The sequence below is a fragment of the Python bivittatus genome, unplaced genomic scaffold (assembly GCF_059951505.1).
Source record: "Python bivittatus isolate LINGU-HERP-01145 unplaced genomic scaffold, Pbiv_v1 ctg000960_np1212, whole genome shotgun sequence".
NCBI classification, from domain to species: domain Eukaryota; kingdom Metazoa; phylum Chordata; class Lepidosauria; order Squamata; family Pythonidae; genus Python; species Python bivittatus.
Genome location: NW_028277124.1, coordinates 4,749,519 through 4,866,896, shown reverse-complemented (window position 1 = coordinate 4,866,896; position 117,378 = coordinate 4,749,519). Strand labels below are relative to the sequence as shown.

The 117,378-nt window shown below is 37.6% G+C and overlaps 1 protein-coding gene and 2 long non-coding RNA genes across 9 annotated transcripts; 2 read left to right on the top strand and 1 right to left on the bottom strand.

The window, feature by feature from the left end:
- Window positions 1–8,853: 8,853 nt before the first annotated feature.
- LOC112540092 (uncharacterized) lies at window positions 8,854–43,348 on the top strand. Of its 3 annotated transcripts, XR_003084161.2 has the most exons (5): window positions 8,854–8,899; window positions 10,199–10,259; window positions 11,220–11,285; window positions 39,438–39,603; window positions 42,347–43,348. It is a non-coding gene; the product is annotated as an uncharacterized LOC112540092 (long non-coding RNA). The 3 variants fall into 3 exon arrangements; XR_003084159.2 differs by lacking the exons at window positions 39,438–39,603; window positions 42,347–43,348 and adding an exon at window positions 35,947–37,002; XR_003084160.2 differs by lacking the exons at window positions 39,438–39,603; window positions 42,347–43,348 and adding an exon at window positions 21,388–22,870.
- On the bottom strand, window positions 22,968–104,639 carry ADAMTS16 (ADAM metallopeptidase with thrombospondin type 1 motif 16). Of its 4 annotated transcripts, none has more exons than XM_025163475.2 (23): window positions 104,129–104,638; window positions 103,768–103,855; window positions 96,476–96,801; window positions 85,631–85,904; window positions 84,157–84,356; window positions 82,969–83,052; window positions 77,872–78,031; window positions 76,390–76,495; window positions 75,236–75,373; window positions 74,021–74,174; window positions 73,083–73,178; window positions 64,315–64,463; window positions 62,011–62,183; window positions 60,745–60,875; window positions 58,014–58,137; window positions 55,243–55,487; window positions 51,926–52,064; window positions 45,582–45,708; window positions 37,163–37,364; window positions 35,890–36,084; window positions 33,174–33,405; window positions 25,895–26,042; window positions 22,968–24,700 (listed from the first exon to the last, which is right to left on the bottom strand). In XM_025163475.2, exons 1-22 carry the CDS (start codon window positions 104,186–104,188, stop codon window positions 25,927–25,929), a joined length of 3,519 nt encoding a protein of 1,172 aa, XP_025019243.2. In that variant the 5' UTR covers window positions 104,189–104,638; the 3' UTR covers window positions 22,968–24,700; window positions 25,895–25,926. The 4 variants fall into 4 exon arrangements, with proteins under 4 accessions (XP_025019243.2, XP_007423379.2, XP_025019244.2 ...); XM_007423317.4 differs by having other exon boundaries at window positions 33,187–33,405; XM_025163474.2 differs by lacking the exons at window positions 22,968–24,700; window positions 25,895–26,042 and adding an exon at window positions 24,720–25,867 and having other exon boundaries at window positions 33,187–33,405; window positions 104,129–104,639.
- On the top strand, window positions 47,481–50,947 carry LOC148213615 (uncharacterized). Of its 2 annotated transcripts, XR_015794261.1 has the most exons (4): window positions 47,488–47,589; window positions 47,860–47,971; window positions 50,279–50,414; window positions 50,809–50,947. It is a non-coding gene; the product is annotated as an uncharacterized LOC148213615 (long non-coding RNA). The 2 variants fall into 2 exon arrangements; XR_015794262.1 differs by lacking the exon at window positions 47,860–47,971 and having other exon boundaries at window positions 47,481–47,589.
- Window positions 104,640–117,378: the final 12,739 nt, after the last annotated feature.

The window sequence follows — 117,378 nt, the reverse complement described above, 5'->3', positions numbered from 1 at the left end:
CTAAAGTATCTTGGATGTTGATATTTCTACTGTACAGAATTTCAGTATATTCCTTCCATCTTTGTTTATGTTCTTGGAGTAGTTATTATCTGTCCATTGATACCCTTTAGCAATCAAGTGAAGGTTGGAACTTCCTTCTGACTTTGGAGATCTTTTAGAAAAACCCTTGTTTTTCTGTGTCTGTTTCCATCTTTGATGTCTTTAGAGATGTTGTTATAATACTGTTTCTTGACTCTTCTAACAGCATCCTGAAAGTCTTAGTTAAATTCTTTCTGAGATCTTTGTCTTTCTTGACTTTAACTTCCCTTCCCAACATTTTCTGTAACTTGTTCTGACATCCAGTTAGCTTTATTCTGTTCATCTTTGGCAATTTGTTTTCACATTCATCCTAATAACTTTTTTGATTTCATTCCACAGTTCCCCTGGTTCCCTATCAATGAGGTTTAGAACTTCAAAGCTATTCCTGATGTTCTCCTTGAAAATGATATATATGTGCTCAATATCATATCATGGAAACTGGTTGGCTTTCTTCTTCCATTTTAGCTTAACTTGGAACTTGCATACGAGTAGTTTACAATTTGCTCTACAGTCAGCCCCTGCCTATGTCTTTGCTGTTACAATTGAGCTCTTCCATTTCCTTGTACCAATAATATACTCAATTTGATTTTTGTGTATTGTGTAATCCATCATTTTGATTGTTGAGAAACTGGGTTAGCAATATAGAAATAATGGGATTGGCAGAAATGTGTAAGTCATTCCCCTGCTTCATTTCACTTTCCTAGGTTATGCAATACAACTATGTTTTCCTCCCTAATATTTCCCCCTTTGGCTTTCCAGTTTCCAATCAGAAGCAACACATTACTCACAGTACCAATTAAAAATACAGAACAATGTACCCTGCTAGTTTTCCAGGAACACTCAGCAGGCTTCAACACCAACTCGGTCTTCTTTTGAAATATCTGGGTGGGATAGGATCTGGGAGCACTTTTTGGGAGTGCTTCTGTTCCTTTCTATTTGGCCACATTCAGAAAGTGGTGCTGGGGGCTAGTTTGATACCTAGTTTCCCACAAGCAGTAGCATCTATAACAAATCATAATGGCCACAAAATGATGGTGTGTTTTTTTAACACACGAAGCCACTTATGGAGCACTACTTTTCCAGTTTATTATACCAGCATGTCATTTGCAAGGCTTGTGTGTCTGTTTCAAGAGCTGCTTCTGGAAGTTCCAGCCAAGATGGAAGTATTGTTAGGAAATAGGAAAGTAGATTCCGGAATTGAAATTGTTAGACTTTTGTTTGTTTCAACATTTTTGCTAGTTGCCTTTGGTGGGAGATAAATGAAACAGATAAATTAAAAAAAACACACACAAACAAAGAACATTTAATCAATGGGGTTTTATTTGCAGCAGTTTTAATAAAAGTTTGAAATTCCAGACAACATACTGCAGATGGCACCAAAGATTGTACTAGAACTCCTATTCAGTATTGTAATAACATTATTGAAGTAGCAGGATGCAGAAAATGTTGGGGCAACCTGATAACTGTAATCGAGGAAATTCCAGTCAAATAATGGTTCTCCTATCAGTCCACTTCATCTCATAAATCTGTATTTAGAGAGAATTGTACATTATTATCTCTGTCAGTGTTATCATAACGTCTTTATCATATGCACTTAAGGCAGGGAAATTTGAAGCATTCACTGATAATAATTAACTACAGTAGCTTGGAAGAAAAATAATGCTGATAATAAACCTGTTACATAGAGACCTTTTAAAAAGAAAAGAAAAAGGGGGGAAAGAAAGAAAGCAAAGAGCCATTAACAAGACTGAGTAACTATATCTGATTATAGTTTGGCAAATATCTTCTTCCAAGTGTAGGCATTTATGTTATTGATAATAAATGGTAATTTGCTGCCATGTTGTTCTGTGTCTCAAAGAGACTACTGAATTTAATAAACCGAAATGACAGGAAGAACACATTCACTGACAGAATCACACTAACTGAATGTTATAGATATATAGTCCTGGAGACATGCCATCATTCTCTGAATCAAAATCCATATTAAAGTGGATTTGTAGTACCATATCTGGAAGTAACCAAAATGTGATTATGGGTGACTTCAGTTGAACTCACATTGACTGAATATACATTTAGATCATTGGACCCCATTTATGTAATTCAAGGGGGGAAAAGTAGTTATAACCAGTTGAAGTATTGTTTTGTTGACAAGATGACACACAACAATTTACTACTGAGTTGTGGCCAGGAGTAGCTTATGGATATAATGGTTGTAGAATCACTTGGATGAGTGACCACAGTACTATGAAAGCTGACATATAGATGAGTGAAACATTGCTCTAAATGTTCAACATAATCAGATTCTTTGGTTTAATTTTTTTTTTTAATGAGGATTAGTAGAAAGAAAGAAAGAAAGAAAGAAAGAAAGAAAGAGAGAGAGAAAGAAAGAAAGAGAGAGAGAGAGAGAAAGAAAGAAAGAAAGAAAGAAAGAAAGAAAGAAAGAAAGAAAGAAAGAAAGAAAGAAAGAAAGAAAGAAAGAAAGAAAGAAACACCAGAGTTCTGGAGTATTCATTAGTGCTGTCAAAGTTAAGAGAGTCCTGGGCAAAATTTTTCTACAACCCTTAGATTTCTTGGCATATCCAAACCTATTGTTCCTATCTCCTGTTTTCTCTTTCTGTCCCCTTTTCTCCTCCCTCACTGCACTTCAGACACGGCCTCGGTACCTTTTCCTTCTCCGTTTTCTTTTATTAAAAAAAAAAAAGTTTGGATACACAGCAGAGTTAGGCAACTTGCTTTCTTCAGGAAGGAAGAGGAGAAATGGAAAGGTGGAAAATAGGCCTAAGCTGATTTACTGTTTTTCAATTAAGATGTATGCGGTGCTGGAGTTGGGGGTCTTCCTGTACCTTCACCCAGTAGTCCAGCTCTAGTGGCAACATGGATATATTTTACTTATTAGAAAGACGTCATTTCCCCACTAGCAACTTGTAGTATCTGCTACGGTCATCGAACCATACTTATGCCAAAGTAACAGTAACGAGAACCATGTTTATATCACTGCGATGATGGCTGGGTGACGCTCTATAGGTACTGTAAGTGACTAGTGTAGAAATAGCCAAAGTATGAGCAAGCCGAATAAAATGCCAGTTTAGCTAAATAGCTGCCAAGAGAAAATGTTGGCTTTTTAGAAAAGAAGCTTTGGCCCAGTGAGGAAAATAATAAAAAACCCACAAACCTTGGCAAAATGAATGTAAATTTGTGATTAAATAAATAAGGAATTTGTTGTCAATTTGTTCAAGACATAAAGATAATCAAGTATTTGTTTCTGTTTATCAGGAGTGAGAAATTAGTCTGAAAGTATTTCCAGATACAGGACTTCTAATGCTACTAGTGAAAAGTATTATGAAAAGCCATTTTGTTTTTTGTTTTTCTTTTTCCATGGAAATATACAGGAAAGTAATAAAACATGGGAGAGTTACAACAAAAAATGATGTAATTTGGCCCCCCATTAGAATTATTTCACTTAGGCACAATATTGTATAACAAAGCCTCATACTAAGGTTTGCTGAGTTCTTAGAAGAATTCATGTTTTTTGAGATACCTATTATCCATTTTTTAAGATTTTTTAATCCTGTCTTTATTATTTTTATAAATAACTCAAGGAGGCGAGCATACTAATACTCCTTTCTCATATTTTCCCCACAACATCAACCCTGTGAGGTGGGTTGGGCTGAGAGAAAGTGACTGGCCCAAGGTCACCCACCTGGTTTTCGTGCCTAAGGCGGGACTAGAACTCACAGTCTGTTGGTTTCTAGTCTGGTGCCTTAACCACTAGACCAAACTAGCTCTCAATTTTTGTTTATTGATTATATATTATTTATTTATTATTTATATAATATTTGTTGAGAGATCTAGTAGCTATAATAACTAAATGGAACACCTATATTCAGAAGTAGGGTATCTGTGAATGTGAGGGCATGTAGTGAGAGAAAACACCTTTATTCTCGACTTGGAACTTCTGCAAGAGATCTGACTGGTGCTCTGGGCAATGTAGTGGAAGATGGCTTTTCAGCCTGGTCTAAGCAAACTCTTTATAATGCGTACTGGAACAATATCCCTTTTGGGAGATGATGTGCCTCACATTATTACACAACAATAGTCCATTTTGAATCTATCAGTTTGGTAATTCAGTAATCCCACATGAATGATACATAAGAGCCTTCTCCAGCCTCCAAACTATGACTCATAATCAGTGCAAATTGCTCTTATTCCTCCAGGACATTCCACAAACAAAATTACTTTTGCAGGAGATACTAAAACTATTTTAACATCTATGTCACTCTGTGGAAGTGACATAATACTCAGTTGTAAGAAGTAAAATGTGGATATGCTTAATATGACATTAAGGAAAATCAGAGTCAATTCCCTGAGCTTCCATGTGCTCATTTTTTCTCTCTCTCTAGATGGGACCATCCTTTGCCATCATCTTTATTTCTAAGAATTCCTATGAGCTTCACATGCAGAAATCCCTAGAGGCTTATTACAGGTCCAATTGCCCTTCACCATAGATACCATAAGGATACCATTTGCAGTGGGTAGTACTTCCTGTCAATGGCTACCAGTTGTGATGTTTGGGTTCTTCCTTAGAGTTGAATTAGAAAGCTATTGAGCAGAGAACTATAAAAATAAAATTGACTGGTCTCAGTAGTGATCTCTGTCCTGCCACAGGTGCTTCCTTGTAGCGTACAGGACACTTTAAGGTCAGTTCCCATGACTTTATTCCCCCCACCCCAAACATCACCAGCCAGCAAGAAAAGATCCAGCAACCACTCTCTTTAAGGTAGGCTGAAGCAAGATCTGACTGTCCAAACTTGCTCTGGTTTTATGCGAGTGTTTGGCATGGGGTGCCTTCAAAGAGAGCCAGGTTCAGGCTGACCCAAGGACAGGAGAAGAGCCCAGGTTGCAAGGACTGGATTTTCCCATTACCTAAAACAGAATAGTCCTGGAAGAAACGCTGAGGAACCAGAGGAGAGAGGGCAGGTGTGCATCAGCCTAAAGGGGCCAGTATATGCTAGCTGGTTGCACCCTCCAGAGATCCCTTGACTGACACTGACTGAAGGGTTGGTGAAACATCAGACAGCACCCACAGCAAAACTGCTGTGGCTTGTTGCACAGTTAAAAGGGAAAAGAGGACTTGGATACTCCAACTGCTAAGGATGACTTTAGGCTACCTCAGGTATAGTTTGGGGATGAAATGAAGGCAATTCCTTAGGTTTCTTATGGCACACAATTTTTTTTATTCAGGAGCATGCCAGTTTTATAATACACCCCCCTATAATGCAGAAAACTTAAAATATCATAGTAAGCATCTGCTAGCTTACAAACAACTAGGAGGATGCTGCAGACCATAATGGAATTTGTTCGGTTTTGGCTTAGTGCAGGAGTTCTCAGATTTACAATAATGTAACTCCCTAAAGTAATAAATCAATATAACTGACCCCTTCATGAATAGAACAAATGATTTCCTTGGGGTTAGTGTTGGGCAAGAAATAAATAAACTTCTTTTAATTGTTAACTGCTAATCTATATATCAAGCAAACAATGGTTGAATCTTAAAATTTTATAAAATAAGACTGACTGGAAATAAGCAAACAGAATAAAATGTATACATATCTTTTTAAAGGGAAGGATGAACTTTCTTACTTTTGCATAATTCTTGTAATCTACGTCTCATTCTTTTTGTTCCACGTTTATTTTTGATCAATAATTGCTTTTCAGAACAGCAGTTCTGAGATAATCCTTACTTGTACATATTGATTGATTGATTGATTCGTTCATTATGTGCCATCAAGTCATTGTCAACTCTTAGCGACCACATAGATAGATTTTCTCCATGATGATCTGTCCCTAACCTGGTCTTTCAGGTCTTCCAACAATATTTGCACAAATAAGATGGTACAAATGAAATCAGGATGCTCTTCTTCTTAATACTCATCTAAAATTCAGGATGAGATCACGATAGGAATTTTCAAAGAAATCTCAGAAGGCTGATCAATGAATTGTTTTACTTTTAGTAATGAGTGTACCAGCTATAAGTTTAGTGTCAACTAAAATAACAGCTAAGAATATTGAACTTCACTACTATATAATCTTCTACTGTATGTGGATATACTACTATGAACTATGTTGGTGTGATGCCAGAGACACATGGATATTTCTGAGAGAAATTGAACCTTATTATTGATGGTCAGTATCAGTGGATCCCCAATATCTGATAATAGCTTGTCACATGAGAGATGTCAGTTGTTCCCATCTACAGAAATAAGAGTCTTGCATTAAAAATCCCAATCCATAAAATGTTTACAGGTAGTCCTTATTTAATGTCCACTCGTTCAGCGACCATTTGAAGTTATGATGGTACTGTATTAGGGGTACTTATTACAGGTCTTCATAGTTGCAGTCATTGCAGCGTCCCTGTGGTTACCTGATCACAATTTGAGCACTTGGCAACGAGCTCGCAATTATAGCAGTTGCAATGTCCTGCGGTCACATGATCACCATTTGCAACCTTCACTGCTGGCTTCCAAGAAGCAAAGATAATGAAACTGGGAGGAGGTCACAAATGGTAATCTCGTGACTGCAGGACGCTGTGATTGCATGGGATTTGCCTAACGATGACAACTCGGACTGCCACAACTGCCATTGTAAGTTGGTGCAGTCATGTGATGTTGCGACGGAGTTCTTGGTCCTAATTACTGTTGGTAAGTGAGGACTACCTGTATATGTTAGTCAAAGCAAATTATCAGTTTTGGATGTAATGACAAGATTTTAACAAATAAATTAAAACTTAACAAACAAATGGATCATTGAACAAATCAACCCAGTATTCTCACTCAAGGCACAAATGACCAGGCTCAAATTATCCTATTTGGACACATTATGCAAAGACTTAGCTCTCTAGAGAAGGCTGTAATGCTGGGAAATGTGGAAGAAAAAGAAGAGGATGACCAGCAGCAAGGTGGGTGGACTCAGTTACAGTGGTGATACGTGCACTGTTGGAAGACCTGAAAGACCAGGTTAAGGACAGATCGCCATGGAGAAAATCTATCTTATGTGGTCGCCAAGAGTCAACACTAACTTGATGGTACATAATCAAAGATCGATTATGATATAAACAGATATGAAAGAATAAAAACATACTTTTCAAAATATTATGTCATATAAAAATTTTAAGGACACAGTGCTGTTCACAGTTCATAGCACTCTTGTGCCTTTGTTAAAAAATGGGAAGCAGATGGAAAACCAATTCATATGCTTAATAATACCACAAAGTATGAACTCAAGTCCCCTGGTTGAGGCAATATTTTTGTTTTTAATGTCACATCTGCCTAAGTTACTAGTGATCCCTAGTGATAATGACTTGCAGTTTGAGAATCCCTGGCTTAGTATGTCTAGGCATTCAGGCTTATATGAAATGTTCTTAATGCCATGAAAGGGACAGAGGGAACCCCATTTCCCATGGCAGTTTAGCCTTTTGTAAGGCGTGTTTTAAGTGGAAATTCATAGTGTTTCTCAACCTTGGCAATTTGAAGATGTGTGGACTTAAAGTCCCAGAATTCCCCAGCCAGCATGGCTGGCTGAGGAATTCTGGAAGCTGAAGTCCACATATCTTCAAGTTGCCAAGATTGAGAAACACTGGTCTAAAAAGTTACTATTGACATGTCCATGAGATCAATCTTTTGTAAACTGTGTTCTGCAGAAGACTGATATTTGGCAAATAGCCAAGCACCCCTGATGCAGCACTCTTCAGGACTTAAGCCTGGCTCAGTTGCCAGCAGAGTCTCTCCTTCAATCCCCCTGCATCTGCTTGTCGTGTTCTTTAAATCTACCAGGGAGTTGTAACATATGACCACAAGACGGACAGCATCAGGACTACTCTGTTCAGCACTTCTCCAGGCTAGTTTAGGCCCCCAACCTGTGGCTGCTATCCACAGAAGTCCATTGGAGGTCCAGGACACACTTCACATCTGGGTTCCAACAGAGGGTGACAGTGCGGTGGTACTGTGAGCAAAAGCTGAAGTTGTGTTGTTGAGATGAGCACTGTAGATTAAAACTGCAGTGGGGATATTAGGAAGATTAAATCCCCAAAGACATAGGTGGTGGCTCTACATTTAACTTTCATGGGTAGTTTGGCTCACCTACCAGGGAAAGCTGTTTCAACAGGTGAAAGGTATCTAGTATCTTACCACAGCTCAGGGGCCTTGACCAATTATGGCACAGTCATATTTTTCCATTATTGTTACATTATATTAAAACATCAATCTGATGTTGACAGTAAAATGTTATGTGATCAGGATGCTTATTAAAATACCTTTAAATCTAAATAACAATATTAAAATGTGCTTTATTTCAATTGTTCCCTTTTTCATTTTTTTTAAAGTAATAGTGTAGTAATGTAGAGCATCCAAATTATAGTAAGCATATAGAAATGTATCCTGTGGTATGGCTTTTGGTAGCAGTAGTGTAAATGCATAATCTAACACCCAGGGCTGCAACCCAGACACTTGCCCTTACACTCCTAGATTTAGGTAATAGGAGAGTGCAACTAAACACCACTGTTTATAGTACATGTCGATACCATCAGGAAGGATATTACAAGTGTGAAAAGTAACAGTAAGGGCAATTGAATAGCTTATCAAAGCATTTGGGAGGAAAGGGCACTGGGTGATTACAGTACCTCCTTTTTATCTTTCTGTTATCTAACTGTTCCAGTGTTATTGCCAACATAACTTGGCATATATATTGCCCATATAATGTGGCTTGGGGGCTTGCTCGGGACTCTCTCCTGCAGCCTGTCTGCCAGCAGGGAGCCCAGTGAGTCACTGTAAGTTTCTCCAATAAAGTATATTTTGTTATTTCTATCTCCAAATACTTTGGTTTTACTTTTGGTGAGCGTTTTCCTCACAACAGTAGTCATGAGGGTTTCTTATTAAAAACATTTGGTGACTCATGATCTTTAATAAGCAATGCACTAGGCTTTCATTAGCTGGGGATGATCTTTTCAGATAAAAGTATTTATTATGAAAATATGTTATAAACAGAAGGGATATTTTACAAACAGAAGGAAAACATTTCATAAACAGAAGGAATTCCATTATTTTGCTAGATATCAGTCAAAATTCAGATTAAAATCAGAATGTTCAGAAGATGAATAAATTGTTTTGTGAAAAATTCATTCCATTTTCATGAAAGAGATCCCCCTTTATTTATTTCAAGATATCCATCTTTCCTGGCCAGTCCATACCTGAATGTTTATCATTCCAGTGATGATTTGGGACATAACCACACCATTCATGATGATTTCTGGGTATTTTGTTTTTGCTGTTATTGTTTCAATGCCTGATTTATTATGTTTTTCTTTTATAAATATAATGTACAGTGCAACTTGACACTCATTCTGTCTGGGGATGAACTGGCAGAAGGGCCACTGTGTCATTCATCAGAGGCTGGAGGGATGATCCATTACACTGGGAATGTGTGTGATCCCATCTCTTTAGTCCCAGCAAAATCTCCATCTTGTGCTACTGATTGAATGACGGGGATAACTGACCCAGCTTTTCCAGCACAACTTTAGTACAGTCTCATTTGAATCCAGTTTAACTCCTGGTTGCTTCATGGGCCCATGCATGTAGTTTTTTTGATAACAGTACGAAAGTGATTCACCATTGCCGTTTCCTGGATTTTTGTTTAACAACCCCGTCTAGCCTACAACCCTGGGATTTCCTTGTGGTATGAACAAGGTCAGGTCTCTTTTTTCTCCAGGCAGACTAGCTTTTCATTAGTATAAGGACTCAACTATCTAACAAATACATGGAAAGAAATTGTGAGTTTTATAGGTTTAGCCATTGAAGAGGTCTGATTTTGATGATGATGCCTTCTCTTTTGAAGAATTTTACTCGGAGAATTAGACAATGTTTTCTTCTAAAAAAGGAGAAAGTAATGTTTCTTCAGTACTCCCAGAAAGCTTCTTATACAGTTTAGACCACAAGCATAGAGTAGGTGTAGTGTAGAAGGATGCCAAGCAACTAAGCTGAGATACACCCAGCAGAAAGCAAGAAATGCTACTTTGAGAATTCTGTGGGGCTAAATACTATTGTTTCATTTGCCTTGATTTCTTTTGCAGTCCATTGTATGCTGAATGTCAGTCATCTACTGAGTCTTATCCAAAGTTCCTGAGCCCAGAGGTAAGGCCCATAGGCACAATTGCTTTTGACTATACAGAAGAAAGCCATATTATATTGGCACCTATTATCAAGGGTTCTAGAAGAGAAGTAGAGCAACCTTCCCTTCCAGGACCAAATCTGAGGGTCACCTCATGTTCTTCTGAGCTGCCTATTGATTCATTCATGATGCTCTGAATTAATATTACCCCTCCTTGTAAATTCAGCTGTTCTATGGGAAAGAATAGATTCACCAGCCAGAGAAAGGAAGATATGAAGCGCATGAAATCATGCCTCCTGTTCTGAAAAAGTCTGGAAGCTGCATTCCCTTTTCCACCATACAGCTGTCCACACATTATCAGAAGGAATAGCATAAAGAAGCCATTGGTTCATGGTTTAGCTTCCATAGCAACATAGTACATGGAGTTAACTAATAAAAGATGTGGCTGGTCATATACAGATGATGAGTTTCTATATTAATTCACCCTTCTCTAGTCCTCGACCAGTTTTACAAAGTGTGAAAATGTATGTCACTTAGTATTTACGGTGTCAAATGATTTTGTTTTATGTTCATGCTTTCTGTCTTCCTTGTTACCCAACCTCCCTCAACCTGGTGCTCTCCAGATGTGTTGACTGTCTATTCTAGCAAAGGACCAAGGATGTCCTGGCTTGGAAATTATAGGTGAAGTCCAAGACATCTGGAAAGCCCTAGATTGGGGAAGCCATATCCTGCATTACTGTCTCCCTGTCTCTGTCTCACAGAGTCTATTCTAGCACTTAAAAGATTTATGGTATTTGAAAATGCATGATCATAGTAGTGTTTATTAAATATCTTGAAAATGTAATGGATTAGCTTTTAAGAACCCACAGTATTTTACTCCTGCTGAGAAGTGGAATGCCTACTACTGAATTTATGAGTCTGACTTTATGATAAAAGGCCTCAATTGAAATAAATAAATTACAGGACATTTCATTTATTGCTAGGCAAAGAATAACATCAGAATGCTGGGTCTGAAAGTTTATTCTCTCTTCATGGCCAAAGCTCAAAAGGTAAGAGGTGATAGATGCAAGTCATATACATAATTCTGCTGAAATAAGAGGGGTTTCTTTCCCTATAAAGCAGAGCGTTGTAGTAAAAATAAAACAGTGTCCTATCCAAAAGAAATAGAAAACTGGCAGTAGCTTGGTTTTTGTATAAATGATTTTTGCAGAAAAGCCAGTATCCCTCTAACAGATACACTGTCTATCAGTCTATGCAGAGAAAGTATGCCTTTGGGACAATTTATTTCAACCAGTTATAGAATTACTAGGCTGAAGCACAGATAACCATACAGTAACCCAACCAAGTGGGAATATTGGCTTTTCCTTCAGTCCTTCTAAGATCTTTATTTATTTTATTAATAACATTTATATGCCACCCATCTCACTATATAAGTGGCTCTAGCTGGCTTACAAGTAAAAAAAATGCCTCCCTGGCTGCTGCTGGGCTGACATGTAGCTGTGAGAGTCACTGCCTACAGCAGGCATAACATACTAAGGAATCACCGTTACCGCTTCTACTGTCCTCAGGAATTATACAAATAAACTTCCTACTTTACTCAGTTTACTCAGGTCCTGGTGCCTTCTGTTGATTACTTCCATTCTGATATCCAATCTGGTGTTGCTTTAGGTGGCAATACAGACTAATAGAATTCTGTAAAGAAAATTTGTAGCAAATACCTTTCTCCTAAACCCTAAAAGATGACTCTCCACATGGACATTTTGAGATGGACAACACCAAAGTCAAATTGACTATGTAACCTGTAAGGAAGAAGCTCTATTCAATCAACAGAAACAAGATCTGGTGCTGATTGCACCCCGGAGCACATTACACACTTTATCTTGCAAAATTAAAATTGAAAGAATAATTAAAAAAAACAAATAAGATCATCAGATCAACAAGATAACAACCTCAGCAATATTCTGTATGATTATATGGTGAGGGTAAAGAATAGATTTAATAAAGAGAATGCCTGAAAAACTTTGGGCTGAAATTCATGAAACAATTGAAAACACAGCAAACAAAAATACTTTGAAATGAAGAAAGCAAAACAAGGTGATATGGCTGCTTGCTGATACCCAGAAAATAGCTGAAGAAAGGCAGAAATTAAAAGGCAACACACAGAAAGAATTTCAGGCAGGTCCTCTCTTATCCAGTTATTTGTGGCCCAAATATACTATGCCTAAATAAAGAGAGCAGTTGAAAGAACTGGGTAATGTTGAATGGGCTCTTTCTCTTAAATTAACTGGGAAACTGTATTTAAAAAGTTTAGAATTCTTAAAATACTGAAAAACAATAGGTCAGATATATTTACTTATAGAAAATACATTAAAAACAAGGCTTCTAAACATTTCATCCTCTTATCATTTTTGAAGAACAATTTCGTCTTACCAAATGATCAGAAGCAGGTAATGGAGAGAGAGTTCTTATGGGAAGGATCTGAAAAATGTTACTGTAACCCCGAAGGTATATCTTGCTTTAAAGGTTTGTTGGAAAATAGAAAAATAACTCTGGATTCATTTTATTTTCCCAATAAGGTACTTTAAGAATTTATTTTTTATAATTTGTATTGCTTTTTAATTAATAACAAAAAAAGAAAAACAAAACACAAAAATAAGTGACAAAAATACAACAAAGACAATAAAAAACTTAGCATAATATGTCATTATAGCAGTAAATAGTTACAACTCTATTTATATTTATCTAATACAGATATTATTCGGATGCATATATATTTCCAATACATTTATGTAAATATTTTTTTTAGCCTACTGTATTTTGTATAAATGAGTCCCATATTTCATTATACTTGTCCATACAAAGTCTACATCTACAGGCAATCTGCTCATAAGTGGCAAGCACAATCAGGTCTTCAGTCCATTGAATAAATGGGGCCATACATTTATCTTTCCAATGCTCCAGTATCAGTCTGTTGGGCATAATAAGGGCACGGAGAATCCATTTACGTTGTCCAGATGTCAAATTCCATGTACTAGGTATATAGTTCAAAAAAATATCATCCTCTGAAAATTTTAGCTTTTGTTGCATAATCATATTTATATAGTCCACTACTTTCTTCCAAAACTTAGTAGGTATAGGACATTGTAAAAACATATGCTTTAAAAAGTCATTGTCCTTATTACAGATCCAACAATCCTTTTCTGTACAAGCATAGTGGAGTCCAATAAATTCTAAATATTATTTTTTGTTGTTTACGTCATAGTTTAAGGTCCGTTGACACTCTTGTTATAGAATTTAAAACACTCTCCCATTATCTAGAAATATAGAAACCTATAATTCTTTATTCCACTCATCCCTTAACATCTGCATTTCAAATGGATTTATTGATAACAAATATCTATAAAAGTAATAGTAGATTTTTTAGTTTTAAAGGATTTAACAAGTTGTTCTAATATCTCAGGTGTCTCAGAAGCTGAAAATACTGCTGGCCCAAACAATGTTAACAAATGTTGTAGCTGTAGATATTGCCATCTGATAGATGATATTTATCTCTTAATACAGCCTATGTTAAAAATTCATCTTCATCATCTATCAATTGGTCCAGAGTCAATATCCCTGCCTCAGTCCAACTTTTCTATATCACCATCTTTTCCCCAATTTTTAATGTTGGGCTTCCCCATAGAGTCAATTTAGCATGGGAAAAAGGATTGAATCTTTTTTTTATTAGACATTACATTCCATAGCTTTCAAACTGACATAATCATTTCCAAAGATATTAGAAGTACATTATGAATTTATGCAGATTTATCTGGTCAAACTAGAAAGAGATCAAGAAGGCAAAATAATGTTTATAAAGAATTCCAAAATTATGCTGACAAAATGAAAACCATATAGCATGAGAGATTATATGGCACATTGGTTTATTTCTTAGTTTCCATGGATGAATAGGTTCCTGGTCATTCAACAATCCATATTAAGAGACTTTTCATCCATTTCTTCAGACTTGGTGCCCATTCTAATTCTTTTTAATTCTATGTTACTGTTTTTGTAGAGCATCTCTTAATGATCTAAATAAATACCACACTTTTAATCAGTTGAAAAAAATTGGGATTTATAGAATTGGAAGGTTTTTAAAAAATAAAAAATAAAAAGAAGCTGCTTTCTAGTCAACAGTTGAATTAACAACAAGGATCCATGTGGCTTCAAACAAAACTGATACCTGTTTTTGCCCAAAGGATCCATTAGGATCAAATTTTACAGAGTACAGTCTATCTTAAAGCCAGCCAGCCAGCCAGCCAGCCAGCCAGCCAGCCAGCCAGCCAGCCAGCCAGCCAGCCAGCCTGCCTGCCTGCCTGCCTGCCTGCCTTCCTGCCTTCCTGCCTTCCTTCCCTCCCTCCCTCCCCCAGGCATCCACATGGTAGAAATGGATGCCTGAAACTTAATATGGGGCAATTTTAAAACTGAAAACAGCATGAGAGATAAATTTTAACATCTGAATTTCATTCTGAACCTGGGAGAGTTTATAATCCCTTCCTCTTATAAGTCAATATGAGAGAACATAAATCAAATGATTTATTAATGGTATTAAAATCTGATGCACTTTTCTAGTCATTGTCAAAGAAGCAGCAGCAAAAGAGACTTATATTTATAGACATGACTGTGCTGGCACAAAATGTAGCAAGCTAATGAATGTAAGCTCAGGGCACTGCAGCATTATTTAAACTTTGATAGAGTTAATGATGCAGGAACACGCAGGGACTTGGGAAGTTCATGTAAGCAGCAACCCACATGGGGATTGCAGGGCTGGAAATAGGGTATGAATCTTGTAGTTAGGAATTGGACTGAGCAAATATAGCATTAACGGGAAAACTGACAGCTCCATTCAATAAACTAAAACCCCAAAGAAACAGTACTGTACATGGTACTTATTTCATGTAATGAAATAAAAATTTATTAGTACAATTGGTGGAGTAAAATTTGGAAATACACCTGAAATGTTCCTAGACTTGCTTTGAGCTAGCTTTTGATGAACTACAGGGAGGGATGGAGTCTTAGACTGGTGTAGTTGCCTGGATAGGATAACTCTGATGCCTCTGTTGTTTATTGCTTTAATAACATGTCATGTTTTAAATTATGGAAATAGAAGCAAACAAATCAAAGTAAGAACTGTTAAGGAGTAGACCCTGCCCCATCTATTACATTTAAATGAATGCAGTTAGGGTGGAATAGTTACAGATATGGGGAGGGGGGAAGAGGGGGGACTCTTGCATGTTGTGCAAGAGGAGATATTTCAGCTTGTGCCCCTTCACTGATAATATACATTTGCATAAATCCTAATTTCAAACAAGTATTAAATGCCTAGATTCCATGTTCTCCTTGGTGCATGATCTCTTTGGAAGATTGTTCTCTAAAAACTGGCAGCAAAACTAGGCAGGACAGTGAGGTATCCTACTGAACACCAGTAATATAATAGGACGGGATATTGTAAAGCATTGAATAGGTTGGACTAAATACATAGTCATATATATACTTCCTTTAATACAATATTGGTTTGGATGGACCATCAGTGTTGCCATGTAGGGGTTTTTTTTTATGAGATTCCCTTATACATGGCATAGATTTTTTCCATGCATTTGAGAAACTCCTTTAAGGAAGACAAAGAATTCAGCAGTAGGATATCCTTTGAATGCCTCAGATTCCATACTCAATCCTTAGTATCTTCTACACATAGGAGCTTGGGGGCTCATCCTTACTTCCCACTTATCACAGCACCCCGACACCTTTATAACCATTCTTAAGGGACATGTCCTTGTGATGGTGCCTCCCTCCCATCCCCAGACTGTTGTGTAGGTTGCCTTTAGTTGTTCCAGTGTGAATGTGGTATTTTCCTCCTTTTCGTCACAAAAATCTTTCCATTACAGATAGTCTTGGTGATGCTGCCAGTGATAACACAGTCAGGCAGAGGGATCCGCCCAATTATCATGAGCTACTCAAGTCTGTTATGGACTTATGGGAACCAGTAGGCACGGGAGCACTAACTCAGAGTCAGTGTTTTAAAAAGTTTAAAAAATTTTTAAAAGCATATCATGGTGCCAATACTCACTTCAACCATGACTTTGAATGAAGATTTTAATAGGGTTTGATCCCAAGTTTCTGAAGAGGAAGGGGTCTTAAGAGCTCCCAGCCAGGCCCTAGAGATGACCCAGTTTGGCCCCACTTTGTCCAAGTTATTTTGTTTCTGGTTTGCTCTTTTATGCACTGCCCACTGTCAGTAGTATATATATATTTTTTTTTACAAGGGCACACTAAGGTTGGTGCAACACATCAAGGATCGTATTCCCAAAGTGGATAAGGCCAAAATCCATCTTGAGGATATGGGGCAAATTTGGGGGCGATACTGGTGTATAAAGCTTCAGTAAAGTTCAAGCTTCTCATCCCTCTGATTATCCAAGAATGCCCATTTTCTGGCTGCACTACTCTAGGAGGCCCTGGGGGCTGCAAAAGGGAACCAGGCAGGGAAGATGCAGTTCCCAGCACAGCTGTGTATAAATCAGTGTGTAGATCAGACCCACAGGGGCATTTTCCTCAGAAGGACATTACAGCAGGTTGCTGTTCTGTTCCAGGTCAGAAATGCTGTTTCTTCCACAGAATGCTCTCTTCCTTTTCCTCCCTCTTGTTTTGCAAAATCATCTGCAATGATAAACCTAGGCCATGTGTGGAGTGTGTGTGTATGTGAGGTTGTGCGTGTGTGCAAGACTGCTATTGAATTGAGCTCTTAAATTAGTTAAACAGGCCTTGCCCCTGGGCTGCACCTTTTGCTACTCTGCACTAGAACCAACACTAGATACTTCGCTGAACTATTGAGGTAATTGTTTCTACTGTCATTTCTCTACCTCAGTGTTTCTCAATTTTGGCCACTTTAAGCTGTGTGGACTTCAACTCCCCAAATTCCCTAGCCAGCAAAGCTGGCTAGGGAATTCTGGGAGTTGAAGTCCACACAGCTTAAAGCAGCCAAGGTTGAGAAACACTGCTCTACCTTGTCTGTAACGGTGTTGGTTGAAGAAGGTCTGCATGGAAGGTCTGTCTCTAATTTCAAAGCTTGCTAAAAGTTGCCTCTGTAACTCAGGACTAGTTTCTATGTGTGTCCTGACTACTGCAAAATATTTTCATTCTTCACTTGCAAACAGGTTTTAAATTCTTAGTAATAGATATTTATCTCTGTGTTTGGAGAGAAGTGGAAACATTTTTTCAGTTCAGACAATGGGATGAGTAAATCTATGCTTTCCACTTCCCCCTCCTGACCCCAGCCATCATTCAGCTATTGCAGGATTCCAACATTTCCAAAAGAGAATAGCTAGGGACGGGACCTGAAATGACCACAAAATGATGAGAACAGCAGAATTCCTCAACTATAGAAAGGCATTCACTGCCAAGTCCTGACACTTGGGGTGAATGAGTCAGATGTTTACATAGGAATGAATTCAGAATCATGAAGACTTCTGACTCTCAGCTAGCTGGACGTCAGCTAGCTGGGGTTAAGACTATTCGTTCAACTTGAACATGGTAAATACTCTCTAAGAATTTACTGCTCCTGCAGCTGTCACTGTGTCTGAGATGTCCAACAGGCAATGTTCCTTGGATCCCAAAAGACACAGGGGGATGCAAATTGTGTTAAGCTTGGCTTAAATGGTTTGCTCAAAAATCAGCAGAAAGGAACCCAGTGGCATAGAAAGTAGTACTTGTTTATAAAGCAGAAATTGTAAAAGCAAAAATGATTTCCTCCTAGTGACATTTATTCTTGGCAGTTGTTTGGCAGTCTTGTAACTTCTGTCTAGCCACTGCCATTTTCCTGATAATTATAACCAATTTAAGCCCATGATCACCATTGCTGAACAAAGATGAGAACCTAATGTTATGAAGTGGAGGCTAGTAACTGATGGATTAGTGTGGTGCAGGACAAAGTCATCATGGATTTACTACTGGGGGAGTAAAACAAATTCCTGAACCAAGAAGGAAACTACCAAGGCCCCTGAACTCAAGATAGCCTCTCTAATAGCTTGCTCCGGCATTTACAGAGGCTAGCTCGTGCTAGCTCAGCTGATTTCAAAACACCACTTGTATTTTTTGATGGGAAAATAGGAAGTAATTAACTACAAAAGCTGGCTCTTGCAGACTTTTGCTTTACTACCTGCATATTCTCACTGTAAGCATAAAATCTAACATATACTATCAAAAATTAAGATGATTGACATATCAACATAGTTACTAGTCAGCATTTATTATACTGCTATGTAAAGGTGGTTTGTACCCTCCTTAAGTGAGCAGAAGCTTGTGGTCTGTCCACTGCACTGTTCAATAAACTTGGTTCAAATAGATCATGTGGTCTCCACTCATCTATTGGGTGGTGGGGAATTTTTCCATTCGCTACCTAATGGCCAGTGTTGGACTTCAGGGTTTCGTGATGTTTCACCGGCAACTGTGGCTGGCATCTTCAGAGGCAAGGTGATCTGCGTACCCCAGGCAACTGAGCAGGGACCGACTGGGCTCTAGTCTTCATAGCAGATGTTAGGACCTGGAGATCATACATGCAAACAAAATACTAGCTTGCAGGCACTCACCAAAGAGGGACTCAATGTTCCCAGTTTATCTTCAGGTTGTGACTGGACTTACCCTCCATGGCAACAATTTTGTGAGGGTGCCCATGAAAATCCAAATACCCCCCACCGGCTCAAAGGGTCTGATGTCCCCTTGCCATAAAATAAAGATCTGGGTGAAACAGGAGGAGGGGGACGATGAGGATGTATTGCAGATCACTGGGGAAATCTGTGGAAAGATGCCTGAAACACAGGGAGAGAAGATGAGAGACTTTCCTACGGTACCTACCTGGAGTTAAATTGCTGGAGGAGGAGGTGAATGGCATTTCAGGGTGTGGGAATGAGTTTGAACTATTCGTTTTTCACACAAGAAATAGGAAAGAATCCAAGGAGGGAGTGACGGATGCTTCCTTAGTTTGATGAAGATTCAGAAAAGACAAGAGCTGAGGATGGGCTTTTCATTTTATTTATCATCCTCACCATCACCGCTGCTACCACCGAGAGTAATGGGCTCTAACTTAAAAGATTGTCAAGAGGCATTCAAATAATTGGATTTCAGTATTTGAGGGGATCACTCTTTCTATGATTGCAGAAAACTGTGCATGCATAAAAATCCTCCCAGGTAAAAATAATGGAGTAGGCAAACTGAAAAAATACCCTAGGAATCACACCTGTAGCAATGTAAATGTTGTGTTTTATCAAGGTAAACTATATTTGCTGGCAGGGAGTCAGAGAAAGTGTATGTGTATATATGTACATGTGTGTGGTATACACACACACGAACACACACATTTACATACTTTTTAAGGTGAAGATGGATACCTTTCATCTGGCTGGGAACCCCATTTTTTCCCCCCTGAAGGACTGTGGGGTAGTGATGGCGTTAGTGATGCCACTGGAAAGTCAGATCGAAACATTTCATCTTTAGGACATTATTTCTGATTCAAAGGAGGTGCATGACACTTCCCCAAAAGATAATCTCTTTTGCAGATTGATTCAGTTTTACAGAAAACCAAAATTCATGCTGCGAATTTGTGCTAAAGTTCAGCGTATGCTCTTGAGATGTCAAAAAGGAGGTTGAGACCACATGTAGTCCATAAGCCACGGGTTCTCTCCTTTAGAGTAAAGCAGGCAAGGATACTTTGGTTTTGATTTAGAGAAGCAACATTAAGGCACTGTCTTAGCCCTTTTCCCAGATCCATGAAACCCTCCTCTCATGCTACTGGCTTCACAGTATGGAAAAATTAAGAAATCTGGATTCTGTCTGTAATGTTTATGCCAACGTGACTTACAGTAACTTCAGGGTACGTGTGCATGCCTATGTGGTATAGTTTTGGAAAAATACTATGGCTGGAAAAGAATTAAGTGTTCTTTCCCACACTGCATTGTTTATCTAATAAAAACTAAAGCCCCCTCTCATGGCTGAGTAGCTTAGCATGAATAAGGGATATTACATAATCGCGTTTCAGAAGTGTGAAATGTTGAGCCATAGAAAACTTCCAGCGAATAATGCTAGGAGACAGTTGCTAGGCAGAATAGAATGGGCTGAGACAGGGAATTAGAACAGTGGACAGAGGAAGGAAAGGGAAAAACTGGGGAGAGGAAAATACGGGACTACTTCTGACATCAAAAGGGAATCATAATCTCTGTTGAAAAATTTGTCATAGGACAAAATGAGGAGACTGGGAGGCCTCCTACATGGAAAAGCATAAGAGCAAATAGCTGCAAGCAAATATCAGTTTCCACCACTCAGAAACACTGGGCACATACAGCAGCAAAAATTAAGAACAATAACGAAGAAACAAAATGAGTGATATATTTGTTAAAGAAATGGGAAGTGGACACTTCGTCCTTAGCAACTTAAAAATATAAAGCTGTTTATAAAGCTGTCTTTCCTGTTACAAAGCTGTTATATAAAAATATAAAATGGCCTGGATCTCTTAGCCTCTGTCTCAGATACCCAATTATAAGAATCATGGTTCCCATCTGCTACGGATCTTTTACACACACACACACACACACACACAATTCCTACATTGCTCTGTTCTAGCCTTCCTATTGATCAAGGACAGGAACAGCCTCTGAATCAATGATGGAAAACCTGGCTGAATTTTGGTGGTGTGTTTTTTCACTAAAAAGCAATAAAACAAGAATGGCAGTGTGATTGCTACTTAACAATTCAAATGTACCATGGGACCGAATAACTATCTGCAAGGGTAGTTTGCTTGCATATGAAAATTACTGAATGTTTTATTATGTATTAGATTTTATGAATTATACTGGATTTCTGGTCAAGGGCTGTAATAAAGTTTTGATAGGTGGATGGATGGAAATACGAGTTCTGTACCTTCTATTGTTTAACAGACTTACCGCCACATTTTGCACCGTACGTGCCACAGAAAGCCAAATTCGTTGTTATATTCAGCTGAATGTACAGTAACTTTAATATTCATAATTCTATTTATGACTAGTATATGAATTATGCATTCTCTTCTTGTTAGGTTCATCAGTTTTGTCTGCAGTTTCTGGCTGCTTTACATGATTTATTCTGTTTCAGAGGATAAGCAAGGTGCTGAATCGTAACCTGACTGAGGGATGGACAACACAGCTTCTCTTTTTGCGACCTTCTAAATCTCCTGTGGTCATGACTATTGAACGTTTCCTATCTTTTGAGGCTGGATATTGATGAAAACCAAAATGCCTCAAAATAGGCATGCCATAGTTAAAAAAAAGATGACAAAATTGACCTTGCCAAATTACGTGCAGATTTCACCTCTCCTACGTGTTTGATATGACCCCGTCCACTCTGAGGTCCTTAGCCCACTCAGAAGTATTAAGTGTGACTGAAAATCTTTGGCAACACTGTGGCCTCTGAATATCTTTGCAGCTATAAGGGCTAGAATTTTCTCAGTTAAAAAGGAAGCTCGAGATTCTCGGCTACATTTTGTTGCTTTACTATTCTATTCTTTTAACTTTAAGCAAAAGATACTGGAAGCAGCTGCAAATCCTGCCTATTAGAAAGAAAGCTAAACCAGACCCTCAGTAGAAAAGCTTCTGTAATATGGATAAAGTTAAAAAATAAACAAACTGCAGTATATATACGCATTCCAGTCTCTGTCCAAACCCTTGCCACATAGTTGATGTAATATGTAGTAATGTTCAGGAGATAGATGGGTTTTAATATAGATTTTCACATACCTTCTTTAAATGCTTGGCAGACTTTCTCATATATGTATGTTATTCCAGACCTCGGTGATCCCACAACATTGACTATGTATTTGAGAGCTAGACTGATTTATTTCTGGCTCAGTTGCATTATATTTGAAACTAGAATAAAGCTAGTGTTAGCTTTCTTAAGGCTGAGGTAGGTCTGTTTCTCCATTTGCTGCAATTTCTAATTCAACATGTCCTGTGGGTCTTGGACTTCAGGTCTTTCAAGTGGAAAGGTGGCCTGAGGTCTTTTCAGCTCTCCCTCACGGGAACCACTAGGATTTTATTTTATGGCATAACAAGAGAAATGAACACAATATGAACTAAATGTGTGGATAGGCTGGGAAGCTACAAGTAATTTATTTTAGTTCTCTTTTGTGTGGGGTTCAGGGTAAGGAATATTTGTTCTTTTAACATGTGTCAATTTGGGTGGGGTGGTGCTTCTTCCATGATCACAGTACACGCCAACTAAGACAAGATAACAGCAGATAGTCTTCAAACTGCTTTTGAGGAATTGGGAGTAGAAACAGTGAATTTTTTTAGAAGCAAAAGTATTTTAGTATTCATATACACTTATTAAAGAAAATGAGTCTGTATGAATTTACAACTATGTACATACACGTTGCCATTAGATGAAGGATAAATGTTCCCTATGACTTCAGTTTATTTTCCCCCTTGATACTTACTGAGCAACATGTTTCAATTTGCCTCTGGGTTTGTATAATTCTGCCCTGGATTCTGGGACTGTTATGTAAATATCCAATATTCTGATGGGATTTGATGTTCAGAGGTAGTAAATGTGGAAAATGATTACCATGATCATTATGCAACCATAATATCAGAAATAAAATTATACGATATATACTTCCAAATGAATCTCTCAGTATGGTCAATGAAATAAGTAATGAGATAATACAGAAATATTTTTTATTAAATAGCAGGTAACATACATTTTCAAATTCCCATTTTCATTGGCAGCACCAAAAAGGAAAAAAGAAGGCAAATCTGAGGATAGCACCAATGCTATATCTGCAGTGTATATTTTAGTTAGGACTGGACTTCAGAAAACAAATAATTCCGGACAAAGAAAAGTTAATTTTGCCTATGTTATTGTAAATAGCCCACATTTGTATTTTTTTTAAAAAGTCTGTCAGTTTTATTCAGCTTTTGCTAATTTCTGTAACAGGGTGTGCAACTAAAGGCACATTTTATTCAGTCCTACCAGCAATTGCTCAGGTGTCTGAGATTGTGCAAATCGATTGCACACATGCATCTGAATATTTCTTTACAGTCATGAGGACTACAAACTTGCTTTGTTTAATGAAATCTAAAGTTCTCAGTAACTAGTGTTCTCTGTGTTCATTTTTTTCTTTCAGACTGCAAGACACCTGGCTTCTAATGTTAACATTCTGTGCAGCTTCTAAATTTGCAAATAATTTCCAGTTATCCTGAATAGCCATTGCAATCAGAAAAGAAAAGAGAAAAAAATATTTCATGGGTTTATTATGCTACTCTGGTGCTGAAATCTAACATGATAGTACCTTGTGTTTAAATACAAACAACATACTTTTGGTATAATCAGCCATTTAAGTAACACTGATAGCAGAACACTCTTTTTATATTTAAGAGTAAAGCATAAAATAAGGACATTTAAATATGATTGCTCATTTGAAAGTGACGAATATAAAAGATCTTATTATCCAAAAAGTGAAAGGAATCCTTAGGCTTTCCCTCCTTTCCCTCTACATCCTGCATATTCATCAAAAGCTTCAGTTCTAATTAAATCAGTTCACTTTTATTCATCGGCAATAGTGCCTCAGGTACTGTATGTTTCAATTGCTGCAATCTGTTACAGTATTTATTCTCACAGGGTCTTCACAAGCAGGAACCTGCAGATGAACAATGCAAGTTATCTCTAATATCTCATTCACAAGGTTCCAGTGAAATGGCTGGGAACAAAACAGGGTCACTAACTTCAGGGGCGTCTGTGAGAGCCCCGCAGATGTGCTCCTATGCAGTAGCATACTTGAACAGCTCTTGCTAATTTCAACAGGACTCATGTCAGAGAACTTCCTGGTGGATGGTGCCCAAAGTATTTATTTAGCAGGAGAAGCTGAGGTATAAAGAAAACTCAGCCCTCAGTCTCAACCAATAGTTCTGTTGCTGGTTCGAGGATGTTCTTCTTTCATCAGCTCCTTGAAAAATAGGCTATTTATTCAAGGATCAACTTCCTTCCTGACTTTGGGGGGGAGAGGGGATAAACTGTGCCCTGTTTACATTAAAAGCCTCTTCTTTCTGTTTGTCTTAAGAACAAGGTATCCACTTGGGTTGCATCAGAATACTGAAAAGGATTTGAGATAGGACCTCCTCCATCCGCATAGTTCTTGGCTATGCTTTTTTATTGGAGTCATTGCTTACTGAGAAGGATGCTTCAGAGTAAGTTTCAGTCGCTCGTGAGACTCTTGTTTATTCAGCTCAGATCCCAATGAAGAGGTAAAGTTCATTTTGGTTTCAGAGCTATGCCTTCTGTTGTAGAGTCGGTGCTCACAAATTAGAATTGATACAAGACCTGCAGCACTGCTTCCCATAGAAACTATGACTACAAACGCCATGCTGGGGAACCAAAGGGCACCAGTTAAAATAATCCTTACAGAAGACATCTAGAAAGATGAAAAGAAAAGAAAATGATTAAAACAATTTAAAAGACAGAAAGTGAATGTAGTCAAATACATTTAATGAGGAGATGGCTGCTAGCTGTAGCTTTTTTTTTCTTTAAAGGTTTTCAGTGTACATTGAATAAATATAAATGCAGCATTTAAAATGAAAAGGATCTGATTTACTCAAAGCATGGAAGATAGGGGATTTTAATTCACTGACCAATGCATTTATTAAATGGGTTATGAAGGTAAGAAAAGAGAAGGATAATCCTGATGTGCATGTATGCCTATATAGACTCATACAACATTACTAAAATATAATACAGCTTTTGCTAAAGAAATGTTGAAAAAAGGAAAAAGTGTACATTTAAACAACCATTCATAAGATCACTCAGCTTCAAGGCCTGTGATATAGCTGAAGATGTAGTCATGTGTAACTCAATGGCATGTGTGTGTGGGTATTTATGTATGCGTGTATATGTGAATATTTATATATGTACTGGATAAGTCTCTCTCTCTCTCTGTGCATGTGTGTATGTACACTCCTGTTCTCATGATCCTTGTCCATCTATTGATGGGAAAGGATTAAAGCATTCACACACATGAATCTCTGTCTCTCTCTCTCTCTGAGTATGCTTCAGATCCTACTACTTTGTTCTGTTCAAAAGCTTGTCCGTTTGACAAGTGAAGTATCTAAACTGACCTTCTAAGTTTGAAATATGCTATTGAAGACAGGAGGCTTTCTTATTTTTTTTTTTCCTTTGGGGAGATCATCTCAAAATCATCTCCATCCTTCTTCAAATAATAGTTGAAAGATGCTCTCTACCTCCCTTTCAACCATTTTGAAGGTAATAGTTCTAATTATGAACGTATCTATTCTCTCCAAGCTTTTATCCCCCTCTATACAAGATTCTTTCTGGTTTGGGATTTGCACTTGAAGGTTATGATTGTACTTGAAGTCTCTAAATGCTCTTTGCCAAGCAGTCCTGGTTGAATACTCACAATATCTTTAATCTCTGTTCAGCAAGATCTCTAGAGCCCAAATTTAAAGCAGCCCTCCTCAATCGGATGCTTTTCAAATGTGTTGGGATTACACATCCCAGGATTCCCAGACAGCATCCAGAGGCTGTCATGTTGAGGAAGGGTTTCGTTAAAGACAAAAATGGAAGTCTAGAAGAGAAAACAGTTTGAATATACCTTTCATTTCTGGAAGAGGACAGAAGTTTATATTACAGGCTTGTGATGCAATGGGCTTCTGATGCAAGAGGCATCCAGTGGCTGATCTCCCATTTGCTAGGCACTGAACGGACCTCACTTGCATGCCACCTCCACAGGTCACTGTGCACTGGAGGGTAAAATGGAGTTAATCAATGTAGCTAACTATAATTGGACAGAAAGTCTTTTGAAAATCTCTATATGTAGATGGAACAACCACTACAAGATCATAAATCTCTGATGACTTCAACAGTGCTTCTTCAGCAAGATATCTTATGCGATATTCAACTGTTTATTCACACAATAAAACCTTTTCATAGGAAGCCCAATCCTATGTATGGTATCACAGAGATAGACAGATTTTAATCTTAGGTCCTATGTACACAACTGCTGGTTGAAGTGCTGGCTGTCTTTCTTCATAAGTACCTGTAAGGTACTTTCATTAATTTCATTACATTAATACATTAATTTCAGATATTAATACTGATAAACCTATTAAAGTGTCACTTAATAAAACAAATATTGAACAACTAATCAAATGGGTTTTAATCAATTAAATCTCCACAAATTAGCACATGACTAAAAGAATCCTTCTGAAGAAGAAGAAGAAGAAAAAAGGAATAATACTCGCTGAATCAAATACATCCACCTATCTTAGAAAAAAGCATTCCTTGCTGTGTTAAAAGAAAAAGGAGATGCCTCTTCCAGAATCTCTAACTTGTCAATCAACTTGTTACCTTAGTGCAGTGTTGTCCAAACTTGGCCACTTTAAGATGAGTGGACTTCAACTCCCAGATTTCCCCAGCCAGCATGGCTGGCTGGGGAATTCTGGGAGTTGAAGTCCACTCATCTTAAAGTGGCCAAATTTGGACAACATTGCCTTAGTGTATTTACATGGGAATATATGACTAAACTCAGCAGAACCCCCTTCCTTCCAAGCTAATATTAAATTGCTTTTTCTTTATATTATTCTTAGTTAAGATAATGCTACTTTTCTTTCATATGCTTGCCTATCATGCCTTTCCAAGCAAATATTTCATAGAACCTCAACATTTACACTGCAGGGATCCTAAGCAATTGAACCTCCTTTCTCCTGTGAAATCTGAGTGGCTGGGATTGAGAGAAACATGGTTTTCTTGTATCTATCCTCCCCCTCCACACAATAACCACAAACACAGTGCTCTGCTTTACACAGGTGCTTTCTTCTCTTCTCATCCTACTAATCCAGTTATTCTATCTCTCCCTCCTGCTGTATCACATTATTTTACAACACACAACACACACACATATGCACACACACACACACACCACAAGATGTAGGACACAATGGGAAAATATGGGAAGGATACAACAACACCTGAACGTCTTGTGGAATTCTGTAATGAAACAGGAAATTTGCACAATAAATGTCTAGTCTGGAATCACCATCTTCATGGGAATACATGAGATGAGAATAATGCATTGGCAGAAAGTGAAAGAGGAAAGTCAGGACTGTTATTAAGTTGTATCAATCAAGGCACAGATGTTGCCCTCCCCAACCAGATGTGTATTTCCACATTAGGACCTTCAGTCCTGCTTAACTGCATTGGTTTTCTTTAATCAGTGGAAGTGAAATGAAAATGGGGAATCTGCACAGCATTTAATATAGCATTAAATTAACCTGTATGCTCCTCTCCATGGCAGAATTATTTGGTAATGCCTATTCATGTAAATTCACTCCTGGGCATTAAAAGTGTATTGTTTGCATCTTCAGCCAGATTTATGGTTTCCTACTGATCCAGTTTAGAAGAACAGTAATTTCTGTGTGAACAGTGTCTGGGAAAGTTCTTTAGATCAGATAAGCTTTTGTTTCACATAGAAGAGGAATTATTTAATTTTAACTTTGCTCATCCTGTAACAACTTCCAGTGTCACAGCCAGTGAAAGCGTGGAGTACAAGGATTCCTCTGAGTCCTGAATAACAAGACAAAAGTCAGCAGCTTTGGGCCAAACCTGTCACTTTTTGAGGTGAGGCTGAATCTCATATCAGCTCAAAGTCAAGAGGTTGGGGAATGATTCAGTTCTTCAGAAAGCCATATGTTGAGTTGATAAACAGCCAACTACATTTAAAAAAAAAAAAAAAATCTAAGGTTGGGAAGTGATCCTAAGCAAGATGATTTCAGAAAGAAACAAATTTTCCCCTCTACTTCCAGTGACCTTCCAATAGAAGAATCCAGTGATTTTTGGTATAGTCCCTGGAATGAGGTGAGAAATCTGTCTGTCTCCTCTCTGTAATCCATCAATATTGCCCACTTACAATAAGTAAGGAAATGTGAGGATTTTTTCATCCTGAAATCTGTGAAGTCTTCCTTTGCATTATGTCTCCTCAGTTTATCTGCTCTAACTGGAAGGTTTAATAGTACTACAGACAACTATAACTGCACATGCCATATAATTCTGGCCAAAATTAACCATGTTGCAGGCATAAATAAAATAAAACATATAACAAAATAGAATTTAAAAGAATCTGGTTTTAATATTGCTGTACCTATTGCCCTGATATTGGACAGTCTTTATCTTTCAGAATTGTCTACTGTTTCTACAAATGTGAACCTATTCTATGACCCACCCACCCCCAAAAAGATTAGAATAATTTGTGGTTGTCTCAGAGTGAGCTTTAATTGAAGCGATTATCTTGATTCAGTCCTAATTAAAGTGGGTTATTTTCCAAAGTGCAAATGAATCCCAAACTGAATCTTGGAGTCAGAATTTACTCCTAAAAACACAGCTAAGAGAAACAAAATAAATATAACCAACTTCCGCTCATTGTTCTTAATTTTTCTTTTAACAAATACTGCAATAAGACTCAGGATTCTCTAAGACCTGGCAGATACCTCACAGACATGACTAGGCTACACAAGCACCTTTCTTGCAAACAAGAATGAAGCCCAATGAAACAGTTTGCCTATTGAGGCAAAAGTAAGGTTACAATCTCCCTCTTATATCCCACAGTAGTTGAACATAATTTGAACATCCCACAGTAGTTTGAACATTTGAACATCCTTCCTATGAATGAAATGACTATGCTTGGCAGCTTTGAAGCCCAAGAATTTAAATAACTGCCTATTCTAGCTTGAAAGTAGGTAACTCTTGCCTTAACTTCAAAGATAAATGTTATTTTATTTATTTATTTATTTATTTATTTATTTATATTTTATTTATTATTAAACTTGTATGCCACCCATCTCCCCCAACGGGTGACTCTGGGTGGCTCACAATAACAAAAAAGAAAAAACACACCAATCCCTCCAACAGTGGCTAAAATCCATAAATAATTAAAATACATTAAAATGGATATCAAAACTATTCAAAGAAAAATTATTCACTAATCCCATAAATGAGATCCATGCAAAATAACAAAACTAGCTGAACTGCCAAGAGGAAAAGTCTCATTTAAAGGCCCAGAAGCCATAACAGCATTTTGCGTACAGCGGACAGGAAAGGGTTGGTATTGCATCTTATTCCATCCCATATCAATATATATATATATATCGGGGGGAAAAGGGGGGGGAATGAAAGCAATGACAATTCTAGGGGAAGGACACATTTATCAGACTTTGATCTGCACTCCAGCATTGAAGATCTGGACAATAGCCATCACCAGACTATGCCTCCCTCTCAATACCCCTCAGGCAGCCTGAAGCTAAATCAAAGAGATCTAGCAGGAAAGTGGTGTTAGAAAACACAATGCAACCTATGCAAACGTGATTCACATGGAGGAACCTGAGGTGGGTTGGTGACCAGTATGGCTGCAAGTGGCTTGTTGGAGGACTTCCATCTGCCCACAGGACCATTTTGCTTTGGGCTGCTGGAGATAACAAAATCTCCCCAGAAACTACCCCACTCCCACTTTTAGGCCCAAGTAGCAATGGTAACCTTCTGGAATACCTGTTGGTATTTCTACCAGTAACCCCTTTCACTTGGTATTTCTCCTCACCACTAGGCAGGGAGAAAACTCTAGGGAGACAGAGATCCTTCACCCTCCTTATTCCACTCCCTTTCTCTGCACCTGTTCTCACCCCAGGGCCTCCCCCTTAGCAGCCTCCAACAGCTGCAGCTCCACCCTCATGTGAGAGCAGCATCATTGCTGATCAAATTTGGAGGTGTAGCAAGAAGAATGTTGTGGGGACAGCAGTATTTCAAGGTGTTTTTCCTCCTGCACATCATCGGGGATATAGCAAACCCTCCAAATTGCGAATGGCCTGTGATCATCACAAATGATCAGAGGCTTGCATTCTATTTTATATACCTTAATAGAGACCCATGATGGTCTGGAGAAATTTGCATCTGAAAAGGTTGCTTCCTGAACTTGCATGGTCCTTCCAGACTGGACATTGGTTTTCTTGGTACATTTCATAAATGCATGTAATCTTTCGCATTATTATCAGAGGGGTCCCCAACCTTTTTGGACCTATGGGTACACTTGGTATCTTCAAAAGGAGCTTTGGGAACAACTGTAAAAATGGATGCTCTGGAATGTGTGACCAGTCCAAAAACAGAGTGCTTCCGCTCTTTTTCCTGAAGAAAATGAGACTACCCACCATGGGAAAGAGAAAAGAAAAGTATAACGAACGTATGTATTTTGATACAGGAAACCAATTCCTCTTGTCTCCCAAGTCTACAAAGAAGAAAAGATGCAGTATGTAGAACATCTATTTCTTATTAGACACAGCAGGGAAAAACTAACAGACAATCCATGAGGGATTTGAATTCATATGGATTGGGGCAGCCTATAAATATCATTAACAAATAAATAAAAATACCCTTAGAAGCATTATTAGGTTGCATTGCAGTAGGGCTCTGAGCAACTACTAGTATCTCAATCGTAGTCTGCTCATGTCATAATGTGACTGAATGCAGAATTACATTTAAATGAAGTTGCATGTACAATTGCTGATGAAAACACATTGGCTAATTAAATTGCTGGATGGGCCGTGCTGTGGATGGGAGATGTGACCTTTTTTTTGCTTCAACATTTTTTCTTTCCCTAATGCCTGACCTGTCCTTGGAGGATCAGAAGATACTTGGGCAGATAATTTGCTGGGATAACTGGAGTGAATCAGTCTGGGCAAATTTTAGGGTTTTTCTTTAAGCCTGCTTCTTCTCTATACATACCTCCTATCGTTCAGTGAGAAAGGAGATGCTACACATAACACAGTTAATGATATCTTTACAACAGTATGTTATACTTTAGACTCCAGTGTTTTATGTTTAAGTTAATTCTTAAGATAATAATGATAAATTTATGCTACTAGCCTGAATCAGATGGTCAAGTCTCGTATAAATCCAGGAATAAAAGTATTCAGTCATCAAGCCATTGTATTTCAAATGGCATGGCTCATGTCATGAAAATGCTTGCAAATGACTGAACACTAACAACACATTAATATGTAATCTAAAACTGTGTTAAGTGCAGCAAACTTGTTGGTTGCTATATCATGAACTCAAAGAAGCTTCTCAAATACTTGTTGGATACTGAATTATCTGTAGCCATATTTCCACAAGAAAAGGACTGGGTCATGTTAACATGGAATAAAGGTTTCTTCTTCCTTTAATTTTTTTTCTCCTGGGAATTTCACTAAATCTCTAAACAACTCAATAAATTATTGAGCAAAAAGACCTCAAGAATGGTCCATAAAATATTATCTTCCAAACTGTGGACTTTGTGCTGTCCACATGAAAGTTTTGAATCATTGCTATTAAATATGAACATTATATTCTTATATAATGTTCATATTTAATAGCAATGATTCAAAACTTTTGTTACATGTATCAGCAATTCTTACTGCAAGTGAGTTCATGTCAGAAGAGAAATTTGAGGTGTGGAGCTGTAGGATAAGTTTTATTAATCAGAGCTAGATCCATTAAATAAATGTAATTCTCAGAGTACCCCAGGTGGGTGGTGCTGAAAGGTTTTGCATTCTTTAAGCATTTGGGGTGCTTAAGGAGCAAAATAGGCCACTTCCAGAAGCTTAAGAGAGTTCTTTTATCACTCAAAACTAAGATATTCTTCTGAGTAGTTCCATGAAATCAGAGATAGAGCATATGTTTAATTGGAAAAAGCAACAGTCTTCCTCAAATATAGCAGCAGCACAGAATTGACTAATTGTATCCAAATTAGAGGCCTAGATGTTCCCTCTTCAACTTTTTCTGCAGTGAATTCAGAACATACACTGAAGCCCAAGTTTCTCTGCAAGCAAATAGCAAGTAGCTAATTCCGTTAGACTGCCTGTATTGATTTTATTTGGAATTCTATTTGCATGATTGTTCCTTTACTGTATTTTTATTATATGCCCCCTTTCTTGGTCACCCCTTTTATATAGGTTGATTGGGCTAAAAAGGAAAATTCTAATGAAAAATTTCCCCACCAATTTCCCCACATGCAAAACTGCATAGGTTTAACATTAATCTTGCTCTTCAGGAATAGCACAAGATCTGTTCAGTTTGTTCCTTCTCACACATCTCCCTTGTTCTAGAACTAGGCCAAAGGGAGAACTCCTTGATAAAAGGGCTAAGAATTCTGCCACCAGCCAGTCAAGAGTATGTCAGAAGGTTTAGTTTGATGGGACAGCTTTCTATAAATACCATACAAGAATCCTTGTCAGTGAGATTTCAAGTCAACCCTTCCAGTTCTTTTCTCTACTCACTCTGGTAACTTAATGAATCATCAGCATACCCCTTGGAGCAGGGTTTGCCTCCAGGCTGAAAAAGGTCACCCATTTATGTACCATATCATCCTGACCAGGGATGGCAGAAGTTGCAATCCAGTTCAGCTGGAAGGTAGAAAGGAAAAGATCTCCTGCTCCCCAAGTGGTCAACCAGATGTCTTCTGGCATTAGTCATATTTACAGGAAGCAGTCTTAACGTATATTAAGTCTTCATCATCTAGTATTCAAAGACACCCTGACTCTGAATTTGAAAATTATACATCGTTACCATAGCCAATGGTTTTTAGTACACTTCTCCTTCATGAATTGTGGAGGTTGTAGTCTTCTGCCTACTTCTGCATAGTCCACACTCCAATTTGTTTCATTTGAACTGTAGGGTTGTATGAAGGAACTGAAACATTCCAGCTCAGAGCATTCACTTCGGGCCTCTGAACCAATGAGCCCCCTGTCTCCAAAGAATGTATTTGCGCTACTGGTATACATTCAGGACAATGCCATTGAAAGAAAAAAAGATAGATGAGACTTAGCATGAAACTTAAAATGTTTCAGAGTTACCTATGCCCTTTACCTGAGACCATGGGGAGGAAAACCAGCTGCCTTGATTTATTGATAAATACACAAAATGCTTGTAACAAGGATGTAGGATGCAAACTTTTTCCATCTCTATGTTTGGTTTCTGTAGATGGGCACATTTTTTATGGGCAAGTTCTCGATACTTTCCAGAAAGATATTTTTCAGCACAGTTCAATGTTCTCCTCTGTATTCCCTTTCCGCATGTCACAGAGCACTGAAAAGAGAATTTAATAACAATAATTAGTGCAAAGCAAACTAATCCCTTGATTCATTCAATTTGAAGTCTTTTACTTTTTCCGGTCAATATAAACGTGGCTTAATTTTGACTTCGATCAGACATATGGGCAGTGTCCGAGTGATTCCAAACTCAATAGCTCACAATCCATCCTCTTCATTTCACATCACTTAATAGGAGTTCCGTGTTTGAAACAGCACATCCTTTACTAATATACTCCATTTCAGCTGTTCATCCATTTTTCTTTTCAAAGGGATACCCAAACATTTTACAGCCATTATGTGTGGTTCATAGCTACTGGCACTTATTATTGTTTCCTATTTAGAAGAGGGGACTCAGAGTCAGTGTATCTCTGCATATGATCTTCTGGGGGATAAACAATAAAAGGTGGTGAGATTCTAGTAAATGTCTAGTTGGCCAGAGTGCGAAACAAAATGGTGTACTTGATAGACTCCAGCAGTGATTCAACTGGAGTCTTATGTATTCAGCTGGCTGTTGATTATACTGATGTAAACTTGAATAACAGATACCATTTGTGTCTGTGTACACATATCTAATTCAACCTCCCAGGTACATATACCTTGCTTCTAAAGAATTACCATTCATATTTAGGGATCAGTTTGTGACAAATAATTCTGAATAAAGGAGAAACGTGGAGCCAAGGGACAGATTCTTCCTCTCTTCGTCCCATGCAGATGGATGACATCAGGAGTGGCATTTGGGTGAGGGGAAATTATACTGCTCACCTCCTTCCTGTCCCCCTTCAGTAGCTCCTTCCTTGTTTCACGAAGAGAAAGTTAGGAATAATCCCTCAACCTCTGTGAGCTGATGAAGTCAATTTCAACTGAACTGAATTTGTTTTGCTATGAATTTCTTACTGGAAATTGAAAGACAATGGGGGAGCAAAGCTGTTCAGAGGGGCCCTGCAATTTCAGTGGTTTTATGGCTTCTTTGCTTTTCCACAATAAAAGGAGGAGGAGGAGAAGGAGGAGGTAGTTTTGCAGATCCAAATCAAAGACTCTGGCCTCTATAAAGACTTTTTTCAGGGCTAAGCACAGTAAGAGATTTAGTTAAAAAGCCACAACAGGCTAAGTCTTTGGCAATCTTTTTTCCACAAAGAGACAAATCTGTCAACGAAGATGGAATGAACTGAAGACAAGTTTTATCACTTTTTTTAAATGGCAGATTCTTATGCGAGCCTCAACAAAGGTAAAACCAAGCCCCAAATAGAGAAGGGCAATAGACATACAGCAAGGAATATAGAACAAAGTTTTTAAAGCTTTTGATTGTATTGTTTCCAGAGCTAGTTTGGTCTAGTGGTTAAGGCTCCAAGCTAGAAACCAAGAAACTGTGAGTTCTAGTCCCGCCTTGGGCATGAAAGCCAGCTGGGTGACTTTGGGCCAGTCGCTCTTTCTCAGCCCACAACGTCAGACTCAGGCAACTAGACAGTCAGTCAATTTCTGTCATGACCAATGGATCAACATTCGTTTGACCTGAAAAAAAGTGGCCCCTGCACCTGTGGGAAAAGCACTAGGAAGAAAAAAAATAGGCATACAACGAGGAATACAGAGCAAGGTTCTTAAAATTTTTTATTGTATTGTTTCCAGAATTGCTCAATTCTTTTTAGAGGTAGAGTTGTGCTCCATATAACAGGAGGCTTAGCACTTTGCTCTAAAAGGCTTGGCAGCAGCTGGAAGCAAACTATTGCTATTACAACTGATGAAACTTATTATAGTATTTGAAGACTTCTGGACATGGATTGAATGGTCACATGCTTAATATCTTCATGCAGTGGACAACTGAAAGCAGATTCCCAACTATTTAAATACCTTAGTCTGTTCCATTTACATGCTATTTATGTTCCATTTATAATGGCAGTTTGCATGATGCTTGGTATTTAGGACAGGTTTGGTTTGGAATATTGATTTTCCATTTTTCATTGCAACAAAATGTTGCAATGGTAAGCAAGCTTAATTGAAAGTTCATCTAGCTTCATGAAAAGATTCCAGGAATATTGGCACATAGTGGGATGGAAATATTGCTGTTGCTTAGCACTGATGAGTAAAACTCTCCCTTGGACAGGGTCTTTGTGATGCAAAAATTAAATATGGGACTAAAACACCTTCTTGTTCCAGTATAAGAGAAGATACATAGCTCAGGGTTGAACCGCGGAGTTCTTGTGTTCTCTGAGCTTGGTTGTTTGCTTGCAGACGTTTCATTACCCAACTAGCACTGACTCACACTGATGATGTTACCTAGTTGGGTAATGAAACGTCAGTAAGCAAGCAACCAAGCTCAGAGAGCACCAAGGACTCCATACATTCTTGGGCAATACCCTCCAGGATGGGAAATTGGATCAGAGAGCCCTCCAGCACATCTTACCTGCAAAGTTATATTCTCATGAATGGAAGAGATTGTCTATTCAGTAGCACGCATATTAAAAAAAAAAAAAAAGCTGCTTACCTCAGTCCATGTGGACACAAACCACTGAAGTTTCTTATTTTTATAACATCGTTTCAGGAGGCAGATGTCTTGCATCTTTGGTTTCAGTTCTGTGGCACAGGCAGCATCGGACAGAAGTTGAGCCCAGGGAGAGGAAGAAAAGCTTTTGCACAGAACGGTTCTTTTCCGCCAGCCTTTCCCACATGTTCGAGAGCACTGGGAGTGGAGAATGGACAACCACATGATAGCAAAATGTTTCTCAGAAATAAGAGGAAAGAATTTGAAGTAAATAAAATACGTAGCAGTTGGGTGTGTTTTATAAACTTTGTTCTTCTAGTAGAATATTCTTACATTCTCATAATATTCAGAGTAGAATTTAAGAAGAATCAAATGCCCATTTAGTCCAGCATCACATGGTCAGGGAAGTGTGCTAGCATGGCATCAGGACAAGTGCCCTTTCTACATTATTTCCACCTTATATTCACTATAATGGAGTGGTGTATTGCCTTAATATGCAAATAGACTACAGCACATAAATGCGTATGGTACTAATTCTTGCTTATCAGTCTGATTTCTTTTAAACTGAAAAATGTTTAGTTTAAATAAAGCAAACCTGGAAATAAATTATTAACATCCCTCCATCTATTATTTTCTTTTTTTCTGTTTTAGTTCTCCTTTTATAGCTTTTAATGTTTTTTTAAAAATAATTACTATGTAATGTTTTTAGGCAATGTTTGTTTTATATATTTATTGTTTTATTGGCTTGGTGTACGCCACCCTGTGTCACTTTTTGTGAGATGGGTGGCCATATAAATTTGATAAATAAATAAGTAAATAAACAAACCCACTCTATTGATTATAGGAGTGTGAGGATATGTTTCCATATAAAGTTTATTAAATTTTAATTGCTGTTAAAAGTTACAGGTGATTTACATGCATGTAATGATGGATGACAAACTACATTTTCAGAAATGATTTGTGATGTAACTTTCTCTGACCTGTATCGCTCACACTGGGGGGAAGGGGAAATCCTCTTTACCCATTTCCATTATATTAGTATTCAACTCTATCAAAGTGTGACTGGTTATCCATTATGACAAAATGAATTTCAAAAGATCTATAGCAAATTCTATCCAAGAAGTCAAAGTTACCCTGAGATAAATGTAGGTTTTTATTCATCTGTTGGACATAATTCTCTGAAGATAGTTTCTAAGTGAAATGTCAAAACCTATTGGCAGAAAGTCTAGTTTCTTAGCTAAAAAGGTTGAAGTGTACAAGTGTGAATTTAATGTACCTCAGACCATGGCCCGATGCTCCATGTAGGTGGACATCTTTGGGTGTTACATAGCTCCCTGGTGACTGGGGCAGGGATTTGACAAAGAGAGTCTGATACCCATTCTGGCTCATATTGAATTCTTTGCATGCAGTGAACATCCCGAAACCTCTCTCCTCCTCCACAAGTCAAGCTGCACCCACTCCAGTTCCCAATAGACCAGCTAGAAAAGGATTAAAAAAAAAGTTTACACTTGCAGATCTGACTAGCTTGTCTAACCCAATGTAAGGAGAAGTTGATTTATTTGTAGGGATCACATCTGTAGCACATCTTTTCTCCAAACATGTAAGAGCTATCTTATTTTCTCCTTATGATAAGAGATAAGCAAAAGACACCAACTTTCAGTATATCCCATAGGTTCATGAAATCTGAAACCTTAGATGCTATTTTAGATTGTTTTTAAAGTTCCCTCGTCTAACATTCACTCATAGGTCATATAATTTGGAGAGTGGGAAAAAGGAAAAAAAGAAATCAGAAAGAATACCGCGCAAATAGATCATTACTCTTTAATGATGGAAATATATTATTTTCCTATACATTAATAATTCTGACATTCTGAAGTGTATTTGGTAAATTAAGATATGGCAATGGATTCTACGTATATGTTTAACACAGACATAACACAGTGAAATCAATGGAATTTGATTTAAGTTATGGCTCATTTATTTTGCCCCTACCAATTTTTTGATTTGGACTTTTTGGACAAGCGGGGAAATTGTGACAATAACTATGGTACAGCAATCACAATATGTTTAGAGTCTTTACCACAATGCATGATGATGTGTACACAATTAAGAGCATGAGCTGAGAGCCAAACATCCCTGAGTCAGTTTCTTATACTGTATATGAACTCACTGGATGACTATATGTAGTCCAGTAACTAAGATGATGCCTCAGCAGGTGGCAGCACATGGCTAATCTTGCCTGGTTTGAAAGCTAAGCAGGGTTGGACCTGATAAGTATGGGAGTGGAAGACTACCAGGAAATGCAAAGTTTGTAGGTTACATGGGGAGTTGGAAAATACAATTACAGAAAAAGACAATAGCAAAACCCCTTCTGTATTGTTTCCAAGAAAACCAGAAGAACATGTCCATGAAGTCATCCAGAGTCAGGCTTGACTTGAAGGAGATTGTCCCTCTTAACTGAAAAACTGAGGCATTCCTCTTCCCCACATCTATAATATTCCTTAAAAATATGAAATGTTGTTGCTTTTGCATGATTTCAAATACAACATTGGAGAAATCAAACGTAGTTTACGTTGTTTATGCCTCATTCTAATCTTGCTACAGGAGAAATAATTCAGTGTTAACGGGGCTTTCAATTAATCCTTCATCACATATTGGTATGTAGACGTAGCAGGATTTAGATTTGTTTTGCTGCCTATAATAGTCTCATCCATATTCTGCTTTGGCTGTTGTATAAAGGAATGAATATGGAATTGCAGAAAAAAAATTGAAGATACACTTCTGTCACATTTTCCCTGGTTCTTCTGTTTGAACAGATGTTCAACTTGCTGACCTTAGGGGCAGGTTTCAGGCTCCCCCAGGGATCTGCTTATGCTTTTTTCTCTTTTCCCAAGTCACTGCCCAATATCAAACCTTGGCATGGAAAAGACCGGGGGATGATGACAGGTGATTGGCAAAGAGCATGGAAAGACAGAAACTTGGAACAGTAACCCAAGCCCTTAGCTAGTGATATAAAACATTCCCATCAGCAGTTCTGGATTCTTTACAGTTAGTTTTAGCTTGCAACAGTTTAGTCCATTTGTACCCTATAATGTGTAGCTGTGTGTGCACTACATAAAGCATGTGAATGCACTGTTAATCCCTATCAAGACATTGTATTTTGTGGACTACAAAGTGCTACAGTACTGAATAGCAACTGCCAAATTGCTACAGAATACAAATACTAAACTAAATCCAAGGATTGGAACTATTAATATTCCTAAGTCTCAGAAGAAACAAGCTAACCCTTTCTCCCTCCCTTTGTTCCATCCACCCATTCCCTGGTATCTTTGATTTCACTAAAAATATGTTTATAAAATGATCATTGATGGAACATTCAGATGTATAATTCCCCTTCCTTCCTGATAGCTACAGCTCTGCGTGACTGCTGTTCTTTCTTTTCCTTCCTTCCTTCCTTCCTTCCTTCCTTCCTTCCTTCCTTCCTTCCTTCCTTCCTTCCTTCCTTCCTTCCTTCCTTCCTTCCTTCCTTCCTTCCTTCCTTCCTTCGTTAGAATATGTTGGGAAATGCTACGACATGTTAAAGAAAGCCATCCTGCAGTTTTTGAGAACAACTGACATGAGGAAGACCTAATGCAAGCTGTCTGCCTCCAATTAAATTATCTACATACTCAGAGAAGAAGCCATGACATGAGGAAGGGATGCACCTCTGTTTCAAGGGTAAGGCCTACACTTGGCTTTTGGATAACACTGACCAAAAAATAATGCCAGGATAAAAACTAATGTGATGCCATGATCACATTATGCCAATCATGCATTTAATACTTTCCCTTGTCTATCCTAGTAAAAGTTACAGTTTGCTAAAAACATTTTGGAGATCTCTGGGAGAAATATTCACAGCTTTGAGGGCTCACATACAGCTTTGTGACCTCAGAATATACATAGAAAGGGACTCATGTTGATGTGGGCAACCTCACAGAGTATCTAAATCCAGATTATAGGCCTCGGCTGCTTGTTTTATTTCATTAATCTAACATCTTTATCCTATATCCTTTTTAAAAAGCTGATTTGGGACTGCTAGTAAATTCTGCAACAGAGGAAGACTCAAACACAATACTACATATATTAAATATATATGAATATACTAAAATGAAATCAGAATATTAGCATCAGTCATCAGAAGCATTATAATAACATTCAGTTACATACAGATTGCTCAGATATTTGTATACTGTACATAGAAGAAAAAAGGTACAGTATCTAAGTGGTTTTAGGACCTGTATTAATAAGATCTCAGTTTCAGAATATTATAGTTTAAACTAAGGCTAAACCCATTTGCATATTTACAAAAAAGAAAATTAATTGAAATTAATAGGATTTACATTTTTAAAAAAATGAAATCCTAAGATTAGCCTGGGGATAGATCTACATGGTGGAAGAAATATGGAGCAGTCAGAAAAAAAGTACCACGTTGTGTCTGCGCCCATAGAATGCATGGACATTCATTCCTTCTATGAGGTCAGGGTATAAGTAAGTTATAAAATTATGTTTATTTTGGCTTAGAGCCAAACAACCTGATAAATCAGATGTCTAGAAAATTGTGTGTATGTGTGTGTGTGTGTGTAGGTACTGAAAAACACAATAATAGATATTTAGCTAGTATACAACAGGAAAGGTATTACTAAATTCAAGAGAGTCATCAGCTTCAAGGAAGTTATTAGAAGAAAGCTTCTCCATAGTTGTACAAAAGAAATGCAAGGTTACAATCAGGGATGCAGAAAAAGGGCTCTGAAATACATATGCTAAAACCATTTTAAGACCAGATTAAAAAAAAAAACACACTAATTAACAAAATTACAAAATGAAGAGCTGGCTGAATTACTAGATGATAAAAGAGTTAAAGGAGGACATTGAAGAAAAGCTGAGAAAATTATCTGCATCTTTTTTCTAAATCAAAGGCATTGATCGTTGGCACTCCACCAGGGCCTAGATTCAATAATGGTCTAAATTTAGACAATAAATTAAGGCTGAATCCTGACAAAAGTTGTCTGAATGAGAGATTCTTATATCTAGATCAGCCTACTCTAGATGGAGATGCACTTTCCCAGAATATCTTGGGGATCTTCCTTGACTTAGTCTTGATATTTGAGACCTGGGTGTCCTCAGTGGCTAGGAGTGCCTTCCACCAGCCTAGCTTGGTTTGCTAAAGAAGTGATATAGTTTGACACAATTATTTATGTTCTCACAACATTCTAATTGTATTACTTATTAGCTAGAGTTGCACACATATGCATAGTACCTATTCTGAATGAAAAGCAGCAGTAGCCTCTTCACTTCTGAGCCCAATTCAAGGGGCTGATGCATCCTGTCAATGCCTTAAATAGTTTGGATTCCACATTTCTGAAGGAGCACTTGTCTCTCAGCCTGCCTCAGATTTAAAATAATCAGGGAAAGCTTTTGTCCAAAGATGAGAGATCACTTGGACAGTAGGCCAGACTAAACTGGGTATTCCAAAGACCCTAGAAGGCACCGTGGCAAACCACCAACATCAAGAAATCAGAATAGGCATGTCTTTGAATTCATTCAGAATCGAGCTCACCCAACAGTGCCCACCAGGGGTGGAGGGTAGGCAAGAGAGGTTGTGGCATTGTGATCGAGGCCTGCCACTTTGATACAGCATGTGATGCCAGTGCACACACAGTAAGGGTGAAGCTTTGATTGCAAACTGTGATTGCCATCTTGCCTTTTTTTTTTTATACACTCCCTCCCTGCACCATCATGGACACTGCTGAGTTCAACTCAAAGGGGACTTACTTTTTGTTAAAGGAGATCACCTACTGTTTGTGACACTCCAATCATTGAATATCCTTTCTGGGGTACAACTAACGCTGACTTTTGGGGGAGGTGTTGGGGGGGGTTCAACTATTTGTTGGGCCAAGCATTTGAAAAGCTTTAGTTATTAAAGTATTTATATTTCTCTTTTATTGATGCATCTTAATATGGATTTAATAGGTTTATTTTTTACACATTTTAAAATTAATTTAACATTTTAATTTTCTCCTGATATGAGACAAAGAGCAGTATTAAAATATTTTCTAAAAAATTAACAATATATTATGATGCACGCATTCAGAACAAGGTTTTCCCATCCTTTTCTACTACAATCCCTCATGTAATAGAAATGGAGGAGTTCCTCAACTGAAGTCAGGTCCAGTTATGATAGAATGATGTCTGGTTCTAGGTTCCTCTTCCTCTGATGGTCTATATGTTGATAATGTCGGTGAGATAGGAAAGGAGTTCTCAGGAGGAATTAGGCATGATGAAATGCTGCCTCAACCTGTAGAATGGGGTGCAGGAGAAAGTGGAGCTTTTTAAGCAAAGAAAGTTAAAATTAGGCTACAGAATTGTATACTGGGCAACAAAGAGTGACTGAAGAAAGCTCTTTTCTTTTTTGGAATATTAGATACACGTGAAATGAATGCATGTTTTTGGAGCTGTCAATCATGCAGCAGCAGCAGCAGCAGCAGCAGCAGCAGCAGCAGCAGCAGCAGCAATGGATTTAACTGGGACTCTATCTTCAGCTTGTAATATTATATGAGGAGAACATAGCATAAATGTTTATGGTAGACATTTTTGGGGCATGCTCAACAACTAAATAACTAGCTTAAGCCTAGCTAGTGTAAATCTAATATTTATAAATTTAATGTGCTAGCTCAGTTAGTTTAAATGCTCAAAACTGGGATAACAGCCAACTTTGGAGCCATGAATTCTAAAATATCTCATGTACAACAGAGAAATGATGTCTGGAGGTTCCAGACGGTATAGCAATGTCTCTTTTAACTTGACAGAGGGCATATAAATGAGGTAACCCACTATATCTGCATAAGGAGCCATAAAATATCTGCTTGTGCATTTTTAGTATATGCTGTAACTAAATAGCTATTTTACTATGATGATTCAGGTTCAATGAAATTAGAAGGATCTTCACAACTAAGGTTAAGCATCTGAGTGTCTAAAAATTAAATAGGGCACATCTTGCTTAAACAGGAATTCTAATAGCTCTGAGTAGGAATTGTTTCAGTTTGTTCTCCCTCCCTCCCTCCCTCCCTCCATCCCTCCCTCCCTCCCTCCCTCCCTCTTTCTCTTTCTTTCTTTCTTTCTTTCTTTCTTTCTTTCTTTCTTTCTTTCTTTCTTTCTTTCTTTCTTTCTTTCTTTCTTTCTTTCTTTCTTTCTATATGCCACTCCTATTACTGAGCAGATTATATACTTGTCATCTGCAAATGAGGTTAAAACAATAAAATAATAATAACTAGCAAGAATAAAATAGCAACTCTTCTTATGCACCAAGAAGAAGTAAGACTCCATTAAACAAGCACCCCACTACCAGAGGAAATAGTCTCATAATATGTCAGCCTCCAAGGTTAAGCCAGGTTTTAACAGCTTTCCTTAATCCCAGCACTGTTGGAGCCAAATACCGAAGCATTTAACCTTGACTATGCTGCTTTTCTTACAGGAGCTCAAATTATAACTTGTCATATATATTATAAAGGTAAAGTCCCCTTAAAGTGGTGTTGCCTTTGCCTTCTTTCTGGATTATTTTTCTTTCAATTTCCCAATCTAGTCTACATCCCTAGAATTTCTTGATGGATCCTCCATTCAAGGTTCAACTCTGCTTTTTAATTTTTTTATTTTCTATAATCAGCAAAAATTGGCTAGATATTGCCACTTGCTGTGACTTGGTAAATAATAAAAAATTTGAATGTGTGCATTTATAATTATATATTTTTCAATACCCAGAAGGCAACATTTTTTCTCTCCACCTCACTCTAACAAAGATCTTGTGAAATGTGACCAGATCTAAGTCTACTGTTGTCCTCACCACCACCCATGGATTGACACTATTGTGGTACAGCCAAGGTAGAGCTAAGGATGGGAGCCTGCTGAGACCCCAAACCTGGTGTCATTCCTAATTACTATTATAAGTATTATTTCCTTAAACTAGGTAGCACCATGGAGAGAAGGATAAGGCTTAGAAACAATAGCTTTATAGACTTCTCAACAAAATGCCAAGATTAACATGAGTTTCGAGCTGGGGACGCCACAGATGTCAGTTCATTGGCTTGAATTCTATGGCATTTCTTGGTCTACACAGAATTTATGTGGGAGGGAATGCTTATAAGGGGAGAAGTAAACAACCTACACCCAGACTAATCCATTACCAAAGGAAAGGACAAGTGGAAACCATCCCTCCTGCCCAAAAGAGAGTGGTTTCAAACCTATCACAGGAGAATTAAGCACAAGAAGTTAACCTTTGATTTCACTGAAAACAGTATTTGCATTTGATACATAGTGCTTACTGGAATTCTTCCATAAAACCTTCATCAGCTTCCCTGAAATATGCCTTTCTTATCAGAAGTAGTATGCCCCTGAATGCCCTGGTACCTGCTTCCAGCCTAGTGTTGTCAAGAGAAGTCTGCCAGTTTATGATGTGACCGGGGTCAGTTATACTATACTACCTAGATTTAGTCTGTTCAAATTATAATGAAAGGCTTTATTGCTGTACTTTGTCTCAAAAATGATTAGGGCAGTGTTGTCCAAACTTGGCCACTTTAAGGTGAGTGGACTTCAACTCCTAGAATTCCCCAGCCAGCATGACTGGCTGGGGAATTCTGGGAGTTGAAGTCCACTCATCTTAAAGTGGCCAAGTTTGGACAACACTGGATTAGGGAATCAATGATCAGTAATCTTTGTTAAGCCTTTGAGTTACAAAATCTATCACAGTCTGGCAAGAACAATGTCCCACCACCCCAACTTTTAAAAATTATTTTTTATCCTTGTGCTGTTATATGGGGCTACAAGAAGGTAGACAACATTAACTGAAAACACATACATTAATCAGTACAATAAATAAAATAAACATCAAATTGCAATGCAAAGCCATCATAAACCATACCAATAGAGGAGTTAAAAGAGCTAAATGAAATTTAAAATGAGGTGGAACCTAATTTGTTATCCACAGCATGGCTAAATGCCAACAGTGAGGGCAAATGGGCCTTTTAGGGAAGGGTGACCTATGTTATTGCTCACAGCTTGGGTGACATAAGTGAGAAGGTTCTATCCCATGTCCAGCCAATCAGCTGACTGACAGTGAGAAGAAGATGGGGAACCAGAAGCTGAACTGGGAGTCAGAGCCAAGGGACAGACTGTTAAGAGTCAAGGAACAAGCAGTAGTCAGGACCAAAATAATGGAAGACGGAACTACAGAACAAGCAGGAGGAAGACAGAAGGAACACCCAGCAACACAGCAGAGTCAGGGATAGTTTGTTCTTCAGAAAAGGTTCCAGCCTAAGCAGGAAGCCCTTCATGGTTCAGGAAGGTGAGTGGTCAGCTTTGGCATGAAAGTCCAGTCCAGAGACTTAGAGAGTATTTTGCTACTGGAAATATATTCCAGCCTAGAATTCCAAATGCTTACCACACCAAGAAGTGTATGTATTTCTTCATTTGTGAAAGCCTTGTAAGTAATGACCAGGACTTGAACCATGCCTGGAAACAAACTGGAAGTCAATGCATATTACAAATACATTCCAAAAAGGATTTGTATTGAAAGGTGTTGCAAATACCTGGACAAATCAGTAAATCAACATGTGCAATGCCATGTAAATTTGGGGAAACATACATTTAGGCATGCATTTTATTACCTGGGAGGGCAAGCTGGCATTTCGCAAGGAATGGCTCCAGTAGCTGGTCGACTCTTGGGGTCACATAAAGAAGTATCCACTTGTACTTGAAAATCTTTGTAGCAGCTTTCTTTTGTCTCCATTTGACCTGCATACAACACAGCACAGATGGCAAGCACAAAATCATGAACAACTGTTTACATCTGAAACTCCATCTCTGGATTATCTAAAGCCACTGTGTCCATCTTACATAACCCTATGCAAACAATAAGCACATTTATTTGATTACCTCCCGTGGTTTGGTTCCTCAGGTCAAAAACATGAAGATTTTTTCCTTAAGTATTAACTAATTACATGACTAACTGATAAGCAATTCTGGGAACTGTGATATACCATTTGCCCCTAATTGCTACTCCACAGTCGTCTTTCCTTTTTGCAGTCTTTTCTTGTTTCCATCCATCACTCTTCACTAAAATACATGTAAAACCAGTTGTGACTACACAAGCTAACTTGTTGTTAGCTCTGTGTTAGTAGAGGGGAGATATTCACCAAATGCAATTTTCCTTTTCAGTCACAGGAATGTATAAGTGTGTCAAACTTTTTCAGAAAAAGAAAACAAGGGGATTATTTACAAAGTTCTCCCAATTCAAATGTATTCCTGGAGTTTTGATCTTATTTCTGAAGTATCCCTTAATCCATTATTCCATTTTTAAATTTTATTTTCAGACAATGTGGGCAGTTTGTTACAGCTCTCAGTTTACATCTGTCACCCTATCCTTATGCTTCATCAATATACAGATCTACAAACAAGCACCAATTAAATCACAGCATAAAGCAATATTTTACTATGTGATAATGCCTGACATTTTATCAATGATTCTGGTAACTTTAAAGGAAAAAAATGAACTGAAAACTGTGATAAACTGAACATATACCCATCTTCAATTATATCAGGAGGTAATGCCAACGGATGAAAAGGCAAGGAGGCAATAAAATGAAACAGCATCTGCTCCTTTATAAATTAATTCACTATCAAAAAATGTAGGATGCAGAGCTCAAGAACACCTATACAGTTCTTGTATCATGAGAACAGTTTTGTCAACTACATTTGGATTAGGTGAAAGTTTAGACTATCTGACTTGAAGGTCTGCAAAAAGGGATTATCTATTTTGTTCTTTTTGGACTCAAACAGACCCAGTTTTGCATTGTTTTAATTCAGAAAGATTGTGCATTTAGCTCAATGGGGGCAACTGCTTTATTGTTCTGTATAACTGTGATTCCAATTAAGAGTTTGTTCTTTGCAAATCTGTGCACATTTTTTATGCCAACTAAACTCCTAAGAATACATGGAGAGGTTACATAGTCATTAACCTCCATAAAACTTGTAAAAGCAAAATGCACTTTGGCCTGACACACACTGCTGGTCTGAAGGAATGTTTGACTCATTTCATTTAATGTGTTTCAACTTACATCCTGCTATATATAGTTAGACAAGGCTTATGTAAACAGCCTCAGGATGAGATAGATGATGGTCTGGTGGGCAAAATAAGTACCATTCTACTTCCCCATCTTATGCAGCTTCTACCGCTCACACTTGTCTTTAGTCTTTCAAGGATTCCCACTGCAGGGAATTATCAGTATGGCTTTGTAGTTACAGAATCCATTGATGCTCTATGAAGAAGAAAGGAAGGACAGGATGGAGCAGGCCTCAATCTACATTGACCTCAGCTGTCATCATTTAGTGCCTTCTCCACAGAGTTCAAGTCCTCTCTATACAAGAACACTCATAGTCTCCTCTTTTTTATCCTTCAGATATAAATCTCCAAACCTGCCTTGATCTTAAGAAAGCCTTTAGAAGATGGCTACTAGGGAGGCTTTGCCTGAAGGGAGCTATCTCAGACTGCCAGGGTGGGTATGAGGCCCATGTGGCAGACTGTTTCCTCTTTAGCTCTCATCCTCTACCTTTTTTCCTGCTGTCATGAACTCTTCTCCATTTCTTCATCCCTTCTATGCAAGCTCTTTTCCTACTGTAAGTTTATTCTCTTCTTTACAGGTTTCTGTGTATATGTACTTTTATTGCTTCATAGCATTTTGCATGATTTCTCCTGACTGATGTAAATTTTTACCAAGCTGCTAATACAAAGTAGTTTGTGAGGGCAATGATGGTTATTTAACATTTAGAGATGGAAGGAGTCTACTCTACAATTTATTCCTATTCTATTATCAGCCTCTTTGCCCATGTAGTCTGCACATGCAGACTCTGCTATTTTTGATAGTTACACAGTATATGGCTTGCCAGATGTCCAGACGAGTTGGTCATGCATTTTATGGACCTGCCCATCACATGCTGTCTGTGCAATGACTAACAAGAAGTTCAGAAAATAGCTGGCAACAGATGATCTTTCAGCAAGGTGAGTGACTCTGAATTGCCTTGAGAAGTAAGCGTTTGGGAAGAAGGCAACAGTAGGCTTTTGGTTTGTCAAATTAATCAGATCTCCAAGCTCACACTGGCTCTACCCATGGAATGAGAAGGCAAATAACAGTATTTAACACTAACATAAATGATTGCTGCTATTCAAAGTGTTTCCAATAATTATTTTTATTTAACCTTATAACAGCTCTGGGAAGCCTAATAATAGTCTAGTGTTTTATCAGTGTATCTGTACTTTATTGCTTCATAAGTGTTCCTCACTAATAACAACAATGGCTGTACACAGAACACAACATGTTAGGTTTATTGTACGTAGACGTACATCATAGAGTTAGGTTGTTAATTACTACATAAAGTAACTATTCAAATGCTACTGAAGATGACCAGATACAAAAGAGGATAGTTGACTATGGAACAGAATTTCAGCAAGGATGAATTCTACACATCTATTAAAGGTACACAAGTTCTTAACTCTTTGGCATTAATGTGTAAAGAGAAGCCAAAAGAGTTTTCATTAAACAAGAAAAATGTCTTGGGAGTGTGAGTTGCTGTCCCAATTTGTGTCTGATCTATGAAAGTAATAAAAGTATTTAATGTCTTCTCAGCTGTCTGATTTTTAGCTGCAATAGTAAAATTATTTAAAATATGGCTGGTATGTTAAAACCACAAGTTTGCTTTCCCATAGCTATAATGAAGCCCCCTAATAGATAGAAAAAAAATTGGAAGGTGATAAGTGATGCATTTTGCAATTAAAAAAAAATCCTCCTTTGATGTTAGTCTGGGGTGACACTGCCAGGTTAGTTACAAATTTCGTTTAAGGTCACATTTAAGTGGCAATTCTCCATAGTGGTTCAAATGATACAGGATGGAGAAAAGGAAGGAAATAGCACTGTGAGGAAACCTTGGGGTTTCTGCTTCTCACTTTCTTGTTCCCTCTCTCTCCATTGTTATTATAATTGTACCTCCTTTTCTCTTTTACCTCTTTCATTCATTTATTTAAAAATCTCCAAGCCATTTAAAGGAAACAGAATACCTTGATCTGACTGATTTGAAGATTACCAGGAAAAAAAAAGTATGTACAAACATTCAGGAGAAGAAAAGGCTGACTTGCTCCTGAAATCATAAAATATGGATCATCAGTGTTAAAATGTGATATAGGAGGAGACTGCATTCAAATGAAGCTCCATCTCATGGATAGTAACTCATTAGTGCATCTGGACACTAGAGCTGTTTCCATGACTATTTTTAAATCCAGTGGAGTAATTATCAGGCTACTGTGTGACCTGTAACTTTTCCTCCTTAAAGTTACATGCAAGGCTTGTTTAGGTACATCAAGGACCTTGTTTTGATTTTAAAAGATTCTTCCTCCCCATCCACCTTCACATAATTACCACATTCTTTTGGGCATCGTGTCTCCACCCAATGTACCACTAAAGCCATCAACTGGGAAAACAATACCAGGTAATCCTTGGCTAGGAAAGCAGTATTAAGTGTGGCTCACAGACAGCAGAAGGTTATCCATCCTTGTTCTATCTAAAGTGTTGACTAAAGCAATTACTGACATGAGCAAACAATTTAAAAATGATTAGTAGTGAGTTATGCACATCAGTGCAATTTAGAGAGGTCAGAATGGCATAAGCAAACCTACATTTTATTGAAATGAGTAAAGCTCTGGAAACTAAAACGGACAGAGAAAAAAACAAACTGATAAACACTTGGAACAATAATATCCAACTGCCAGAGTGTCCAGCTGTGCTTCACTGAAGAAATGTGTGTGTGTGTGTGTGTTTAACTCATCCCATTCCATTGTTTGCCTACTGCAACTTCCTACTTTGGGGGTGGGGGGGAGGGATGTTTATTACATCCAAAAACAAATTGGGCTCAGGGTTAAGGAACACCCTTTCTTGTTTCCTTTTTGCCATTCTTTTTCCTTTTTAATCTTGCAGTAGAAAAGCACCTAACCCATTTTCTGCAAGAACACTGCCTGCTAAACATTTAATTCCAACCTTAGCAATATGTAATTCAGTAATGGGTAAGTAATAAATCCATCCAGGTGATACTAACATATACATATAAATAAAAAGCTAAAACAAGATTAAAGTAAAGATTGAGGAAGGGCAAATGATCACTTTAAAATCCTGCTACAGTTTGACAAGCATAGCCCTCTTAGATCAAAGGCAGAAGTATCTGTATTAAAGCTGCTGAGACAAGGATCAGCTTCAGTTGTTAAGGATCACAGTCATTTTGACCTTTACCTTTTATATGACATCAACTCTTCTTTCCCCAGGTGACAGATGTTTATGGAGAACAAGCAATAGGGGATTATCACCCCATAAACAGACCACTCAGGTGTAGATTCTGGCCTCTTACAATGTATTTTTCATTTTGTCAATCCTTTGGATCAACAAGTTTGACAGCACTGGGTGAGTTTCCTTTAATCCTTAACAAAAGAAAGTTTTAACTACAAGTTTAAGAACTTTAAAAAAAAATGGGGGGGGGGGGGAATAAACAGCAAAAGGGTAATTAAAACTTTGAGTTTAGAAAGTTACAAGTAGACTAAGGGTCCAGATAAATTTGAAATAAGATTTTGGAATTAATTATAAAGAATCCTTCCCATGGGAAAATGCTTTTCTTTTGATTTTTTTTGTTACAAAAAACACAGATTTTAAAAATTGGACACTAGAGGGAACCAAAGATTAAAATTAAAGGAGAAGAACACACAAACTTGATTTACAATTACAGAATGAAGCAAAATAATCTAACATTGGACATACTGAATGATATTTTTGAAAAATTGACTCAAATTAATTTTCATAGCGTCGACAGAGACATCTGCCTCTATGGAGAGACTGTGTCTAAAAGATTTTATGGAAGAGGAACAAGTTTTACCTGACATGATTGAGACTGAGTTGAAAGTGCATTTAAAAATCATAAGCTACAAGAATGACATGGAAAAAGATGCTACATTGGACAAACGAAAGAAACTGGCTGATGTTTTAATAATTCAAAGGGATATACAAACAACAAACCAAGATAGTGACCTGGATAATTTTCCTATATTGGATTTATAAAAGAGGCTTATTAAAATTTTGAAGAATCTCATGTGAAGGCACAAAGAAAAATGACAAGTTCTAAGACATTATTTCAATGGACTAAAGATTAAGATTGTTAGAAGTAAAAGGAAGGAATATAAAGTTGGTTTATTTGATCACGGTTAAAATAGATATGTTGTTATCTTTGGTAACCCTTAATGGACTTTTGCTGACACCAGGACTGAAATGACGATGCTTTATGGATTTGTTTGTAGATAAGAAATGGGATATGGGTAGAAGAGATCATTTGTTGTATTTTAAAAAGAGGTGATAAATTACTAAAATTGTTTATACTTGTGATGAAGGGGGAAATTACTTCTTTATATATTCTTTTCTTTTTCTTTACTCTACTCTTATTTTTTTTTCTTTTATATTTCTCTCTTTTTTTCTTTTCTGCACCTTCTACTTTTTCTTTTGACTCTTCTACCTTTTGCTTTAGTTTGTATTAGTTTTTACTGTTGTAATTATAATCTTCAATAGAATTACTATATATATTAAAAAAGTTCTCTTTAATTTTGTCATTTATTTCTTGTTTAGAAGGTAATATTGGGGTAACATGTGAAAATATTTTGACCTTCTAGAAGAATGGTTCATTGTTATTATCTTTTCAGTTCATTAACACAAAAGTTGGCAGCATAACAAAATACCAGGTCTCTTCCCCATGCCTCTAATATTTAAGATGAAACTTCAAAGGTAGCTTAAATATATAGCCCATTAAGGAGATTTCTATCCATGTGGGCTACACTTCAGAATTGACTGAATGTGTCTAGGAAGGTCTGGACAGGGAACAATTTGTAGTCTGCAATGTAACTATATTTTAAAACATTTCAGATAAAACTTACCTCCTCCACATGAGACTGAGCATTTAGAATGGATGATGGCCCATGTATAATTATGTTTTAATATATTTGTTCTTTCGGTTTCCACTTTAGGAAGAGAATATTCCCACACAATCCCTAGATTTTTACCTTGTGAGAGAAGCTAATAAAAGGAAACAAAAGAAGTTGTCAGTGCATGCTTAGTACTTGTTAAAATACAAAAGCTTCCAGAATCAGGAATTCCAGGCTGCATACATACATACATACATACATACATACATACATAAATACCACATAAAGTCATGGTTTGAAAATATCTGCAAGGACACAGCTAGAATTATCCAAAGCAAAATCTGAGGTGAATCTAGAGAATTACAATATTGCAGTGGGTACAAATTGCATAAGTCTCTAGAATAGAAGGAAAGTCCTGATTTTATCTCTTGTCATTCTTCAAGAAAAATGGGTTTGCTTAGCAAAGCAGGGCAAGTGTGTCTCAGTGACTAGATCTGGTCCATTGGCACAAACTAGTAAATAAATCCCATTGAGATCAACAGATCTTATACTTAAGTATGTGTGTGTAAAATGAAACAAACCACTTTATCATCCTGTGGCTAATCGGAAATGTTGTGGGAGATCCATAAATGCTGTTTTCTGTGCTTTTGGGAGGATGCAACAATTTAAATTGGCACCTGCATTCTGGGAAAACAGGACTGATAATGGTGTGGCCAGAGGATGGAAGTCTAACACATCAGGTTGGAGAAAGTACAACTTATTAGCCAATAACTGCTTGTTAGCGCTTGTCACCACAGGGTGAACCAAAGGATATCAAGCAGAAATTTGGGCTCTATACCACCTGGCCCTGACATTTCTATTCCTATGGCAGCAAGCCTTGGCTTAGATCACACCATGATATGGATAGTGACTTGAACTGCTACATTAGTACAATGCCTCCATGACATTCTTAGAAGCATGCTGGCCATCTGGTTGTTCCCATTAAATTCCCTAGAAAGTGATGGACACATTAAAACTGGTTTAAATATCAAAACATGTAAAAAAATGTGGAACAAAGAGTTCTATATTTTTTTAACTACTTTCTCTTTTACACATAAAATCTTATGTCATTGGAATCTCGTCCTGACTGTTCACAGCTTTAGCTATGACTAATGATGAAGACAGTCATGAAATCTTTTCCTCTATTACAGTTCCTCAATTCATGGAAATATATTGAATATCCAATTAGTTGTGCCTGAATGAGGTTTTTCCCACAAGGACAGTTTGCTGAGAAACTGCAAGACACCATCCAGATGGAATCATCTCCCAGTTCTTTCGCACTGAACAAGATGTGTGTGTGTGGGGGGGGGGGGGACTGGTATGGAGATTAATTTTAGAGGCATTGTTTTAGGATCTCTGTTCTAATAAGGTAAATTTATAGTCTACCACTCCAGCAAAGGCTAAGACAAGTTAATTTTGATATTTAGTTTTAAAGTAGTATGCACAACAAAAGTAAATAAATTAACAGCAACAACCTTTCAAATATTTGTATTCTTTTGGTGATAGCAAGCTATGCAGATATTAGATAGGTGCAGGCTGTTGAAGAAATGCAAGTTCCAAAGTGACTCAGGACCATTGAAGAAGAATTGGCATAGCAGTTGCTATGCCAGGAAGGCAACATGATATGGAATTTGTGTACCTTGCACAGATATCCAGAGGGAGAAGAGGATTCAAAAACACAACAAAGATGAGCCAGGTTTCACTCGCTGTGAGAGGCTGCTAGCTAAGTTTTAACTACAGCCCTTGATTAAGTTGTTGGGAAATTTAATAGGAGCTACATTATAAGATGAACAAAATGGCACATTGTCATTTTAGCAGAAGCAATACTATTGCTGGCAGAGAGATAGTTAACCTCTGAATTGTAGAGTAGTTAGGTCATAAATTAATGAAGGCAGGTAGGGGAGGGAGGGAGAACTGTAAGTGAACCCTCCCCCAAATCAAAATTGTTTACAAGAAAGACATAATCACTCCTGAAAATTCATGACACAGAATTTTAACAGTCTATTTCATTAATTACTGCAAGGGAAATGTATTCTGCCATTTTTATGGAGTATGTTTTATTTTGTATTTTTTTCTATATAAGCTGCTGGGAATAATTTTGATTATGGTAGTATAGAAATATGTTTAATAAATAAATACATTTACAGCAGAAACAATTATGTGGACATCCGAGCCCCCATGTTGTATACTCCATAATTATCCAAGCTTATTGCTATTCAAGGGCACGGCAGAAAGAAAACTGCAACCCTCCACCAACTTTGAAGGTGTAGAAAATTGGATAATTTTGTTGTTGCTGTTGTTTGGAGGGTGAGGGAAAAAAAATCTCAGAATTTTACTCAGAAATGTGTTTTGGAAAATTACAGCCCTGCTCTGCTTCAATGTTCTTTGTTCCCTTGGAATAATCTAAGTTGTCCCCTGATTTGGGGACTTTCTCTTTCTTTCTTTCTTTCTTTCTTTCTTTCTTTCTTTCTTTCTTTCTTTCTTTCTTTCTTTCTTTCTTTCTTTCTTTCTTTCTTCTGTTGATCTTTTGCAATATTTTATTTGAATGTACTGCTTTTAATTTGCTTTTTGTTTGTTTCGAGATTTTGTCCATAGATATCCCCAGTCCTTTCATGTCAAGCTAATGATGTAAGTATCATTACTACTACAATTTCTACTAATAGAAAGTCCCCAAAGCAGGGGACAACTTAGATTTTTCCAAGATTAATTATGACTCATTAATTGGACCAACAACATGTAAAGGTATACAAAGTGATCAGATTTCCTCTCTATTCCCTGTGACCTCATTCTGTCTACTCACTGAGATTTGGTCTAGCAATAGCAGGAAAGGAGGAAAGCAGCTAAGTTCTTCTCTAGGTATATATAAAATCTCTCCTCATATTTATAACAGAACATTAGCAGTTGCTGAAGCTTGCATTTTGACTACAGTGCACATTCAGAGGCAAAGTCATGCTGACAGTAATAAATATCACATGGCTTGTTATACTAACAGGTTAAATTGCAATAGGTCCTCATTTCAGGAAGAAGGAACAGAGTTATGAAGCCTAATAAAATTATGTTCCTTATTCAATATGTTATGTTCCTCTATTGTATTATGGTTGTTCCAGGCTGAATCACAATGGAGAGGCTATCAACATAGCTCAGGTTTTCTTAACCTGCATCCTCCATGTATTTGACTTCAGCTCCCAAAATTCTCAGTCAATGTGGTCAAAGAATATGACTCCTTCCAAAATCAGAAGTCCTAATTTCTTTTATACAGTGAACTCATATTCCATGACAGTATCACCTACCTCTATTACCACACTTTCATTTGTAGGCCCAGAAGCACTTAATGTCTCTGGTTGGTTATATGGTCTTCGATAGTCAAACACAGACCCAGCAAATTTGTATTTCCCAGGCCAGTCAACAGTCCAATAGCCATTAAGGTGGTATTTTTTACTGGAAGTGCGAACAGCAATATAGGAGTTGGATACATTCATCTCATACACAATAATGCTTCTTGCTCCAGCAGGGATTGTGACTAATGTGTAGTACTCTAGATGAAGGAGGAAGAGACATACTCTGTAATGTAATAGCCAGGCCTGGATGAAACTGTGGACTTTAAGAAATAAGTAAATAATCATCTACTACCCCCAATTTAGGTTTCTGCTAGGAATTTGGAGACTTAAAGTGGAGACATCATGATGTCATTATTCTTTTGTATTAAATTCTGTACTCAGTACACAGTTCAATGAGATATATCCTCAGAATTGCAGCTTTAGGCATGCAGAGAACCCCAGAGTTGACCTTGGAGAAACTATGTTATGACAGTTAGAAAAACAAGTTTTCAGATTGTTACTATAGCCTGTATCAATAGAGTAGAGTTATTCCTGAGGAGTCTGTTTCTTGACCTGGTTTACCTCAAAGGTCTAACATCTATTTTGAAAACCTCATTGTTTTCCCTTTCCTCCCTCTTGTATCCCAAGGACTTAAGGCAGAGCCAGTTTGATTTCTTTCTAATGCTTTCTTCATTTCCCAGGCTGGAAGCAGGTTTTTGTAACTGTTACTGCATAGTTTCTCCAAAGTCATCTCTATAGCTCTCTACAAGAGAGCTTCCTCAAACTTATAACTTCAGACTTTAAAGACATCTTCAGGCATAGGACATTGACCCCCAGATAAGTCCCTTTTCAATGAGATGCAGAGCCTGCATGAGGATAAAGAATCTAATGAAATCAATCCTGAGAAGTCAGAGTCTAGTTCTGAAGTCTTGGCCAAATTTCCTCTCACCCCTGATCCTGCCATCCAGAAGTCAGGCTCTGAAACAAGGACATAGACATGTTTATTAAATCATCTTTTTTTCTGAGTTAAGCACCAGAAAGCAGAGCTAGAAAACTGCCACATTGCTGTGAAGAGTATCTTGTAAGCCTACCTGAAAATAGGCTGTTACTCCCAAGTAGACAAGCAATGACATGGAATATAAGCAACACCAATTATGCTGTGGTGGGATAAAAGCCTTCCTTTTGGTTCCTTCAACACTGAAACATAGTTGATGCCAGCCTAACCTAGATTGCTCTGTGCTTTGACACTGTGATATTCTGAGCAGGATAACACACCATCTATTCCCAAAGTTTCAAATAGCAGTAGACTCATCAGCTTGCTGGGCACACAAACTAACAGATGCAACATTGGGAAGAATTCCTGTATTGTCTCTATGCCTGAAGGTTTCAGCCTTTTTTCAAAAGGGTGCTGAGTCTTGGAGATAGCTGAAAAATAATAAATCTTCTTTCTACTATCTTAGAGACTGAAACCAACAGATATAACTTCATAGCCCGCTTTCACCTAAGATGTAGAAATGACACCAAGCAGTAATATTGGGCCTTGAGCACAGTGCTACATCAAACATATTCTTGCCTCTTGTTCTGCAGGGAAGAGGAGTAAGATCATGATAACAAATATTTTAGCTGACTACTGAGGGCACTATGTATCACGTCATCTGAACGTGAATTATCTGGAGTTAAAGGGAATTTGGTGGCAAGATGGGAAATACTGTAGGGACACCACAGTCTCATCTGAGGTGGGTGTGGGGGAGTCTACAACCTCTTAGGGTAATGAATTTATTTGACATTTTTGAACGCAAGAGAAAACGGCTGCCCCATTCATAAATTGGCTCCCACAGGGGTGTGATCAGTAACAGACCAAATTGCAAGAAAGCAAACTGAAAAAGTTGTGCCCCATCATCCTCTCTACTCCTCAGTAGACTCATTCTCTACCCCAGCTTGTCTTTATCCAGTTAGGCAGTGGGCAGATGAACCCATTTACAAACAAAACGTTTATGGATTTATATGGCATACAAGGGCATTCTAGCAAGAAAGATTAATTCAGAGTCCACTGTTTTGCATTATAGTATGTCTGCTCTTTTAAAAAATTTAAAATTGAAACGTTATTTTAAAATATCCTCTGATCTGCCCCCTCCTTTTCCCTATCTTACTCTTGCACTTCATTTCTATCCTCTTCATTTTCACCAGCCTCCTCTATACCACAGACATCTGTCTTGACACCTGACAGCTCTTGATTTTAGTTCATTGGAAAATTTCCTCAACTCCTGATTCCCATTATATCAATTCTTCATAACTGTGTAACAAGTCAAATTCTCCTGCCTTGCCCTGCCCTGCCTAACTCTCTGAGGACTGTGTAGGTGTATGAATACAAGGCAGGGAAAGGAAATATGAGAATACAAAAAAAAATAATAATGTTCCTTTGCTGAGATCTTTTACAGTCATTACTTCAATCACATACACCACATTTAATGTAATTTTCTAGCATTCCCAGAGCAAATGTGCCTTCAGAGAAGAGAGGCCAAAAATGTTTAGAAAGCAGCTTTATTGTCAGGTGTATGGAAGTAAGTCATATTTGGTGGCTCTTCATAAAGCTGTTCATTTGTTTCTTTATTTACCATCATTATTTAAGTAGACATGTATGCCTTTTTCTGTAGATAAGCATGGGAATATTTTTTTCCTCCAATAATTGCCTGCAGGGAATTTTTTAATGGCTTATTGTATTGAAAACATTTTAAAACTCTTACGATTTGTAGAGTGTTGTTTTGTGTACTGCCCTTTATAAATTCTACAGCTTGAATTATCTCCTTTGCACACTCCACAGGCATCTTCTACAGCGCTGGAACCTAAGACCTGATCACAGCCAACCACCTGCAAAAGAAGGACTTCCTTAATGTATCTAAATTTAGATAACATACAGTAGTTTAATCCAAAGGTTTCCAAATAAGAATCATTTTGCGGGACATTTTGGTGTATAAGAAGCCTTATGGAGAAAAAACCTGCATCTTTTGTTTACGTATTATTGCAGATTATGTTTATGTATTGTACCCATTGTTTACATATTTGCTTATATTTTGTTAATACAAAACTATTTTCATTTGTGTCAAATCTAAAATGTGGCTTCTCCCTCTTGCATACATTCTGATTCTTTTCAAAGTGTTTACCTGCCCCTTCTTGCCACTTTAGGCTTTCCAAATGGGAAGGAAAAATAGAAATTATAACACAGCGCTCAGCATTTTATTGTCAGTTTAATATTGAAATAGCTAACATCTTCATTGTTTCTCGCTCCCCAAGGACCTCCCACTACATGAAACTTTTCTCTTGGGTGTTTTTCTCCTAAGCTTAATTCATATCTAAATTAGAGGAAAAAAAATTAAGGAAAAAGGCTTGCAGAGATGCTATTGACCCAAGGAGCAGAGGCTTTACCCTTGCGTTTCTGATTTTTATTCTCTTTTCTATGTAATTGCTTGGAGCAATATCATGTTTAAACACACTGCCTTGACATTATTGTATCTTGTTTCAATCCAGTTAAGCAAAGTATATGCAATGCTCGTAAACATTTTGGACATTTAGGAAAGAGCTTAGCCGTTTCCTAAATAGCTCCTAGCATTACAAATTTGGTAGTTTGACTGTTGACTGTTGTCTATTGACTGTTTCTACGTAGCATTTTATGTTATGGTAGGTGTACTGAAATTCTTTGAAATGAATTACTTAGTAATTACTTAGTAATTACTTAGTTTTTGTGAACTAAATAGGAATAACCATTAATTTGAAAAAGTGAGGTGGTAAATTCTCTGTTTGTTTGTAGAACTGTAGGGTTGGCTCTCTATGTGCCCAGAAAATCAGAGTGCTGGAAAGGACCATTGAAGTCCAGCACCCTGCCAATATAGGAATTCATTTTTAATTGTTTTAAAATTATGTTAAACCAATTGACAACAAAAATACAAATACATATAGCAGCTTTAAAAGATCAACACATCTTCAAAACTGATAAACAAAGCAATTAAAAAGTTAACAAATAAAAAAGTTTGGAAATTAAATCCAAATTTAAGCATCCTAGACAGATAGCTGTCTGGATTTTCCTTGAACACATCCAATGAAGGAGAACCCATCATTGCTCTGTTAACTGGTTTAAGAATTGAACTGCTCTTGCTGTTAAGAAATGTTTCCTAACATTCAACTGCAATTTGCTTTCATGTATGTTAAATCCATTATTCTGAGTCCTGCACTCTGAATGAGAGAGAATAGGTCTTGACCTTCTGTGACAACCTTTCAGGTATTTGAAGAGTGCTATTATGTGCCCTCAGTCATCTCTCTATATACCCTGCTCCTTCAATATTTCTTCACAGGGCTTCATTGTTGCCCTTCTCTGAGTCTTTTCCAATTTCTTAGAATCGTTCTTGAGTTCTGGTGCCCAGAACCCAAAGCAGAATAAAGTGGAATGGTTACTTCCCAAGAATTGGAAATTATAGTTCTGTTGATGCAACCTAAAATTGCATTTGCCTTTTTTGCACCATATTGCACTACTGGCTCATATTCTTTTTGCAGTCAATTACTATTCCAAGAACTTTTTCCTAGGCATCCCCCATGTATTTGATTTTGTTTCTTAACTGAAAAACTTCACCTGATCATGGAGATTTAAACTCTTTTAAAGTAAAAAGATATTGCCTGACCATATTTCTATCCATCTCAAGGTTAATTCCTGTCCTTTCATCCCGCTCTTCACAATTTCTGGGTGAAAAACATACCTTCTTCTTGGAGACAACTGAACCAAAATAGAAGTTGAGGAGTTTTGCCTTTTCTTTGTAATCTGTTAGCATTTTGTCTTCTTCACTGGTATATTGATTCTTGTCTTTTCCTTTTATTTTGCACATGTCTATGGAAACCATTTTTGTTATTCTCAGTGTCCTTTACTAACTTCAGTTCATTTTGAGTTTTTGCTTTCCTGACTCCAGTGTTACAGTTCTGGGCTCTCTGTTCCCTTTGTGACTAGGCTCTATTTCTGTTTTGTAATGTTATGCTTAGAACCAGAGAGAGACTTTGGACCAGTCACTCTCTCTCATCCCTAGGAAGGAGGCAATGGCAAACCACTTCTGAAAACATTGCCAAGAAAACGTCAAAGACTTGTTCAGTCTCAGTCACCAGGACAGAGTGAGTGAGTGAGTGAGTATGTATGTACTAATTGCGTATGTGTCTTCACATCAGTGTTGACTCCTGGTGACTGCCTGGACAAGTCCCTTCAGTTTTCCTGGCAATGTTTTCAGAAGTGGTTTGCCATTGCCTCCTTCCTAGGACTGAGAGAGAATGACTGGTCCAAGATCACCCAGCTAGCTTCGTGCCTAGGTGGGACTAGAACTCATAGACTCCCAGATTCTAGTCTGGTCCCTAAACCACTAGACCAAACTGGCCCTCTACATACTACTTACAGACATTAAATGCATATTAACAGCAAAGAAAAGTACCTGATTTCATCATTACCTCACAAATACCATCAATACAAACATTGCGGCTATCCTCCGAACAGGGTGTCCCATCTTTTACTTTGTTTGATAAGGAAAAGAAGAAATCAAAGCCTTCTGCAATACAATATAGCTTGCACAAATATTGATCTGAAATACAAAGAGAACAAGAGGCCTTCTTTTATTTTTTTCTACATTGCTAGAGCTGGAGTTAGAATAAGATAACTCTAAACTTATCTTAAGTCTTCAAGTGATCCAATGGGGCAATTTTCATGGGCCTTTTATTTATTAGAAATTGTTAATCTGGTAACTGAAATAAATTGTATTTGACTGCTTTATTAATTGTTTACATTTGTGATTTTTAATAATTAAAATAGAACTTTAAATTTAAGAAGGAAAATGTATAAATCAAAGGCCTGATGCTGAGTGTTTATTAGTTTAAAAGAGAGAAATTTCACCACATGCAAATTCTCCAAATGAAATAAGTTTGCTAAAGAAGTGCTTACATTTGGCTGGATTAAGTCCTAAATGAATGAATAAGTGCTTTTATCCTGCTCTGAGTGCTATTTAAATGGAATATTTAAAATATTAAGATAAATACATTTAAATAAGTATGCATTGAAGAGTTGATTTTTAAATTCATTGGTAATTTTAAAGCTGTTGAGAAGAGGACAACCCATTACAATGGCATTAATCAGGAAGACTATGCAAATTTGTACCATGTACTTTCAGGGGAAGAATTAAAGCATATGTTTCTCATGTATACATAAATGAAGCTTATGCTGTTTCATTGCTTTCTTTTATTCTTTTTCTTTTCTCCCTGTGTTATAGTTCTATTCTTTTTCACTTTGTTCTCTTTTCTTAAATAAATAAAACAGTAAAAGAGAGAGAGAGAGAGAGAGAGGGAGGGAAGGAGAGAGAGAGAGAGAGAGAGAGAGAGAACATGTGCAAATGCATGTATTCTTCCCCGGTTGAAATTCCTGGAACACAACAACTCCCCTAGATTGTGATTTCCCTTCTATGCTTTTCCTTGTGGTGGTGTATTCCCAGCCATCCAAAGCACCCCTTATATAGGATATTAGAGGCCTTCTTTATATAATACGTTCTCTTTGTGTCTAACATTTACATTTGCAAAACGAACCATTTCACAACTTAAAGCAGAGATGTGTACAATCTGAAGCTGCATGGCTGGATGCAGCTAGCCTGCTTGCTTGAGTGGGATGGTCCTGTCCTACCACGCATGCCATTTCATTCTTCTCACACTTTCAGACATATTTAAATTCACCTTCTACTTGAGTGTATGGTTTCCACTTGTAGTGCCATCCTCTGAACCGCTTGCTGTTGAATTCTGCACACTGAGCAGCTCTGAAGCTAATGCTGTTTGGGGGGCACTTTTGACTGTTACAAAGTTTCAACATCCGAGAGGAATCTTCACAGAATTTCCCTCGATGGGAAGGTCTACAATATTAATGGAAGAACTACTTCAAATCAGTTGTTAATTAAAAAAAAGAAATAACATATATTTAAATAACCCACTAAGTAGTGGAAAATACATGAGGCACTCACACAGAACAAGGTTGTGATTGAAATGCCCAAATCCCATCGTCCTTTGTGATTATGATAAAAATAGGTATTACAAGGTTATTGGTATCTGCCTAAAAGCTACAAGTTTCATTGCTGAAGAGAGATAAGGGGCAGTTCCCCATTTATTCTCACTCTGCTCACTGCTTTCCATGCCTAATCTAGAAATAGGCCGAAATGATTGCCCCTAATTTTTCATCCAATTCACAGGCTGCTGACAGTTAGGAAGTTAGCACCTTCAAGTGGTACAATGGCAGAATTCTTCCTTACCGTCACTAACCTCTGAGGACAGTCCAGCACTATATGAAAAATTCTATTCCTGAACATTAATTGTGATATTAACTCATCTATTTCCACTCCGGCTAGCTCTATTATCCCCACAGCATGTTCACTAAAGTGTGTAGTACTCTGTAGGAAACTCTGTAGGAAAGCCCAGAAACATTATTTTTGAAGTTAAGACTATGTATACAGTATTCATGAGCTAAATATGTGTCATGATGTGGTGGAGAATGTGCTAAATATTCTTCAACTATTGCTCCTTGTGCCAAGGAAAGTCAACTGATGAGCCTGGGGACCTGGATTATGTATACCATATTATATCCTAAATTTGCCTCCTTCAACCCTAACGCAAGCAGCTTTCCCTCCCTATTGTCAAGCATATCCTTAGCACTACGGATGCTTCATCTTGGTGAAACTGGTCAAACGATGTTGAGAAAAATACCCTTTCCAGTCACTCATGACCGTCATATGGAGAATGTGGACGAAGATCTGCCAGTTTCAGTATATCTATCCTTTTCAAAACTGGCTGACCTGATCTGAGAAGGTGGAGATAGGAGATTGAGGTGGCAGAAACCCTTCTATGCAAAGGATGCTCAACTAAATAAAAGCAATATTGCGAAGTCTGCCAAACAGATCAAAAGGATTAAAGTTGTCACTGAAGTGCATATCTGAAGTACAATTCACCTGACTTTAAAAATATGAATTTTTAATGATGCATAGCCCAAAATTAAACAAAGCAGAATCCTGAAATGATGGATGGGAATGGATCCCTTCCAAATGCAGGTAGAAATGCAGATTTTTTAAATAACTGCTGCACATGGTACATCCTCTGCAAGTTAAAGAATTATCATTTCAGAGAGTGGTTTGGAGTCTATCTCTGTGCATATTAATTCTGAATATGCTTGAGTGCCTTTTTATTCTACATACATCTCTGAATCTAATTCTTGTTCACGAGTAACAATTAATGCACGTGCAGAGCAATAGATAGTGCTGGACACTTAACTAAGGAGACGCTGAATAATTGGCCTAGTCATTGTTCTACTTCACAAATTCTCTGTAAAGATAAACGGGGAGGCTGGAGAATGGAGATAGACAAATCTCAGGACTGCAGCAGGATCTAGTCTCTTACTAGAACCTCAAGATCCATCCCAAAGGAAGGTACAAAAACAGTAGCTCAGAAGCTGGAGTGAGGGATGGGTGGAGAAACTTATATTTAAAATTAAGGAACAAGGATGCATTTGAGTAGATCTTCAACTCAAGTATTTAGTTTCAAGCACCAAAAATGAATTTATAATACTGTCACACAAAGTGCATTTCTTTTTCTCCTGTCCAAACTTTGTCCCATCTTACTGTAACAGGGACTTTTGTGGCCAGATGATTTGTATGCCTGCTTAGTCTATTTCCCAAATGCTAACTTCAAGTCCCTCAGTCTCCCTTATTGCTTTTTATCTTTAAACAAACCAGGATTCCTTCCAATTATAGATTCTCCCCTTACAAGCCTTCAAATAGAACTCTCTTCTGTACAGTGGGATCCACGGCCAGCTGAATAAGCTATTAGTCCAAACAAGGAAATAGATCCAGTGCATCTTTTGAAAGTCCAGCATTGTGTCCTAATCCTGGGCTACTTTTTAAAATAATTGCTTATAGCTATAAGTACTTATGATTAGTTTTAACAATTTATATTGCAACTCAAAATGCTTAGATCTGAAACAAAGACATTCTTAGTCACCTTGGATTAGTGCAGTTTCGTTCTCGATGAGATATACCTCCTCCACAAGTTCTAGAACATGATGACCAGCTGGACCACTCAGACCAATGTCCATGGATTGGTTTGGGTCCTTCATCACCATACTTCACACACTGGCCACCACGGCACCACTATAACATACAACATGTTTGTTCATATGAGAGCAAGAAATTATTAATGTACTGTGAGTTCAAACAATATAGGGCTTGCCAGTGCTTTGCATTATCTTGGGGAAAAAATGGGAGCCTCTGAGTCTGAACAGTAATGGAATAATACCATACATGCTATAAGCACCTGATAGCAAACTGGTTACTGCATTCAGGAGTAACTGCAGATTTTGGACATTTTTTGAAATGGCCCTACTTAAAGCACATTATATTTGCCAATTCTAGTAGTTTTGGCTATGTGATAGACTCTATGTGATAGTGAAAACACCACAATAAACCCAGTTTATTACCAAATTTACAATCATCAGGCAGAACCACCCAGCCAACTTTATTTGGACTCAGAAGCTAAGCAAGGTTGCATCTGTGAGTTCTGCTGGAAGTTGAAGGACTGTAAGGCTAGACTGGCAAATCACTTCCAGACTCCTACCAAGAATATTAATGAACGTGTCCATGAAATCACTAGGAGTTAAGCATGACTTGAAGAAGACTTTATTTTTAAGTTACAATCAACAATGCAAGTAGGTTAATCCCACATCTCTAATGAACATACAGATAGGATGCACTTGTTTTCATACATCTTTTCCCCACTCATTGGATTTTTGTGATGAGACGGACTTTTCAAAGTAAATGAAAAGTAAATCAATCAATCAATCAATCAATCAGTCAATCTTATTTGGACACTCAAGCCTGGATCAAGTCTAATCTAGGCTGGTTTCACAGCATTTAGGTTGCTAATATAGTCATAAACCAAACCAAACCAAACCACAACAACAAAACCCACAGTTAAAATACAAAGTATCCAACATTAAAAACAACAACAGTTCATAGCAAAAACTATGCATAACTTGATTTTGTTTAGATTCAAGCAATTGCCAAAGTGCAAAATGTGACCACTTTCCTACAAATTTTGGAATACTGATAATTTAGTAAGAACTTAATGAGCTTACAGAGTACCAATAGAAGAGAATTTATGTAGCTCAGGGTTGAACTGTGGAATCCTTGGGGTTCTATTACAGTTAGAGGGGATGTTAGCTGTGATCTCCAAGAACATGTAGCAATTCAAGAATATATGTGTTATTGATTCAATTTCAGTATCTGAACATATACATAAACAACTTTGGCAGGGGATATTATTAAAACTCCCCATCAATGCTCCTGGGGGCAAAGCAACAATGTATGCCAGTGTAAGCACTCTTCTATGTAAAGGCACACAAATTTACTTACTTACTTACTTACTTACTTATTTATTTATTTATTAAATTTCTCCCCGCCCATCTCCTCCCCAATGGGGGACTCTGGGCGGTTCACACAAAACATTAAAACCATAAATACATATAAATACATAAAACATAAAAATTTAAAAACATTACTGAAAAAGAGAAAGAGAGTCCAAGAAGATGATGAAGGATCTGGGGCTGAAGAGAGCAAGCCTCTATGGGGATAGCCATCCCCACGCTTGAAGTATTCCTTCCCCATCCAGGCCAAGTGACAGAACCAGGTCTTCAAAGCCCTCCGGAAGGCCAGGAGTGAGGGGGCCAATCTCACCTCTGGGGGAAGAATATTCCAGAGAGCGTGGACTCTCAAATGGTAAAATAATTTGGGGATATTAAGGGGCAGATACATGAACTCATTGTAGCAAATAGAGTATTAGCTCTATCCCTTTGAATATCACAATCTAATGTTCTCTGCTTGACCTAAATCCAAGTTTTGCCTAGACTTAGCAGAAATCTTAATAATAAACCTGCAGTGAGCCAGATCAAACATAATTTGATCTTTCCATAAGACTATCAGTAGAAGCTGGGCCAAAGACTAATTTCTATGCAGTTCCTTCTGTCTAGAACCAGTGGGAATTAATAGAAATGTATTTTCTTATTAGAGAAGTCAGGAACCAGGTAAATTATATTTGGATGGTTTACAGAAGCCCAGCTATTGTTGTGAAACACCATAGGTCTCCTGGAAGCCCCAATGCACATTGTCTCAATGGCCTTGAGTGCCCTTTCATGTGCTTGGTGACATGATAGAGTTGTGGGAAGGGGCCTAAATTAAAACAAAGAATTTTCTTTAAAAAAATCATGGTAGCGCATGCATGGTAACTTTCATTCTAGGTATATGCATACAATTACATCACATGTGAAGAAGTCCTCTGACTGCAATTATTAAGAGGACCCCTATTTCTAATCCAATTTCTAATTTCTATACAAATCATTCACTTCTTGCTATGAAGTAGTTCTTTATAATAAGATCATACATGTTTCCAAATGGGGGACTTCACTTCAGTCAGTCTCCTAAGCAAAACACAGCCCTCAGTCAGTTATAGGAAGCATTTTTGTATAGTCTTTTTGTTAATTTCCAGGCATCATTATAGTTTCAGAAATTGCTTCTAGAGGAGCTTTTCAAAATGGCTTCTCCACCAAGTATTTTTTTAGGTGGAGATGGAGCTGAAAGCCTTAGAGCAGCAGGCTCTACTCTGCCCCAGTCTCTTCCTGTCATGTCTGCAACAGGCATGCAGACATGTTGAAGGTGTGTGACAGAAGATAACTAGGTTAGAATGAAGGTCTCTGCTCTACCACTTTTCTCCCCTTCATGCATTTTTGATAGAACATGAGAGAAGGCTCATATGTAAACACAAGAAATAGCAAATATTAATATAAATGTTGGCTGCTAAACAGAGTCCTAATGTATGTATTATATTTGGTGGTATATGTGTGTTGAGGAGGTATTTCTAATCAACATTCAGAAAATGTCAAAGTTCTATACCAATTTCTAATTTAAAAAGTTTTAAAGGCTAGAGTTCCTTTAGACTGATTTATTACAATTCAGAATTCCTGCTACAACTGAGCTATAACTAAAAACATGAGATGCTTGGGGTTTAGTTGAGTTCATTTTTGCAAGAAGATTTATGTTTTCCTCTGAGACACCTGGTCTTCGTGATAAACTACAGCATGTCCAAGGTCACACAGCTTGTCCAGGAGACAAAACAATAAAAACTTCATTTCTTTTCACTATATCCGCACCTTCATTTGAGATGTTACTGCAGTTCTCTTGACTTTTGTCATGTTTGGTATAGAAATGGAAGATGACCACAATGGTGAATGTTGATTTTAATTTCTGTATACTTTATTGTTATCCCTAAATGTAGTGCCCAGAATGTTAATGGTGATTGGGAAATAAGAACTGAGAAGTAATACACCTCTATATACTACTAGTAATGAAATGAAATCACTGTTGGGGCACATTATTTTCCTTGAAGACAAATACTTTGGCATGCAGCAAACGCACACCTAAACTACTTCACTTTACTATATTATCTATCTTTATCTTATGCTGGGAATCATATAAAAAGATAAACATTTTTGAAAAGGCAGTAAGTGCATTAAAAGAAGGAAAACAAGAACAATAACAACAACTGGGAAAACACTCCAAATGTACATTCATTTTTTATTGGCCTTTGCCTGTTCAGTGCTCTTGTTAGGTATTTGAAGAGTTATTTCAGTTAAAATATTTCAGGCTTTAGATCATAGTCTAAAAAAGGGTCTTGCTGTCACTGTTGATATCTGTACTTTATTTTCCTTTTAGAAAGAAAGCTTAGTCAGCAATGATAAAAGAGAGTTAAATCTTAGAAAGTATGTATGTCTTCTACAGCTGGTTGGGAATTTGGGGAGTGGAAGACTCAACACATCTGGAGATTACCAGATTGGAAAGGCTGGATTAGTCCATTCCAGTCAGATATTGACTGCAGTTGATTGCAATTAGACCACTACTTTCTGTTCAAGTTTGCCTCGCCACCTGCAACTTTTTCATTTTAATGAATGAATGCTTGGTTTGTTAATATGTTATCTTGAATATTATGGTTCCTATCATCCTGTGGCTTCTCTCATGCTGTTTCTTGCAGCTTGTAGCCCATGCAAACTTTTGTAACACACTTAGCAGGGCACACACTGCAATATGCATATCTATGTAATCCAATTAATTATATGAAGAAGAATCTGGGACTATTGCTTGAACAATCATAGCTTAACTGTAAACATAATTCAAACAAATGTAAAGAGTTTTTTTTAAAAAAATTTTTTTTTGAAAAACAGAACATGAAAAACTGTGGTGATGAAAATACATGATTTACTGCAAATTTCAACAATGGAGTTCTGGGCCTACAAAAATTAACTAGGAATAAGTCTCACTGAATTCAGTGGGGCTTCTTTCTACATATTTATATACAGATCTTTGCTATAAAAGATCTACAAGCAATTGACATAGCAGTATTCTATGAATAGTTTCATTTTGAAGTTATACAGAAAGCTTGGTAGATATTAGACCAAAGGCCCATATAATCGAGCATTCTGTGGCTCATGGAGATTAACTAGATGCACTTGAAAAGACCTCAAGATGGACATGATGACAATAGCTCACTCCAGTTATTATTCCCCAGCACCTGGAATTCATATCTGATCCTAGAAGTGATATGCTGCTAATAAAACTAATTGTTATTGATGCTCTTATTTTCCATGAAGGTACCTAGCCATCTAAGCTAGTGGGTATCACCCAAGGCATGTATTACTGTAGAGACCTCCCTTGGATTCACTGCAACAGGGGAGGACATATAATTCAGACACCTTTAGTGTCACTGTTGAAATTTTTATTCCCTCAAGAACTGTATACAAAAATAGAGTACATTTTAAAAAGTTGTATATAAAGTAAGAACATACACATACGAAAGAGTATATAAAATTGTGTACATTTGTAATAATATGTACATTTGGAATATGAAATGTGTACGTCAGGGAAATTTTCTGAACAATAACAATTGCTGAATAATGTTCTGTTTCTTGACATGTGACCCACATTGATATTGATGAATGATATTGATATAACCACCTAAACCAGATTTGGACCAACCCATATGTTCCTATCTTCATCCATTATTTGTAGTAATAATTCCTAGGCACTCAATAATACTACAGATAAGAATCTTTTATCTCTAGATGTACAGCGGGTGTACCCTGCATGATTTCTGCCTCTTATCCATGAAATGAAGTCGTTTATATATGAAATGAAAAATGGCTCCCCCTTAAAAGCCAAAAAAGGAGAGAGAACATGGACAAGCCCGTCTACTGCATTATACATCTTGATAGTTATAGAAAGGTATGGTGTTAAAGTTCCACCAGAAATTAATGGTTTATCTGCTGAGAGTGAGTTTCATATTTCTTAGCCATTCACTTTGCCTTCCATTTGAAGCTCGCTATCAAGCACTTGGGTCTGAAGCAGCTCCATATCTCGAATTCTATCCGATAAGCTTTACAGTACAAGTCTGAGATTTTTCCATGCAGCAGACAAAGTGGATGACATCAACACACATCAGCTAAATCAGGAGGTTTTTAAAAATCTTATATGCTTAGGCATCAGACAATGTATATGTATGAGATAATTTAACAGGGGAAGGAGGTAGAGGTGGACCATGAGTCTGTTCTATTCACTTTGCATGAAAAGGCTCTTTTCATACACACAAATAAGTCATTTAATGTATTCTGTATTTTTTTATTTTTAAAAATACAGTATTAACCATTGTTAGGAATATTTCTGATGAATCTTTCAGCCTGAATAGAGATAGCAAACCATGCAGAGAAGCAGGATTTTGCATATGGATCAGAATGAATTTGAATCTGATGCACACTAGAATGGGTGCTATTTGTTATTTTCAATGTTTGCTTTGTTACACATTCAGAGGGAATGCCTTCTGAAAGGCGTATGGTTCTGAGAGGCAACTTTTGCATTTGGGTGTGCATTTAGGTGCACCCAGCAGCTTGCTTTCATATTAGATTCATGTGGTTTTTTTTTTTCTGGACCAGGGGACTGTTTAGAATCTTATATTTCAAAGAGACTATCTATAGTCATCTTGTCAGATTTTATGTTATTGTTCTAGAATGTATCCCCTTATATTTATGAGAATGATTTATAGCAAGTGACATGTTAAAAATAGTAAATGTGCACGTAGTAAAGAAAGCAAAGATATTGTGCATGCTATCTGATTTATAAATGAAGTCATTTGTTTGAGATTAATTGTTCCTGTCTGTTATTCTTGGACAAACATACACACTCACACATAGCACTTCTCTTGGGACTGTCAGTCAGGATTACACCCCATTTAACCTAAAAGCACACACTGGCTTTGATGTGAAAGCTTAAACTGAGTCTGTCTGCATTCATCTTGACATGTGCCTTGTTTATGATATATCCTTGAAATCTTGTCTGGAGTCAAATGACTCAATAGTTTGGTTTGGAAAAAGAGCCTGATATGATATTTCTTCTAAGAACTGAAGCTAAAAATAATCATAATGAAAGTGATTGGCTGCTTTGAGATAGGCAACCTGTTACTCTCCATGTGATAATGAACTACAGCTTGTATCACCGCTGCTCACTGACCAAGCTAACTGCAGTTGATGGGTACTGGAGTCCAACAACGCCTGAAGGCAAAAGATCTCCTATCCCACAATTGGTAGCAACATTCATGCCTCACAAATTTGTTCTTTTTCTCTGTGTATTCAGAGAAGTGATAAGAGTTGGCGGCAGTGTCTGCAGTTTGTTGCAGTTACACAACATCTTTCTGTCCATCTCTGAGGCTCAAACTCAATATTATTTAATTCACACAAATAATAACTTTGAAAATGGTTTTATAATTGCCATGATGGGAAGGAGTTTTTAATTCTTTGTTCTGTGCTGTAATCTTGGTGCAGATCAACTCCCCACTCCTGCTGCTCATATTAGAAAGAAAAATTCCATGCACGCAAACAGAAGCTTCTTCTGGAATAAATTGCAGGTTTAAGACTCTCCCAACCCCTTGCCACATCTCCTTACTTATCAGGGTCAGATCTGGGTTGGACTACTTACATCTGAGATTTGATGCTGCATGACTCTGTATTACTGGGATGATGATAATGTTGTGTGCTCTTATTACTAAATTTAATTAGGACTAGAAGAAGCACTTTGAGATAGGCACACAGAAAGAAGAATACCAGAAAGAAAGGAAGAAAGGAAGGAAATGGGAAGATCTGAGAGGTGGAATTTCAGAGCTGTCTCTGTGGGAAAGCAACAGAAGGAGGATATGGAGTTTGTGGGATATGGAGTTCTGTGAAACAGAAGGAGGACATGGGGTGCAAAATGAGATGCAGGATGAAAAGATAGGGTGAATTAATAACTAAATAACATCACAGAGACATGTAATTATGCAAAAAGAAGACAAAACATGCCAAATAAAGTTTAGAGGAAATGGTTTATGTGGTCAGAGGGAGTTCAAGGACTGGGATACTGAATACTGAATACTAAATGGATTAAAGAGAAGGAAGGAATTGTTAATTGAAAAGAAAAATGCCTTTTCACCACTATGATTGTGATATAGCTCTCTTGAATAAGCAAAATATAAAAAAGGGCCGTCAGTGATCTGATCTGAACCTCTAGTGAAAGTTCAGCAGAACATTTTCTTAAATAAATGTGGGGATAGAAGGAAAATAAGGCAGCAGAAACAATGACAGCAGAAACAGGACATAGTGAAGAAGTAAAGAAGATGAATCCAGCAAAACCATGTGAAAAAATTGTGGCCAATTGCTGTGTTCATGTATAAATCACACACAGACAGGTGAAAACTGTTCCAGCAGCATTATATTTCCACTGCAGGTGCTACTCTAGTTGCTAGCAAGTGCACCTCGAAGTACTGGTTTTGACTTATAAAACCCCCTGAGGCTTGGGTCTATGTTACCTACAGAATGGTCTTCTCCATCTAGAGCCTGCCCACCCTTGCACTCAGCCTGGGAAGCCATTTATAATTCAGCGTGAACCATCTGAAGCCTGTTGGATTGGGCAGGATATAATACATATAAATAAAAACAAAAACAGATGTTTATCACTTGATCATTCAAGACTTCTTCTCAGAAAACTATTCTTTGAGCCATAAGCCTGGGATTAATCAATGATACAGCATTCGTAGGTGTGCCTTTCCTGGTACAGCTGTCATCCAAAATGGCAGGAGCCCAACTAGAGTTTATGGAGTTAAGAGGATATTTAAACTTTCTTCCTACTGTATGTGAGTCCTGAGATCACATGGGGACATTCAGCATCATAACCTCATCCCAAGGGTGCAGAGATTTTAATAAAATGATTTCCCACACAACCTAATGTACCCTTTGGGGAAGACCAGACTTTCTAACAGCTGTGGGAAAGCCTGTCTAGCATCTTCCATTTTTAATGGTGGCAACACTGAGGAAGGAGGATTTCAATGTTTAACAATCCCTGAGTTATGAACATGCAATTCTGATTCTTAAATGCGTCAGATCATCAAAAGAATACTTACTATTCACATGAAAATATGAAATGCTCTCAGTAAAGAATGAACAAACATATATCCAAATTCAAATTATTCAGATGTAGTAAAAGTGACTAAGAGCTACTGAATGCTATTTTCTTTCTTAAAATTTATTTTGATGAATATTAAAATAGAGATGCAATGCATTTTATTTCCCATTTCAACTTGCTTTCTTCATAGCCCCCACTTGTACCCCTCACTTATATAATAGCATCAATCAAATATTTTCTTACCATATCGTAACCACAGATTGTACCTTCTGCAGCTGGCATAAATTTGGTTTCACATTTTCTGCCAACTCGATGACACCACAATGCTTTACAGATATCCTGATTGAGTGAAAGGGTAGATGAAGAAACATCAACAAAATGAAGTACAGCATTAAGAAAGATTTATTTCCAAATGTATCTATAGTGAGAATTTTCTATGGCTTATAGAAGGAAAGCAAAATCATGCTCTTAGTATGTAGGTACCATACTACATTTACACACAGAGTTGGTTCGTTTCCTTCTCTATCTTAAAACAAGAACCAACCACATTGAGGGTCAACAATGGCAATCACAGGACTTTCATGGAATTATACTTTCCAGATGAAATTTTACTGAAATATTTGGGCTTTCTGTCCAAATATTATATTTAGAATCAATACAAATGTTTCAAACCAAACTAAGAAATTCTTTTCTGGATTTCTATCCCACAAGGCTATCAGGAAAGGGGTTCCCTCAGGGATGACAACCCAACTTTGGACTGTTCTTCCCAGGACACTGTTCATTCCAAGGTACTTTCCAGCACAAATGAAGACTAAAAAATGTCAGGCTGTTAGCTCGTTTTTATTTTATCTCAGCTCTTTTATTGCACTATTCTAAGCTGTTCTGATAACTAGTTTGAATGGGGAAGTCAAATGGAACATGATGGTATATATGTATGTATATATGTAAATAAATATATAAATAAATAAGAAAATAAGTAATTGAAATCGAAATCAGTTTATTAACTTCTAGCCTAGACAGAATAATCGTTTATGAGAATTAGAAGATTCACTATTTTCAAACTAATGTGTCTCACACTTTTTGTGGGAATAAACTGAGGAAGAAGATGGAATAATTCATGTACATTATTCTGAGCTCCTTGATTAAGACTAGATTAAATAAAATAAATATATATTTTTTACCTTTTTAAAGTCCATCATGCATAGCTTGGCTTTCTCTCCAAACTGCCATTTGCACTGAATAGTTGCATCATATAGCTCCCCTGGAAGCTTCTCTGGATATTTGTATTCATGCACAGGCTTTGGCTGATCAGCAAGACACAAGGACTGAGGAGAGCTAGAAGAGATCCAAACAAGACATCTTTGGCTATATCAAATTCAAATTTAAAAATGACCTTTACTATAGCTAGTCATTTCTGAAAGAGGATAACTTTAGATCACAGTCCTCATAACATGATGTTAGCCTTCCAAGAAAGGTCAGACTAGGAAACCAATGCCATATAGGACAACTTTTATTGTAAAGCTATAGTAACGGAATCTTGCAAGTCTGAGTGTGCTTTCCCCTCCCACCCTTAATCTTTGTGAGAACTAGGGAGGGGCTTTTCTGAAACATTTACTCATGTTACTTTCTTGGCTTGGGCTCAGGTCCCTTTTATCTGACCATTGCCTTGGTAGTGGTTCTTCCTCCTGTCCTTCAAGGCCATTCCCTCTGTCTTCTACATATGTCCATTCAAATGAAAGGAAGCAGGAATATGAGGCAGCCAAGTTTGGAAGAGGCATATGTAGAAGGTGTTTTGACTCAGATCAAAGGTGGAATTTTCCAAGTTGGAGAAAGAGAAGCTAGACCTTTGATTTAGACTTCTTAGTTGTTTTGTAATTAATACAAAACTAGTATTTATGGCTGCCACTACCATGCAACAAAAAATATTTTTATTTATACATAACATATATTTTTTATAGTCTTATATAGTCTATATATAGTCTTCCCCATCTGCAGCGGATTAACATTCCCATGTTAGGTAGGACAGTTATACTTGTAGCTCAACTCATTTGGAGGGGCAGTTCCAGGGGCAGATTGGAGGTGTGCAGTCTCCTCTCTCATATGTTCTTTGAACACATTAACCAAATTCCTATAATGTGTTCTTTTATCCCAAAAAACAAACTGAGGAAATTTGGTCCATCAACAGCTATTTTATGGACCATATAGAACTATACCCAGATTTACCACCATGTGTAATCTGGTATGCTGAGTCTCAGTGAGACTCACTCGAGTCTCACTGCAATTACATTGGTACATGCAGCTTTAAATAATGAGACTTTCATATTTTAGGGGACAAAAGCAAGTTTCTCAGAGCTTATGCTTTTTCCTCAGTAGAATCATTCACTGAGCACATGTACCTTAGAAATGTGTAGAGATATTGACGACTACAAGCTGACCAGGAGAAGACTCCATTGTGTCCTGCTAGTGTGGGTGACATAATATTACCTTCAGACTTTTTGCAAATATTTCCTTCTCCATCGTGGACCATGCCAAAGCTGTAAGAGGTAAAATGTTAATTTTATGATACCTTTACAAATATCTTCTCATAATGCCAAGATTCTAAAGTGGGCAGAAGAGGAATCTCAACTATAATTTTCACTATTGTGCACAGTCTTAATCTTGATACGCTTTTGAAACACAGTAGATCTTCTAATACATTTCAAGGGGCCCTTTAAACATTCCATCTAAATAATATTATTCAACATAAAGTTAGAGTGCCTCATATATGATTATCAATGTGTGTGGTTTTGTATAGGCTATAAATAATTTTAGGCAGGAAAGATTTTAGGAATACAAGCAGATTGATAAGAACAGATTTGCCCCAATGCAGCTGCAACCTGCATCAAACTGGGCTAGCCTAACTTGTTTAACAATATGTACTGGATCATAAAACTTGCTAACCTACTCTGTACTTAACCAGGGCTAACTGCTTGTGATCACAAAACCCATTAAGCCACAATCAAACAGACCAGATTATGGCTTAACACAAAGTATGAACACTTTCTGTAAATTAGCACACATACAATGGCACAGGAATTGTGCATACAATTAAAAATTGTCATACTTCTTTGGTTGGTTCTGTAATATATCTGGGGGTGTAAGAGAGAGAGACAGAGATTTTACATATTAATATAGTACAATAGAATGAATATTTTTTTTAAAAAAATTCAGAATAAAATTACCAAGGTGGTTTTAACATACATCACTGGCAAATTATAATTAGTCAGAAACTATAGTTTAAACATGATTTTTAATATTTCTATCATTATAGCCACCACTGCCACTTCTGGAGCCCCAGTGCTAAGAAGATGGAACACGGGGCAGGCCAGCATCCTCAGTTATGTTTCCCATTATATTTGAAGGTCAAACTGTGACTAAAATGTAACCAGTAACCATAGTTAGAGGAAATCATAGCTTGATCTGATAACTAAAAGAGATCTGTCATTTTTTGGCAGGAAGGATTTTGAGATTAAAATTCTTTCTTTTTCCAAAGACAGGTTGACAAACTTACTTATGTCCAGACTCATGAGCAATAGTAAAAGCAAGTCCAAGCCCGGTATCTTCATTAATAGTGCAGCTGCGGTATTTACTGCACATGCCACTTATTGGTGCAAATCCTGGAGAGTTTAAGTGAAAGAAGAAGATAAATAGCATGCCTTAGGGAAAAAAATGGGATCAGACAATCAAAATAAGGTAGGAAGGGATATCTCCTTTTTCTTAAGAACAACAACAACAACAACAACAAAAAGGTAAAATTTGATAGCATATAGCTGTTGTGTTTAATTCACATACAGTTAGTCCTCACTTATTGACTGTTCATTTAACGACTGTTCAAAGTTAAAATGGTGCTAAAAGCTACTTATGACTGGTCCTCACACTTACAACCATCGCAGTGCTCCCGTGGTCACATGATTGCAATCTGGGCACTTGGCAACCAGCTCGCACTTATGACAGTTGCAGCATCTCAGGGTCACATTGTTGTCATTTGCGACCTTCCCAGCCGGCTTCCAGTAAGTAAAATCAATGGGGAACTGTATGATTCTCTTAATCACTGCATGATTTGCTTAACTACCACCACAAAAAATGTCATAAAGTCAGGTGCAGTCATGTGTTTTGCTTAATGACCGCCCTGCTTAATGATGAATTTTCTGGACCCTATTGTGGTTGTTAAGTGAGGACTACCTGTTTATTTCCTGCTGTCCCTAGAAGCTCCAGCTGTGATATAGTAGGAGTCCCTGTGATGCATTAGATACAGAATTACAGGTAGGCCTCAACTTATGACCATTTGTTTAATGAGCATTTGAAGTTATGATGTCACTGAAAAAAGTGACTTACAACTGGTCCTTGCACTTATGACCATTGCAGCATCCTCACGTTCACATGGTCAAAATTCAGGTACTTGGCAACTGGCATATATTTACGATGGTTGGAGTATCCCAGGGTCATGTGATTGCCATTTGTGACCTTCCCAGGGGGCTTCCGACAGGCAAAGTCAATGGAGAAATCTGGATTCACTTAATGACCATGGTAATTCACTTAACAGCTGCAGCAAAAAAAGTCGTAAAATCAGGTGTGACTCACTTAATGACTGCATTACTTAGCAACAGAGGTTCCAGTCCCAATTGTGGTCATAAGTCAAGGACTACCTGTAGTCTTTGAGTAGGAAGATGCTGGCACAGAATACTCCTGTTCATTAATAAGGTTGGTGTCCTTCCCTATCAGATGTTGCTACTCCAAGTAGGGTTACAAGGAGAAAATGGAGAAATCTCTATGTACTTGATATATTTAGTCTCTGTTTAGAACTGCAACAACTGGATTGTTATCATGATACAAAGCTATAAAAATATTTTAAATAATGGGACTATTTATTTTTTTCATCATCTCAGTATCAGGACAGAAGCCAGATTGCAGGTATTTAGCACCTGCAGTTGAAGACATCAGTCTTGCCAAAGCTCCTTGGCGCATTCATGCTACAGTGCAAGCAAGGACTTACCTAAGGTATCACAAGGCTCATTCTTCCAGGAACAGATGTCAAAGCCGGTCAGTAAAATTGCATGGTCGTGGCGGCTGCCATCCTTTCCCATCAGCCCAGACTGCCACTGACAAAAGCTACTCAGGGTATGGTCAGCATGGTGATTAATCACAAGGCCTGGCTGCAGACAAGTCAAACAAAGGAGCACCTCCCTTCAGTTTTTTATTGGAAAGTAAAAATGAGCACAGGTTTTTTTTAATACAGTTCACAACTGAATAAAAACAGACCAGCATTTTGGGGCAAGATTGAGCAACAACAGAACACCACCATTTTTCTTCTACGTAAGTAGAGATAAAAACAGCTTAGACAAAATAAATTGATGTCCCACGCTTTGGTCTACTTTGCAGAATCAACTTGACATTTTTAGGAACTTCAAAGACCTATTGTTAATGTAAACTTGTTAGAAAGGCTTGTATTGCCTAATGCAACTCACTAGCCAAGCCCAGGCAAACCATCAGGGCCTTGATATAGGAGTTCTTCCTAGGACTGAAAAACTAATATATTTGTCAAGCACTTAGCAGAGTACCAGACCTGGCTAGTAAAAGTATTTGGCTTGGATGGATCCAGATTTGTAGACCTGGTTTGCATCCTGCCAAGTGATTAATAAATAATGAGCATTGATTATTATTGCACAAACTCTCTTCAGTTTATTAATTCACTTTCTTCTGTGGTTTTATCAGATGTGTTGATATGGCATCTTGGAACACAGAATACTGTATTTGTTGTTTTCTCTCTCTGAATTTCAGTTAGCAACTGGAACCAGTTGAGACAAGAGTATGGAGCAGTTGTTTCTAAATCACAGTCATTTGCTTCACCAAATAATGTAATTCTAAAAAAGGTTATGGAAAATATGATAACAAGAAATAATAGAGATGGAGGAATTCTAGAATCTTTATTATTTTTGCAAGATTGGTAACACATCTTCACTTTCCTCAGTAAAAAAATAGTTTCGCTATTTTCAGATATTTTTTAAAAACCTCCTCCAGAATACATTTTGACTTTCAAAAGCCATCATTTCATTCTTGGTGTTGCCAGATTCCAGCAGATTCTAATTCTTCCAGTGACTTTTAGCCAACTGTGCATGCACAGTGAGGTTTACAACACATACAGCTTACCTGGATCACAATGGATTATTTGCTCTGTCCTTGGAAACCTAAATAATACATTTTTGGTAAATAAGGCAAGACCCAATGTTCACCTATAACTTTTATAGTAGTGAACTAGGGGTGGTACTCCAAAAAGTAGACTATCTCAATGTCCTGTGCTAATTCCTCCATGTTTTCTTGTACTCATGGCTAGGGTTTGTGAAATAGTTCTCAAAAGCAAAGTTAAGAAATCAGGTACCTCCATTTGTTTAGGACACCACCCTTCACAGCTGATGACTGACTATGGTAACTAAAGCCATTCTAGTTTTAGTCCAAAAAATCTGGAGGGCAAACATACTGGATTTAATATTTTCTTCTCTCCTCTACCTTCTCTGCTGTTCTGTATAACTAAATACCTGAAATATCTGGGATTGGGAGAGAAGAGTATTGATTGCAGAGAGGATATATGAAGCCATCTTCAAAGCCTTTCTTCCCTGATACTGAAGCAAGACGAGTGGCTAAGTGGAAAAGAGGTGAAGTGAAACTCCTTTCATCTAGGGATTTTGTTCAAATATTTTGGAGAGCAATATTGCATAAATGGGTTCAATGTCTGCACTTATGAGTAAGTTATAAGAAAAAAAAAAGACTTTATGGAGAGTTAATTAACTTTAAAGGCTAGAATTCCAATAAGACAGATTGTCATGTCTGGGCAGTTGGTTGAGATTTTTGTACCCATTCAAGCCATTGGTACTTATCAGATAAGCCTTTTGAGGAACATAAGGATATATGTTTGTATGAAGCACCATGAGCAACTAACAACTTGGCCACAACTACAGCTGGATCTAGTCCACAATATTAGCATACTGTAATTTTAAAAAGTAAAATCAGTTGCTTCCCAAATGTGTCAACCACCAAAGCATCAAGCCTAAAACGTATGGTTTCTGAGCATTAGCTTTAAGCATGGACCCTGAATAATAAATTAATCCAGAAGATACACCCCACTTTAACAAAAGAATGTCAGAAAATAACATGATTAAGTTGTCTTCATAGGGAGGGAGGTAGATAGACAAATCAATAGAATCTCCAACGAGATTAATATATTATGTCTGTCTAATATTATTTCTTCCTCTGGACTTGGAATAAAGCATAGGGAGAAAAATTAAGGAAAAACAATGAGAAAGGCCTGCCTTTTCTTTCAATAGCATTTACATTTCATTAAAATTATTAGAGAAGCCACACAAAGGCATTTTCCTATGCACAACTCCAAGTGATTAATCAATTCAAAGCGGCAGCTGTAGAATATAGTTGGCTTTAAACTGTAAGTTCTTTCCCATTTTCTAGCTAATTAATTTTTAGCTCCCTCTGCTCTGTTTATATGATCAATAGCACACATGTATTGTTATGGATAGACTCAAAAGCAACAGAACAGCAAGCAAAAGATTTAGAGGAATAGCACTTCCAAGCCAGAGATATAAAGGAAAATTATGTCACAGGTGTAAGATCAAAAGATTATTCTTCCTACTCTTTTCAGGTTGGACATGGTCCCAGCATGAAAAGCTAAACATTCAGTGTAATTAAGCTGTCACATCAGGAGCCCTGATCGCTCAGCACATAAAATGAAGCATTACATTGCTAGCAGAGTTTTCTACTGTACAGGAGTTTGGAGTCAATTCAAAAGCAAAAAAAGGAAGGAGGGAAATAAATGATGGGAAAATAGACTTTAATGTACCATCAACATAGTTGTAACAGCTGGAGTGATGATAGTCTGGAGTTTTTCTTTCGTGGCCTAACAGGGAAAGGATGTTACCTCAAACCACCATGCTTAAGCGCTTCAAGTATTACATTGGATACTCCAGAAATGTGCTCAGAATAAAAATGTGCCTGTTAGCACCCTGTTCACTAAAGACAATGGAAGAAGATAAAAAATTCTGGCTTTTTGTTTACCATGAAACACATCTCCTGGTGGGGCTATGCATATATAATCCTTCAATCACAGTTAAGCGGTAGACATAGACTTATTCGTTCCTCAGTGATATACAGATTTTTCCTTTATGTTTGTGATGCTACCATGGTTAATCATGTTTCATGACAACTATGAAACGTGGTTAACAATTCTGGTTCAAACCAGTCCAGAATTGGCAATTCTCTCTCAGTCATAACTGAGAATGAGAGGGGACAGAATGGTATTTGAAATGAGGAGGAATTATGAGGGGAACCATACTAGAATCATGTGGCATTTCTGTCAGAAGGCCATCAGTCTGAACCACTCTGTCAATCAATTGTAAATCATAACCTGGCTCTATAATCTCTATAATATTCCAGCCTAAATATGCATTTTTTTTGGTCTCACCAGAGAAACAGTCTTACCTGGCTAAACGCACATTCTCTTTCTCCAGATTGTCACTCCCTTTGGAACTTGACCCCTGCCCGGGCATTTTCTGTTTCCCTCTAGCTATGTTGAATTTCAGTTGCAGCTTTTGACACTTGATACCTTGCTTGCCTGTTATTGCTTACACAAATTAACTCTTCTTAGTGCTTAGTGTAGCCTGCCCTGTTGACCTCTGGCCTCACCGGACTGAAATCTAGTTCCCTCTGAACTTTGGCTACATAGAATCTGACCTTGGTTAACCTCTGGGAGAATGGCTGTTCATACAAGACACAAAGCCATACTGAGGTTTGTTTGCTCTTGGCTTTACTGGATGTGCAAATATCATACATTGTAGCTTAGCCAGAGGTGTGAATCAGTCCATAATTATTTGTTGACCTGTGGGTAAAAATATTCTGGCTAAACATTACGGTGAAGCAGCCAATGTGTGATGTTGTAGTCTGGCCCAGGCCCTTCGAACACCATTAAGCAATTGTGCTTATAGATCCAGACTGCTGTGGCAGAAAAGCCAGCAGTTCCATTTGATGTGTCATAATTGCACTCCCTTACCCTTAAGGCATCTAACATTCGTTTTCCATAGTCCTGACAAGCATAGTGCTCCAGGATCCAGGCCCCTTCCTTCCCAGTGGTCCATAGTTCAGAGGAATGATCTAGTGTGGGATTCCTCAACCTTGGCGACTTGAAGTTGTGTGGACTTCAACTCCCAGAATTGGGAATTGAAGTCCACACATCTTCAAGTCGCCAAGGTTGAGGAACCCTGATCTAGTATACCCAAGGAGATGGAGCTATGTCCCACCAAGTCACTTGATACCCTGCCTCTGATCTGAGAAGAAGATTAAGTTCAGGATAAAGAGGGTCAGAGGATGAGGCATAAAGCTTGCAGCTTCTCTGAGAACTAGGGCCAGGTTTTAATACCAAATGCTCAGGATGTCATTTGTGAAAAACAAGGCACATTGTTATGTTGGGAATGAGTGATTTGAAACACACAGCAAATCAAAAAAACATAATTGGGGATTAAAAATCCCTCTGTAGATGCCATATAGGCAAAACAAAAATTCATGGATGTAATGGATGAAATGGAGTAGGAGGAAGGTCATGATTACACCTGTGGACTGGTCTTTACTCTAAGATTTTCTCCATTTAGGCATGTAAAAATGTATATATATTGGCTGTCCTAGTGTACCCAAGGATAGCTTATTTACATATACATATACACACACACACACATACACATTCACACCCACTGTATAGAAGTGCTTATCACACTGGGTCTACGCACAAGACTAACAAGCACAATCCTGAACATTCTGTTTCATAAGTTTATTCTCTTTAAATTTACATTTGCATAAAGATAAAGGAATACAAGATTGTATGAATACTACAATGATAAAGGGTAGTTTCTCTGAAGCAGCCTTACAGCATGCATTTCTAGAAATTGTAATTCAACACATCTGGCAGGCACTGAGCTAGGGAAAGACTGATCTAATCTTATAATGCTTCTGCACTGAGATGTCAGGAATTGAACCCAAGATCTGGTTTAAAAACCAAGTTTAATTATTCTACTTTAAAATGTTGAATATACTGTACCTGCTCTTCTTCCAAAAGTATCAAGCCAACAATTGCAATGTTGATATTACCTCCAATTGTTCCATCTTTGAACAAAGCAGAAACCTGAAATATATTTTAAAGAAATCATCAAACTATTAGAGTTTGCTAGACCAGTGCCAACTATAATGAGAATATAATCTTTGATCTCATCCATAGCTATCCTGTAGCCTCGAATTTTTGCCTTTATTTATATAAACAGTACAGAAAAAGAAATAGAAAAGAGAAAAAAGTTATATATGTGTGTGTATTATATGTTATTATTTGCTTCTCATACATGTATACACAAAGCTTTACACAGCAGTTTCAATAAAAGATGACCGTATTTCATGCTAATTGTCTACACTCAATCTACGTCAGTTGTTTCTCAACCCTGACAACTTTAAGACATGTGGGCTAAGGGTGAGAAACACTGATCTACATTGATGTGAAATTTGTTCCTATTCATTGAAGGATACTTGAGAATATGCCTGCATGTGCTTGTGTCCATACATACATACACGCAGGCATATAGACAGATACATAAAGAGAAGCACATGTACATTGAGGTCAGCAATGGGAAACAAAATGTGTCCTTCCAGCTGCATGATAGCAACAGATGAAAAACCTGAGTTCTTCCTTTTTTCCTGATAGTCATTTCTACCCATTAATGTTATGAAGGTCCTAGAGAATCACCACTTTAGGGCACCAGTAGTGTGATGGTCTTCTTTTGATCAAGGTGGCCCTGCAGGTTCTGCATCAAGGACTTCCAGTGCTTTGAAGTGGCAAGTTGGCTATGCTCATCCCTTGCTTTTCTCAAAGGGAAAAGTAGGAGGGGAGCTGAGGTCTGAAGAAGAGACACTGCAAGAATCTTAATGTGTCATGAGGCAGTTGCCCCTTAGGGATGGGTGAGGCATCACTGTGGGGCTCTGTATTCAAGTGATACTTTTAAGATGTGGAATGTTAACATACTTGCTAAATGTTACTCATATCCAAGAAGAAGTGAATGTTGCTGTACACCAGGGATGGGCAATGGATTTCTATTAAAGGCAGCATAGGAATCAATATCACACAAGAAGAATCCTTTGGCTGGGGGCAAGGAGAGGCACATTCTTGTTTGAGGGGGTTTAGAAAATTATAATATGTATTCTGAATAAATGTTCAGTAATCAACTTAAAGGAACATCCGTACCATATTAAGTATAGTTAGAACGTATGTAGTAATATTGTCATAGCCATGGTTTTGCATCATCTTTTTGTCAACCACCACCAAAGTCTCAACATTGAACTCTTTGGTCTTATGAGCTTTCAGAAGAGATCGCTTGTTTCTCAGTAGAAGGTTATATTCATCTGGTAAGATATAGGTGTCTCCACCTGGAGGCTGAGGCATATCTGCAAGAAACAAGGCAAAAGATGTTCAAATAAGACTCAGAGTTATGTAGGTTCATGTAAATGACAAAATCAAACCAAACGAACAAGCTGCCCATATAAGCAAGAATATAGCTCAAGGATATGATGCATTTCCAGCATCACAATATAGAGATCTACATGTACTCCAAGTCCATGGCTGTGCTACCTTATAATTTTTAGCACGATACTTCCTCCCATTAAACCTTGTTTCCATCCAATGCTTCATATACTAAGTATACAGTACAGAAAATCACAGAATATTCCCATAAATCTTGAATAATATGGGAAGGAAGTTATGGAAAAAATTGCAGCATTCTATAAGAATGAACCCTATTGGTATATTCTTAAGTTAAGTGCATAGGGACTGGTTTGAGCATTTGCAATCCCTCTGACTTTGCTGAGCTGTGAAAAAATGTTTGCAAACAGTTATAGAAATTGCAAAGTCAATTAATATATTGAATGCCCCCCCATTAAAAATATGAAACAAATGAAAACAAAAGACACAATCCAGGCAAAAGTAAGATCTTTTCATACTTTATGCATTAATTGAAATCAACAGAACTTAAACATTGTTAATATAGTCCAAGCAAAGTTTAGCATATTAAAAAACCATTTATTTAAATTGTGCATAAATTTCCCCTGGTTAAATCAATGAGGCTTAAGAATGCTTCATTTTGACTGGATTGGGCCAAAGATGCTTAGAGACAGCATGAATTGACAGCCTGATTTTTTGGAGGTGATTTGAACTATATTTTCTGTCCCACTGGTTGGGGGCTGATGGGATTTGAAACCCCAAACATCTATGATACCAAGTTATTTACTCCTCAGATTAAAAATGGGGAAATATGTAGATGTACTCAAAGCCAATTTAATTTTTAGAGCACTAATAATAGTGGAAAATATAGAAGAAAGCATTAGATGCAACACATCACTGATTGTTTGTTTATAGTTCAGGAGTACCAGCTTTAGGAAAAGAGAATTTTGAACAGTGAAACCCTAACATGACAAGAAGTTTACACTACAAACACAATCATGTCTATTTGCTTGTACAGTTGATATGGAATTGCATTAGAACAAACATCTCACACATCACATTGTGCAAAGCAGTAGCAAATGTTCAGTTTAACTTCATTTTTAGATCACATCTTATCTGTGAAGACATTTGTTTACTGGAAAAAGCAGAACTGAATGTCAAATTGGCAATCTTAAGATACATAGAACAAATAATAAACAGAGGAAGAGACATCTTTACATACATTTTTTACGCCTTCCACAAAAGTGCTGTTTTTGGCGCCACTCAGAATTGTGAGAATGGTGGTTATCTTGAAAAACATGATTGCGAGCCTCTTGCTGACTCTCATCATTCCTAATTACCTCATTATTATTGATTACCAGTTTAGGTTCAGTCGATCTCTTATACAGTACATGAGAACGGTGACCACCAGGAGCAGAAATGTTACGTTTAAGTGCAATATTTGGAGGTAGTGGTTTTAAAAAGTAATCAGCTTCCTGGGTCCTGATCAAGCCTGACTAGAAAAAGAAAACACAGTTAACAACAAGGCCAGTGACTTCCAATAATCTTTGAGAATGTTTCTTTCAGTTCTCTTCCCATGCTCAACTTTCAGCTGCCCCTTTTACAACATGCCTAAACTTAATGTTGGCTCTAGGCAAACCAAGATTTTCAAAGCAGAAATTAGCCTACGGATAGATATTGCCTCCTCTCTAAGCTAATTTTTCCCACTACCCTGTCACTTGTAACAATGACCTACTATCTTTATTCTAATGCTAACCACAACTAACACCAGCTCAGGTTTCATTAGCTCTGTACAGGTGTTATGATTGAACAAGGTATGCCAATGCATGTGAGATATCTGGGCATTGTTTACAGCCCCAAATTCCAGCTCAGTCATTGATCTTCCCACTTTGATAGAGTTTCAGGGAACTCTATCTGCATTCACTTGAAGGTAAATAGAAGTTTCCACAGGATAGGAAGCCCCGCTTGTGCCAAACAAGTGTAAGCTCTCTTCAGGCCATCCCTTTGAATAAGTGGAGATCAGAGACAGAGAGGGCAGGGATGGCATGGGGTGGGAGACAATGGGAGTGAGACAAATATGTGTAGCCTCTCGTCCCTTATCTGGAATAATGTACCCTGTTCAGGCTACAAGAGAACAGCATGAAATGAGCCATGGGGCAATTTAAGAGAAAATGTTAGAAGTCTGCAGTGAAAGAGAGAATTTCACTATGATTGTAACCGCAAAAAGAACATGACCAGGCTGTAGTCTGTCCTCATGTCCTTATGACTTGTTTCATTGTTGTAACCATAGGTCATAACGATACAACATAGCATAAAACACAATAAAACAAAGGAATAGAATAGAATAGAATAGAATAGAATAGAATAGAATAGAATAGAATAGAATAGAATAATAAAACAGTATTACATACAAAGAGGTCAAAACAAGATAAAGCCAGGGCTATGATTAAGAACTTAAAAATATTTCTGAGTTTAAATGACAACATGCAAAAGTAGCAACCATATTACTAAAAGTTGGAAATACACCTGCAAGAAGATAGTTTAATCATTTGTGGGTGGAGACTTTGCATTTACCTACCATGAATAATTTGGACCTAATCTTATTGTAAACGGGGCAGTGAAGGATATTGTGAATAATGTCCTCCCCTTGACTGGTACCACAGTGACACAGGCACTATTCAACAGAGTGCTTATAAAATCTCCCTTCAAGACATGCTGAAGGCATGGTCTGCAGATGAACGTTGGTAAAAACTGGGAGGGACTACTAAATTTTTTAAAGTGATAAGGCCAAGATGAAGATTTACTGTATTAGCATCTTTACTAGCATCTCTTTCAAAAAGCCTGTCACTGATATGTTCTGTCGCAAGAGCTAAGCTCCCACAAAGGGGGGAGGGAAAGCATTTATAGGATAGGTGACAAAAGTTTGGTCCATTGATTCCAGCTGTGTAATGGAGAAAACAATGTTTGGCAAGGTGGAATTCTTGAGGGCTTTCTAGTTTCTTATAGTATTCCAGAAATGCAAGATGTTCTCTAATGGTAATGGAAGGTAATCCTCAGATAAGCAGCAGCAGGAGTGCCCTGGGGGAGGCCCAAGACTATCTCCCAGCATCTACATTCTGGCTGCAGTGTGGCACGCTAGATTGCAAAGGAACTGAAATGCAGTTTCAGAAATTGTAGAGGGGGAGAAAACATCTCCACACCAAGTAAAGGGAAAGGCCACAAAGATATTTTCATAAATTTGTTAGAAGAGTGGAAAAGAACATATGTTTAGGACCACAGTGTAGGTGGGGTGCAGCAAGAGCTAATTGATTGATGGTGCCTAAGTATAATTATGTCTGTACTCCGAGTGTCCTGATTTCTGCAAATATCACAAAATCTGAGAACAGACCAGAGCAGTATTTCCTGGGTTTTAACCTGCAATCAGAACAGTTTCAGGACAAAAGCCTCATTGTGTAGAACTAACCAGTTTGTTACATATTGACAAGGAACTATAAAATTCTCTCTTTAGTTATGAGCTTTCTCTATCTTCACTCCATATCAATGCCTGTTCTAGTGGGGAAGAAGAAACTTCATAATCATAGTTTTCGGCCAGGGGTTCAGATCATACTTACATTAACAACCTCAGCAGAGCAACACAGATTTGGTGACAGATCTGTGCTCCTCTTTTTTTTTTTAATAATAATTTTTATTGAAGTTTAAAACTGCAAAGATAAAAAAACTAATACAACCTAAAAAAAATGTAAGAAAGAAAAAGGAAAAATAAAAAGTGCAGAGAGGAAAAAAAGGGGGGAAAGAAAAAAAAGTATAAAGAAAAAAGGAAGATAGATAAAGAAATGACTTCCCCCTTCATAAAGATAAGTACAAACAATTTCAGTAACTTATCACTTTCTCCAACATTTCAACCAAAAATCTCTTCATCCCATATCTCATCTTTTATCTATTAGCAAATAATAAAGCCTCATCATTCATTCTTAATCAGCAAAAGTCCATTAATAGTTACCATTATATATATATTAGCCTTAAACAAGTAAATCAATTTCATATTCCTTTCCTTTACTAAGTAACTTATCATTTTTTCCAAAAATACAACAAAAATCTCTCCTTCCCATATCTTATCTCATATCTATAACCAAATCTTTAAAATTGGTCAAGAAAAACCACGTCATTCAAACCTAATCAAGAAAAATTGCATTAAGAGTTCCAGAAACAACAACATACAGTATTGAAAATCTTGATATTTAATTCCTTCAAATAATATCCCACAAATTAATTTCTTATCATTTTCTCTTCATCTCTTCTCAGGAACTCCTTCATAAGTTTAACACTTTCCATAGCTTATCTCTTTCTCTAAAAAAATACAACAAAAAAAATCTCTTCTTCTCATAGCTTATCTATTAACAAATCTTTAAAGCCTCATCATTCAGTCCTGGTCAAGAAAAAACAATTAAAAGCTACTAGAAAAAAAATTAATATACTGTATATTTTAACCTTGGTCAATTAAGCCAACTTTATAGTCCTTCTTTTTGCTTTTAAATGTCTAGAAGTTTATTCCTTTTAAGTAGTGTCCCAAACGCTGGTTTCTTTTCATTCTCTCTTTATCTTTTTTTCAGGAACTCCTTCATGTATAACACATCTCTTTTGTAAGTCCAAAATAAGAAAGTTGTCCAAATCACTCTTCTGAGTTAAAATCCACACATCCAAGTCAGTCTTCTGATTTATTATTTGTGTGTCCCTTTTAGCTATTAAAGCATCAGCTGATTTCATTTGTAAGTCCTGTGAAACATCTTTGTCAATATTATGCTTGTATCCTGTCATTTTAAAATCCATATCCAAAACAGCCTGATTCTCAGTTGTATCCTCTTCTATCTCCTCTTTTAAACCCATTTTTATGGAAGCAGACAATCTTAAGAGAAAGTTCTGAGGGCATTGTTCCCAAATATCCTTGAATACTTCCAGAGTTAAAATACTTTTCTCCATTAATGGGCCTTCTCCTTTAATTATAATCTTTTGTTCTTTCTGGTTGCCTCTAATAACCAGCTTTCAAGGCCTCTTATCATGTTTTTCTCTAATCCACAACATTTTCCCATGGAAAGATTTCTTACACTTAGATTCAAAATCTTCATATATTTTTAATAGGATTTTAAATAAACCACAGGAAGGATTCTTATAATTGGTTTCAAAATCTTATTTCCAGGAAATCTTACCCCTTAGTCAATTTATAACTTTCCAAAATCAATGTTCTAATCACCCTTTTGCTGCTTACTGAATAAACTCTTTTTCTTTAAGTCCTTAAACTTATATGAAATGTCTTTTGCTGAGGATTGAAGGAGAATCACCCAGTTTAGTACAGTTTGTCCTTCTGAAGTTTCTTATTATCCAAAAAGCAATTAACAAGCCATTTCCAGAAGTGATTGAGAGGAAGTGGGTGAATCCAGTGTCCCTTTGAAGGATCTGAACCACGGCTTGGGCAAAGCTGACTCTCCCAGCTCCTAGAGCTCTAAAACCTGCCGGAGATTCCTGTTTTTTGGTCTTGTCATGGGGAGTGTCTATATGGAGCAGTGTGGATGATCCCAGATCCTCCCTTTTTTCTGGAGAGGAATTTTGAGGCACTGATCCATTCGTGCACTCCTCATTCTGCCGTGGTCATCAGTTCTGCTAAAAGCAAAGCCGTCTTCAGTCTGCCATTGATTCCCCGGAAGTCCCAGATCTGTGCTCCTCTTAATGTACAGGAAGAAGTAACATTTACTGCAAAATGTTATTTAATTTTTCCCAAAACTGTAATGGCAGGAATGCTTCCTAATATTATGTAGCATCCACCTATGTAATGTTAGGGCTATGCAGCCATTCACATTTGACTGCCAAGAAGCCCTTCAGAGTGAGTGGGGGCCAAAATGTACCACCTGTCTGTAACTCTTAAAAGCAGCCATGCACTGCCATGTGGTCCAGGAAGAAAAATGCAACTGCTTCAAACCATAGCAGACAAACATTATGCTTGTCCCCCTGTATGGTGCAAAGGATTGTTTAGGAATCAGATCTGAACCACTGCCCAGGGCTATTTAATACTAAACATTGGAAAAAGTGTAGAAACCTAGCCATTTGGGAATTCCAAAATGACATTGGTGACAGAATTAGAAACCCTACCAAAGGGAAATCTGGCAAAGAAAGAGACTGAATGAGCTAATAGGTCTTTTGCACCACTGACCACTATGAATTTATATTTCATAATAAGAAGGTCATGTGTTCTTTGGTCTTCTGGGTCAAACCTGTTGTAGTTTTTGGAGTTTTCAAGCTCTATTTGTCCTACTTGTTATTGTGTTGTCATATCAACTTACAAAACACACAGTCATGGATCTCAATATGCTGCATTATTAGCACATACCTGACAATGGTGTGGGAAAACCAAGTGAAAGTTCCATATCCAGGGAAACTTATGATTAGGGAGAAAAAGAAAATTGAACCTGAAATTCAGATTCCAATTAGGACAAAATATCTTTCAGACTGAACCAAAGACCATTTGCATTCCAGGGAGTACTGGGCTAGTTCTGGCAGTAAGATATGATAGCTGGGATTTTCCTATGCTGAAATAGTCATCCTCAGTTTATATGCCACATACATAATGCGGGTTAAGAATGCCTGGGTTACAGATGACCCATAATTAAGAATGGAGCCTATTGTAGCAAAATTCAAGTTAAATACACAATGGTTTGAATTAATTGCACAATACTGTTTATATAGTATTATACAATAATACTGTTCTGGCTTACAAACAAATTTGACTTAAGGACAGACCTTGGGAACAGAACTCATTCTTAAATTGGGGACTACCTGTACATAAATACATGTCCAAAATTTGAGGAATTCACTTTTAACAGTATCAAAAGTAATAATGACAAGATGGAATTGTGTGTGTGTATGTCTATAAACCTGTAGTAAATTAACCCAGGAACAGGATTACCTGGACACAGGATTGGTTCATGTGAATAACAGAAATAGTTTCTGTTTTTTTAGAACAAAAGACACAGATTCATTGCTTCTTTTCATTCAGTCTTTTTTGGTAAAAACCACAAATGGTTAGTTTTGAAAGCATGTTCTTCCTGCCCTCTTTTCTCTTCTTTCTCCTGTTTGTGTTCATTGCCCATCTTGAGGAGTCCCATGGGACTCAGAAGCTTTTTCTGTTGTATCATATTTTTCAACTGGTCCTGATAATGACATGTTACAGTCATTGTTTAGTTTTTTTCCCTTAAGAGATGTACTTTACTATCTATATTTTTGATACACTACAAAATACTTAACTAAAATACTAACTTCCTTATGTGGATGTTTCATCACAAATTCACTCTCATACACAGAATTTTTTTCCTACCCAAAAAGGAGAACTCATTTACTGAGTTGTGAAAGTATGTGCAACTAAGTATAACTCAGTTCATGGCCTTAGTTTTCTAATTAATACAACTTGAGATGTCATAAGTAGTCAAATTGAGAATATAAATTGAGAATATTAAACCCTCTAAGCAAGAAATTCTTTTGCTGTTTTATAGTCACCAGGGAATAGGAAACACTTGTCAAACAAATCTTCTCCAAGAGTATGCAGGGGTGGTTGGTTAATTAATTGATTTGCCTCTTTGTCTCATCAGTGTTTTTATAGTATGAAAGTGGAAAAAAATTCAAATCGCTTTGAAAGTTACTTCTGATTAAACCCAATGTTTCAATAAGTAATCAGCTGAAAGTTAAACACTTCTGAATGTAAATTAGACATTCTTTCCTGGGTGGAACCTATGGGTGGGAGTAAGGGATTTTGGTCAAAGAAATAACATAATCCTGGCATTCTAATAGATAAACATCACATTATCCCATGACAAAATATATTTGTAATTAAGTGAAGTCATCTCTATATAGGGAATTAAAGCCAGCTTCACAAGTTTTCAATATTAATATACAGATACTTATTGCAGTTCATTAATATACTTCCCATATGAAGAAATAATGTGTGTTTATAACAGCATGAATATTTACACCAAGTTTTACAGCTAATAATAGCTTTCTAGTTTGTCTATTTGATGAATAGGTTCTTAGCAATTTAACTTACCAAACCAAATATATATGATTGAATAGAGACTAGCACTCTTCCAGTAATCCTGGTTCTACCCAGTTTTGTCCATTTGCATAGGGGAAGTATCAAAATAAATCATTCCCAAAACAGGGGGTGGAAATTTTCATTTAAAACTTGGGAGGATTCATTTTTTACATAATGTGGATATTTTCAGAATCTCTTCTCATCTATGCTTCTTGCACTGCCCATTTTATAAGGCCGTTCCTTGGGCATTCCAAAAGTAAGATGGCAAGACTGAAATTGATCTGAACGTGGATTTAAAAACAACAGGTTACAAGAAAGATATGGAAAAAGATGATATACTGGCTATACAAATGAAACTGGTTGATGTTTTAATAATTAAAAGGGGCATACAATAACAAACCAAAAGAATCATTGGGATAATTTCTCTACACTGGATTTACAAAAGAGGCCTGTTAAAGTTTTGAAGGATTTTCTGAGAAGGGACGAAGAAAAAAATGAAAAGAAATCAAGTTCTAGGACATTATTTTAAAGGATCAAAATCTAAGATTGTTAAAAGTACAAGGGAGGACTATAAAGTTGGTTTATTTGATCAAGGTTAAAATAGATATGTAGCTATCTCTGGTAACCCTTAATGGACTTTTGCTGACCAGGACTGAATGACAAGGCTTTAAGATTTTGTTTATAGATAAGAGATGAGGTACAGGAAGAAGAGATCATTTGCTGCTTTTTAAGAGAAGGTGATAAGTTACTAAAATTGTTTATACAGTACTTGTGATGAAGGGGGAAGTTAATTCTTTATATATTTCTTTTCTTTATTATTTTTTCTTTTCTATTTTTCTTTCTCTTCTTTTTTCTTTTCTTTTCTGCGCTACTTTTTATTCTTATTTTTTTCTAGTTCGTATTAGTTTTATCTTTTCAATTGTAATCTTTAATAAAATTATTTTTTAAAAAGTAAGATGACTTAGCAAAGAAGAAAATGCTTAATGTTTTAAAAGGAACTTTTTAACTTAAAAAAAAAAAAGAGGCAAATTTCAGAGCACCAACTTGCTTCCTAGAGTGCGGTCAATTGATGCTATATTTTCCACCAGAATTCCAGGAAACACATGCAGTTCAAGGAGACTGAAAGGGCACAGCATTTCTGGTTTTAAAATTAGTTCATAACTTATCATAATACAAATTATTAAGGAACATGCACATTTTCCCAACCTACATATTTTTTCTGAAATTTCCCATCTCCACAGAAGAATGAGAATATTACTTTTATGAAAGTGAAGAATTTCAATTGCATTTCAAATAGGTTGAAAATGCATTAACAGAGGCACACCAGTACCCTAATAAGCTTATTTGCTGACAACGTGTACTTTTTTTTTTTTTTTTAAAGGGGATTGAAGCACTTGGCAGGCTGTATTACCAGACTGGATGTCTGCATTCAATTCATTGGTTACACATAAGTACTGCAATCCTGGTATACATAGTGTAAAAATGTATGTTCACAAATACTTTAGCCAGCATCTTCAATCACTGTATATCAAAGTATCAAATAAAATATAAACACAATATTCAAAACATTAAATCATTCACTTCATTTCTCATGACTTGCTGGTCAAATATATGAGCTGAATCCCCACCAAGATGCATTATTTACTTAGCCTATGATACTTTATCATATATGTCTGATACTCTAGTCATCATCTGCATGATGTCAAAAAGTCAAGATGGTGGTCATGACTGCATGTACAAAAACCCACCCCTTTTTATGTGCATATGATGTTAAAAAGTGTCAGGCAATCAATCAAGGGCTTTGGCTGCACAGTCACAATCTCGTCTTGGCTCTTTGGATGCCTCTGGTCATCAAGTAATGAAAATGCATGTGTGAAATCCAATTTCAATACACACAATTTAGACAAGTGGGTTGAACAATACTGTTAACAAAATTATGCACAATGAAGAGGAAGCAGATGAATCCTTCTATCTTCCTCATCACACTAGATTACTTGATTATTTGAATCACTGTAGTGCAAACAGGTAAAAGAAAAGTACTTCTTTCACACTTGATTTAGGGGATTTACTGCCACAAGATACCTGGTGATGGAAATTGCCTTAAAAAGGTTTCAAGAATTAGATCCATTAAGGATCAATTGACTGAGATCAAGAATATAGCCATAATCTCCAATCAGAATATCAGTATATAGAATAGCAGATACTATGGGGAAAAAAGCAAAAGAAGGGTTAGTTTAAAAGAGTAGCTTAGCAAACTAGTCAATATAGGACTTCATCTAAGTGTATGCAGTGACTAACCAAATCTAAATTGCAGGCCAGGTCTGGCCCAGGTCATCTAGAGATATTCCAGTCTAATTCAGTATGTGATACAAAGTGGCAACTGGAAAAATTAAGCTTTGTTTCCTCATAGTCTAGCATTGGAAAAGCCCACCACAAAAGCCCACCTCTATTGAACCTATATTTTTGAGGGGAGGGGGGCAAAGAGTAGGGAAAAAAAACCTGATTTCTTCCCCAGTTTTCATCAGCTGAAACAGAACCATTGCCAGCATAGCAGCATCCTGGGAATAGGGGCCATTGAAGTCAATATAACTTACCACAGAGTAAGCATACATAGATTTGTTTGCTTTGCTGAACTCAAATTTCTAAAGTCCCTCTGAGAATATTTATACTTGTGGTTGAGAGAATAGCTTTTCTGTGAGTGAATGGTTGTACATATGAAAACAGGGCTAAATTAATTTTACAAATGGGATACTATACTTCACAAGCAATTAATTGATAGTCATTAATACAATTATAGTAATTTAATCTTCTGTACTGGCCCTGTCTTTTTGGGAGCACAGGTTCTAGCTAGTGCATGTGTATACATATACATAGCTTAATACAAGTACAATATGTCACATACACACATTAATTGGAGGAATAAATCTCCAGGACTGGTCTCATTGGGAGTTAACAACCCTAGATGACAAGTTAAGGAAGCTAGACTGTTTACAGAACATTTCTGTTTGTTTTTAAGTTTTCTGGGTGGTCACATATTTATTTTTTGAGAAACTATGTGAAATTCACTGTTGTCTGGTAAATCTGGTATAAGAACTTAACTCACTTGTTTTTTTCCATAAAACAAATCAGTCACTAGGGTATATCAGCTGGCTAGCAACACACAATGGCTCAGGATGGGAGACTGGGTAACAGTAAGATGGAATGACCGGTAAAACTGAGGACTTTTTTCAGCCTCTAAGCTCTCTGTTCTCCTTCCCACGTAAGATGTTGTGACTGGGGCAATGAATGGTGGCCTGATCACAAGAAATACTTTGATTTGAGTCACCACTGAGCACCAACTCAATACCCTCCCTTCTTTTACTTCCTAGTATGGTATTATAACGAATGAAAGCCCCCCCTGCCCCCAATGTTTTGGCATGGTTACCACAGGGCCATTCTTCACAGCATGACAGAGTTAGTTCTCAACTGTTAGTAAAAAGCAAGATATGAACAAATCTGATTATTGTCAAAACATAGATCAAATGGAAATAAGCCAGCCTGCTCAAAAGAGGGGACCAAGTAATCCACTAGCTCGGATGGGCAACTACCTATAAGAAGGTTTGAAACATGACTTTATAAATAGGATTAATCTCCAACTGGTACTACAGTTTTTGGATTTTTTTATTTTTGGGGTGTGTGTATGGTAGGGTGAGCTTTTCTAAGTGATTCCAGTCTTGCTTCCAGCTGAAGCCTGAGAACTCAGAAGAAGAGAGCTTCATGGAGGTTTCATTACCATTCCTGGTAAATGAAGATCTATTCAAAATTACCACATTCCATATCATATGGGTATATTAGACAGCAGAGTTCTCAATTTATCACAAATAAATGGTTACATGTATGACTTGCTACTGAAATTCTCACATGTATTTTACCTAAACAGGACTTTTTCTATCCAATTTGAATCTCCTCAATATACATACCTTAAATTGGAGCATTTGTCACATCTCTACTTACCAAGCCTCCACATGTTGAAAGTGCTACAGATGAGTTTTTGTGCAATCGCAAAACGCCTTGATAAAAACAAAAGTCTTCAGATGGGAATGTCTGTATTGACTTGGTTCTCCCCTTGCCCAGTGTTTGTACTGTAAACCCAGGTGCCACAAGAAAGTTGGAAGTCTTAAGATCAAGTTGGAAGTCATGGCCAAATCCTTGGAGATGGAGATGTAATGAGTCAGTTGTTCCCCCTGAAGTTGATCGCTTCCTTCTTTCATGGTGTGAAATTGCATGGCTTACATAATCCCCATTTTGGTCTACTTCATATACTGTCACAATATCATATTCTGTAATCAGTCAAGACGTAGAATCAGAATGCAAATGGCAGGTACAGTTCCAAGCATCCACAAATATATTTCAATTTGCAACTTACCTACTAAAACAATGTTAGCTAAATTAAGACTCCAGATAACTATCATTGATATATCAATGAAAAGACAAAGGTAGTGAGAGGTAAGGGCTAAAGATGAAAGAATGACTTGTTTAAGACTGTGATGCCAACCTGAACTGAGAACTTCAAGCAACTCCAACATTTGGCTGCAATCAATGAAAGAAAATTTTCATTTGTAATGTACCCCACATTAAAATATATAGGATAAAAAAAAATTAAAACACAACAAATTGGTTTAAATAATATTATATTATATAGATATTTTAGTGTAAATATTTAAAGGCAATAGGATCTTGCCTTATGTTACTTAAATTGAAAAACATCCTCCCCAAACCAAGAGATACTAAAAATAATCCATATACTAATCTTAGGTTTCAAAAGAACTATGTGTGGTCTACTGACAACTATTTTTTACTGAGAGTGCATAAGAGTATCTTCAGGTTCACTGCTTACTAGTTCCATTTCACACAGAGATAATTCTAATTCAGAACTCCTAGAATTGTATTCTCTTTTTCTAGGGGAGGCTGTTTGTACCTACCAGGGGTGTGCTAACCTGCTAAAATTCAGTTTGAAATCAAGATCTGGAGGTGGCAAAATCTATGCAAATTTGTGATTCAAGATTCAAAGGCAAAAATATTTCATTTATTTTTTTTTTGAGATTCACCAAAAGATGCAACCAGAAGTTATAATGGAGAAAATGGGCAATCATCTGAATTTGAGTCATTTTTGACAGAGTGAGAGAACATTCACTTTGCTATGTTTTAGCTGGAGTGATCCAAAGGGTTTACTGCAATATTTTTTTTTAAAATATTCCCCCTGCATTTCTTTTAAAGACAGAGATTACCACCCCTGAGGAAAGTGTAAGATAGCGCAACTCCCAATTGTCATAAAAATCTATAGAAAAGCTATATTGAATCAGTGCAGAAAGTATCCAGTTTAAATATAACAACTTTCAAAAACCATTTTAAAAGTTTCCAAATATTGAAGAGTTCATTGTCAGCTGACTGCCTGTTTTTCTGAGCTGCAGGCTTGTTGGTATTACAGTAGTCTCTTCTGGGAATAACACATTATACGTTACTTGTGTGGCTTTTCCTTAAGTCTGAGAAATTGGGTGTTATCACTGTTGCTAGCACATTGTGATATAAAGAAATGGTCTATGATATATACAAGAATCTAACTGCAATTACACAGTCTCATGCAATAAATAAATCTTAAGCTTATTTTTTCATCTCTCTCTCTCCTTCGTCCTCCCACAGCCCCCCACAAATCACCCCGCCTAAATAAATTGTACCATAAAATAAGAAACATCATACCAGCACTCTCCTGGGTTTGTGGAAGTTATAAAACTTATGACGCTTTGATCAAATGTGGAAGGAAAAGCTGTGACAGTGTTTGAGAGTGCAAGGTCCCTAAATTCCTGCATTACCTTCAATTATTTCTGAAGTAGTTGAGTCAATCACCTGGGATAGATTCACAGATTCAGCTGAAGATCTGATGGGGCACTGGTGAGTCAATCAACTCTTTGAACCAAATAAACCATTCAAAGCTTTGCTATATACAACATAGCCCATGTATTTATTTTTTTTTCCTGCATAAAGGACTGGAACATTTTCTACCTTACGTTACTGTATACAGCATATTGTGTGAAAGAACATGAGAGAGAGAGAAAAAAAGTCCTCTTGCTATAGTTCAGCAAAAGTCACAGAATCACAGAATGACAGTGGGAGGGTGGAAGAGATCTCAGAGATCCTTTAATTCAAACTCCTGCCCAGTTTAATCATGATTTAGTAACTGAAAGCAATTTATTTGACTAGTCAAATGCCTCTTGAAGTTCCCCATTTCTGAAAATAAATCATCTTTTACCAAACAGACAATACTACTTCTGATAGGTTATTTTAGTATTTGAAGTAATTTCTGCTTCCATTAACTGAAATAAAACCCGACCAACCAGTACAATGCTGTAATAAAAAAAAAAAGTCAGACAAAGGAGGCAAAGATCTCAGTGTGAATAACACAGATAATAGAAGAAATACTATGCACATTTCTGAATATGTTTAGGCTGCAATCTTAGACAGCTTTATGTTAGCGGAAGTCCCAGTGAATTCCACAGGGCTTACTTCTCAATACACATGTACATTGTTGCTTATTCAATCATCATTCTGTCCTTTTTCAAAACAGTTCAGGAGGGTGTACTTGGCTCTTATTAATTGACTCAAGGAGACATGCGCATAAGAACCAGTCCAAGAAAGAATTTGCCTGTACAAATGTTTTTGGATGCACCGAGGCAGGAGAAGAGAAGCAGGTATCACTGCAGATAGGGGACAAGAACACATCCATTCTCCTTACCTCAACTTTTCTCTTTTACAACACTAGAATTTGGATCAGGATATTTGGAACAGCTTCTCTGAGCTGCAAAAAATTGGATGTCTATGAGATGGCAGCAAAGACATACAGAAAACGTTAACTCTGGGGTGCTATCTAGTGGATGCCCAGATTTTTGTAGCCCAGATGCACAAGAAAACATGGTAGGAAAAATAATTTTGCCACAAAATTAATTATCCCACTGGTTTCATTTGCTGCCTCAAAATAGGGCTATGCTTGCTTAAAAAATGATTCAGAGGAAATGCTTTGAACCTCCTATGAGTGTACCACCTCTCTGCTATCAGCAAAGTGTTAAAAAATCTTTTTTCAGGCTTCTGCCCAAACACAAAAAAAGATGTTGCTGCTTTAAGGATTCAAATCATTTAAAGCAGCATATCTTTAATGTGATTTTTTTTCCAGATTCTTACAGGAGCCAGATATGTTCTGGGACAATAGCTGTACTGGCTGGGGATTCTGGGAGTTGTAGATATATCTAAATGGTGCTATTTTGCGGAAGGCTGTTTTAGAATATATCATACAAAGCTCCTGATAAAATATCCTAACGCAAATCAAAGGCAACTGAATGTTTTAGAATAGCAATGTTCACATTTAGCACCCTCTAGTGTTCATTTCTACTCCATTTGTACATACGTTCCTTTAATACACCCTAGTAAATTATCAACTAAATGTTACTGAACTGCAAACTTTTTTTACTGGCCTGCTTTTCACTCTTAACAGGGGCTTCATTCTTCTTTTCCAGAAACTCTTATAAAACAGTGATAGACTAGCAAATTGTTTTTTCAGACAAGAAATCAAGTATTCCTGCCTCTTTTGCCAGCCCACTTGTTTTTCATGCCAAGCACACAGGAAGAGTAAAGGTGCGGAAGACATTATCCTTTCATCATCAGGTCTCTGAAGAAATGAAAGAGGTTTTCACTTGCTGTGTATTAGTGTTTCTCAACCTCAGCAACTTTAAGATGTGTGGATTTCAAATCCCAACCCATGCTGGCTGGGGAATTCTGGGAGTTGAAGTTCACACCTCTCAAAGTTGTTGAAGTTGAGAAACACTGCTTTATATCTAACACAAAAGCAGAACAGACTGGTAGTCAAGCAAAAGAGACATTTCCCTCCTGGAGCCTTTTCACATGGGAAGCCTTAATGGAACCCCAGTTTTTGCTATGTTGATGTTAACATTCTGATGGCATAATGATTCATGGTTCTGGCCTTCCCCTCTGTCCTAGATGTTTTAAGGCTGATGCCCTCAAGGTGTATTCATACACTGTCTGCCCATCTCTCACCAGATAGGGGAATTTATACCAACCATAGCACCAGCAGGCACTGTGGGTAGCTTAATAAGGAAGGATCAGATGTTTGGTGGTTCCCAAAATGGAAGAACAAGAGTGCCTAAATTATAGCCTGGGAATAAGCCAGTTTGGTGTAGTAGTTAACACAGTCGCCAGGAGTCAACATTATCTCAAAGGCACAGAATGAATGAATGAATGAATGAATGAATGAATGAATGAATGAATGAATTGAAGAGAAGGTTGTCTGAAGACCAAATCACTCATATTCATTCTTAGTTAGATGGCACATGGACAGAATCTGATATGATGCATGGGGCAATGCCTTGCACTGTCACATGGGACTTGTGTGAGCTTGTAGAGACTGAGAAGTGGATAGGATCCTCTGCAGCATGAATGTCACAACATGTCTTTAGAATCACATCCTCCTGGCTCTTCAGGCATCTGGAAGGCATGCATGGCTCAATTCAAGAGGTGATTTATGCTTTTTGGGGGAAGGATGTGATGTCATCAGCCTTGAAAAAGTTGGTAGTGCTCTCTCAAAGAAGCCATATTTTCATACATCCTGTCTCCAACACTCCCTTTGGTAAAGGTTACTGAAAAGGTTGTGGTGGCCTAGCTATAGAGGACCCTAGATGAAAATGATTATTTGGGTCTTTGGCAGATTTCAGACCTGGGCAGAAACAGCACTTGTACTCTTGTGGATAACATTTGCCAGGATCTTGATGGTGTATGACCCATTTGGTCCTGTTAGATCTCTCAGTGGCTTTTGTTACCATTTATTTATTTATTTATAAATCAAATTTATATCACCGCCTAACTCCCCCACAAGGAGGGACTCTGGGCGGTTCACAACCAAACAGTTAAAACCAGTAAAAACATAAATAGTACAACATAATATCTACCATAATATCTTACTGGATTGCCTCCTGGGGTTGGAGATGCTACATTGTGATGGTTCTGTATCTACCTTAGCAGTGGTTCCATTTGAGGGGAAAAGCAGTTGAGCCAGTGAGTGCTGTAATGTGAAGTACTACAGGCTTGGCACTCTCCCTACTACTTTTTAACATCCATATGGAGCTGTTGGTGAAGATCTTCCACCAGCTCAGGTTGAGGTATAATTGGTTTGCTGATAATCCTCAACTGTGCATCATCCCCTCAGGCCAGGCTGTAGATACTGTGACAGTCTTAACTCTGTCTGGAAGCTGAGAGGATCTGGATAGGTAGAAACAAGCTCATACTGAATCCCACCACTGAATGATGTGGTGGCTGCTGATCCAGAGGCCCCCCAGTTCACAACAATTCCACTGTTAGCTCTGGATGAGGTCACCCTTCAGGCAGGGAGGGGCTGCTGAGGGTTCCACCCCTGCATGACTACCAAGAAACATGGGCCCCGAAGCAATCCCTCTCTGGGATCGCCCTTGCGCTCTTGAACTCCTCACCTCTGGAGTCTTGTGTCATTCCTTCTTCATCAACCTTCCATAAACTGGCAAACACAGTTCATGGAGTTGGGGAACTTTTGTTTTGTTTGTAAGCATTGTTTCATTGTCAGTTTTAATGCTTACTTATATTGTGTGCCGTCAGGACTTTAACTGAGCAGGTCACTATAAAAATACAGCAAAATAAATAAATAACATTGGAGACATCATGTACTATTAACCAATACATGCTCTTGGTATTCACACCCGGCAGGGAAGATGGAGCTTCCACTCTTCTCTGTCCACTATAAAAATACCTTGGGCTGCTGGAGGAGGGCTGAGTATCCCATCACTTTCTATACCAGAGAAGGAAGACAGTTTTTCTCCTGCATATTCAGTAGAGGAGGGGCCAAGCAGAGTGTCTCCCCTTTGGAAGTGCGTTCACTCACTTGGATGATACTCCTTGGCACTTAAAGTGACCAGATGAGCAGTCAAAAGCATTGCTATTCATTAACGTTAATATTTATATTCACTTACTATTAAAAATATTAATATTTGTTATTTACTTTTATTACTGGGATAATTTTATTATTGGGTTATATTTGCTTGGTTGTTTTATGATTGTAATAAAAGCTGAACTTCCTCCTAGCATAGTTGTGAGAAAAGGGCACATGGGTATATGTTCTCACACAGGATAGTTACTTAGACTTATTCTGAAATATTTGCAAGGCAAACATAGAGCGATCACTGGTTGGCTCTGATCTTTATTAGGTTCCTAATGCTACATGATAAGACCTCACTGAGAGCAACAGTTATTCATTAGCTTGAATGTGTGTGGGTGTTATTTCCTCATCCATTAAGTTATTATTGTTAGGTTTTAAGTTGCAGGGTAGCAATTCTAGACTGGAAGAAAGCCAGTAACAAATATATCAGTTTAATTTAAGAAACTTATGTTCAATCCTTTGACATACAGCAATGAAACAGATCAAATATAGCCCACATTTCACAATTATTACTATGCCAAATATCAGCAGATAAATTCAATAGTTCAGTCTTACTAATAAAACACAGAACTTGGCACCTATAAAAAGCAGCAAGATTTTTTAAATAGCCCACTTATAAGCATATTATTTGGAATTAGCCTCAGAATTCAGTATCATTTACTCCCATGTGGGTTTAACAACTGGATAAATTAGATTTAACAGATTAATTGTTTATGTTTTAAATGTTTAGCTTATTCTTATCTGAATCCCTACAGAATTATACGGCCAATATTATGAAAGTTTAATTGACAGCAAGTCCCATTATGTTGGTGGGGCTAAATTCCAAGAAAGTGTACTTCCCTCACTGATTACAGTGGAATATATTTCCAAACATGCTTAAGATTAAACAATGTAAACAACCTGTTTTACAATTCTCCTAGCCCTGAAACAGGAGTTTCTGAATGCTCACAGGATCATATTGTGTGACAAAATCTCAGATAACTCCTCTGAAAGTTCATACAACATAATACAGCACATTAAAATTGCACTTCTATAACCACACTACTAAACACCATGGAATTCATTTCCAAGCAAACATGTACAGGCATTTATACTCTTGAAATACTATCAGTGAAGAGTTGGGGCATTTGCAAAGGATTATAAAGGAAGTCAAAAGATTGTTTTCAGGTATCAGTCACTTTGCATACAGCACTGCTATCCTTTGTTATATAACACGATCAGTCAGAAAATTAGTAAAATTGAGGTGCAATGACAAATATTCTGAGTTCTGTTGACTTACCACTATTATCTGTGAAGTACAGCAACTCTGAATCCAAAGAGGGAAAGAGGAGATGTTGGCTTCCAACTGCCGTTTGACCCACATATTCCTGTGAAATAAAAGGATATAAGAAATGCAAGCAAATTTGAAAGAGAGGAAGAGGCAGAGACAGCTGCCCCCCCCCCCCCAATATCTTGCAAACACTCAGTGGATGCGGTTCAATTTTACAAAGAAGCAAAAAACTTTTAACATTATTTAGGAGAACATCCCCGAGTCGGAGATATTCGCTTTGACGTCATTCCTGCGGTTGTAAGGGTCGGGTGGGGTGAGAAAAGCGGGAGGCAGCGCCTTCGGCACAGCTGCCCTGGGCGAACATACATACCTTAAGCAGTATTTCAAAGAAAAGCCAAAACCACAGCCCCGCTAAGCTGTTTGAAGGCATCCTCCCGAACAGTGATGAATTGGAAGCGGTGGGATAAATCGGAGGGAGGGAGGCTGGCTCCTGATTTGGAAAGGGAAGTGGAGCCCTCTTCCAGGGTGGCAAAGACCCGCATCTGAGGGGGCTGTGCAGAGAGGCAGCCTAAAGCGACTTTATGACAGGAATGAACAGATCTCTCTCCCGTTGGCGGCGGTTGCTCCGCGGCGAGGAGAACGCCCAGTGGCTGCTAAAGGGTGCTTGACCAAAAGTGGCGGGGCTGATGGTGGTGGTGGTGGTGGTGGCGGCGGCGGCGGCGGCGGCCGCGACGAGAGCAGCGGGCGTGGAGGGGACAGACGGATCGAGGCTCCTTGGCACGCCAGGTGTATCTCTCCATGCCCGCCGCCCCATGCGAGCTCCTGCAAAGACCTCCGCTGGCGGCGCGGGTGGGGGGAGCCAGCCGGCCCCGGCTGAATGACAGCCAGTTCGGCCCCGCCTTCCCGCACCTGCAGCTGCCGCGAAAAACGCGCCGCTGGGATGGAGAGGTGGGAAGGGGGCGGGGCTTTGCGCTCGCCGTCCGTCTAGCTCGCCTTTGTCCTGCTGAGGCGGGCAGGTATGCGAAAGGACGGGAGAGAGGGGAGTTTCGGACCCCAGGGCTCGCTAGACGCTTTACATGGAGAGCGCTTTCGAGCAGGTGCAGAGGGCATATGTCTGCTTATGCCTTAGAAAGAGCTGATCTCCACCTGAAGCAGAAAGAGGTGGCAGGTTCCTAAACTTGAACTCTACCATTGCTGGATGCAAGTGTGTATGGGGTAGGATGGGGGGTCGGGGGGAGAGGAATTTCTTTTTTTTAAAAAAATATCCCCTGGTTAAAAATAGTAATAAGACTAGCACAGGAGGAAGCAAGCCAGGGTGAAGTAATTCTGTACTTGATGTTTTCATTGAGCAGGACTATTCAGAAGTGCTTCAATCTATCACCTCAAAACTTTTTTCAATCTCAGCTTGATCTATGGATAAGATAAAGTCCCAGTCTTTGAGAATTGGGCAACATACAAGTTTAATTAATTAATTAATAATAGAGCTCAATTCCTTCCTGGTGAATTCATGTAGGGCCTCATCCTGGCAGCCATTTTAATATGCTTCCATCCCATCTGGGAGGGAGCACAAAAAATATGCCAGTATAATTTGCTCACAGCTAAACTCCAATCTGCCTCATATGACGTCCCTCTCTGTGTGTGCATGAATATGAGCAAGATGGCAGAAGTGGCATCATGATGCAGGCCCCAGCCTTTCCATATGTGTGTTGATGTTGCATGCATGTTCAAAAGGAGCATGTCTGCCATCTAACCCCACCTCCCAGATGCCACTGCTCCCTCAGTAACAAGGCAATAGAGCGCTGCAACATTAATGTGGGCCAAGTTAAGAAAAGCAGTTGCTGGATTTCCTGCCAGTAGGAAAAAGATCCACCAATCTTTCTACCTAACATGCAGATGTGCTGGTGTAAAATACGAGTTTGGGCAGAAGTCTAGACCCATGGATCTCTCCTGCTTTGCCAGGAAGCCCCCCACTCATCCCACAGATCAGGGGCTAAGGCACCCACTCATCCTGTAGATTATCTGCAAATTGCCTCCCTTGCTTGATATCTCTCTCGATCTCTATCTCTCTTTCCTGCTTGATCTATCATGATTGCTCTCTTTTACACTTTCTCATTGGCTTGTCCTCGCTCATTCTCTCAAAAATGGCTGATGGGGAGACTCTTGATAGGCACTGGAGGGTAGACTCCCTGCCTCTTCTGTCTTCTCCCCAGCCTCATCCTTGTAATTTGTCCTTTCTGCCCCCCCTGTTGCCAGAACAGCAGTCAGCAGCAGCACTCCTTTTATAAAAGGGTTTTGAAAAGAGGGAAGGTTTGGATTATTCTAGGTTCATGAATGTATACTATAACCAGCAAGGTTTTTGACAGAAGCATTTAACAAATGTGAGGAAGTAATTCTGCACAGGGCATCATTCTTTCTTTCAAAAGATTAAACTCCACAGGCTGGGGCTGAAATGTGTGAGTGCCTATGCTGCAGCTGAAAGCAGCCACAGAAGCTGGGCAGATCCCAGTGGATGATTGCATCATTACCATGGTCACCACCAACACATTGGAAAGTGAGCATACAGCAAAGCTTGTGTCTGGATAGAAAATGCCACTCTGACATTTGATCAGCCACATATAGAATTAGGCAGCATCATCTATGGATATGAGACAATGACTACATCATGAACACATGTCTTTAAAGAATGGTTAGCCACACACGTCAAGTGTGGGCAAGCTCCTTTCAAGATCAGCAAATATTTGATAAATGCTGCCAAGTTCTCTGACCACTGGTACCATTTATTTATTTATTCAACAATAGAGTTTTAAAAATGGCCTTCAGTTATAGCCCTCTCTCTCTATAAAAATTAATTCAGATTTTGTAATTTATGAATTTATTATCCCCCCCCCCCACACACACACACTTATGCTGAAATAATTGTCTTTTCTTCAGCAGAGGATGTGGAGATCCTTGTCTGCATGCAAACTGTGGCTCTGCAACTAGAAGTTGTAGACCAGTGTTTCTCAACCTTGTCCACCCATCTTCAAGTGGCCAAGGTTGAGAAACACTGTTGTAGACTAAAGTAGCAAACACAGTGGCTCCTGAAAGTAACTGAAGAGAATCTCTCTGAACATCTACCTCTTCCTAGGACCAGACACTGGGAAATATTGACCACAAGCCTCCCTCCCAGATTGTCCATGGAAGAGGTTTCTGTAAGTGACCAGTCTATCTCCCCAGGACTTTCTGTAAGTCTAACTTCCTCATACACAGTGCTTCCAATACGTTGAGATAAGTGGGGGAAACTACAATAAAGTGCATTAACATACTTGGAAAGGAATACACCAGTGCTTTGCAATGGGTTTTTGGGGTCAGTCTGATTTAGTATGACCCAGATTTGAGAATTTATTGTAACTGCAGCTGGAACTGGAATTGTGTCTAGTTTTACCACCTGTCCTATCCCACTTCAAAGTCCTAAGTGAGGCTTATTTCCAAAAGCACATTAAAGAATCTGCATTTCGCTTGCCTGCAACATTTGCTCCAGTGAATGGCATATGAGTACTGCCTATTTGGGGTTTTCTTCCCTCCTGCTTTTTTTTTTTTAAAGAAGTTTTTGATGGTTCTTTAAAAATTCCTGATTCAGCCACCTGTTAATTCTCTAGATAGTAGTTTAAAAAAACGTTTAGATATAGGAGAAACCTTGATGCTAACGACTATGGAACTCCCTGTTTGCTAGCCGGCTAAACCAAAAACACGAGAGTGAAAAATTGGCAAGCTGAAGAGCATGACACAGTTTTCAGTGCTGTGACAAATTACGTGGTATTTGGCTGCTTGTAGGAGTGAGAGCTCACCCTGAAGAGGGAGCTGGGAACTGTACAGACCCATATAGCTGACTCAGCATTGGAATTGCTCTACAGTAGCCTGCCTTCTCCAAACTCACACTACAGCATTAAACTCCTTTTTATACTTACAGCTACAGAACTATTTATTTTCTCCATGCCTTCAGCGGAGGGTACAGAAAATGCAAACTGAAATAATCAAACAGTCATATAACTCTAAGGCTGGAAACCAGATGAAAACCAGGAAAACATTACCCTTCCCTGGGTTACATCACAACTCTTCTATTGCAATTCGCATTTGGAAGATCTGATTGTTACAAAATGTGGCAGCTCCGCTTGTAACCATCGCACATCTTGTGATTGTATCATGTGTAAAGTTCTGCAAAAATTATCAGTTCCTTTCTAGGCTCTCTGTTGATGTTAACACTTGAAGACCTAAACCAGGAGTAAGCAATTCTTGAAATTAATTCCCAATTTGTGGAGTTTTATAGAAATTATATTTTGTAAATATACAGTCATATGGATGTTTTTATAAAAGTAGAATAAATCTTTTGGCAGTCTTGATTGCCCATTTTAGGGATTTTGCTTGCATCTTTGACCTTACAGGAAATATTTCATTAAATTAAAACAATGAAATCTAGAAAACCTGCTGTTCCCCCCCCCACCCCCCAACTTAGATGGGATACCTAAAGTGGTACAAAAAATTAAGATGATCTTAGCTCCTATTTTGTTAGAGATTTAAAATAGATTGTTTGAAAAATGGTTATTCTGAAAGCAGGAATGAACTGTGCAAGTTATTGTCCAATATCTGTTAGACATTGATACTAAGAGTTTAATAGTCACTTTGTCATGAAGGCTGCATAAGCTATTACGTTCATTTATTCATCCATCCATCCACAATCTGGTTTTATGATAGGGTGTCAAGTCTCTACTAATAATTAGCATTGTATGTTAATAAAAATAAAATGGCTAGTTTGGCATCATTCAATGTGAAAAAAGCATCTGATATGGTGCAAATTACATTTTTGGAGCAAGAAATGGATTTTCTCTATTTATTTCATGGATAAAAATTTGCTATTTCAATTCCTCTTCTTGGGTAATTACTAAAGGGATTATCTCCTCTGTAATCAAAATGAGACAGGGAATGCATCAAGGAGGATCTATAATATTTAATTTGAGGTTGGGAGTTTGGCAAGTTTAATAAGACTGTCTACAGATATTGAGGGAGTACATGTTTAGTGGAAATTATTATTTCAAACTGTATTACCTTGATAAAAGGGGTATCAAGTGATGAATGAAAACACCATGAGTTTGTGAGGAAGAATAAATATGGTGAAAATAAATATGGCTTCAAAATGGATACATTATTTTGAGAACTATACCTATGTTGGTTCCCCTTAAACATTTTAACCAAATTGATAAGCTAATTGTATTTTTTAAAATTGAAAGTAACAAATATCTTGGATTTTTCATTTCAGTGAATAGCTTTCATGTAATAGTAGTGGTGTTAGTTTTCCTGATTTTAAAGTATAGCATTGTACAATGCTGTTAACTTCAATAACATATTGGAATGAAATTGATATTAAATATATATTACTGTGGGTCTAATTTGAGAGTTACATTTTACATCGTTGAAACTCTGGCAAGGCTAGGTTCCAATGATAATAAGAATTCCAAGAATTTTCCAGCCTTTAAGGTGGTTTGACATATTTGGGCTTTACTGGAAAAGAAATTAAAATTTGATATTAATTCTCATGAGAAAATGCCACCTTGGAATAATTTAAAAATAGAAATAAAAGTTTTTTTAAAAACAAACAAAAAGAAAACATGGGTTGAGAATGAGATAGTTACTCTTAATTAATAAGTACTGAGACTACTAAAACCTTTGAAAAATTGCAAAAGGAATATACTTTTCCAAAAATAGCTAATAGCAATATATCTGATAAGTTATTTGAAAATGTTGCTTGGTCCAGATGCTATATCAGACTCTGAAACTTGAGTGTATTTGAGAAGGTTTTTGTAGAAGCTAAATTTACAGTTCAGTATTATCTATCTATCTATCTGTCTATCTATCTGTCTGTCTAATACGCAAAGAATTTGGAATAGAGAATTGTTATATCCTATATTACAAAAGTAATGTTCTCAAGTTGTAATAAACATTGACTGCAGTTCTTGGGATTAAAAAATCAGGTTAATGAAATAAAAAAATTGTCTGAGTATATTGGACTTTTAAAATAGATATTCAAAAATGGCTGGATCTTTCCTATGTTGGAGTTGTATCAAATCTAAAAGGACATTAATGCATATTCTTTGGTCATTTTTATGGGTAATTCTTTTTGGGTTAGTTATTAATACAATGGTGAACCATGTTCTTGGGAGGAATGTAAAGTTTAAAAATATTAATGTGTTGTTAAATTAGATTCTCCAGATCTGAACTTTGTCAATCAAACACTTTGGATATATCCATGGATCCCTTCAGGTTTAATCTGGTCGTTTTGATTAAATAATGGCATCTGTTGGGACCTAGGAAGCATGCCTTCTCTATTGTAGCATCTGCCCTCTGGAACAGCATCCTTTCAGAGGGTACAGTTCTTGTCCTGATGCTGTTCAGAAAGTCATTGAAAACTCAGCTGTCCTCCCAAGCTTTGAGGCAGGCTGGTGGTTGAGCCCCTGTGGGAAGTTTTGTTTGTTATAGAAAATTTCTGTTCTGTATGCATATGATGTTTCTTTTATTGTTCCTGCTTTTGTGTGTGTGTGTTCCTCCATTTTTTTTCTCATTCAAAGGTTTTTCCTGTTTAGCCCCCCCCCCCCCCAATATTTGGCTTTTGTATGGTTATAATAAAAATTATAATAAAAAAGGAGTAAGCAATTTTGAGGGGGAGCAGAAGGCCCTCTTGGAATGTTGAGAGGATTTCACAGAGGCTCTTGCAGAATGGCTGGGATAGAGAAGAGCCTTCCTGGGCTACCATATTTGGACTGAAAAAAATCTAGGCCGCTGCATGGCAGCAAAGGGTTAGAGGGTTTTGTTTGCTGCCATCTAGTGGTCTCTCAGCATCATAGATCCTCATTACGAGTCCATACTCGGATCTCTGGATTAAAATTAAATCCTACTGCTTGGACTGGATTGCAAAATTGGGTGACTATTTTTCTTTCACAAAAGCTGCTAAGAAGCAACTGCATCTTGTAAGCCAGTAACTTCATTTCCCTCATCATATATTGCTGCTCCTAATCCACTAACATTATAATACCAGTCACCTGGAAAATGCCCAGTGACAGAGAAGATGTATAGCATTTGTAATTATGTGTTGGTTAGAGAAGCATGAGATTTCACAATGCATAAATGGTTAAGAACGTGGGCTTGGGAAAGTGTAGGGTGCTTGTGGCTAGAGGCATCTTGAGTAGCAAACTTCGACAGACTGTTCCTCCACTGATTTATCTTATACTTGTTTGAGGCCAGTTAAGCTAGTAATCTCGACTATATTTTGAAGTAAGGCTATGCCTACTCTGAAAATAATTTTTTTAAAAAGTGTTTCATATTTCATGTAATTATAGCACCTCTCAGCTATTCATTAAGGTATGTACACCTTTTTCTGGCTTCAGGGCCTGAAGAAGGTTGTTTAGAAAAACAATTTGATGAGGAACAGTCACCATTTTTCATCACACAGCTATGCACAAATGTCTAGAACCAATGTGCCAATTTCTGAACTCAGTTACACATTTGCTCCACTGAACTCATCTTGCAGCTGCTTCATTTCTCAGATGTTAATACCCCCCCCCCCCATTCCTTGTGCAGTGGACAAATTGTTCTATTCATTAGATAAGAAACAAGCTATAACAATATCAGCCAACATCAGCAAAACAGATCACTATCTCCCAGGATTTCTGCAAAGGCCAGGTGTAGCAGACCGGTTGTGATAGCCATGGGAACTTTATAATCTTATCATTATGTGTAACTGATCTCACCACTCCCAACTCTCTGTGTGGTCTTGTACTTAAATCAGGGGCTGAAGACAGGGAGTTCCCCATTTATCTTTAAGGAAAGTCTGAACATTGGGTAACATCTGCAGCTGATATATGGTTACTCAAGCAGCTTGTTCTGTGAAGGGAATTGTTCAGTATTGGTAGGCTGAATTCAGAAGAGAAAATGAGTTTTATTTCCCATTCCCTATGGAAGGAAAAGCTATAACCATTTCTCATATAATTAGTTTTATTGCTAGAAAGAGACTAGACTTGTGCCCCCTGCAATGTTACAATGTAGTGTAGTCCCCAAGATGATGCCCTCCAGATGTGTTGGGCTACAACTGCACAAATTCCCTTTGACTATCCTGGTTTTGTGGCATGGGAATATAGTTCCTTTTGTCCTTCCCAGCAAGTCTAAAATAACACACAAAGCTACAGTGTTCCAGTGACAGAGAAAGGCTTTGTTGATGTGGAACCCCAATGTTTTGGCATGACTGATGGTGTGATAGCATGATAAGATATTATGTTATGACAATTCCCAAGTTTAAATTGGGAAACCAAGTAGTGCATCACTGTGAGTATGCATAACTATGAAAAGCAGAACTTCAGTAACACTTCCCTACTCTCTTGGTTAGGTACATTGCAGGCCAGCTCTGTGTAAAGGTAGGTATGCCTAAACTGAGTGAAATAAACAGGTTTCCAGATAATACCATTTTATAGTCATGTACCTTTTCAAATTGATCACGTTTCAGAATAGTTCTAGATGTCTTTTCTCGCTCAATCATGGCACTTATGATCAGGGTCTTCCTGCAGGCTTTAAGTAGATTCATGTGTGGTCCCACTGTGCCTCAGAAATGCTGCCATGCATCTGATTTGTTCCTCCCAGCATGGCTGCTTTTAATGTGTGTTTTCAACAAACTGTTTAACCCCCTATAAGCCACCCAGAGTTGCTGATGCGTGGGCAGCCAGTGAGAGGGAAGTCATATGTTTTTGCATTTATATATGAACAATATAGTAAATACTGAGTCACTTTTGTGAGATAAGCAGCAATAGGAATCATTTAAATAAAAATAAATAAATAGGAATTAGTGCTATATGTTTGGATCTTTCCATATAAACAAAATGCTGCAGCACTCATTTTCCTTCTCCTGTTAAAAGAAATCTGGTCAGCTAATTAGTTTTTACTACTTCATCAATGGTGAAAAAGCAGTTAAGAGCCATTCAAAGAAGTTGCATTGTTTGAAAGAAAACTCCCAGCCCCATCTCTCCTCTACTCAAGGTAGAACACACTGAAAACCATCCTGTTTTGAACCCAGTAGCCATATCTACATTTTAAAAATTTGCTTATGACAATCATAAAAAGAAATTCTTTTCCCACTGATAACAAGTGAATTTACAAGTTACATGTTAGGGTTCCTCTTGTTATAAACTCATTATTAAACAGTGTCATGATTATTGCCTTCCTTTTGCTCTCCGCAGCTTATATTTGGACTGGAGGCACAAGTTCCTATTGTGATTATTCCTCAGGAGTATGAATATTTCTGACAGTACATTTACTATATAATCTTTCCCAGGCTTGTTTCTCTTGAAGAAATTAGCTGTGGGTAAGGCAGCAAAGTTGATTAGAGCTGTGGTTTGTAGGAGTAAGGTTTATGACCCTCTTCTGACTTATTTTCTGTATGAAAATTATCTACCAAGCTCTTTTTTCACTTCAGTGTGCCTTTTATTTTGTTTTATTTTATTAGCATGCTTGAGGCAAAGACAAAAATTGCAGGCAGTAATTTTTGGTAGGAAATGGCAGTGGAATGCCTGCTTATCTGATCCTAAATTCCTGAACTCTGCAGAGAATTCTAAGGCAGGATCTAGGACACACACGTTTACCTCCACATAAACATGGAGATGTTCACACAAATGCCTAATCAATTCACTGTTTGGGTTTGCAAAAAACACAGAAACACCCCCCCCCCCACACACACACACACACACAAAACCCCAGATTGGCTAGTTTCACGCATGTTAAAACACATATACACAACACCCTAACTAAAGGATAACACTCATTAAATTTAGCATGTTGGGTGACATCTGCTATTTGTGTTGATCAAGCACATTGTGTGAGCACACTCTGAGTGTATGTACGCTCCAATATATCCACCCTGCAACATATGCAGAGAAAAAAATGTTGGCAGTGAGCAAGCTGTATATCAAGGACGTTTATTGTCTATACCTGACCTTTTCACTGAACATTCTCTAATCAGTTTTTAAGGAACTTTCTTTTGCGGTTTTTAGCTTTGAAAGAAAACAAAACAAATTTAAAAGCACACTAATTGGTGGGTCCTCATGTTTTCCACTTACTCTGTAACACAATTTATTCAAAATAAAACTTGACTTGTCAACCACCTTGGGAATAATTATGTTCCCACTGCAATCACACTTTTCAGGGCCAAAGTACTAAGCCTAATATTTATGTCACATAAATTTGTGCCTATAAAGTTGTAAAAATTTGGAAGTAATTCAATCCAAGTTTTAAGAGCAATGTTTCATGTCCCTTGCTGCATTTCAAATGCAGGCTTAAGGCTGGAGCTATGTTGTGTATCAATAAGAGCCTGCATGGGGATTTTCCAACTGAATTACTAGTTAAGATTATTTATTTGGGATTGGTTTCTACCCCAGTTAATCCTTGTCTATGAATTTGACTCATGGAAAAAAAAAGCATAGTTTCATACTTGACCTATTGGAAATTTTCAATTCAATCACTGATAACACTAAAATCTGAGAGGGCCTTGTAAGAGATTAAGCAATGTATCTTGGATCTAGACTTACAGAAGAACAGGAACAGGATTTCTGACCACTGTAATATTGGCCTTTGGAACAGGCCTTTGTTTACTCTTTAAGTATTTATATAACATTATCTCGATTCCTAACAGAAGAGCTTATACTGTTGCCAGGCTTAATGCTTTTCCGTCAAGGGACCAGAAGAAAGATGTAGCAACATTTCCTTCCAGAAACAAAGCTGTTCTTGGGTGGAGGGTGGGACTGAATTAGCATCACATATACTGCTGAGCTGTCCATTGTACCATTCATGGTGCTCTGAACTGATATAATTCTTTGTAAATTTCTCCAACTGTACCATGAAAGTAAATACATTTTTTTCAGGTGGTTCACAAATCCTCAAAAAATCTAAAAAAGGTGATTTATTGATTGATTGATTGATTAGTTGACAAGTCATTGTCAACACTTAGTGACCACATTGATAGATTTTGTCCATGATGATCAGTTCCTAACCTGGTCTTTCATGGCTTCCAACAGTGCACTTGTCACCACTGTAACTGAGTCCATCCACTTTGCTGCTGGTCGTCCTCTTTCCTTCCACCTTTCCCAGCATTAGAGCCTTCTTCAGAGAGCTAGGTCTTTGCATAATGTGTCCAAAGTAGGATAATTTGAACCTGATCATTTGTGGCTAGAGTGAGAACTCTGAGTTGATTTGTTTGATGATCTATTGGTTTGTTTTCTTAGCTGTCCACAGTATTCTCAGGAGTCTTCTCCAACACCAGAGTTTGAAACCATGAATACTCTTCCTATCCTGCTTCTTCAAAGTCTAATACTATTCAGTCACAATTGCTTGTAAGGACATTTAGGGTATAATTAAGTTCTGATTCTTCCATGTCAAAAGACAGGTATATTTGCTCTTAATATTTTAGTTTATTACCTGTTCGTTGTTTGATGTTTTGTACAAATTTTTAGTCTATATGATCATGAATAAAATTTGATCCTTGATCCACACAGCTCTGTAATTAATCTGTGCAGTGGAAAAAATGGTGTGGGTGAGAGTTATATTTCAAAGACATTTATTGTCCATCACTGACCTTTTCACTGAGAGTTCTCTAATCAGTTTTTAAGGAACTGTCTTTTGAAGTGTCTAGCTGATTTTTTTAAAGAAACCAAAACAGAATTAAAAGATCACTAATTGGTGCTTCTTCATATTTTATACTTACTGTGTAAGATAGCTTATTTAAAACAAACCCTGAGAAACAAGCCATGGAGTGGCGGAAAAGACAAAGACATTGCAATTGTCAAAAAGTAAGGCATTTGCAGACTGGTTTTAAAGAAGAGGCTGGAATTCCATCTATGTGGAAAGTTCTCCTTTCAGTTCAAATCATGGTGACTAGATGAAAACGTTCTTGTAGTTATAGTGGCTTGCCATTAACTTCTTCCATGATTTTTTTTTTTCCAACTTCCCAATCTAGCCTATATCACTGGTATTTTCTGGTGGTCTCCCATCTTGTCCTCTTCTGATGCTGCTACAAGTATTGGGTTATTGGCTTAGCCCACAGAGTTTAAAGTACACTACACTGGGTCACCCAACACGTTCAAAGGATTGGTCGCCTCTCTTTTACTCCACTCCAAGTTACTTCTTTTGATTCATGGGAACTTGAACATGTCACATATGTGCCTATATGCAGCAGTGGTGCTAGATTTTGGCCATCAGGCATCAGTCCAGGGCTCCCAAATACAGGGCCATACTCAAAACAAAACAACAGAACTCCTGTTTTGTTCTCTCAGTGGCATCCATAACAAGGCATTATCATTTCAAAAGGAAAACACATGAATCATGACATTATCATGCAAATGACACAATTGTGTAATTACATCCTGACATTGGACACATGTACATGAGTCATATCATTTGCCCCCTTTGCCCCCCCCCCCCAGCAGATGTCTGTGCTTCTTCTTTCCCCTCGACACCCTTTGGAGAAATGAAGGTGCTGTGTAGCACCAACCCCATTTTTAAAAAGTTGTAAGAAACAGAAAGAAATGAGCTTGTACCACTACCTAGTAAGGCAGGATGGGAGGAGAAGCTGAAAGGTAGAATAAGCAATAGGGGAGAGAAGGAGAAAAAGCAACAGGAGTGACAGAGGGAGAAACCGAGGGGCTGGAGTGCCCAGAAGGGTATGTGATCCATCAAGAAGACATCTAGCCCAGACCCCCTGGCTGCCTGACCACATCTACTTACCTGTACCTGACTGCTTCCTTTAGCCAGAAGAGGTGAACAATCTGCCTTTTACCCCTGTTCACCTGGAAACTTGTGTACTGACACTTTGGTCAAGTCCATTATTTTCCCAAGGCAACCAGTAACTCTTCTGGGAGAAATTCATAATGACACTGCATGGGCTTACTTCATGTACATGTTAGAATTGACACACATAAGTGTCAGTAAGGTAGCAGACAACAGGTACCACCCTGGCAGATGGTGAAACTGCTCTGGGAAATGTCCAGCTATGCATCCCCATTCCACTAGGACAGTGGAAAGTGTCAATACTTAGCTGCCTATAAATAAATGTTCTTGGGGATCCTATAAAACAAAAGGAACAGTATAGTGAAAGAGAAAGAAAGAAAGAATAATAATGGCATTTAATTAATATTTCACAAGAAACTCTCATATGGAAATTGTATTCTTTTCCCTAGATAAGATTACTAAAATCCAGAAAGATTAAATTAGTTTAGCTTAGTTCTTTTTTTTAAGGGAAAAAAAAAAAGATTATTCCTTTAGTCATGTATTGTCATTACATGCATGGGAGTATTCTGATTTTTTTTTAACATTTCAGTTGCATTATGAATATCCTAAATTTTAAATTGAATTGTATAATCTACATCTAATACAATCTATACAATAATAGTTTTTCCATTGACAAGAACAACTATTAAAAACCACAGCATTTCCTTGGGGACTTGTTTCCCAGGCTTCAGTTTACAACTTTTTCAGACCAACTAAACATTCTATTTTAAACTTTTTTTCTCAGAATAAAATAATGAATTTGACAGGGAACCTATGCAACTATGCTGT

Bases quoted from the DNA above. Each gene is read 5' to 3' on its own strand.
- ADAMTS16 (XM_007423317.4), bottom strand. From the start codon at position 104,188: ATGCCTTCAAACAGCTTAGCGGGGCTGTGGTTTTGGCTTTTCTTTGAA. The intron at 75,374-76,389 runs GTAAGTTTGTCA...TACCTCTTACAG, and splicing joins GCTCATGAGTCTGGACATAA to CTTTGGCATGGTCCACGATG. The intron at 58,138-60,744 runs GTAATGATGAAA...CTTCTTTTGCAG, and splicing joins GTATTGATGGTATTTGTGAG to GTGGTTGGCTGTGATCAGGT.